We start from the raw sequence: 115,648 nt of genomic DNA on the forward strand, positions 1-115,648 counted from the left end.
AAAATGTTATCAGGTGACTATGGACAGATATGAGATTGGGTGGTATCCAGCTAAGTTTTACTCTGAGTAGACCCATTGAAATTAATGGACCTTAGCCATGTTCAATCATTTCAATAGGTCTACTCTGCGTATAACTATGGGTGGTATGCAACTAAATTTTACTCAGAATTACACCCCCCCAGCATCTACTTTTACTACATCTTCTCTGTGATCCTAAAGGAATTTAATAAAACCCAGAATTTTGTGTGAAAAGAAATATCCAGTGTTCAAACACAACTTTACAAGCTCTCTTAAATACAATTAAAAATGGAATTTGGCTGCATGTCTCAGCACAGTAACACTCAGGAGCTGGTTAACATCCCTCAGAAGACAGCTTTCATTCTCCTATTTTCCTGGTGTCCATTGCCTACCCTTTACAACCCTTACAAGAAATATTTTCTTTCTTAATTGGGGGGTGGGGTGGGAAAGCAGCATACTTATTCTGTAATGTGAGTCCACCTCTGACCATCAAGACCTCCCACAAAGGGTACCAGAACTAGAACTCAAATATTTGTTGTTTTGGGTTTTCCCCCACAGCTTTGCCAAGAGTCAAGTGCAATGTGTGGTTTATGGCTGCAGATGATAAATGTGTAAAAAAACCACCACAGCCTAATTAAATTCTATTTGCTACAGCTTGCTCAGCTTACGTACAAACACACCAGCTAAAGTGGTTGCTGGATTAGAGTTGGAAGTCTTGGTTCTCTGCAGAAAAACAACCAAGCCAAAGCAGGCCCCTGGATACTAATGTTGACTGCTTGCTGCAAATATATAATTCCAGAGCAAACACATACTTAATAACCAGGGTTCCAGTAAGTCTTAAATAACTCTCCTTCCCAAATGGCCAGTGAGCTGTATTAACTGTAGGAAAGTAGAGGGTCAGCTGGTTGTTCTTTCAGCCTCAGGGTATTCCACCCACTTCACATGATGTTTCAAGGGGGTTCTTGGTTTGTAATGTGAATGTAAACACTCTGCAGGCTAGAATGCTCTTTCGTGTCTCAAATGCTTCTGTTCTGCTACATTTTTTTCATTAGCAATGATAAGATGTTCCCATAAATAGCATGGCAGAGTAGCCAATGACATGTTATGCATGTTATGGAGCACAGATGCCATTTTTTAAAAAGAGAAAAGAGAAAAGAAAGCAAGTGACTTTTGAGTGGAAAAGCAGCAAGGGAGAACACATACTCCTAGTCACCAAGGCAATTTGAGTCTCAAGGCAGGGGCACCAGCTCCTGGGGGCTGAGCCCTTCCCCCCCAAATATTTTTGGGGTAGGGGACGGGCCCCCTCAGTGTCTAAAAAGCATGGAGGCAAAGCATGGAACAGCTCCAGTGCCTGGCTCCTCCTCCTCCTGCTGCTGCAGAGGAGAAGCGGGGGGGGGGGTTGAAGCAGCCTCCCATTGGTGGCAGCACCAGGAGAAGGTGGAGGAGGAGCAACCGTGTGGCTGCTGCATTTAGCTCCACCCCCAGCTCCTCCTGACATCCTCCTGTTGTATATTATTATTATTTTCTTTAATTTTCCTCTTTTCTTTGTTAAATTTGCAAATAAAATAAAATAAAATAAAAAAATAAAATAAAATAAAATAAAATAATAAGTGGCCACACCACAAGCAATGAACACCATTGAATAGTGGACCAAACCAGTCAAACCACTCCTGGATTTTACTACTCAGCAAAACAGTACCTCAAAGAAATAAAGTTAAACCAAGAATTTGGGTCTGTGGTTTAATTCTGATGCCTTTGATCAGGATACTTTTAAGCTGGCAACATTTGGACAGCTGGCTTGGGTTTCCTTTTGGATGTCCACCAGGACAAAGTCCTTTCTCTAAGCAGCTTACCGTTTAAACAGAAAAACAGGCTATCACATCTCTGGGAAATGACATTTCACAATAGCTAAATATTCCAACAGCTTCAGCCAACACTAGTGTACATATATTGCTCACCTAGTGAAAGTGCCAATTTCTGAACAGTCAGAATTTGAGTGTTCAAGAGAAGCACAGGTTTTGTGTGTAGGCAAATTAAAAGAAATTCTGCAGTTCACCATTCAGCAAATATATCCTCAACAGCAGTAGTCATGCCTGGTAAGTGAGGAAAACCCACTGCGTGTGGAGGGTGAGGTGAAAATAAATGGAGAGTGGAGAGCAGTGGGATTTCCTGCTCTCTATATATTCATTGGGACGCGGGTGGCGCTGTGGGTAAAACCTCAGTGCCTAGGGCTTGCCGATCACATGGTCGGCGGTTTGAATCCCCGCGGCGGGGTGAGCTCCCGTCTTTCGGTCCCAGCTCCTGCCCACCTAGCAGTTCGAAAGCACCCTTAAGTGCAAGTAGATAAATAGCGGGAAGGTAAACGGCGTTTCCGTGTGCTGCGCTGGTGCTGGCTCGCCAGAGAAGCTTCGTCACGCTAGCCACGTGGCCTGGAAGTGTCTTCGGACAGCGCTGGCCCCCGGCCTCTTAAGTGAGATGGGCGCACAACCCTAGAGTCGGACACGACTGGCCCGTACGGGCAGGGGTACCTTTACCTTTATATATTCATTTATGCTCACCCCCACGCTCGTGTAAGGTTGTGACTGCGTAAGTAAAGCAAGCACAAGTTGCGATCACGTAAGCAAAGAAAGCACAAGTTGCGGGATTACTGTAATAGAGAACATATTCTTTTGGTACTATGTGTGTGCTAATAAATGAAAGAGAGCAAGTAGGATGGGAGCAAGGTCTCTGCAGTACAGCCACTGTTGATGATTTACAAAGCTGTGAGTTTGAGGACTCTAGAATCAGCATCACTGCAACTATTTGTGCTTCAGCACTTGTTCTTATCTGCCATGTGCTTTGAAGAAATCCAGACATCAGTCTACAAAGAGCCAGGCAAATTAACAGTGCAGGGACAAGCCTGGTTCTCTGAATTTAGCTCAAGCGACTGAATGGAAGAGAACAGTAACCAAGTGGCTACAGAATTGCAGCAGCAGCAGTTGCAGTTCCAAAATACAAGTGGCAAGTGGTTAGGCAACTCATCTTATTACTTGTACTGCTGCAGCAATAATTCCATAACAGAACTGTTTAATATCAGAAGTCATACCATCTTGAAGAAATAAAATGGAACACAGGAAGCTCATCAGATAATTGGTCCAACATCTTCACTGATGTGACAGTGGCTCTGGGTGTTTCAGAAATTAATGTTTCCCAGTCCTGCCTGAAGATCCATGTGGTTTAACTTGGAAACTTTTGCAAGCAAAGAACGTGTTCTACTACAAAGAGGTACAGCTGCTTCCCTAATGTTGAGATTGACATGCTCAGGGATGCTACCTTTACATGTGTCACTGGAGAGAATGAGTAGGTTGGCTTTCTTGTGCACAAGGGTAGAATCCAAACTAGAAGTTCATCCTTCCCACTACAGAATTTAGGAATACTCTCTAGTAGCTCATTCAGGGAAGACTAATATGATTCATATCCGCCACTGGCTTATTTCACTATTGATGTTACCAGTCAAATTACTCTAAAATACTTGACATAAAACAGAAGTCTCTTTATGTTGTTACCTAACCAGCGCTCTGAAGAAGAATGACCAATCCTTAATGCTAGCCAGGAACTCCTGTCTAATTGCTGTCTCCTTGCGCTATATAAAGGATCAAAAGTTTTTCTGAAATCTGCGAACCCTATTTGAATGCTGCTGTTGAACAACATTTTTGTGGCAGAGGCCCAGCAACAAGACTCCAGCATCCAAAGATTGTCATTCTCATTCTGATTTAAGTGGATAGTATCAAGAGATGACATTCAAGAACCTGTTAGGCTGTACTGCCAAAGGGCCAGAAATCATGCATTGCTAAATTAAGCATTAGTTGAGGAAGCTGGAGACTAAATGTGTCCATAGCAGTTAACGCTTAAGATGGAAGAGACAACCTATTTACAATGGCCACACAATCTCAGAACTTGCTACCCATTCAAGCTTTAAATTCTTAGGGGTTCATTTTCTGATACATGAATATAGCAGCCCCTTTATTGATATGGACTACCTATTTTATGGTTCCTGGAAAATCAGCCTGTGGGAGAGCTGCTTACTGCTTCCAAAGAAACAATGATGTGTTTCTAAATAAACAATGGATTGGAGGCCCAGGTTCATTACAACCTCACTGTAAATGAAATTGCACTGGTTGGTGATCTTTATCCACATTACTTCCACCAAATAAACAATGGAGCCAATCTCCTGGGCCTCTAATGCACAGCATAGCCACCTCCACCATGCAGTTCACATGTGTTGAGAACTTGAACAAGCGTTCAATAGTGCTTTACATGTGCCTGTTCATCCACAGAAAAGCCGGGGTGATTGTAGAAGGACCAAAAATTTGCTTGACAGCAGTATTCAGCATATAAGAGAACCAGGACTTTGGCAGTTTTCACAAAGGACACATTTGGGCCTTGCTTGATAAGAGTTTTGTTCATGCAGAATAAAAGGCTAAAGTGAATTTAGAATACATATAATGCTATGTTTGTTTTCCTTACAGATGAGTGTAAGCACAAACCAATTGAAGCCTGTATTCATTGGCTGATGGACTGCATTTATATTTAAATACCATAGTTATGCCAATGCAGTTTAGTTTAAAATACTAAAACAAAACAGGGCATTACAAAAGATAAAACAGACTAGTTGCAGACTGAAGGTGGACTCTACACAAGCCAATGACATAAGATACCTAGCCTAGGCATCTCTTTTTCTATACAAATGTTCTTTACCTTGGCTGCTGAAACAAGTTTCAGCATGAGAGCTTGGTCCTGATAGGCAACAGTAAATTGCATGTCAACACATAGTGGTTGTTTCCTGCATAAGCATAACCAGCCCTCCCTCAATTCTGTAGTACTAGAATCTTTTTTTTAAAAAAGAATATTTATTAAGTTTTCCAATTTTTTAAACAAAACAAACAAACAAAACAAACAGAAACATTAAACAAAAGCATTAAATTCATAAACCATACTTTTAAATAACAAATTTCTCAGACCTCCTCATACTTCTCCTTCTTGTATCCCAATTAAGATTATTTGTTCAGCAAATCCTTCATTTCAAGCATTACAGCTTGTAACATTACCTTATTTTACAAACCCTTTTTTCCCCCATCTATGTTCTTATATATCATTGCAGCTAGAAACCTCTCAATTTCAATCCAACACCATCTAACTTTCTTAAATTTTACAATATTTCTGTAAATAGTCCTTGAATTTTTTCCAATCTTCTTCAGCCGACTCTTCTCCCTGGTCACGGATTCTGCCCGTCAATTCTGCCAGTCCCATACAGTCAATCAATTTCATCTGCCATTCTTCCAGAGTGGGTAGATCTTGCGTCTTCCAATACTTTGCGATGAGTATCCTTGCTGCTGTTGTAGCATACATAAAAAAAGTTCTGTCCTTCTTTGGCACCACTTGGCCGACCATGCCCAAGAGAAAGGCCTCTGGTTTCTTCAAGAAGGTATATTTAAATACCTTTTTCAATTCATTATATATCATTTCCCAGAACGCCTTAATCCTGGGACACGTCCACCAAAGGTGAAAGAATGTACCTTCATTTTCCTTACATTTCCAACATTTATTATCGGGCAAATGATAGATTTTTGCAAGCTTGACTGGGGTCATGTACCACCTGTATATCATTTTCATAATATTCTCTCTTAAGGCATTGCATGCCGTGAATTTAATCCCAGTGGTCCACAACTGTTCCCAGTCAGCAAACATAATATTATGTCCAACGTCTTGTGCCCATTTAATCATTACAGATTTAACCGTCTCATCCTGAGTATTCCATTTCAGCAGCAAGTTATACATTTTTGACAAGGTCTTAGTTTTGGATTCTAGCAATTCTGTTTCCAATTTAGATTTTTCCACCTGGAAACCAACTTTCTTGACTCTGTAGTACTAGAATCAGAAAGAAAAGCCATCAGGACAGACTTCAAGGAAAGCTTAAGCCCCAGTTCCATTTTTTATTTGGAAATGAAACTGCAGGTTTCTTTAAGCAGCTAGCCCCACCCAATGAGTGAAGCCTCTACTCTTAAAAAATGTTTTAGCAGTCATGGACTCTGACAGTGCAAGGGAGGTTGTGGTTCTACTGCAGCCTCCTAACCAGAGCCCAAAGATGGCAATGTGATCTTATAGGCTAGAGAGGCACCAGGACTGCAAGGTATGTCACAGGCTGGGCCAGAGCACACATTCTTCTCCCAGTTGAACATGAGGATGAGGAGTCAGAGGCCTGGGTCAGGACAATGTCTGTCCTAATGTTAAACTGTCAAACTGAGGCCCAGCTGGATCTAGGCAATTCACTTAGCTGCAGTTTCCTATCTACAATGTAGGCATAATAATGACCTACTTTTCAGGATTGTTGTAAAGAGGAAGAGGAGTGATGCAAGTGGCTATAATTAAACCCTAGTACTTACAGAAGTACTCAGTTACACCAAATAAACAAATAAATCAAAACCAAAACACAACTCAAGTGGCAAACCCACAATATAGGTATGTAGCTGCAAGAAATGAGAGGTAGATTTCAGTGAAGGAACTTCTCCAGTGAACAAGATACAGTGGTACCTCGGGTTACATACGCTTCAGGTTACAGACTCTGCTAACCCAGAAATAGTGCTTCAGGTTAAGAACTTTGCGTCAGGTTGAGAACAGAAATTGTGCTCCGGCGGCGCGGCAGCAGCGGGAGACCCCATTAGCTAAAGTGGTGCTTCAGGTTAAGAACAGTTTCAGGTTAAGTACAGACCTCCGGAACGAATTAAGTACTTAACCCGAGGTACCACTGTACAGTGGGCCAAGTCCAATCTAATAGTGCAACCCTAGACAGGCTTACTTAAAACCAAGCCTCCTTCTGTTTAATTGGATTTATTCCTAGATAAATGTGTATAGGAATACAGTCTTAGCTGAACTTAAGTCCCATTGAAACTAAAGGGACTTAAATTAAATAATGAATACCCTGTCCTGTTAATTACAACAGGACCCACGTTCAATTATCTTAGTCTGGATCCAAGCCAATGTGTAATTTATATATAAAGCATTAATTGCTTTCAATAAGCAACCATTCCTCCTCAGATGCAACTTATAAACCTAGTTATACAATGGGGAAAATATATGCATGCTGTTCTGAGCGTAAAGCCAAAATCACATATAGTTAAAACATATTGGGTTCAATGGTGGGTAGGATTGCCAAAGTCATTTTCCCCAGAACCCTGCCCCCCTTCTATTATTTTTTTTGCCAAGCGCATAAAGCTGAATGCACACAAGTTGAATGCACATAAATTTTGAGCACAGGAGTAGACAATGTAGTTACCTCGTGATGGCTGTTAGACTCCAGCTCCCATCATCCCAGCCAACATGGTCAATGATAAGGGATGATGAGAACTGTAGTCCAACAATGGGAGGTCACCATGTTGGTTATTCCTAATGTAGCACCTCAACATGAACTTTGTTCCCACTTCTATTATAGGAGGATGAGGAAGGGGATCTTCTAAGGAACTGTGCCTGCTTTGGGCTACATTCTTGCTTTTATAGTTAAATGATTTATAGTTAAGGAGTTAAAACATCAGTCTTCTACCCCGGGGGGGGGGTAGTGGGAGGGAAGGGCGCAGCATAATTGCCCAAGCGTTACTCTTCTAAATGTCAGATCACAGATGGATTTTTGGGGGGCTAGCCAAGACCAATAGATTACTCCATAATTTAATTTTTTAAAAAATGAAAAACAACAACAAAGCGACCACCAGTAATCAGAGTCCCAGTAGCTATGAAAGAGCTGCTGCTTTGCTCAGATTTTGCCCTTGGTTTTAAATGTTTGACAAGAGCTTTATAAATGAATTGGAGAGGTGGTTTATGTTTCATTAATGAGGCCGATAGTGGTTAATTACCAAAGTGGTGTAAACAATCCACTACCAGATCAGGCAGACAGGGTCAGTTATGCGGAGATGATCCAGCTGGACTGACTGGATGAAGCTTTTTATTTAACTATTTGAATACCAAATTGAACAGACAATTCTCATATTGTTAAAAGCCCAGTGCATTTACTGGGTTTAAGGGATATGGCCTGCTGTATGTGATACATAATATGTATATATGAGCAACTGAGAAACAGTCATCCTCTGCGCATCATATATGATGGCAGTGGCAAGGAAATAAAATTTATGAAGATTAAAAATGTTGAGCAGAAATGGTCTGGGATCTGGATGCCCCTGTGTAAGGCAGCAGTTGTTCCATTTACTTTTGAGCTAGGTCTGTGATTGCTAAAACATGATTTTGAGTTGAAAGGCAGATCTCCATCTGCCAGTTTCCCATTCTTGACCTAGCCTCCAACAGGTGGCTTGGCCAGTATATTCTTCTCAACACCCATGACAAGTACTAAAAGTTTTAAAATAGTATTGTTGCCTAAAATGGGGTTAGCAAAAGTGCTCTGAGCCAACATGCCATATGTTGCAGCTTATAATACTGTACAGCATTTGTATCAACATGCAGAGCTGACTGGTAATCCAGTGAAGTTGACTTTGCCATGTTCTCCCTATGCACACATCTTCATGTACCACTAAAAGCATAGTTAGTTTACCTGGCCGTTTGTATCCTGCTTTTCTAAGATACAACCAAAATAAAAGCAATTTACAAAGTAAAAATATAAATCACAAAAATTAAAAACCACTCTAAAAATAAAAATTTAAAAAGCACTAGAACAGCACCATAAGCTTTCACCATAAAAACCACAAAAATATATCAGATATTTAACTAAAATGCATGCTGGAATAAAATTGTATTAAGAGCTTGTTTAAAAGTAGGCAAAGCAGGCTAAGGAAACTTTCTTGGGAGGTTATTTCATAGTTTAGGGTCTAAACATTAGGCACATGCTGCCCTGTTGGCGAAGGGACAAAGAGGGTCTATAGCAGGCTTCCTCAATCTCAGCCCTCCAGATGTTTTTGAGACTACAATTCCCAGCATCCCTGACCACTGGTCCTGCTAGCTAGGGATCATGGGAGTTGTAGGCCAAAAACATCTGGAGGGCCAAGGTTGAGGAAGCCTGGTCTATAGAAACCGAGTGTCCTGAACCATGGGGTACCTGGTGGCAAGTCCTGCTGGAGTGCACAATCCCACAATGGATGCTAACACACAGTCCAGCAGGCCAGTCCCACGCAAACAGTCCCAAAGAGCTCCTTGGAACATCCAAGCCATGGTCCAACCATTTATGGGAAGCTGAACAGACACAGCACATCAGCTCTGCTTCCCTTTTAACTGATTGCATCATCTAGACTTGATGAGGCATGTAACCCTCACCTGTTCCAAATCTACTCCAAATGAGGAATCACACACCTCTTCCCAGAGCTAGTAAGCCCCCGCTTGCCTGTCTAAGCCACCTAGAGCCACCACCCCCCGTTTCCTATGCCTAAGAGCCTGCCGTGTTCATGGAAACAGGGGCTCCTTTGGCTCTGGTAATGGGTCCTGCTGCTCTGGTTCCTGTGCACTGGCTCCCACCCTGTGAGTACTTCCTACACCAACCTCTCCTTCCCCATCCCCAGTGTGTCCCAGTCATGGCTACACCCCTCTATGGGCTCCTCCCCCTCCTTCTCCCCCTTGTTTTCCTTACAGTTCATACACTAACCTTTGAGGAACAAAAATGTTGTTTTTCTCAATCCAGAATCATTCACACTTAACCTGAAGAACAAATTTAGCAACAAATTTTGTATATACCGTAAATTTCATCATTACGTATGGACTACGTAGAACAAGTCTCAGTTAATTCTAGAATACAATGCTGCATGCAGATTCAAACAGCAAGTGGTGTTTTCTGATGCTGAGATAAGGCCGGGCCATTAGGGTTTCAAAGGCCAGAGCTAGCACTTGAATTGAGTCTGGAAACAGACCGCAAGCCATTGAAGTTGACACAAAATTGGCCTAATATGGGTGATCCTGCCAATCTTAGGCAAAGTCTGATGGCAGTATGATGAACTGGTTGAAGTTTATCATGTGCCTTCAAAAGTGGACCTATGGAGACTGCATTAAAATAATCCAAACTAGAAGTGGCTAAGACATGATTAACTGAGGATAGTTCTGACTTCTCCAGGAAAGGACACAACTGGTTAACCAAGTAAAGACTGGAAAAGAAGTGATCATGTAGCAGCTACATTGGCTACATCGTAGTCAGTCACTTTTGAATGGTTAGTTACCTCCCAAAATGGGCACCTTTAAATGTTGCATTGTCTGAAGCCCAGTTGTGCTGCTGCAGAATGCATCATGCCATTTCTTTTCCCTATCAGTCTCTGATACAGCAGGTGCTGTAACTCTCCAATGGTTTGGCATTACTCCAAAGTCATACTCCTCCATTGTCTCCCAAGACAGACAGATGCCAACAACAACAGTCTGAAGTCATGTGGTGAGAGAGTCCCTCTGAAGAGATAAGTAGAATAATCAAATCAGATTGTGAATTAATGAAAAAAAGTTTGTTTACTTTTTTTAGAATTAGGAGGTTTCAAGTAGTTCTCAAGGATATGACTAATGGGTGACATACAATTGTATCCTGCTTGTGAAACAGATTTCTAGTTGTGCAAAAGGGACTTACATTTCATCCCCTCCCTTCTACAGCCCCTCCCTTCTACAGCTGCCTTCTACAGCCTCTTCTATATCCCCTTCTACAGCCTCCCTTCTACAGACCTTTGCTCTGGAAGATTGGGGCCCCCTCTGGAACAGATTAGGGGACACAAGAAGGGGAGAAATGGGAATTCTGCTGTGTTCCTAATGTAGGACCTTGCCCAGTGATCTTTGTCTTTGCCTGTTTTATAAAATAAATATAATTATTGAATTTTCCCAAACTTTTTTCCTACAATCACCAAAGTAATGTTCACCCCTATCCACCTGCCTGTTACACTTGTAGACCTGAATGTCACCTTCCCATAACTCATTGAACTGAATAATATATATTTGATTCTTTTTCTTACTAAATTTATCTATGAATGCAAATCTCCATAGTTAAATATTTGCTTATATAAGCGCAGTGATGAACAATTGCAGGAACATGGAGTACAGGTAAACACAATGAAGTTTGGGAGGTAGGGGGATTACCTTTATCAATGAGCTTTGAGCACCAGGTTCTTCTCTGGTTTCACTTAAGAACCTGAACTGAAATGTATCAGATCTCTGGGTGCTGGCAATCAGACTATAGTTGTTATACTCTGTGGGTCTAAGGTTGGCTTTTTGAGGCCTGCAAGCACCATTCCATCACACAAGGATGTGTTTACCACACCTGTGACCCATTCAATCACCCCACTCTGGCTACCTTTAATAAGCCAGGATGGACAAGGATCTAATGAGCAGGTGGTTGGGGGTATCACTTCAAGTATTGTGTCCACTGCCTCAGGCCAAATCAATTGGAAATGATCCCACAACACTGCATTGGACACCTTGGCTGGTACTGTGGCAACAGCAGCATCTAAATCAGGCTTCCTCAACCTTGGCCCTCCAGATGTTTTTGGCCTACAACTCCCATGATCCCTAGCTAGCAGGACCAGTGGTCAGGGATGCTGGGAATTGTAGTCTCAAAACATCTGGAGGGCCGAGGCTGAGGAAGCCTGATCTAAATCACTGAGTAGCCAAGCAATAGTGTTTAGCTATCTGGTTTCAGCTAGTTACTATGTGCTCAAGAAGCCCACCTCCCTGGTCAAGAGTTCAATACACTAACCACTTCACCATGTTTCACATTATAAAATGACTGCTGTTTTTCTTTAAATTAAGTGGTCCTTGCACTGTGAAGATTGTCAAAAGTGAAGCAATCAAAATGAGGAAATGCCAGACTCTAACCGGGACAACAAAAAAAGTTTGCTTGAGAACTGGGTAGAGAGGTTGCTGGGAAAATGTGACGTGTGGGTCCCAATGGCCTCTGTCCCTGATTATTCAGTTATTATTTGATTTATGTGGTCTTGCTGCTGCCCTTGCTTTGACCCTCAGAACGGCTGTGTGGGAAGTTTGTGTCTCTCAGATAGAGTGAAGCGCTGCTCTGCAAAGTGTTTGGAGCCAATGTGAATGCAAAGAAACTGATAAATACAGAAAAGGCTCTCTGTGCTCCAGATGCACCCCAAAGGGGAACTATAAGAAAACAGCTCCTTGGAACTAGGCACTGTAAGTATTTTAATGTCTTTTGTAAATGCCTTAGGATTGTCTGGTCTTGACATACGACTATACTTGGGAGATGTGATGATTAAGTTTGGCGTTTTATTTTCTAAATGAAGTGCTAATTATAATGAAATATGCACCTGAACAGTTAATTTTACTTTCTAACGCTTTATTTTTGATATGTTCTTTCCTCTTCCCACCACCATAATGCTTTATTTTCTTGGTCTAAAGTGCTGTGTCATTTACTGTATATATTAGTCTACAAGCAGGACGTTTAACTGTCTGTAATGAGAGCAGAGCCTATTTTGTTTTAGCATGCACAGGTTGTTGGCACATACTAGATTTATACCTACTAGAGGATATTACCTGCACAGTGCATTTGAATCTTTTTGATAGTTCAATAAAATTTTCATTTTACATGAGAATTGGATTTTGCAACTTAGCTAATGTGTGATGAATTTTGAAATTATGAAGTTTTAGTATTAGTATTTTAAGAATGAGATATTTGGTAGTTATATTTGTCATCTAAAATGGACAGGTGCTTATTGGGTTTTAACGAAATGAAATTACGGTAACATTCTGGAAAAAAAGTGTTTGGTCAGGCATGCAGTCTAGCCCTATTGGAAGTAGCTTGGTCTTTAATAAAGAGTATAGTCAGGGACTAAATTATTACGTATGCTAAGACTTCCCCCAAGGACTCTTCCCCCAAAGATCATCCCGTCAGCTGGGAAATGTTATCACCTGCTAATTGCTGCTGATCACTAAATTTACAGCGGCAATTTGAAAAGTTGCCCCCTAGGTTCATTTGCTCTGCAAAAACCTGCCATGCACTAGTTTCTGAAGAAGTGAGTTACCACACCATAATAATTTCCCTTTTATTAAATACAGTGGAAGGAAAACTAGTGCATTTTACGGAAAACTAACATTTTTTAAAAAAATATATTGCACCACAATAGCTCTTTCACCCATCATGAACCTAATAGTCCATTGGCTAGGAGTAGTCAACAGAGATGTAAGTATAGTTGCCATGTGGATTGTGGGTGCCAGGCATGCTCAGTCAGCATTATTGTCACAAGTAAAAAAGAATAGCAACCTGAAAGTACAATTAGATCATATAAAATGAGTGTATCAATGTATTCAGGATAGAACTAGTGGAGACATTCAGCTCTCTCATTCCATCAGCACAAGGATTTATGCTTGTGCAACTGAAAATTCTGCCACCTTCTCCTTTCCCTGCACCTTCCTCAAGTCTACTCTGGAAAGTTGGTGAACCCCCAGGACAGATTTAAGGGGCCCAGAAAGAAAGAAGTTCCTTTGTACAAGTAGAAATACTTTTGCTGTTGGAATGAGGGAGTTAGTGTTACACTGAATTGAAAAGGTAACTGGACAAAATTTTACAAAATCCTTCTGTTATTGTGAATGCATCTCAGAATGCATTGTGGTTGTAGATGCCAATAATATAGAGATTTGTTAAGAGTTGGATCTCTGATCACAGGCACATTTACTTGGAAGTAAGGCCCAGTGAGGATCATTTCAAACATGGCAAAATAGTACAATATTATCCATATGTTGTGTGATAATAACACACAAATGTATTTTGATGGGTCTGTATACACACTAGTAGGCCACAACTGGCATTGTTCCCCACCACTGTACACAAAAAATGTGTATGTGATTGCCACACATGATGATCAATGCACAGGATTTATTCAGTTTCCTAGAGGTATTTACTTGCATAAATTGAGTCTTGTTTGCAGTGAAAACAAAACAAAACAAAAACCCTTAGCCGTTTCACTTGATATTTCTGTTGTGGTATTTTCTGTTAAGAAAGAACCAACCTTAGCTGGAAGCTTACTAAACTACAGGCACACTTCGATTTATGGTTCCAGGCTTTTGAAAGTATGAAAGATTTCTCTGTACGATTAAGTAGTATTTGAATTATAGCTTGATCTCTCTTCTGATAGCAGCAAAAGGTAACAAAAGATAATGCACGCAAAAGCATGCATTAGTTAGTTAATATTGGCCCACCCATGATTTAGAGTTTCAGTATGTGGAGCAGAAGAAAAGGTTAGGACAGGATCCAAATCAAGGTTAAAATCTACTGCCTAAATCTAGTTGCCCTGCAACCTCATATTCTTTCCCAGGATATGAGTGCACTTCAGAAATGTGAGAAGACTTTCAGCTTGAATTCCTAAAATTCTCCCTGGTGAAGAAACTTCCCTTTTGACATAACTGTCAAAATATTTACGATAGATGTTAATATACTGTCAGTTCAAACATTCTGAAGTACTCCCTGGAGGGTGTCCTGCAAGACCTATGCTCTATATGCTGTAATAGAGCAAGCACTGCATATTTTTTGCCATTAATAATACGCTAGCAGCTGAGCAGTGTCTTTGTTAGAACTGGTATTTTCTCCAAAGGGTGTGACAGCCACTGTGATTTTGTGGCTATATGGTTAGATTTTACCTTTGAACACATATTAGTATTAACACTTGCATAGTATTTCATTTTACATTTTTTTTTGCACTATGGCTGTGAATTTGTTCCTTTGTTATTTCCCTGGAATCAGGGATAGGTCAGGGATATGTCCTGTTGCACTCTGTAAAGTTCCTTACACATTCCTGGTATAGTAGTAGTAGTAGTAGTAGTAGTAGTAGTAGTAGTAGTATTTTGCACTGTGACAGACCAAATCCTACTTACATTTACTCAGATATAAGTTCTACTGGCCTGGGTCCGGTCCAGAATAATCGTTTCATTCCATGGCAGTTGAGCATACCCAGTCCTTACTGGGCTGTTTTTGGAGTTCTATGACAGGGGGTGAAGGGGCCCTAATTTTCTTTTGTACTCTTGTACCAAATCTGATTATACTTCCCTCTTGTGAACGGACAATGTCATTTTGGCAATATATGCAATGTTACACTCCCCTGAAAATGGGAAAATACAAAGAATTATATCCATTGTACATTTGCACACATTAAACATGCAACTAACCCGTGACACTGAATGCATGGGTTGTCAAGTGGCACTTAGCTAATGCAGAACAAACTAACTGTGCCAGTCTAGACACAGGTTTAGCTCATTTACTCACATTTTCAATCTAAATCAAAGGTGGGAAACCTATTTTAGCCCAAAGGCTGAAACTCACAGAAGGGAATTTCCAGGGGCTACATCCAGTAGTGAGCAGGGTCCAAGCCAAAAGTACGTGAGGCCAGAGACTCACCTCACTCTATTTCTTTCTCTAATGCACTCCCCATCAACCAATTCCATTTTTGCTCTTTCCATTTTCTCTCCTTCACACCTCAGCTGCCTCCCTTCCTACAATTAGACTTTTTTTTAGACACAGGCTAAAGTGGAATTTTTTCAGTAGAAGTTTACACCTGTAAAAGTGTTCAATGCTCACTTTATTTCCAGGTTCAGAAAATACTATTGCATGTTTTAAAATTACCAATGATTTTCATGTTACATTTAATCATACAAAAATATAGTGCTATTTAGTATTCAATATAATATGTATATCATAATATATAATCACACAGCATGATTCAGTACATGCTTGTTATGAAGAATACACACTGTGGTTTGTGTGCAGCAAAGGCAGCAGTGGAATCCTAGGCAGGAGAATGAGGAAGGTTTTGTTTTTGTGACTGAATTAGTTCCTTGCTATCTCTTTTATTTTGTTCAGGAATTGGTTAAAGGAAGAGCAACATTTCCCTAAAAGCAATATTCAAAACTATGATGTAATTTAAATCACACAATGCTCCATTTGAAGTGCATATTTGCTGATTAAAACATGTAGACTTTGTACATGCTCAACTGATCCCACTGATAACGGTTGCATGATTCATCAAGGCACTTCTATTTTGAACAAACATTTACAAACAGAGATAGCAAGTGGCAGCATTCTTGTCATACTATACAGTTTCACCTTTTCCTGCTCTATGGTGGAAGGGGGGTGAGATGTCTGAGGAACATGTCAGAAAAATGTCTTTTTAGAAATCTGTAAATAAAATTGAACAGGCCATGAGACATTTTTTCTGCCCTTCCAGCAAACCTTGCTGTACAAACCACATTAAAACAAGAGGTCTGGAGACAAAGTATTGGCTGATCAGAGAAATTCAACCCCTTCCCCCAATTTTCTTTTCGCTTCTGCCTTTTGCTACATCCTTAGAATTGCCAAAACACAATAGCAACATAATTTTGCAGCACTGTAATGGCTAGTATAAGCTTTCATGTGCCAAACGTACTTAGGCAGGTCCGTAAGTAGCAGAATACATTCATCAGGATCTAACCCAGAGATGGCTAAACTCCAGTTCAGGTGCCTGATCTATGCCCCAAAATATTTTTCCTTCTCCGCTAAGACCCCATTAATTAGCACTGGCAAAACATAAAAATACAATAAAAAGGACCGGAGATACAGTGCTGGGCAGAGCAAAGCCCGATGCTCTCATGGGGAGGCATATTCCTGGTCATTAGACAGATCAAGTGGAGAAGGGGCAATAACGCCACTCCTCAGTTTATATGCATGAATCGGCTGTGGAGGAGGGGCTGTGTGCCTGAGTGGTGGGGGGCATACTCACTGCATGCAGCCCCTGGAGGGCAGGCCAAGAGTGGCCTTTGGGAGGGAGGGAGGGAGAGAGAAAAGCTGCCTGTTTTCCTCCTTTGTCATTTGTAGCTTATTTTAGCACTGCCAAGTTTCTCTGTCACTTCTCCCTTTTCCTCAGTTCATCTCCTCTGATATTTTTCTTTAAGAACCCTTCAGGTTCCTTTCTAAGTCCATTCTGAACTGCACCTTCCCTTTAGCCTCCATGCTTCTGAGCCTTCTGTCTCTAAGCTATCTCTCAGCTTCCACACACACCAGACCTCTCCCCACTCTTCAGCCTACTGTACTTTTTTGTAAGGTTTAGTAGTTCCAAACTGACAACACTGGCTTCCCTCACAGGATCTTAACTGCAAACTCTTTAGTGTCCAGAGCAACAGAACCTTCTGAGCCTAAACATCAGCTCAGTCAATCAGTGTCAGAGGCTTCACTGCCAGAAGAGCAATAGACAGAGAAAACAGATGGTGAATGGATGGTCTAGAAAGGGCCAATTGCAACCTAACCTTTTTTATTCATTGAAGAATACTTATGAAGAATCCAAGTGATTACCCACACTGGAATTCAAAATCCTTATACATACTATCAAAAAGGATTGGAAAGATAGTCTCCTGTTCAGTTTTTCTTGCAAAAAAACATTTCCCACATGATTTCACATCAGTAGGATCAGCCTCTCACTGAGGAAAAACAAAAGTATATTATCAGCAGTAGCTCTCTAGTCTAGATGGCCCTGTGTTCTTATCTGTTTCCTTGGAGTTTTATTGAACTGTTTTCATTGGCTTTTTACTTTGGAAAGTGCTTCTCCCCAGAAATATGCTTTGTGATTTTGCTTCAGGCATGCATTGTACAAATCACTGTAAGGCATAACTTTCTTCCCTGTAAATGAATGAAAATGGCATTTAACCCATTTCCAAAAATGTATTAAATATGTACAGAAGTTATCTAGTTCAGTTCTTTAACAAGCACATTAATCCATGGAAATCTTTCATTCTGCCTCCTTAGCAAATGGGAAGATCTCATCTTGTTTAATCTCAGATACTAATTTTGTTTTGCTTAAGTTTAATGTTTATTTTTTATCTTTAATAATTAATCTAATAATATATACCAAAAACTCCAAACTTTTACTTGTAATCTTTTCAGGATATAGACACTATTTTGCATCATGTGCTATTTGAACTCTCTGACAAGTCACCCAGCTCAGAAGGAGAGGTCTCTGGTAGAGATTGTTGAGAAGTAGCATGTTATTTATTTTTTTAATAGATCACTGTTGGAGCCAAGGGAAGTGCTGGCAGGGAGGATGATCTTCCATTGCTCATTCCCATTCTAGACAACTGATCTCTTTATCTGTCTTCTCTTAGTTTTTTACATGTACTGCATATAAATTAGCCATTCTTACTACTTCTTTCTGGGCTTGCAGTAACTGGCATGTTCTCAGGGTACATATGAAAGGATGCAAATGTTGATGCTCCTTGGGCTTTGAAGGGATGATGGTGCTAGGGTTGAGCCTTTTTCAATTTACTAGTGGAAGCTACTAGATTCATTAGGCTAGGGATAATTTTAGACAGATCTTTCCGCATAGTTCTTAAGTTTTTAAAGGGGCTTCTACATAGTATTGTTGTTATATATATTTTTGGCAATTATCCCATTGCTTTTCTTCATTTCACCTGTCCCCCTCCCTCCTAATGCAGTAGATCCGAACAGCAATGCTAAAAGCCCCAGGTGTGGATGTTTTTGCACAAATATCATGAGATCTGAAATTTCAGGTTCTTGTGAGACTTTTCAGTGAGATTTGCAGAACCTTATCAATGGCTCCACCCACACGGTCCACCCTCAGTCAGGCCAGAGAGAGCTTAAACTATTGCACTCACAGTGTTCTCAGTAATGGCAGACAGAAACAAAATGGTTGAGGTATAATCAGCTGATTAGGAGAGAGAAGTAACATTGTAGAACAAACTTTCTACCTGATCTTTCAAGCAAGGTAAACAAATACTGATCATAAACCTTTCGTGGAAATTAAATAATCCTATACTAGGAAGATGTCAAAAAAGGGAATAGATTTGCATAAAACGTGCATGTGTCATTTATAAACATAGATGCAAATTTAGACAAGATTACTATAATTTATTTTTAAAATTTATATCACAGTAATGGAGAAGATTGTGCCCAGGTGATCCAAAGGTTAACTAAGATTAGTTAACTAAGTTGATGGGCAAGATGCTCTCCCACCTTATGAAACTGAATAGAAGGTATTGTCAAACACAGAGATGTCCTTAGGCTGCCCTTCATATAGAGTGCTGTCCTCTTTTAGGTAGGACACATGGCCACCCTACTTACCTGACACTAAAAATACAGGCCTTGTAGATCTTCATTGATTGCAAAGGAAATAATAAATGTAGAAAAGTAATTTCCCAGCAACTGCATTCCTACTGAGAAATAATGACATTCTGAGGCCGTCAGAATCCAGGCTAATAGCTGGAGTGAGAACTGAGAATATTTGAGGGTAAGTATTAATAGAAATGTGGATTCTCTTTAAAACAAGTAAGATTAATGGAACAGTAGATTCAACAGAATCAGATCCTTAGTAACTTTGTATTTGTACTAACACAACATAATATTTCTATTTCTATTGCACTCTGTAGAGTTTTTCTAACTATTTCTCCTTTTCCTCCAATAAATTGTTTCAGGAAATAATCTTATCTTTTGACAACATCTTGACTCTTCAGTTTAAAGTAACCAGAAGCTTTTTGAAAGCATGTAACATTCCGAACTGAATGAAGCAGTGGGAGCTAGAGCAGACTATGGCAAATACCTTTGTGACCATACCCGATGGGTACTGCCTTAGTGACCCAATCCAGTATTATGGTGAGTTAAGCAAAAGGCAATTATCCACATGTCTCTCTGTGTATGAACTGAATTTCTACAGTTGTTAAATATATGTTTGATACATGAAGGACAATTCAAAGCCATCCAGTGTGCCATTTCAGCATTGAGGGGATCAAATAATTCCCTCAGGTGACATAAAGATATACAGTACAAGATCCAAAAACCTACTCCAGTGTGGATGCATTGAAGTTCACTTAAGCAGTGAATTTCATTCTCAGAAGATATATTCAAACAATTTAAGACCAGTTGTGGCCTTTATATTATATATTTAATAAACTAGGATATATACCTGTATTATATTCTTTTGTTTTTAGCGTTCTGTTGGGAGCCGCCCAGAGTGGCTGGGGAAACCCAGCCAGATTGGCGGGGTAGAAATAATTTAAGTATTATTATTATTATTATTATTATTGACATTTTAAAAAATTAACAGTAAACCCTCCAATCAAGGATAATATTGTCAGCAGAACTGTATACATAGGGTGTCCTTCTACAAACAATTCTGTTATACTATATTCTATAATTTAGAGATGTAAAATCCTAAACTAATCCACTGTTTTCTATGTCATTTTTCAAAATAATCTAGATGCCTTCCCAGAACACATCAGTTATCCACTTCAAGATCTTGACTTCCAAGCTGCTCCTTATTGTCAGTATTCAACCATTCAGTTTCCTGCAGCATTACAGACTCCATCTCCCCAAACACAGTACAGCACATACAACTTGGATTCTCAATACAGTGATGGGCAATACATCATCAGCAATTGTGAACTCAGTAAGCCCACCTGCATGGGTGCCCAGAATGATGGGGGAGGATATCTTGGACAGAAAAGACCCAGGCTTAGTCACTCTGCCTTGCGAATAAAGGGACAGGAAGAGCTCTGTGTGGTTTGTGGGGACAAGGCTTCAGGATATCATTACAACGCACTCACCTGTGAAGGCTGCAAAGGTAATGGGGAAATAATTTTGTGAATCAGAGAATGTCCGCTGGTTAAAATTGGGGAGAAAAGTCTAGTGCAAAGTTAAAGTTGGGGACAAAGGTCTAGTGCATAAGGCAGAGATAGAGAACCTATGGCCTTCCATATGTTGTTGGACTACATTTCTGGTAGTAAGATAGACACCCAACTTTGATATGGGCAGTAGCTCAGTAGCAGAGCATCTGCTTTGCATGCAGAAGGTGCCAAGTTCAATCTCCAGCATCTTGAAGTCAGCCTAGGAATGTCCTGTATTAGGCTTGCCATACATCAGGAAAATTTCTTATATGTCCTGGTTATGGGGTGTAAAAATGGTGTCAGGGGGGAATTTTGCTGAATTGGCAAAATGTCAGGGAAAACCTGGATGTATGACAATGCGATGGAAAAATCAGTGGAAACAGCTCCAAAAGCTGGTGTCAATATGGCAATTCTATCCTATATGAAATACTAGAGAATAGATGCCACCCAGCACAGGATCAGAGGGACTACTAATCTGACTCAGTATAAGGAAACTGTCTATGTTCCTAAGGACAAGCAGCATGGGTTTCCCTGGGGATAACCTGGACAGTAAAGTCCCAGGCTCTGGCTTACAAATGAAGGGCTAAGAGGAAGGATGTTTTGGTGGAATCTAGATGCTAATGGACTCCAACTCCCATCAGCCTCAGCCAGCATGGCCAATGGCCAGGGATGATGAGAGTGGTAGTCCATTTAACTGGCAGTTAAATCTTACTTCAACAATGGTGACAGGACAGTATCCTCTACTGCATGCGAGGGCAACAGGCTGTCTTATCAGCTGTATCATTTCCCATTTTTATGCTCATTGTTCCAAATGTGTATGCTAGGATTTTTTCGACGTAGCATCACGAAAAACGCCATCTACAGATGCAAGAATGGTGGCCACTGTGAAATGGATATGTATATGAGGAGGAAGTGTCAGGAGTGTCGCCTAAAGAAATGTAAAGCTGTGGGAATGCTGGCTGAATGTGAGTGCCCAAATTACAACAAAAAAATTCTGACATGCTGCTGAGTTAAGGAATTTTCCTTTCCTGCCATGTTTAAAGACAACTAATGGTATTCCTTCCGAAGTTGTGTGTGTGCATGTGGGGTGGGGGGAGTTGACTAAGAGAATAGCTTCCTAGTCTTTAGAGTACATCTGGTATTAATTCCACCTCTGCTAGGTATCAGTACTTAGAAACATGTTTCTAAACTTGATCTCATGGTATAAAGGTATTTAACAACTCTGCTGAAGCTAACCATGTCTGGGTGTATGCACAGGGCTGGTTACAGTGGGACCTTCACAAAGTGTTCTCTACCTCTGATAGCCTCCCTCCTATATGAGTGAACTCTAGAAGACTTAGTTGGTGGCAGCATTCTGTTTGATATGAGACAGCAGGCAGCTTCTATTTATTCACATAGCTCCTGAGCCGTGCTACACAGAGGGCTTTATTGAAAATTAAAATGGTGGATGCCAGACCTATTATTCTAGCACTGACTAGATTAAGAAGACTAGGGCTGTCATCAGAAGTGGGGTTCTGTATCGGATCAGGCAGAAGTGGGTTGTTGGGGGTGCTATATGAGCTGTTGCTGTTGCTTACCAGGAGAGAAAGAGGGATGAGGCAGTGGGCATGGAGCAAATGCACCAGTGGAGCCAATCCAGTGCTCCTGCTGGTGTGTTTGCACTTCACCAACCTCTCTGCAGCCTTACCCCTCAGAGTAGTCATGGCTAGGAATATACTGTTAAATGTTCTGCAAGGGAACATGCTTGAAATCAATGCCTTTCTGGAACTTGTTGTTTCCCCCTCTGGTTTACATTTTTTACAGGTCTACTAACAGAAGTCCAGTGTAAATCAAAACGCCTCAGAAAGAAGAGTAGCTTCCTTTGTAGCATCAAAATGGAAGTTGAGGGAGTGGACAACAAGCATGTATCCTCTACAACAAAACCTTTAAAAGTAGGGTATTTTAAAAATAATTTTGATTGTTGTATTTTAACTGTTGTATTTTGCTTTAAAGACATGCACATCTTTCTTTCTAAGGTGCAGGAGCGAATGGAACTGACTCCTGGAGAACATCAGCTCATTGACCATATTTTGGCTGCCCATCAAAAATGCACAATTCCCTTGGAGGAAGCAAAGAAGTTTGTATGTGTTCATAAACAGCAATATAGCAAATGTGAATTTTGGCCTGGGAAAGCTTGGCTGCAGTGGTTCATGCCTTGGTTACTTCCAGACAGGATTACTGCAATGTGCTCTATGTCGGGCCTCCTTTGCACTTGATCCAGAAGCTGCAGTTAGTGCAGAAGGCTGCAGCACAATTGCTGACATGAGTGAGGCCTTGTCAGCATACACTAGCAGTGCTCAAAGATCTGCACTGGTTGCCAATTTGCTACTGGGCCAAGTTCAATGTGTTACTATTAATATATAAAGGCCGTAACAACTTGGGACCAGTTAACCTGCGAGATCACCTTATGCCATATATGCACACTTGACTGCTTCTATCTGTAGAACTAGCACTGTTACAGGTGCCACATACCTGTTCTGCATTTGTAAAAAAATCAATCTTTAAGTGCGGCAGCAGCTACAATTTGGAACTCCCTGCAATTTGGAACATGAAGCAGGAACCTTCACTGTACACTTTTTGGTGCCTGTTGGCGGTTCGAATCCCTGCGACGGGGTGAGCTCCCATTGCTCGGTCCCTGCTCCTGCCAACCTAGCAGTTCGAAAGCATGTCAAAGTGCAAGTAGATAAATAGGTACCACTCCGGCGTGAAGGTAAACGGCGTTTCCGTGCGCTGCTCTGGTTCGCCAGAAGTGGCTTAGTCATGCTGGCCACATGACCCGGAAGCTGTACGCCGGCTCCCTCGGCCAATAAAGCGAGATGAGCGCCGCAACCCGAGTCAGTCACAATTGGACCTAATGGTCAGGGGTCCCTTTACCTTTACCTTTAAGGACATTTTTGTATACCTACCCAGATATGTAGTGTGTTGTGTGTTAATCTATTTTTAGTTTATTGCATTAAAAAAATGTTTTAAACATGTTTAAACTGTTTTTACTGCCAATCTCATTGTTTGATCTTTTTTGTAAAGCATGTTGAAGTTTTTCACAATCAAGCAGCGTATAAATTTTATGAATTTAAAAAAAATCTAACTTTCTGTTGGTTTATCTTGTGAATACATGTTTTTAATTAGTTGCAGGAAACTGCCAATGCTGAAGAGAACTTCCTACATCTTTCAGAAACAGCTATGGTTCATGTCCAGGTACTAGTGGATTTTACAAAAAGACTTCCAGGTAATGCATTCCACAGGAAATTTTCTTGGGGTGCTTCCACACTATGCATTTAGCATGGAACTGCCATGCCACTCACATTTTATTGGGCTGGGTGTGTGAGCACACATCATCATCATCCATTTGCAACCCTTCTTCTTTTCCCAGTGCTTATTCCAGTTTTTTTCTTCTCAGAAAGTCCTCTGCTGTTGTTGAAATAATGGAAGGGTAGTGATATCTCCAGGGACGCGGGTGGTGCTGTGGGTAAAAGCCTCAGCGCCTAGGGCTTGCCGATTGAAAGGTCGTCGGTTCGAATCCCCGCGGCAGGGTGCGCTCCCGCTGCTCGGTCCCAGCGCCTGCCAACCTAGCAGTTCGAAAGCACCCCCAGGTGCAAGTAGATAAATAGGGACCGCTTACTGGCGGGAAGGTAAACGGTGTTTCCGTGTGCTGCGCTGGCTCGCCAGATGCAGCTTTGTCACGCTGGCCACGTGACCTGGAAGTGTCTCCGGACAGCGCTGGCCCCTGGCCTCTTAAAGTGAGATGGGCGCACAACCCCAGAGTCTGTCAAGACTGGCCCATACGGGCAGGGGTACCTTTACCTTTACTAGTGATATCTCCACAAATGTATATACCTTAGTGCAGGAGATGCAATTAACAGACATCAAGTGATATACAAATTTTATGAATAAATATAATGGCACAGGTGCCCCCACCAATACCTCCTATGGTGCCCACATAAGGTCTCTATAAAGGTAAAGGTAAAGGTACCCCTGCCCGTACGGGCCAGTCTTGACAGACTCTAGGGTTGTGCGCCCATCTCACTCAAGAGGCCGGGGGCCAGCGCTGTCCGGAGACACTTCCGGGTCACGTGGCCAGCGTGACATCGCTGCTCTGGCGAGCCAGAGCCGCACACGGAAACGCCGTTTACCTTCCCGCCAGTAAGCGGTCCCTATTTATCTACTTGCACCCGGGAGTGCTTTCGAACTGCTAGGTTGGCAGGCGCTGGGACCAAACAATGGGAGCGCACCCCGCCGCGGGGATTCGAACCGCCGACCTTTTGATCGGCAAGCCCTAGGCGCTGAGGCTTTTACCCACAGCGCCACCCGCGTCCCAAGGTCTCTATATATCCCCTCAAAATCCAGATTGCAAGACTGTTTTTCCTGTTCTGCTCCTGTTTACATTGGTTCATCCTCTCTTGCATTGAACATGCCCTTTCAGACATGCCCACATTTCACTGGATATCAACATTAAACACCCACCCTTATTTCTGTTCTGAACAGAGGAGAGCTGCAAAGAGCTTTTATCTGTGACTGCAGAAATGGCTGATATAAGTGCCTTTTTTCCATTTATGTGGCAAGGCTGATATCTGCAACCTTTTGTGGTCCTGTCTCTTTTTGTGCTCTTTTAGGCATGGCAGCCATTTTGTGTTTTGCTATGCCTTCAAAGAAGCCATTTTGTGACTGGCACCCAAGGCATTTATGAACATTCCAAATGTTTCCACTGGCCATAATGGGTTGGCGTCTGGAGCCTTAGGGGATTTTTTCTGACTCTTTAAAGCTACATTGTTTTCATATACCCAGTGATGTATTGAGAAAGCAAACTTTATTACAGCTTGGCACACATTTACCTTTGTAGTGGGCACCATTTTATAACCCCTATTATTACTTTTTAAAAGGTATCTTTGAATTAATGCTAAAAAGCTTATAGGTTACAGTACTGCTTAACTGAAAGAGTATGATAGCACTGTGACATTAAAAGTCTAAGGACTTTTTTCCACAGTGAAGAGAAAAGCAGCATTAGATAGAGGATTTTTAGTGGGGAAATGGCCAGATCCAATAGAAGTTCCTACCTCACCTTTGCTAAAACTTGAAACATTTTGAATCAATGTATCATTATTAAAAGATGTAATTGGGAGTGTCTGTAGCTGGACTTTTCAAACTTTAGATCTGATTCTCAAAAATATGTATTCTTTGCAAGATTAAAAAGCTTATATAAGTAAAGAGCTGTCAAATTTCAGATATATACCTACTACCAAAAATCAGTGTAATTTGATTACCTATTCCTTTCTCTATAGGGTTCGAAAGTTTAGCCAGTGATGATCAGATTGCATTGCTGAAAGGCTCCACAATTGAAACAATGTTTTTACGTTCTGCCCAGATATACAATGAGCAAGGGATTGAATGCCAGTCATCATTCCATGAAAGTAAGTTATGTTAGCATTAGATGAACTTAATAAATTCATGCGTATACGTGCTTGCCATGATCACTTCACTATATGCATTTGATGAGGTGGGATATGGCTTACCCTAAGGCCTTTCCCAAATATGACCTTCCCTTGGGATAAATGGTTCTTTCTTCTCACTTTATCAAATGATACACTGTGACACAAATTTAAAAATATGATATTCATAAGGTAACTTTAAAAGGGAAAATCTGCTCTTATAGACTTTCATTTCCCTTGCTCTAGGTCAAGTAAAATTTTCTGCCAATGCTATATGTGCTCAAGATAAAAGTACTTACTTAGGACTGTCTCATACTGAAGAAAGCCCAACATCAACTACTACAACAGGTAACTGAGCTGTCCCACAAATATACTTTTAGTAAATTTTTAAATCATTGCTTACTGGATTACTGAGTTTTTCATAGCAAGATACTTTTGATTTTCAGCCAGAATACCTCTTTGACTATCTATTTTGTTGATTAGACTGCTGAATAGACTATCGATCTTGTTGATTAGTCACTTTAGACTGCATTTCTTGAATGTTCTAGATTCATCTCTCTGCACCCTGACATCTGTGACTTCTTCCACTAATATATTTAAATGCCTGATAAAACTTAATTCTGCACCCTGGTATTTTCTTGCACATTAATATTTTATCTCCACTCCCTTTCCTCTGAGTGGCTTGACCTAAAATCTTGTATGTATCTTATATATGCTATCTAATCTTAAAAATAAGTCAATTATATGTTGTCTAGCTACCATCTGATATCTTCTGGTTTTTTTCCAGGTATCACTGAGGAGTTTATCACTGCACTATTTTATTTCTACAGGAGCATGGGAGAACTCAATGTGACAGAGAGAGAGTATGCATTGCTTGTTGCAACTACTGTGTTTTTTTCAGGTATATAGAGCAACTACATAGTGTTCAAATACTAAAACTGAATAGTGTCAAAGAAAATTATATCAAAGTATTTATACTTTCAAGGTTTAATATCTTGGTTGTAAGTCCCATTGATTGCAACTGAACTTACATGTTAGTAAATCTGCACTGATCTGCTTAAGAGGATCCTCTGGGGTGCATAGAGGGTTGCAGGTGCAGAAGAAAGCAGAATTTTGTTTCACGGGTGGTTGGACGGACTTGGATACCACCTACTAAAATTAATGGTGTTTACCCCCTGGTAAAGGGGTATAGGATTGCAGCATTACGTAGAAATAAGCACTAATAAACTTCAAAGGACAATTCAGAGTAGCTAGACAGAAGATTGTGCTATCAGATCCTGATCATTTTTAGTGCTAAAAATAATTTTTTACAGAAATATTTTACGTAAGTGCAAGCTCATGGGGATTGGAAATAACATAACACTCAATAATTTTATGGCATCATGACCACATTTGGAGAATTTATGTTTGAGTTCTGCATAGCATTATGTAATTTTAATTTTCCTTTTTTTTCAGATCGTCCACTCCTAAAAAACAAACAACATGTGGAGAAACTCCAGGAACCCTTTTTAGGAATTCTGTACAAGTATTCAAAGATATATCACCCTGAAGAACCACAACATTTTGCCCGTCTCATAGGGCGACTCACTGAACTCAGAACCCTCAATCACAACCACTCAGAAGTCCTAATAACCTGGAGAACAAGGGATCCTAAGCGGATACCTGTACTTTGTGAAATATGGGACTTGCATTAAACAATCTGCCAATTACTTAAGTTGTTACACAGGACTGTTTTTTCTTCAAAATATGCTCTTTCCCAATTGTTGTGCTTGTATTAAAAAAAAAATCCCATTTATGTTAAATGGCTATAGATTCTTTTTTTTAAAAAAAATACTGTGCTGCAAAGCCTAGATAGATCAGTTGGTGAGAGGATTGAAAATGCCATTTGTGTTATAAACACACACACACATTTGTTGCAGTTGAAAAGGTATCGGAGCATGTATAACCTATATAACCTTATTGCCACAATTGCAAGGGTATCTGGAAGACAAGCTTAAAATGGTATTGATCAGGTTCTTTACATGTGCTGTTTGACACCTCTAGAAAGTATATCTTTCTTTGCCCAGGAAGGTTTTAAATGAGTGGGAGAACAGTTGACAGCAGAAAAATCCTTTATATAGGGGAGCACACAGAAGACTATGGGTAGTTGAGCAGGGAACTGGATCCCTGGCCTCTCAAGCCTACACATATGTATGCTCTGATGGTCCATAAGAAATCTATTATGGCTTAGATGGATACTGCAACTATTATGACCACATAACTTTCTCAGTGACTTGAAGTGGATCCTGGTGCTTCTGTTGTAAACATGTACATGTCTCCAAACCACATTATTCACATCACAACACTCACCATCTTTTTTGTCAAAGTTATAAGCAATTAAACATTAAAGTTAACTAATAACCACTAGAGAACAAAATAATGAAATGATCGGTTATGTAATTAGTATATCACACAATTGTGAAAAAGAGTAGTAAATTATAATCACCCAGGATAGCTGGTAACCCACAAACTGATTATAGTTACTGTAATTGATTATAGTTTAGACCAAAATTTTAATAATTTGGTAGTTATATCTTTTTATTTACTTGCCAGTTCTAGTTGAGGAACAGCCAGAATAACCAGTACTAAGTCCAGATGTCTGTCCTTGATTAAATTTTTCAGTAACAACAGTTACAGGATGCACTGGAAAGATAACTCACTATATCTGCTATTATTTTATGTATTTACCCCCTTTAGATCAAGCAATGGTAATTTAGTTTGATGGATGTTCAATTAGTGAAACCCCATGCATGTTTGAATTCTTTGTTTACAATTTGCTACATAATATGGTTCAACATTATCATCTGTTTTTGTGGACATCTCTTCACAGCTTCAGTTCTTTTGCTAAATATAAACCATAATGAACCAGTTTTGCTTTAGTCTTCTTGAAACTTAAATGTTGCAGTATTTTTCTCTGAATGCTTATAAACAAACCTTTAAAACTGTGAATTTGTTGATGTACAGTGCCTTTGCTGCTATGGATCAAAATCAAAAGAACTGTGTAGCTAAACCTTTATTGTGTAAGTAGAAATTTACTTAATTTCATACTAGAAGTGAGTTAATGCTACAAGTTGAAATGGAATGTTCACTGAATTTCCAAATGTAGTAGCAAACATTTGAAACAGATTTCAGCTATCAGTTTCAAAATATAAATTCCTTATATTAGAACAATATTTTAAAAACATGGCTTAAAATCTCAGCATTTTTATATTATGTTATTTTTGCATTTTAAAATTATTTTTCATACCTAAAATATAATGTAAATAACTTATCTGAATATATAGTTAATATTTTAATACATGAAATATTTTGTATAGGTCTATATTTTTCAGATATATATTTAAGTGTAATAAATGCACTATCAATCTGGTCTTCTGCAGCAAGATAGTTGTTTTTTGTATGTATCATTAGTCATCCAACATGATGGTCCTTTGCTTTAAAGTCATATCATGCTTTGTTAAAAATACAAAGAAAAAGATACCAAAGAATTATAGAAATGAAACTGAAAAGAAAATTAAGACCACAACCATGACCCAATTTTATCATATGACCTTTGCCACAGCCCTTTGCCATAAATAAATGACTAATTAAGCCTGGATCTTATTCCAAGTATCCCATTTTCTCATTCATCCATCCAGATTCAAAGATGCCATTTAAGTGGGACCTATATGTTAGTCTGGGGGACTCTCTGGGGGACGCGGGTGGCGCTGTGGGTAAAACCTCAGCGCCTAGGACTTGCCGATCGTATGGTTGGTGGTTCGAATCCCTGCGGCGGGGTGAGCTCCCGTCATTCAGTCCCAGCTCCTGCCCACCTAGCAGTTCGAAAGCACTCTTAAGTGCAAGTAGATAAATAGGTACTGCTTTATAGCGGGAAGGTAAACGGCGTTTCCATGTGCTGTGCTGGTGCAGGCTCGCCAGAGCAGCTTCGTCACACTGACAACGTGACCCGGAAGTGTCTCCGGACAGCGCTGGCCCCTGGCCTCTTAAGCGAGATGGGTGCGCAACCCCAGAGTCGGTCACGACTGGCCCGTACGGGCAGGGGTACCTTTACCTTTTTATATGTTAGTCTACATACAGCAAGCTTTAGGAATGTCAGTATTTTAGTCTGAAGGCCAAATTGGACGTGAAGGAGAGGCTTCAAACCCTCTCTTTCAATTTTCTGCAAATAGTAGCCAAGTTAAGTCTGATGCAGATTACAGCTCAATAGAACAAGGACTCAGCCACATTGGCAAATAAAAAGCACTTTATATATGTTGTTTATGCATTCTAACACTGTGACACCAGATGGCGGTGTGGAGTTTCATTTTTCCCAATCCGATTTCTCATACAAACTTTAAAAGGCGTTTAACTGAAATTCTTCTTTGATGTGTCTAGATCCAGCCCAATAGTAATCCCCATGCCATTTTCTGCAAATAAAACACCTATGTTGCTAACCCTGGTAAGAAACACATAAATGCACAAATCTTCATCCAGTTTGGCCCTTAACACAGATGATTGTGTTGCCCAGCATGGCTTGCTTAAAATATGAGACTGTGGTCCTATTTACTCTCCAGTTTTAGAATGGAATTATATGTGATACAGGAGAGCAGTAATTAGATTGCCTGGCTTTTTTAACGTTAAAACTAGTTTTCTGAATTTCATGGGTATCCCAATTTAAAATGGGGAAATGATGGGTTCCAATGAAATTAGAAGCTCTCTGTCTCTGTTTTAAATATGGGAGGGGTGGGGGAATAAACAGTCCAATCATGATCTTTTGTGCCTTTGTGCAGGCTGTGAAATCTGCCCTCTTACATTCCTCCTTGCATTAAGAAGCTGATGTGGAGAAGTTTTAATAAAGATGCAATGTGCATGTTTTTGGATGTCACAATTGGTTGATTCCTTGCCATGTCAACCCTCCCAAATCTTGATTTCCTCGCCCCTAAATGTTTTGGATTAAAACCCCCAGCACCCCTAGCCACTGGTTGTGGCTGAGAGAGTTGTGGTTCCTAACATTTGGAGGACACCAGTTTAGGGAAGGCTGACATAAGGTATCTTTGTCATTGACATATTAGTTCAGAGCAGACAAATCAGTATTCTAACAATGTGGACATTCTACCTAGCATGGTATGTAAACATATCAATAGTTACAGTAGATGAACACTAAAAAAATGAGAACAGTAAAGGGAAATAATTAATTTTCACCTTTTTGTCCACTACATTCTGGATGAGATAGTGAGCTGAATCTTAAAGGTGTTTTAAAGTGACAGCCTTGCATATTAGGAACATGCCAGATGGGTGGGGTATTAAATAATAAAAACATTATTATTATTATTAACATAGGATGCTGCCTCTTTGTGAGTCAAGCTATTGGTCCATGTAGTTCAGTATTGCAACAGCCACGGATGAGGAATCTGTGGCTCTAGAGATGTTGCTGGGCTCTCCATCTCCCATTACCACTGATCACTGGCCATGCTGGCCAGTGCAATCTGAGAGTCCAGGAAGCTTTGGAAGGTACAGGTTCCCCATCCCTGGCCTAAACTGACTGACAGCAGCTCTCTAGGGTGGTTGCATATGCAGTAACAAGAAAGAGTGCGAAAGGTGATGCAGACGTGCATTAAAATCTGCATCTGCCTATTTATATATTAAATTTAAATAGAAATACAACACATCTCACCATAATAGGGTGATAGTTACCAGATGAAACCACTTTGAGGTTGTTTGTTGCTGCTTCTTTTTACAATCAAGCGGTATATAAATTGTAACAAACAAACAAAGAAACAATCAAATAAAATAACTCAGTCTGCTGTCCAGGTGCTTAACTCATTTCAAGGCCTTTGTTTTCCTTTATGGTTCTTTTACTTTAAACTTGACTTTGTGAGGACAGCCTTTCAAACAGAGGGTTGTCCAATGTAAAGCAAGACACACGGCTACTCTGGGTTGTATTCAGAGTTAGTCCTCCTGCTCAGAGAATGCAATGCAAATAATGGGTCTGTTAGTCATGCCCATTCATTTCAACGGGTCTTAATGTCAGTAGGTCTAACACTGGATGCAAGCAACCCTCCAGGCAAGCCCATGTTCTGACACTCACTTCCCCCCCCCCCCCGCCATTCAATTCGCCATTGGTTTCATTGTGTGAACAGGGTCTTTGGAGAAGTCCCTCTCTGACCTGGGCTCAGCTGAAAGCCGACTCCTCCAGACGTGATGAATGCCGCAGTCCTCTACACACTAGGGTAGGAACTTACTTGTGGGCAGAGCTGTATAGGATTGCGCTAAAAGCCTATTCAAAGCAGTGCTAAATGAAAAAAAAAAATAGTGCAGTCATTTGCTTCAGTGTATAAGCTAAACAAGCTATAGCTTAGGGCCCCAATCTCTTGGGGGCCCCCAAAAAAAATTAAAGGAAAAAAACCCCTGGATGTACATTTCCAAAATATAAGATAAAAAACAAATAAAATAAAACCTACATACAGCAACAGTGTTTTGTGTTGTGTAGGCTCCTATGATGTAAGTAATGGGACCCCAATCATTTTAAGTTAGATCTTAATAATTATTTCACTATTAAAATACTTCTTAATTGTATTTCACTATTAAAATACTTGAAGACAGGAGTGCCTGGCATGCGCTGGCCCATGGGGTCACAAAGTGTTGGACACGACTAAACAACAACAACAATTAATATACTTCTTCTTAATTGTATTTCAGTTTGACAATTGCTTTGATAAAATACATATTTTGTTATTTGCAAATGGCTTGAGATACCTATTAGGTCCATAAATTACCATATAGCATAAATTCAACACAAAAAACAGCGACAATTTGTTGTTGACAAAGGACAGCTGGACATATTCAGCTGGACAGCTGGACCTTCAGGAGCTCAGGGCCTCATCAAACCTAAATCCGGCCCTGGATGTGGTCAAATGAAAGCGGCGGTGGGCGCGTGAAGCCAGATGACCGGGTGAGCAACGTTCCGGCCGCGCACGTGGTTCCCCTTCCCGAGGGGCCGAAATCATCGCGGAGTTTATCCCGCTCCTTCCCCGCCCACTGAAGGGCTCACGGCTCACGCCGTGGAATCCTGATGGAGCCCCCTCGAGGGAGAGGAGAGGACACGTTAAAGTAAACCGCCGACCCGTCAGCTCGCGCCTTTGCACGCGGCCCGCTACCGGACGCTTTTCCCGCCTTTTCTTTTCCTTTGCACTGTATACTCCTACAGCCGTTTGAGACGTTAAGGTATATACGCACACATATACATAGAAGGTACATACACACACACATACACACACACACACATACATATATATCTGTCCTTCCACTTCGTTTTCTCAGCCTATAGCACTCTCGCTCGTACAGGCTCACTTACCCCCTCAGTCTTAGCTCCCACATTCGCGTCAGTTGGTGCGTCTGAAGGGAGAGGGTAACACCTCTTAGATCTGCGCGCCTGACTCGCAGTTTCAGGCAGCAAAACGTGATGCAGTCAGCGCTGCTGTCGTTTTTACAAAACGCAAAAAACAAGGGGGGGGCGCCTGCACTATTTGTGTGCAAGCGTGAATGCTGGTAATAGGGTGGTAGGAAGAATTGTCAAATGTATCTAATACATCTAAATCTATCTAGTTTACACATGTGAAATGCAAGAAAGTGTCTTGTGTGGGAAAGCTCTGCTTCATATGACCCTCAACTGTGTTACTGTATTTGATTTTTTTTTTGCATTTCTTGCAACAGTATTTGGAATATAAAACCTTAAAGTTGAGTCTGATTTCATCAGCAAGATTCACAAGTCACATATAATTGCTGTAGAAGTATCTCATGGTTTATCACTGTCCATGTATATGTTGCTTCACAAACTAGATAACGTTAGGGAGATCAAAGAAGGGAGTGATGGAGACTGGTAAACTGAAAATATGGTATGGAGTTCTTTAAGAGACATTTATGCTGCAACATTATGTGGGGACCAAGAGGTTATATGCGAAAGGTTTGATGGAAAAGATGAATGGAAATTGAGGGAAAAGATGGCTTTCACAGAGGTTTGAAGCACTTCCACCATAAAAGTTCAAAAGTTTCAGACTCACTATTTTCTGGTAGGATTCAATACCTACTTCCAAATTCACATCACACAATTAGCGTTGATTGGAAGGTCTTGGACAGCAAACCTACTTCCCACAAATATTTGTTTTTTTGTGCTAAGGCAAATGTACTGAAAAGTGTGGGATAACACTTGATTTGACAATGTTCTAACCTGGTGGCACAAAATTAGGATGAATGCTCAACAAATAGGTTGTTTGGAAGCAGCCATATTTTTAAATTGTCAACTGTTTGGTTCAGATAGAGGTACTATGGCAAAATATGATTATGCCCAACTGTTTTCATATTTCTGTTCATCATTCACAAGGAATGCATTTTAAATTCTCATATACAGTGTAATAGTGCTGGATTGTTTGTTGCACAGAGCTGTACGTTGAATTCAGTAGATCTACAATATTCTAATAGAGAATGATGAACACTATCAATTGATACAACTTGTCACAATAAAAAGTTTATAAGTATTACAAAAGGCTTGTTTTCCAAACACAAAGTATATAATTTTACAAAAAGTAAATATAGCTATGTTGGCCTACAAGAAAATTTCCAAAATCCATATTAGGGAAACACCTTGATTAGCCCAATCAAAATATCACAAAATAGTGTGCATTACAAGCTTTTGAGTTCCCCAGAACTATTAATCATTTACACATTTAAACAATCTATGGCATTTTAAACTGTATTGGTTTTGTTTGTTATTACAGCATGCATTTTTGTGTTTTTATATTGTAAACTACCCTGTGATAGTTTTGGATCAGGGGTGCCAATTTTATTGGGGTGGGAGGAGGCAAGCCCCACGCTGCATAATCAGTCACATGATGAGGTGCAATCACACCTTTTGAATGGCAATGCTGTTCAATTGGGGGGGAGCTCAAATTTTTTTGGGGGGGGTGGGCAAAGTTGTATTGGCCCCAAGGAGTTGGCTCCTATGCTTCAGATGGTGGTATAGAAAATTTATAAATAATTACAATTATAAATAAACCAATTATAAATAAAGCGGAGTGGGTGGGAGAAAAAAAGTTGGCTATGGAAGTGATTGAGTCTGCATCTCATCAGTCTTCAGATGGAATGTGGGAGGAGTTAGGAAACATTAAAAGGAGGCTCCTTAAGCACTATGCAGCTTTCAGGTTGCACCAAGGGCTACAGGAAAGAAGGAACAAAGAATAAAGAATAAAGACTTCAGGAGAATTTGAAAGCTTATACACTGTTTTGTGATATTTTGGTTGTTGTTGGCCTAATAATGCACAAATGACAACGCTGGAATTATTTTTCTGTTATTTTCTGTTTAACTTGGGAAATCCAATAAATCAATAATTCTCCATTTTCAATATTGCAATAGTAGTCTACTTGACAGGGCTACTGTAAGGATTAATAGCATGATAAATTATATTGTTCTGCAGAACATAGAAAGGGATTGAAAATAATGCAACATATTGAGTACATTTTATCATGGATTAGTATTGGTAGTGTTATTTTGAGAGTTTAATTCTTGTGTCTTTTAGACAGAAAATGGAACAGGAGAAATCTTTTAAATTGTTTGTACCACCAATACTGAATAATACCCTAGTATCTGCAGTCAAACCACAGACAAGCAAACGAGATGGACGATGTTTTCAGGTAAATAAAAACTGTTACTTTAAAATACATATAGCAAGTTTACAAAGGCTGACCAGTGTTTTAAAAATTAAAGATTACCTGTATTTCCATTTATCCACACTTAAACATTGATAACTCAAAATGCAACATTCCAAAGTTTTGAAATTTGAAACTACAAAACTAAAGGAAAATGCCATTCATATGAAAATTAAAAGTAGACACTCAACTCATTCTAGACAATGTTGGGCTACATGGACAAATAATCTGACACTATTAGAATACGGCTTCCTGTGTTTATTCGTGTCTATGTGTTTATGATCCTATATCCTAGTATGTTCCACTTGCACTTATGGTTTGCACAATGACTGGGGCAACCCAGTCAGATGGGCGGGGTACAAATAATAAAGTTATTATTATTTTAAATTCCTAGTTCCCTGTATGTTCTACTTCCTCATTAAAACATCTGAGTTGATCTTTGCCCATGTCTACATAACCTACTCTTAGCCTTTTGGAGTGGAGTGCTTGAAGTTATGAAATTGCCCAGTATGAATATATTTTCTAAGACCGTAATACCCTTAAATTAGAATTAGTTTTAATGACAGCTTAACCTGATTTCATAACTTGGCAGTAAGTCCTATTGATTTTAGCATATTGCATTTCCAAGTAATCTGTTTATGATTGGGGATGAGCATGTCCATTAAAAGGTATTATTATTTCTATAATGTTTTATTTTTCCAGGATTTTAGCAAGGGAACTGAAGATGATTATAACTTGCCTTTTGGGATGAAAAGTATGTCAAAACATATAGAAGTCATAGGTAAGATTAAAACATAAAAATAAATATTAAAGAAGATGGAATGGTAGACCTTGAAAAGTGAAGTAACCATTAGAACTAGAGCCAGTTTGTGCTGGAGTCATCTCTGAGAACTTCTGCAGTATTTAAAGTTGTGTTGTTTGTATTAAAATTGTACTTTGTTATAACGGATATATGTCATTCATTTGCTTTCTATTATTTTTTGGTAAGTCAGAATCCAATATATTCTGTATTCCATTTGTAGCCTATGATGTTTGTATGGACATACACTTATTAATAAGACTAACACATAGCAATTTAGGAATTAATACTGTTATTCAGTTGTATTGTTATTATAATGTTTGTAACTTATAATTATGCATATTTATTGTTAAATAATCAGACATTAAATGTTGTATTTCCAGAACCTGTAAAACCTGTTCCTGAGCTAGAAATGGAGGTGAGTTAAATATACTGTTGCACGCCACCCATATCTCTGAGTGGTGCAAGATTCCAGGGGTTCCAGGTGCTCACCCAGGGTCAGAGTTTCCATTTTGAAATGAGACGCAGCAGAGACTGTGGTGTCTTTAGGATATATGGTTTATTTACACATATATACAACCTAAGCCTATGATGGAGGGGTTCATAGCATCAACACCCTAAGAGGCTCTTGTTTCTTCCATAGCTGCAGCCTTGGATTCAAATAGAAATCAAACATTGTGTTCTGACCCTCTCTACAACTTGTTGCCTTTACCAGCCTGCAACATTATTTCCTCTAGGTTACATCATAGCCAACTCTCAACTCTGGCCTTTTGTCTTATAGCTGACTCTGAGTTGAGGGAGGGCCCCACCCATTTGCTTTCTGGCACAGAGCCCCCTCTGCTTAGATTTTAAAATGATCCATTACCTTTCCTTTGTTCTCTTAATGGCCCATCTCTCAGGCGATCTTCTGACCACCGGAAGCTGGGTCCAGGGATTAAAAATCTGGCATTCAGTTTAACCCCCCCCCCAAGACTTGATTAAATTCTAACACCTTCCTTTAGGGGAGCCCGGCACACTCAAACTCATAACACTACATTTTGTGTAGTGTACAATAAAAACAATCTATTATCAGCATTATCTGAATGTGTTTGGATCACATTAGTTTCAGTTCTCAACTTTCCACCTATGTTCTTTCACCATGCTGACACCTAGTTTCTCAATTTAGGAATATACAGGCACTGTTGAAAGAAACTGATTTTATAGATCCATTTCAATCGGGGTTTAGGTCCAGTTCTGGCACAGAAACTGCCTTGGTTATCCTGTATGATGACTTCTGTTGGGTGAGAGAGACAGGGGAAATGTGTCCTTGTTAATTCTCATTGAACTTTCCATGGCTTTTGATACCATTGACTATGGTATCCTTCTGGAGTGGCTGTCCAGGTTAGGAGTGGGTGGTACTGCTTTGCAGTGGTTCTGGTCCTACTTAGATGTACATTTCCAAAGGATGATGCTTTGGGAGTGCTTTTCAGTCCCATGGAACCTCAGGGTTAAATTTTATCCTCTATGTTGTTTAACTAACTATGTTGTTTAGCATGTTATCTAAACATGCTAAAAACATCCCTGTTCACAGAGGCCTTTGCTGGTTCTTGATACCAACTAATTGTCATAACTTTTTAGTTCATTTTGTTTTAACTTGACTTATTTTTATCATTGTTGTATTTTTAAGGGACTTTATTCTAAACTGACTTAAGATGTTTTCATAAAAGGCAATATAGAAATGTTTTAAGTAAATAGAATTTCAGTCACTGTCACATTACTAAATTGTATATTTCATACTGTCCTTGGTGCACACAACGAACAGGTTTTTTTTAATGGCTAATGTGGGTATCAAAATTTAAATGAAAAGGCATTTCATTAAAAACCTTTAAATTAAACATTATATAATAAATTATTAAACCTGCCTTTATAGAACATGGAGACAATGAATGAGCTTTATTCAAGGCTTTACAAAGAAGCTGAAAAGATCAAGAGATGGAAAGTCACTACAGAATATGAATTAAAGGAAAAGGAAAGAAAATTGCAAGAAAACAGAAAGATTATAGAAGCACTACGTAAAGCTATTCAAGAGTTACAGGCTAGTGTTTATAACATTTTTAAATATATAATTATAAGATAAGAATAAAATGCTTTTAAAAAATTAGGGCACAGTCCATCCCAGCATGGGTGCAATGCCTGCACATGGAGGGATTGTCATAGCCTACTACACTCTCCAGCCTCAAGCTGGTGCAGGGATCAGACCCTATTGTCCTGCGCACTAGTCTGCTGTGGCTGCTGTGAATGGCCAGGCTGTAAATGTGATTTTGGCTCCACCATTCTGCAAAGCCCTGCGGGTGGGGGTTAGGATCGCAAATGTGTGCTGACATTGTCCAGCCCTCCTCTCTTCTTCCCCAATCCCTGTCATGAGGGAAAGGTGCTGTACATGATTTTGCAGGAAGAAGAAGTTGAGTCCATTTGTACAGTATCATGTTGTATATATTATTGAGGATGACCTACTTGCTTACAGATTACTTCTTGCTTAGGTATTAAATAAAGACTGGTAAAATTAAAACATGTACTGTACAGGTTACGTATGTAAATCATGGGATCTTGCTGGAATTTTGTGACTTTCAAGCTTACTTTCATTTCAAGCTTTTAAAATGCACATGTAGTTTGTGATGTAATAAATGCAACAATACCCAAGTCTAATAAATATGTATTTTGGGAAACTGACATTTCCCCCTTTGATAGTGATAATTATTAGTTCATCCAGACAAAAGCATGCTTTTTATATCTTTGTTTTATAAATTTAGTTTGAAAATGAAAAACTAAGCTTAAAACTGGAAGATGTAATACATGAAAATAAAGATCTTCTAAAAGAGTAAGTAATATTAGGATAATAATTTTGTAATCATTTGTTTATGCTATAGTATGAGGCAATTAATTACCCCTTCTAATTACACTCATTGTCATGAGAGATCTGTAAGATAAACCTTTATCTTTTATAAAAGGAGAACTATTCCTATCTAGGACTCACAAGTTTTTCAGGTTGTTCTTCTGTCCTTGGTACCACACTGGCTCATAAAGTCACAAAAAGTAATCAAAACCTGCATGTTTTTGCCATACTTTGTTTGCTCTTTTTTTTTAAACTATTCTTCTGTGTCTTCTTTAGTGTGTTTTAAAAAACACCACTTTTCACAGCTGCATTTCTGTGTGCTCCTCCCCTCCTTATTTCTTCCCTTCATGATTGTTTTCAGGTGGAGAGGGCTTTTCTCCTTGGCAATCAGTGACTTTTGGCTTGAAACCTTGGGCAAGGTTTCTAAGAAGCTCAGTGTGCTGCAGTGCTAGATATCATCGGAGTATTACAACTCCTCTTGTACTTTGTCCATAACAGTGGTGATGGGAGAGTGGCAGGCAACATAGCTGGTGTGACTTCAGTGGTCCTGCTGAATATGTCCAATAATAGTTCCACAATGGCTTCTGCAGTTCCCCCATCCAATTTGACCATGGCAGCAGCCATTTCTCAGCACAGTTGTGGGGTCGACTGTGGCAAAACCAGCTGCTGTTGATCAGTGCAAAGCCTGATATATGGTGGAGCTTGTTCAACCACATACTGGCCAGACTCAATGGCTGTCTCCCTGCCACCTGACTGTATGTGACAGGTGTGCAGTGGAGGTGTTTCTGGAGGTAGAGAGGCCTGCTCAAATGCAAGAACAAAGAGCTTCTGTTGTGGCTTTCTGTTCTTCAAGTGAAGAATTTTATGAGTTTCAATCATCTCATGTAAATTAATTGCCTTTTGCTGTGTCAGACCCATCTATTACTGTGTTTCCTTTTGATTAGTTTGTCCCTTTGCCATAAGGGCAGCCTTTGCAACTGACAGATTCCATGTTGCATCAAATTACAGATGCCTTACTAGGAGATATTTCTTAGCACTTTATAAGTCTTAATGTGGTTTCTAGGCGGGACATGGGTGGCACTATGGTGTAAACCACTGAGCCTCTTGGGCTTGCTGATCAGAAGGTCAGCAGTTTGAATCTGTGCGACAGGGTGAGCTCCTGCTGCTCTGTCCTAGCTACTGCTAACCTAGCAGTTTGAAAGCACACCAGTGCAAGTAGATAAATAGGTCCCGCTGTGGCGGAAGGTAAATGGCATTTATGTGCGCTCTGGTTTCTGTCACAGTGTTCCATTGCACCAGATGCGGTTCAGTCATGCTGGCCACATGAGCTGGAAAGCTGTCTGGACAAATGCCAGCTCCCTTGGCCTGAAGCGAGATGAACGCCACATCAAATTCTCCTTTCTATATATTATATTTTTCCTTGCCACTTTCCCTTGTTCAAGCAAAGTGCTGGCTTTATTTATAAAGACAGTGCTGCATATGCATTGAACTCAGTGTTATATAAATTACATGGAGACAGTGTTTCGTAGCACAATTTGAACGCTTGTCCTAGTTGCTAGGGCACCACTGGTTTCTCTAGGCAAGCAACCCATCTGTATCCTCATGACAGCTTGTGCATAAGGAAATGTTGTGGTTTCTTTGTAGCTGTTTGTCTGTTGGGTGTGTCTACTGGGTGACATCTTGGTTTTTTTTTACTATTTCCCCCCTCCCCATATTTGCCTGGGTGATACAGATTTCACAGGATTTCAAATTTGCATTACTTTTTTCTGTAAAGCATAATGGACACAAATAATACTAGGGATATAATGCTGATGTAACTGTTTTTCTCCCCAGAAACAGTGCTGCAAGACATTTGTGCAATTTGCTCAAAGAAAAGTGCATGCAATTGATGGAGAAGTCTAACAAATGTAAATATCTCTTTAAAAGTGTTTGCATTCCCCCCACCCCCGCAAAGATTCTCATAGACTGTTTATAACATCCTTTCCCATGTTAGCCTTACACTGGGAACTGCTTTGCTAGTCAGTTCTGCAGGAAAAGCAACAGCTTATAGTCTTACAAACAGGAGTTCAAGGTGTTGATTTTTAAACTCCAGATGTTCCTTTGCATCCTTAAAAACAAGTAGGAGAGCATTATTTTGTTGGGATGAACTGAAGAGCAATTCCATATGATGGGAGTACTAGAAAGGCATTCTGAGTTGTGACTCCTTAGTTGCAAAACATCTTGTCTCTAAAGACTCACTAGAGTTCAGGAATTTTAGTAGAATAACAGGTCATTGCTATTCTTATTACTTTATCTCTGATTTTTTTTACATGTTAAAATAAATCTTTAATCTTTTATATTGTTAATTTTGTTTTAGATGAACATGAACAAGAGGAAACCAGACAGATGTATGTGGATCTTAATAATAACACGGAGGTAAAAAAGACACATATTTTATAGTAGCATTATATATACACACACAGCACCCTGGTGTCCTCTGTGATGGTGCACACCTGCTTTCAGTTCCTTTTTGCTCCAAACTCTTGCCTCTCATAGTTTCATTTTCCTTTGAAAAAAATGAAATATAGAAAAAACACCTTTTAAAAAGGAGAGGTGTGAGCTGTGGTTAACCCAGGATTCAGCTGATAGCATCCTTCAAGAATTTGGTCTTCGGTTTACAGATGTTATATTGCCTGAGATCCTACAAGTATCAGCACTGTTTTTTAATATTTATGTGCAGTTGCTGAGAGCAGTTTTCCATAGGTTTGGAATTACTTATTATCAATAAGGTAATGATGTGCAACTGTTTATTTCATTAACTCAGGGATGAATTAAATATTAGATAGTAGACAGATCTGGGAATCTTGGTCTCCACTAACCATTTAAAAGGTGGTTAGAGTGCATGATCTGTGAGAGGTGGCAAGTGGTGGTGGTGGGGAGAGCACTTACCCCTTATTCTTTGCGTCACTTGTTATTCCCTTCTCCTCCCTTACATTTTCCTCCAGCTAGGGTAGATGTGTGTTTGCTGTGTTTGGCAGAAAAGCAGATGGGGAGTGGGTTATTCCCTCCTCACTCATCTGTTGCCTCTCCCCTTGAAAACCACACTATCCACCTACCTTTTTAAAGATGATCCAGCAATGCTTTTAATTAGTAGGTACTCTTTAATGTCTTAAGAAAAAATATTTATAACAAGGGATTGTTCTAACCGTTGAGTGAATGACTATTGGTGTTAGGGGCTCCATCGGGGTGGGGGGCTTTGACCCCCCCCAATTTTCAAAGAGGGGGCTGGGCCCCCTCAAAATTCTGTAGCATTTGGATGTGCAGTGGCTACCACTGCTAACACAAGGCCCACCAGGCTGCCGGCGCAATGCCTCCCAAGCCGCTGCTAATGCCATAAGGACTGTTGGGCTACTAACAGACCTGCTAGGACACCAAAACCAATGCGGAAGTGCAGCTGCAGTGGTTTGCGGTGGCTCCTCCTGCTGCTGCTGCAGAGGGGAAGCAGCCCCTGGGCCATGGCAGCAGCAGCAGGAGGAGCTGCTAGCGCTGCTGGCCATGGAAAACAAGCTGCTGTGGAATGCCTGGACATGACATCATGATGTCACATGCAATGCAACCCCCCCATTTCCTACCCAATTGGTGTGAATTTTAAATATATATATATTCACTGGCATTATAGGAAGTTTGTTGTTACTAATTGTTTATTTACATCTTTTAGAGAATGATACATGCCTTTGAGGAACTTCGTGTACAAGCAGAAAACTCCAGATTGGAAATGGTTTTTAAATGTGAGAATCTTTTTAAAATTTATGGCATATGTGTAATTATTTGAGAGAAGAAGTGGTTACTGATGGGAGAAGCCTGGGATACGGGTAGAGCTTGGATGAAATCAGCAGTAGCTAGTAAGGTAGCACGGGTGGGACACAGTTGCTGTCCTGGCTTCCCAACATGGAAAAAGCAAGCCAAGGAGAGCACACCAGCTAGATTCATGCTGCAACTCATTCTGGGTCATGCACGTGGTACTAAACTATAATTTAGCATAGGGGTGAGAAACCTCAGGCATTGTAGCCAAATGGTAGTAGTTCATATCTCTCTATCTGATCCTTGGTTGACCCACATCCCTCCTGAGCCACACCCACTCTCCCACTGATCCTGCTTTATACCCTCCTTGAGTGTTTTGAGCCTAGCTGACCTCTGATAATACCTCTTGATTGGAAGATAGAGAGGGATGAGTGAATCTGTGTAGAAACAGCCTACTGTACAAAGCAAAATAAATAAATAAATAAATAAATTAAATATCATTTATTGATCTGTCCACTTTTGCTTCTGGCCCATTAGCCACTGGTATGCGATTCCTGAAAAGCTGCCATTAGTGAATGTAGCTTTGAAGCTGAAACAGGTTCTCCATAATTGGTTTAGCAGGATGCGTGAACATACACATTGACATATGAATGAGTGATATCTATAAATGTGTGAATCATCTTCCTCTTTTAGTATGTTTATTGTCATGTAGTTACTAAAAATATCCATGATTTTTATTTTGGAAGTAAAAGAAGAAGCAGAAAAAATAGGACAACTTGAAAAAGTCCACAAAAGAGAGATGGATGCAATGGAAAAACAGGTTTGTTTTATTGTTACTGAGATTAATAACATTATGTTAGTTATACACAAGACCCCACATGAACCAACCAGGACTCTACGTTCATAATCCAAGGCCCTTTTTCATGTGCATCCTCAGAGGGAGGGTGTCAGCACAAGAAAGGGCCTTCTTAGTGGTGGCTTCCCACTTACTGAATGCTTTTGTGGGGAGGCACACCTGGTGCCATCATTATCTACCTTTAGGTGCCAGGCCAGAACATTTCTTATTTTGCTAGGCTGTTGGCTTTTTATTAGCTGTGGCCTCAGACAGTTGGTGGGATGTCTTAATTCTGCCTTTTTATAAGTATGAATGTGTTTGTTAGTCACATGAGTTACTTTTTGTAAAAAATGTAACTAATAAGTAAAAATAAAAAGTGGAACATGCAGCAAAATCTTGCAGTTTCACATCTGGTGCAGTTTTATACCTGGTTTTACATCTCTCCCCCCCCCCTTCAGCATTCCTCAGTCTTCATTGAGCTACAGTGGTACCTCAGGTTAAGAACTTAATTCGTTCCGGAGGTCTGTTCTTAACCTGAAGCACCACTTTAGCTAATGGGGCCTCCTGCTGCTGCTGCTGCTGCGCTGCTGCTGCACGATTTCTGTTCTCATCCTGAAGCAAAGTTCTTGCGTATGTAACCTGAAGTGTATGTAACCCGAGGTACCACTGTATTTGGGGGTTCTTCTATTCTAATGCTGTGACCATGCGACATTCTTGAATATGTACATACTCACTCACTCACTCACTCACGCAGAGGCATATAGCTCAACCTCCTCAGCTGATCCATGTAGATCAACTGATGGTGGGGGTTTAAATGCCGCCCTCCATCAAATGATCAATCTGAGAACCAGGAATGGCCAACTTGTATCTGCTTCAGGGTGCTGGACTTCACCCACCTCAGCGCTGTCTACTTTATATTTTCCTCTTTTTGTCTTGGGAGCCAGATTAGATCTCTGAACGGGGTGTTAGCCATCACTGGTTTAAACTAACCACAGATCCCAGTTCAGATGACACAACACTGTGGTTAATTATTGATAAATAATTATTGATAAAATGTAAAATTTTGCATGGTGGAAAAAGTGTATAGAGAGACATTTTTTGGATTTCCGGGGTGGCACCATCGGTAATGGCGGACTCCCTCTGAATTGGAGGGACCAGCTCCGCATGAAACGGGTCTTTTCTGCTGCGCCGAAGTGGGGACCCTCCTGGAAATCACAGGCGGATGAAGCCTGTGACCGTGGGACTCGGCGGGCACCCTTAGCGCCCCCCCAACCCGCAAAGGAACCCACTAACGGGCTCCGAAGCGACGAGGGGGAAGTGGCTCGGTGCTGTGAGTCAATTGCTTTTTCTGCGGAGCGAAGCCGTATAGCCGTTACCGGAGAGCGCTGCCTTTTTCCTGGGACAATTTGGCATCTAAAATAACCACCCGTGAGTACTGAAACATTGAAGAATTGGACTTGAATTAAGAACTGGCGAAATAGAAAGGAATTTGGACTTAAAATTTACCCTAAATTGGTACTGAAACGGGAAGGTCTAAACAGGAAGTCAGCCTTCCGTTTCCTTGTAGCCAGAACAAAGCAAAGACAACGTAAACTAGAGCTTTGAAAATCACTTTTAAAGGATTGGCTTTCATCATTTAAAATCGCTGAACCCCCCTTCGGCAGCAGGAGAAGAAGGGGGATCTTTTTTGGGCTGTTTAAACCTGCAGAAGTGAGTTTAAAGCAAAGTAATTTTCCATCGTCCTGATCCTGGAGCGGGGTGTCAGAATTGACGTTTGAAGCTCATTGACCAGAAACAAATGTTTCTGACAGATAGTTAAGAGAAGAGAAACATAGTGATCCCATTGTTTCCTTTCGCATTTTAAAAGAACAAATATGGACAAAATATCCTAAAAAAGAAACTTTGTTGCTATTGTTATCAAAAGAAAGAACAACTAGAAGCTTTCCCCCTAGAGGGGGACTGTGAAATTGTAACTAATTCCTGGGAGCTTGCAGCTGTCTCAGATTACAACCGTGGGAAAGGATTTGTGACCTTGCAGGACAATGTTTTCAGAAGCACTGTTGGGTGCTTTCTGCAAAATAAATGCCCTATTGGATCAGTTAAGCCAGAAGACGGATTTAATGAATAATGCGGCCAGAACCCTTGAACAGGTAGTGGGAAATTATATGGAGCCCACTCAGGAACTAAAACAGGAGTGTGCCATGACAGAACAACTGAAAGAAGAGGATGTTGCTGAATCTTGGGCGCCAGAGACAGAGGGAGCAGCGGCCCAGCAGGAACATAAATTTTTGGAGTTGACAAATGAACTTGGAAAAAACCAGACTTGGAAAAATAAAGTTTGGTTAGGTTTGGAAATGGGGGCCTGGATAGACCCCCCCTTTACAGGGAGATTTGGACTTTTCGAGTCTGGCAATGGGCCGTCAGATGTCTGGAGCTGTGGGGGCTCTCAATTTTGGAGGGAGTCTGGAACATGTTTTTAAATACCATATAGAGTCCAGTCTGGACTATGGAAAAGGGGCTGATTTGTTGAAAAGGGTCCAAAACATTACTAAGCTGGAGTTCCCGCGAATGAAAGGAAAATATGAAGAAGAACTGCGGAAGGGACATGGAAGAGACTTGAGGGCCTCGGATATAAGATTACCAGGTTAATGTGCTAGATTAATAGGTTAAAAAGGACTGACAAAGCCCGGGACCAGGAGGAAGGGACGCTGGATGAAGATTGAAGATTGGATTGTTTTTTTCTTTTTTTATATAATTAGGATTGTTTTATAAAATTAATGAATGTTAGAAAAATGTTGAAATGAAATTACTTGGCTCTTGTAAAAATGTCTAAAGAATTAGGTAAGAATGTTATGGTTAGGAGAAGTTGGTTAAAATAAGATTTAAGCAATGATCGACTGTATGGGACTGGCAGAATTGACGAGCAGAATCCGTGACCAGGGAGAAGAGTCGGCTGAAGAAGATTGGAAAAAATTTAAGGACTATTTACAGAAATATTGCAAAATTTCAGAAAGTTAGATGGTGTTGGATTGAAATTGAGAGGTTTCTAGTTGCAATGTTATATAAGAACATAGACGGGGGGAAAAAAGGGTTTGAAAAATAAGGTAATGTTACAAGCTGTAATGCTTTAAATGAAGGATTTGCTGAACAAATAATCTTAATTGGGATACAAGAAGGAGAAGTACGAGGAGGTCTGAGAAATGTGTTATTTAAAAGTACGGTTTATGAAATTTATGCCTTTGTTTAATGTTTCTGTTTGTTTTGTTTGTTTGTTTGTTTAAAAAATTGGAAAACTTAATAAATATTCTTAAAAAATAAAAAATAAAATAAGATTTAAGCTTTAAACTTTAAGGTTTCTATATGAGAAGATGAAAATAGATTAAGGTAATGTAATGACAGAATATTATGAATTAAGGAAAGGATTTGCTGCGATTATTATTAATCAGGATACAATAAAAGGGAGGAGGAGGAGGTCAAAGAAAGAAGGTATTGAAAATGGGGAATCTGAGAATGATGGTTTTATTTTTTATTTTTATTTTTCTGTCTTGTTTTTTCTTTGTGTGTGTGTAATTTTTTTTCTAAAAACAAAACAAAACTTTTTTCCAATAAATATCATTTTTTTTAAAAAAAGAGAGACATTTTTCTACAACTCTCATAACACTAGAATCTGGAGTCATTCAATGAATGTTAGAAGATTCAGAACAGCAAAAGGATGGACTTCTTCACATAGTACATAGTTAAACTATGGAATGCACTGGCACAAGATTTAATAATGACCACCAGCTTGGATGACTTTATAAAAGGATTAGACCAATGCATGGAGGAAAAGGCTATCAGTGATTGTTAGTCATGGTGGCTGAGTAATGCCTTGAATCTGAACTGCAGCTAATTTTAACTATGGTTAGTTGCAACAAACTGATTTCAGACTATAATTTATGAGACTAGCTTGCTTCAAGTAATCACGATTAACATTAAACACAGCTTAGAGTTTGAAATAAATGACAAAAAAACCAGAGGCTTTTCTCCTGGGCATGGTAGGCCAATTGGTGTCAAAGAAAGATAGGATGTTTTTTATGTATGCTACAACAGCAGCGAGAGTTTTACTAGCAAAGTATTGGAAGACACAAGAACTACCCACACTGGAAGAGTGGCAGACGAAAGTGATCGACTACATGGGACTAGCAGAGATGACGAGCAGAATCCGTGACCAAGGGAAAGAGACGGCGGAAGATTGGAAGAAATTCAAACTTTATCTTAAAAATATTTGCAAAATTACTGAGTGTTAAAATGTCATGGGTAAAGCATAACAGATTTGCAGCGTTAAATGATTGGATAAGAGGAAAGAAAGAGGTTAAAGAAAGGAATTAATAATAATTTGGATCAGGGGTTGCTGGAAAAAAAGTTTAAAATAGAGATGCAGAAAAGGGGGGCATGGGGAAGTCGCTGAAATTGGGTACATGAAAAAATCTATGAAATTATACATGTTTATATGTTTGTTTGTTTGTGTTTGTCTTTTGTACTGTTTTATATTATATGTGGAAAAACCAATAAAAAATTTTATTAAAAAAAAAATGAAATAAATGCTAAATTGTGATTAATCTAAAACAGAAGTGGAAGCTTCTGATCTCTTCATGGCTGCGCAGGAGGAGGAGCATGCAAGCCCAATATGAAATTCATAATTCTAAACCATGATTTAGTCTATTGTCTGAATGCAGCAATGTAAGATTATGTTGTAGGATGATCTTTCTCATATCTCCTGTAACTGATAATGGTTTCTATATCTAAAAAGGCAAATATTAAACCATGTGCATAACACAGAAATGTGAAGCTGAAATGGCTATTTATGTGCATAAATTATTCTTTTTATTAGGTGTCAGACTTGGCAGTGCAAAATGGTGAAAAAGATAATAAAATGAAACACTTAAACCTACAGTTACAAGAATCAACAGAGTTTATTGCTGAGTTAAAAGAAATAAAAAGTAAGCATTTTTATGATTTTATTCCAAATAGCATTATTAGAAGTAGTGGTACAGCATACTGAACCAACTGGTTGCCCTCAGATTTTTTTTTAAAAAAGATTTTATTTATAAACACTAATAACAAACAAAAAATTGCAAATGTTGTAAACTGATGATTATACAAATAACTACCATCTTTGATATACCAGTGGTATTGATACAGAGATTGTTTAAGCTACCCAAATTTCTCTCATTGATGCTGACAGACAAATTTGTGCATTGGGACCTGTAGTATTTGCAAATGAAATGAAAAGACTATTGTCCACATGTTCTTACCAGAGTATGATTTGCAAGTTCTTTAAATCTTTCCATTTTTGTGTCCTTGAAATAATAGCTGCAGCTAGCATCCATGTTAGTAAATCCTTCAGTTATTTATTATTTATTTAATTTCATAAAATGTATATACCACTTGATTGGAGAAAACCTCAAAGTAGTTTACAAAAAGTTACAAAGTACCCACATGTCCATCCCAAAATTCAACAAAGCAAGTTCAGGAGACATATCAGTTTTACAGATTTTAGACATTTATTTATGGATAAAACTTAGAGATCCTTGGGTTTCCCACCAGAAATGGTAGAAGGTACCTTTACCACCACCTCCATGGCAACAATTTGTTGTGATGTCAATTGGTAAAACCTCATTGGCATGCAGTGCCACCTATGGGTGACTTTTAATGTACACTCCCTTACATATGCTCAAACTGACCTATACTGTACAGTCTAGATCAGAGCAGTCCAACCTCATAGACCAAGTGGGCTGCAAAAGACTTTGACACAGAACCCACAGGCCACACACTGAATTAAATTTCCATATCACTAAGTAAAGTTTTTGCAATATTGTTAATACTATTTAATAAACACAATGAATATATTCGAATTAATAGCTTTATTTTTTATTAAACAAATCTAATACACAAAGTCAGGGTGAGTCCCTGACAGATAGATAGACACAAAGCATGGATATGCCGAAGGATCTAGGATTGGAGTGTGTGTGCGTGTGACCCCTGAAATCCTGCCCAAGGAAGGTCCGAGCACATGGAATGCGAGTCAAAGCGATTTCAAACAGGAGCTGAGTTTGCTCTTCCTGCCAGGCAGGTTTTTTCACACAACTGAGATCTACCCACTATGATTGCCCCAAACCTCAGAAATGTCTGAAAATGTGTTGTCTTTTACTTTTAAATTTAGAACAACATGATGAAGCGTTTAAAAAAGCACAGACTAAACAAAATGACTTATTGACTGAACTGGAAGAAACTAAAAGTTCTTTGCAAAAGGCAGAGGTATGGACTTGCAATATTTTTTGTACAATAATACAGAACAGAAGTGAACATTTTCTGAATTGTATCTTAATTTCAATATATTCTTTATTCTGTTTAGAATACTTGTAAGGGTTTAGAAACTGAGTTGCAAACTGCAATAAAAACATTAATTCAAGTAACTGAACAAAAGGAAGAAACAATAGAAGAATTTAAAGAATTTAAAAGAACAAGTGCATCAGTTATTGATGATCTCCAGGCCAAAGTTTCCAGTTTGAAGGAACTGCTAGAAAAAGAAGAAATGAGGTAAAAATGACCTTACATGCATACATAAGAAAGAATAGCACTATTGGTGATAACAGAGTTTCACAGAATGACAAGAACATTGAGAATTTGTCACTTAATTACAAGCTTTGCCCAGTCTTTACACATGAAACCCTCTTTGAAAAGGAGTATTTGTTCAGGTATATAGTCAGGACAAAATAAATACTCCCCATTCCCAAATAGCTTTAAGATATGATTATTTGTTCTCTAAGGGTTACGTAGAAACAGTATCCCCACAGTTTGTGTTTCTTCTTTAAATAGCAACCATGCATGGGAAGTGGGGATCACAGTCTGGACCATGGAACATGGGAGGGGAAACCTAGCAGTTTCCCTCATAAGGGTGAATAATAGCTTTGGTGTGAATAATGAGGCGGGTTTTCAAAAAAAAATCAGGGTAGTTTGCTTGGGGTAATATGCACTGGAAAATTTGCTAATGCCCTAGACCAGTGGGTCCCAATTGGTGGTCTATGGACCTCAGGGGGTCCGTAGCAACATGCACATAAAACTACCATAGAAATATCAAAATTTTCAAAAGTAGGGGCTTAAGTCCACAGTACTTAGCTAATTGGGAACCACTGCCCTAGACTCATAGAGAGTGATCTAATTTAGCATATTTATTTTACATCTGTTTAGTAAACAAAGTTAAAAAAGATTAACTGCCAAGTTGGCCTAATATATCCGCTCATTGTTACTCATGACTTTACAAAACTGAAAAAATTCCTTTTTTTTTTTTTTTGTGGGGGATTGTTCTTAGGACAATTTCATGAAGCAAAAGGTTAACCCCCTCTCTCCATGCATTGTGGTACTCATCCTGATCAGCTCCCACTATATCATCTGTTTAAAAACAAACCCAGAATGGGATCAGGGGGAAGAAGTGTGCATGGAACACCCATTTGTATATAACTTGTATACATGTAGTATGTATTATACTTGAGGATATGGAAATGGAAAAATATGATATTTGACTGGATTTAACGTATTACTTTAGAACACGGTTTCCCAATCGTGGGTCTGCAGCTGTTGTTTAACTACAGCTTCCATCATCCCTAGCTAGCAGGACCAGTGATCATGGTTACTGTAGTCCAAAAACACCTGGACACCCAAGTTTGGGAAACGCTGCTTTATGGCCAAAGCACATTGTGCTGGGAGATCCATGACTAACTTCCAATTGTTTTTGATTTTTTAAAAACTAAATGTGGTAAGAGTGGGGGAACTGCTAATTTGATCAAGGAAGTGATGCAGTGACTGGAACCAGTTAACCTTTGCAACTCCATTTATCCAGTTTAATTTGCTTCAAGATGTTATTTTCTCTGTGTACAAGTGTAGAAGTAAGTGCCTGTAGAATCTGACAAGGGTCCTTTAAATCAGCACACCCAGCTCTCCAAGAGGTCAAGGCCAACTGCAGAATAAGCTTTGTTTGCCTACACAAGTCTTCACAAAATCTCAGCTCTTTGTTGTAAAGCTCAGTCAGCAGGGTTACTGGGAACTGCCCAGGGTCTTCACCTTTTCTGGAGCCATTTCTTGTGTCAAAGTCCCAAGTCCCAAAACCAAAAACTTCACACATAGTATTACTATTTAAGGAATTCCAATGATATCTTTTGTTTTTATAAAATTATTTAAAAGATCCTTCCTTTTCTGTTTGTTTGTTGACCAAGAGAAAGGAAAGATGGGGCAAAGTCAGCTGAGGATCGGAAAGAAAAGTTAGGTCTGTTACTCAACCTGCCACTCAGGTTTAATGCATCTTTACAGCCATGTTCCTATAGACATTTCTGTCAGTGTTTGAAAAAGAAAAGGTTCTGACCTCCTTTTTACTCCTTTGCCTAGTCCTTGTACCTTAGTCGGCACAAAAGAGTCTTTGAGAAAGAGTATTCTTGCAGAGTATTGCTGCTTTTATTCTTAAAAAGTCTTCTTCTCCAACCACAACCGACAGCTTTTACACACACCAAACACAACCAGCTTTCTACCATCCAACCAACCCACACCAAACACTAACATTGACCACTCTATATATACAGGTACAATTAGGTGAAAGGTTGCATAAGTCATTGTAGGCCACTGCCTCATGCTTACTTACGGTAGTTCTTCTAGCATTAAAGAAACAGCAGCCAATTTTTAGCTGTGACAATTTCTACCATTAATAGGCATTTCAAGCAGTAAATATATGTGTCTTAACAGTTAGACAAATATGTTTCTCTCCCAAGTTCATCGCTATATGATTTGCTGATTTAATCAATTTTTCATTTCTTATTAAATCATACGCTGAATGTTTTCAATGAATTTAATAGACAGAAGGAACTCAGGGATGATTCAGATATATTGGTTTTGGAACTCCAAAAGAAATCAGCTGAATTAGGTATGTTGAGGAATAGAGGTACTGTGGTTTTTTTTAACTAATTATTATTATTAGCAGTGATAGTTCTATTATATGAATATTCATCTAAGTCCTGTGTTCAGTATGGAAATTCAGTAGTGTAGCAGTTATTGTTTCCTTTGTTAGGCAAGAAAGAAGGAGCCAGTTGTTTAGAACCAACAATGATGGTTCTCAAATTTTTTTCTGCTAATCCTTCTCTTTCTCTTAGGTAGGAAGTTTTAATACTCTCTCTTTTCAATACACAGTGATTTCTTTCCAGGGAAATCGAGTAATTCTGTCTTTCATTTTTGAGTATAAGTGGCTCTGTGTTGGGGCCAAACATGATGCTAAATGCAGCATTGGTAACCACATTGGTTGGGGTCGGAGGGGAGTAAATAGATGGTTCTGGGGAACTGATTTTTGCCTTGATTTCAGCATGCAGGGAGGGGAGGTTTAATTCTTTCCTCCCCCACCATGCCTCATTGAAAAATCCACTCACACACTTCCTATTAGCTCTAGGAGGGAAGTCTTTGTTAGAGAATTTTATCTGCTAGGACTGGAAGCAGGAGAGAGATAGGGCACAGAATCACAGACTTGTAGAGTTGGAAGGGACCACAAGTGTCTTTTAGTCCAACCCCCTGCAATGCAGGAATCTTTCACCCAATGTGGGGCTAGAACCCATGAGCCTGAGATTAAGAGTCTCATGCTGTAACAACATCTCAGCACATTGTGGTCCTGATGAAAACTGGCCCTCAGAGGGGCCTAATACAGCTGAACTTCAGGCTTGGCTAGTCTGAGGCACAAACAAAATTGATGGAGTGGGGAATGAGGCCCTAAAATTTGGTGTCTATACCCTCTTTGTGCAGATTGATATCATCTTTATTTTGTAGGTAGATTTAGATTCATGTTAGCAGATATATGTTATGTACTGAAGTTCTCACCCTGGGCCAGCAGGGGGATACTGTAGATAGTTTTCACTCAGGTCCACATATGCAAATAAGGAATTGAAAGTGACTCTCGGTGATTGGATAGTTACAGAAAGTTGTTACTGTTGCGTTGTAGTTGAGCTCTACAGTGGTACCTCAGGTTACATACGCTTCAGGTTACATACACTTCAGGTTACAGACTCCGCTAACCCAGAAATAGTGCTTCAGGTTAAGAACTTTGCTTCAGGATGAGAACAGAAATCGTGCTCCGGCGGCAGCAGGAGGCCCCATTAGCTAAAGTGGTGCTTCAGGTTAAGAACAGTTTCAGGTTAAGTACGGACCTCCGGAACGAATTAAGTACTTAACCTGAGGTACCACTGTATATAAGAAGGTTGGCTGAACTCTTCAGCTCAGTTCTGTTCTGGCCTGTGAATAAACAAGAGCTGAAGAATTGCTGTGTCATCTGATATGTTCACCCAGAACTTAACAATATGGATCAAAGTAAATATCAGGTGTTGTGTTTGTTTTAAAAAATTCAACTGTATAATGTCAGTCTGTAAACTTGATTTGGAGCCATTTTTGCCCCTGCAGATCCTGACTCATTGGTGCTTGTACTTTTATTTTTGGGTGTACATTTAAAACATTTTAAAAATACAAAGGGTGCTCTTAAAGGGTCTGCTCCACCTATCATTGGCTATTGCTCAATACTTACTATTTTATTTATATAAAAGCATTTCTAAACTACTTAATACTTAAAATGTGTGAGCAGTTTACAAAAATACAACATTAAAACAGTATAATAAAATAGATACAGATATGTACACACAGTAAAAAAATATCAGGCACAGGTCAAGAAGGCACATGATCAAGAGTATAGTTGACAGTACTCTTTCCACAGCATCTGTTCTATTAACAAACTGATCCCACAACACATTTGAGATAACTTCAGTAAATTGTTGAGTTGAACTTAAAAGCAAATAATATATGCTACTTCTCAACAAAAAATGCATTATTTTGTATTATTTGCATTTATATTTGTTGCAGAAACGATGGTCAAACTGAAAAATGATAAAGAAAAACAACTTGAAGAAATGGAAATAGCCTTGGTAAGGGACCTCTTATTTACACCACTTCACCAGTTAGTCTTATTAAAAGTTTCATTTCCTTCATTATACTGTGGATTAATTCTTCAAACCTCTACCAATTTATTTTAATTACCAAAATACACAAGAACCATTCATACACATAGTAAAGCATACTTGTCCTATGTTCAACTCTCCATTGATTGTGATCCAAGTATATATTGCCTACAATTTTATAATCTCAGGCCATTATCCAAGTTCACAATCATCATTGTCTTCTTTGTTTTAAACATAATTGGTATTTAAAATATATTATTACTATATGGTTTTAAAATATCTGTATTATTTAGGAAAGTTCAATCAAAGTTCAGAAAGATTTGAAGAACCAGTTGGAGTATGCACAGTCAGAAAAAAATCAATTAATAAAGGAAAAGGAATCTAGAACTGCTGATGACTCTACTATTCAGGTTAGCTTGTTTAATTTTCTTTGTTGTTGTTTTGTGCAGCAAACCCACTTAACAAAAAATCAGACAAAAGGAAAGTGATGGGAAATGCATGAGAAAGTGTAGGATAATGATCAATTGATGAGGAGTCATATAACCTCAGTTATGACTGAAGTTGCTAGATCATGTGACCACCTTGAAAGCTGTTTGGAATAGGTGGTACGGTAAGTGTTTTCATGCCCTGCCATATCCTGGAATGCCCCTTTTTGTGGAACTACACCACAACTGAGCTGTGGTGAAGAACTTATGCTGGTGTATCTCTGGCTCAGCCAGGGTAAGGTACTCATGCTGACATAGCTTGGCTGAACCAAGAAAGCTCCAGACCCTCTTTCATCCTGGTATGTTTGGGATTTGAATTGCACTTTCGCTGGATCATGCTCTGAGCATAAAACTCATACAGAGCACCATGGGGCTTGCAGAGCCCTGTTTCCTGTTCTTAGCATGTGCACACATGGTACTGGCCAGGGCAACCCAGAGAGTGGGAGATCTGTGTGCTCAATCTAACTCACTGTCAAGTTACTTGAGCTCCAAACTACCCGTATCTTGACCATGTACAGAGGGAGAAATGAATGGAGATGTGGGGTGCATGAACTAGTGCTACTCAAGGATTTCATTCCATCCACATTTTAAGCAGATATCCTTCAGTTTTCACACTTTTCTAAACTGCCCTGTCTGCTGTGGGAAAACTTCAACTAATATAACACAACCTGTTTCATTGAAGTTGTTGGACACAGTAGGTGTAAAGTGCAAATTCTTTTATACTTTTTTTATCTGCAGAAAAAAATGTATGACTTGGAAATGGAGTTATCTAGAGCATTTGAAAATAAACAAAATTGCTTAGCGCAGCTTACAGCAGTGACAGCAGAGCTCGAAAAAGAAAAGTATGTTCTTATTATACATAAAAACTAGCAAAATGTTGCTTATGAAAGGCTATTTCATTTCATGTTTTGTTTTTAGTGAAGTATGACTTTTAATACCCTAACAAAAATTGTTTTATTTTTATTATTACTATTTATTATTTAAGTTTGTCACATAATAAAAAAGTTCTCTTGGCAACTTGCACAGTTTTAAAAAAAACCCATCACATTTGACCATGTAAACTCAAAATACCATCTCATGCATATGTACAGAAGCTGCAATAAGCATGATAATCATATCCCCTTAGAATTTTGGGAGAAGAGGTACATTTAAACATAGCTCTGAAAGGATGTTAATGTTGGTGCCAGGTGGACCTTGTTGGGTAAAGCGTTCCATAGACATGGACCACATCCAAAAAGGCCCCTTCCCTTGTCACCACCCTCTGAACTTTTTTCAGAGGTGGCACACGGAGAAGGACTCAGGTGATGAACATAGGGTCCTAATATGTTCATGTTGCAGTCAGTGAAGATGTGCCAGAGCTGGTATTACAGTATATGCTTATTCTGCATTGTTCCTGTTAACTCTCTTGCTGCTGCATTCTGCATCAGCTGTGGTTTCCAAGTTCATAGAATCATAGAATCATAGAGTTGGAAGAGACCACAAGGGCCATCAAGTCCAACCCCCTGCCAAGCAGGAAACACCATCAGAGCACTCCTGACATATGGTTGTCAAGCCTCTGCTTAAAGACCTCCAAAGAAGGAGACTCCACCACACTCCTTGGCAGCAAATTCCACTGTCGAACAGCTCTTACTGTCAGGAAGTTCTTCCTAATGTTTAGGTGGAATCTTCTTTCTTGTAGTTTGGAACCATTGTTCCATGTCTGCTTTAAATGCATCCCTATATATATATATATATATATATATATATATATATATAGTTGTCTTTAAATGCAGCCCCACATATAGTGCAATGCACTAATTTAATCTATAGGTCACTTGACCCAAGATTACTGAAGCCAGGTATCCTATCCAGATAGGAACTTAGCTGGGCTACCAGGCAAAGATGGTAGAAAGTCACTGAAGTGTGCCTCCATTGACAGTAGTAGATCCAGGAGCTCTGTCCCCAAGCAGACAATTTTGCAGATACAAAACCTACATTAACTTCACTACACATTAAATTTCTTATATACATTCCAGCTCACATTAATACTATTTTTATTTATATACAAATAATGTCTAAATAAAAATAAAATGTTCACATTATTCTATCTGATGCAAGCTAAAAACAGACAGTAGGACACAATCCAGCCTGCTGATTTCACTGAATAGTAGCATTGTATTAACCTCTCTCTATGAAACTATTTAACTGTAGGTGGTGTCTGATGAAGCGCTTTTGCTAACACAGGAGTGGGATGGGGGGGGGGAGAGAGGAGAGGCAGAAGTTCCATTGCACAAGTGGAAATCATTGAACTAGTAGAAGCACTTTGTTGGATACCATCCAATGTATGGATTGTGTCTATAATCACACACTTGAGAAGTAAATCTAAAATCATTATTTCTAATATTTCTTTATTATTCTAATAGATTAATGAATGAGCAACTAAGCCTGGATTTGAGTAGACTTTTATTGGACAAAGAATGCATCGTAACAGAGAAAAATAATATAGTTATTGATTTTAAAAAGCTTCAAGGAGATCTTAAGGCAGGTTTACCTTTTTTTCATTGTAATAATGAAATATGGTTATGATTTATTTTTATATTGTTTAATGCCAAAATTGACTTATTTTTTATATTTTATAAGCTGCTTATGATTCCACAAATGTTAAAATGTAGACATCCATAATTAAAATAATTATAGTAACACCATTAAACAATATTGCAGTTAACTGAGTTCCATTTGTTGACAGTTTTACCTGGCAATGTAGGAGACGTTGGTATTTCACTAATGTGATTCAGAGTTGTTTAGGACTTTATATGTAAGTATCAAGAAAAGAAAGATTTGGATGGCTAACAGCTAGCCAGAACAGAGATGGATGGCCAAGAGGCAGCCAGAGCACATCCCTTAGGCCTGCTGTGATATGTGCCCAGCAAGGGACACAACACACCATACTGGGCCCACCCCAATGGCTTCAAATAGTTGTTAAATAACATTAGGCATGCAACAGTGGCTTTTGGCACCCTGTTACTGAGTTGCCAGGGTATAGGCACATAGCCCCTGTGCTATCATCGGAGACTGGCTATGTAAGAAGGAATGGACCTATGTGGAACAATGCTCCTAACCACCGATTCACTAATACTCTTCAGGAGGATACCATGATCAGTGATACTAAAAGTTGCTGGGAGATCCAGCAGAAGCAATATCGTTGCACTGTGTCTGTCCCTCCTCTGGACCAAGGTGACCAAGGCTAATTCTCTGCCAAACCAGGCCTAAACCCAGATTGCAATGGTCCATATAATCAATTTCTTCCAAAAAAGGTCTGTAGTTGAACTGGCACCACCCTCTTGAGCATCCCCCCCCCCGGTATGAGCAACTGGGCAGTAGTTATCAAGTACCTCAGGGTCCACGAAAGTTTTTTCCAGGAGTGAACACACCATTGCCTCCTTCAAGGTGGTGAGGACTGCCCAACACAAGAATGCTTTAACCACCCACTGAATCCACCTTGTCTCACTCACCAAATTTTCACGAACAAGCCAGGATGGGCAAGCACTGAAACAGTAAGAAATGGGATGGAAGGACAAAATTACATTGTCCACATCAGGCCTCAATAACTGGAAATGATAATATAGAATTGAATAAAATAGCATACTGGATTCCTCACCAGAGACTATATTATCACTGGCATCAAGATCAGCATGAAAATGATAGATTTTGTCCTCAAAGTGCCTAGCAAAATGACCACAGCAAAGTCTTTGACTGTATCAGTGTCCTATTAACAGGGACAGGTAATACCACCTTTTTTTACCACACAAAAGAGCTCTGTGGAGTGACTACTTGAGGACATGGAGGCATCAATGGTTCTTTTTTGCTGACAACTGCTACATGGTAGAGGCGGTTATTTGCTCTAACCAGAGTTTTATTGGCTTCACACTGAATCTTACATCACTTACTCTCTAGCTCTCATCCAACCTGTTTCATTGCTCATCACTCAGAGGAAAACCAAGGAGCACAATGAGCTACCCAGTGTTGGAGTGGGGTAGTCCAGAACTATCATGCCAATAGCCCTCCTCATCTCACTGTACCAAAATGATGCAAGGATTTTCACAGGTTCATCAACTGTTTTTACTGGAATATTTATCAGATTCCACAAATCTCCAGGGATGAACCATCCAAGTAAATCTCCTACCTCTACATAAAGGGCTGGTGTCCTAAGTCCAAACTTTATCAGATAGAGGTCTAGTCATAACAAATGGGTCAGCTCTATTCTTCCACTATCCAAACTATTATTAACTTGCCCTGAAGTAAATAGTATATCAAGCATGTACTGTGTATTGACCCAAGACAACCTGAAACAGCTCCATAGATGTAATGGAGGCCTTGAAGTATTGAGCTGGTCCAAGCTAGGCAACCTCTGTGTGAATGTTGAAGTCATCCAGAACCACTGTCTGCACCACTGTTGAGACTACCTCTGCCAGCTCAATCAGGGATAACAACACAAACAATGTAACAGGCTGTATGTAACTATATAAATTCTTTTTCAAGTGTGATTCAACATATCATATCAAAATATATGGTTCTATAGACATCTCATTATGTTCGTTTATATAATCCAGAGTATGCACAGCTGATGAAGCCCGGTTGGGCAAAACAAGGAATTATCCTGGAATCCTTGTCTTATTTTCTGTATGTGCCATTCTTCTAAGTTCTTCGTCTGATACCTGCATACAAGGAAAGCTAGAATTCTTAAAAGCATCTTCACGTGGAACACTACAAGATTGATATAAGAATTCCACACCATGGATATTGCTAATATAAGAACTGAATAGATTGTATTTCCTGGTCAATCTGCTGGACTTTAATTTCTCACAATATGTTTAGTTTATATGATAAGTTGTTCTATAGAACCATATATTTTGATATGATATGTTGAATCGCACTTGAAAAAGAATTTATATAGTTACATACAGTCTGTTATGTTGTTTGTATTGTTATCAGTTTTGCATATACGTGACAAAGGGTTGGGTAGTGTGTTTTTTTTAATGATATTTATTAAAGTTTCAGAAAAAATTACAAAAATAAGAAAAAGAAAAAAAAACAACAAAAAATACATAATACAGAAAAATAAAAACAATTAAAAACAAATCCATCTTTCCATATCTTATCTTTCATTTGCTTGTTTCCCTGACCTCCTCACACCTCCCTTTTTTGTATTCCAGTTCAGTTAGTTAATTCAGCAAATCCTTTCCCTCTTTGTTTTTATCTTAATCCTTCATCTTGATATATTATAACTTTACATTCTTACCTGTTAACAACCCATTTTTGCATACTCCTTTGTAACATTACTGCTAAAACCAGTTAACTTCATTCCAACATCATTCTAACATTCTTTTTTTTTAAAGAATATTTATTAAATTTCCCAATTTTTTAAACAAACAAACAAAAACAGAACAAACAGAAACATTAAACAAAAGCATAAAGTTCATAAACCATACTTTTAGATAACAAATTTCTCAGACCTCCTCATACTTCTCCTTCTTGTATCCCAATTAAAGTTATTTGTTCAGCAAATCCTTCATTTAAAGCATTACAGCTTGTAACATTACCTTATTTTTCAAATCCTTTCCCCCCCCATCTATGTCCTTATATATCATTACAGCTAGAAACCTCTCAATTTCAATCCAGCACCATGTAACTTTCTTTAATTTTACAATATTTCTGTAAATAGTCCTTGAATTTTTTTCAATCTTCTTCAGCCGACGATCTGGCTGCGACATCTGTCACCCCATTGATCGCCAGGGTTGATTCGGCTGATCTGGCTGGCTAGGCGGGTGTCCCCTTCCTCCCTCACCGCTCCATGTGCGTCCCTCCCGAAGCTGCGCGCTCGGTGGAAGAGGATGACCATCCCAGATAGAAGGAGTGTACCGTTCTTCGGTCAAGGGTATACGATAGCTGCGCTCCCCTGCTAGAACCTCCAAACAAGCATCATTCTAACATTCAATGATTTATACATCCTATCCATCTTTCACCATATTCTGTTATTCAATTTACCTTACTTTATCTAACCTTATCTTATCATAAAATACCTTAAAACTTTAAAACTTAATGCTTATTTATACATAACTCCTTATATCATTTCTACTAAAGCCAGCCAATTTCGTTCCAACATTCTCCCTAATATTAATTAATTTTACACTAATTCCCAGAATAAGAATTTTTCTTTATAGACTCTTCCAATTTTCATCCAACGTCCCTTCTTCCTGGTCTCGGGTTATGTCAGTCCTTACTATCCATTCCATCTAGTCCATCAACCTGGTAGTCTTATGTCCGAGGCCCTTAAATCTCTTCCATGCCCCTTCTGCAGATCTTCTTCTTCTTGTTTATATTTTCACTTTTCCTTGTCTTTTGTTGGCCTCTTTCTTAGTTTCTTTCCTTTCTCATTAAGGAGTAGGTCTCCGGGGGATTTCCGCCCATACTTATCTCCATCTCCCCTCATCAGGCCCACCCATTCCCCACAGTCCCACTCCCCACAGCCATCAGTATAATCCAGAAGATCTTTAACAGCATATTTCAAAATCTCTCCAAAGTTAAGAGCCTCCTCAGCTCCAGACTCCCTCTGGCCCATTCCAAGATCATTCTTCCAAAACAGCGGCTTATACTCCTGCAGGGCCTCGGGTCTCTCCATTTGTATTGCTTGAGGTACCACCGTAACTTCCTCCATTATTATCTGCCCTTGCATTTGCCCAGTCAAACCAGTTTCCTGGATTGGTCCCTGTATAATTTCTATATCAATATTCCCTATTTGTCCACATTCACTGGTTACAACAGTCATCAAATCCAGCTTCTCGTTCATCAAATCCACCTTCTCATGCAGCTGCTCCAACAAAGCACTTGTCTTGCAAAAAGCAAGCACCAAGACTTCTTCCAAACACATTTTTATTCAAGGTCACAGTCTGGTCCCACGATGTTAATCTCACAGCTGTGAAGTCCCCAAGTAAACTGCAGCAGCAATTTGACAAGCTCCCTCTAGAGGATACAATTTCTATTTGTGTCCATCTTTTTAAAGCATGTCCAACAAAAGAAAGTTACTTTCAATTTTCAAATATTTTGTTTCTTTAAAATGCAAAAGGCAACATTGAAATCAATTTGTTTCTCCTTCCCCCCCTTTTTTTGCTATCTGTCAAAGTGTTCCGTTCACAGTCAATGGATGTCTCCGATAATTTCTGCCTCTGACACCCCGTTCCCAGGGTTGAGACGGTGGAAACTTATTTTCCTTTACTCCCTCTCCTGCAGGCTTGAACAGTTAAATTTCCCCCCCTTTTCTCCTGCTTCCAAGGGGGTTTTAGTAGTTATAAATGAAGGAAATTTCGACCTTTGTAAAACAGCTTTCCAGGCTATTAGCTTACAAGGTTTTTGCTTCAGTCTATTTACAAAAAGCGGAAGGCGGACTTCCTGTTTTGAACCTTCCCGCTTTGGTGCCAAATTAGGATATTTCTTGATCTAATTTTCCGTTTCTACTCACGGGTACTTATTTAGAGTCCAATTGTCGACAGGAAAAAGTCAGCGCTCTCCGGCAATGGCAATGCGGCTTCCCTCCGTGAAAATAGCAGTCCGTTCGCAGCACCGCGCCGCTCACCCTACTTCGCTCCGGAGCCCCAAAATGGGGTTCCCCGCGAGTAGGGGAGGCGCTCCTGGTGCTCTGCCGAACCCCACGTTCCCAGGCTTCTTCCACCTGGGATTTCTAGCGGGTCCCCACCTTCGCCACGGCGGGTAGAGCCAGTTTCCACGGAGCCAGTTCCTCCGGTCGGAGGAACTCCGCTATTCGCCGACGGCGCTAACCCGGAAGTCTCGGGTTGGGTAGTGTTTTGAATGAGCTCAAGCAGGGAGGCTATTGGGCAGTAGGTACACCATCTGCAACCCCAGTCCTGTTGACCTAACAACAGGTAGTATCTCTCAGGATGCACTGCAAGGCAAACAGGGTTTTCTGGTAAGCAGAAGAGATGGACCACAGAGACTCTCAACCCCTAGTCCTTCAGCCTTGGTTGGTGCTGTACTGAGTACCTAGAGTTGTGTGTGTCAGGGTGGGAATACTTTGTCAAATCTACTCCACCCAGCTTACCAACCAGGTCTTGCTTATACAAGCAAATTCAGCTCTCTCATCCATAATTAAATCATAGATGAGGGTGGACTTATTATGTACCTGGCATTGAATAACAGTTCCACCAATCACCAAATCACCAGTTACTTGGCTGCAAGGTAGAGGGAGCAGCCTGCAGCCAATCCCCCTCTCTATTTTTTATGATACCTATATTTTACCATATAATAACTTCCCCTTCCAGAAACATGCCAATACCCTCCACCTCACCATGCTTACTCCACCATATCCCACTGTGCTCATTATGTACTTCCCAACAGTCAAAATGCAATATTTGCAACCAATCTTTCAGTGGCAACTTACATCATTATCTATCCACCCAGGTTATCCAAGTGTGTAAACAGGAACAGCTCATCAAAGTTCTTACCAAAGTTGTTCCTCCCCATGGCATTCCCCTGGGCATCTAGAATCTGAATTGGAAACACATTGTGACTTCTGCCTCTCACTCAGTAGCAACCCATTCTCTTCAGAATATCAGAAGATGGCGCTCACACCCTTGTTGCTTTCTGTATTGCATATTCTATATTGCATTCACATTTTTACTATGTTTGCATATTATATTGTGAAATTTATTTGTGGCAGTGGGCTATCCAAGGTAAATGTTCCATTTGTGGCCATTTTTATATTAGTATATAAAGTTCCATGCATATCATACCTATTTTCAGTAACAGATTGCTTTTAATTTTGTTCAGGACAATAAAAAGATTGGAGAAAAGGCTGAAAAGCAAATACAAAACCTAAAAGAAACAAACATCCAGTTAAGGCAAGAAAAAATGAGAATCTTTTCACTATATTATAGAATGTTTTACTATAGAATATTTTCAGTTTATATTATAATTTCACAGTATTAGGTTCTTACTGCAATCCTAATCTTACTAACCTGGGAGTAAACCCCTTTGAATTCAGCAGGCCTTACATCTGACTAGACTCGGTTAGGATTGCTTTGTAAGATAGTTCAAGTCCTATTGAAATTGATGGATCCAGTCAGTCATGACGTAAGGCCATTGACTTTCTTAGGAACTAAGTGCAACTAAGGGCTTATCCATACATATCCTTTGCCTCATTCTTTCCAAGCACAGGTCCATGACTAAAAGTTCTGTGTCTGAATGTTGTTGTTTTTGCCCTGGAGCTTTCCCCGCAAAAATCCTCTCTTTGGCGCTCAATCAGAACAAACATCAATTTGGGTTTTCCACAGATTGCCTTTTGTTCCAACTGAGCTTTAAAGTGCAGGTTAAGTCTGGACTCAGCCTATTGTCTTTATTCTTATATACTAATGCCTCTTTTGTTAAACTTAACTGACATAGATCAGTTTGAAATTGGTACATTATTCAGAATCAGTTCTTAGCTGTTACTGAAAGTTTTTTAAATTTCAAATCAATTTAATTTACCCTCACATTTAAAATGTGGAAATGAAATAGGTGTAAAGATTAATGATATCTTATTAAATAATGGGCCTTGTCCAGTTGAACCTTTGTATCCATCACTGGACACTAGATTTCTTCACCAAAAATGAATCAAATTATTATCAAAACAATTGGTTCATTGCCTGAGACATTGAAAATAAGACCACCTCCCTAAAACATTGTCTTACTTTCAAAGACTGTTCCACAAAAAAACACCCTGCTGCTAGAGGGAAAAGTCTACCTCGCTGGGGGACCCCCTTGTCTCAGTTCTTCAATGCAGCATGTAGCAAAATGAAAGAGACATTTCCGTAGGTTGACGAGGGGTTAGCTGGGTTGGGCTCTATTCTGATCACATCATTGCCTTGCTAGGTAGAACCTTTTAATAGTTGGCTTAGGGAAAGCTGAGTTTGTGTATATACCTTTAAACACACCTGAAGCACATTCTTTCCTTCAAAGAATTCTCAGCATTTGTTAAGGGTTTCTGGGTATTATAATTCTGTAAGTAGTAAACTACACTACCTATAATTATTTGAGGGGGAAAATGTGTTTGTGGTTTAAAGGTATGTCAGGTACACAGTCTAAATTTACTGGGCAAAATTCCACCCACCGTTTCTGGAGTAAAAGGGTTCCCTGGGGACTTTTATCCCACCTCCCCATGATGTTCTTCAGGATCAGATCTGCAAAGAAGGAGTCAGTCAGGAAGTCTTCTGGCTCAGATTTTGATCTGTGTCAAACAAGAATTTAGAGGTTTCAAATGCTTGCTTCTCCTTTGAAAGTGAGCATTAGGGGAAACTTTGGCTCTGCAGATGTTGATGAATTACAACTTCCATCAGTCACAGCAAGCATGGGCAATGGCCAGGGATGATGGGAGTTGCAGGTCAGCAATATCTGGAGGGCCAAAATTCCCAACACCAAACATAGCCTGCGAAGTTGGTTTTTTTTGGGCGGGGGGGTTCAGTTCAAAGAACCAATAGGTTGGATGGGGGCAGTGGAAAGAACTTGCCATGCAAAAGGATGTCCATATAGGAAGGAAAGTAGCATCATAGAATAATAGAATTGTATAGTTGGAAGGAACAATGAGGGTCATGTAGTCCAATCCCCTGCAATGCAGGAATCTCAATGAAAGTGTCCATGACTCTGCTTTAAAACCAGCAATGAAGAATCCATCATCTTCTATTGTCTGTTCTACTGTCAAACAGCTCTTATTGCCAGAAAGTTCTTCAAACTTTCACAGGATCATACCTCAATAACATCGGACTTAGAGTAAATAAAGCCACTTTTTCTGTTCTATATATTTAGTCAGCTATTTGTTAACTGTAATAACCCTTTCTGTTAATTTGTCATGTAGCAATGAATTAAAGTGCCTAAAAGAAGAGATGAAAAAGAAAAATGAAGAGGCAAAAAGCAAACTTGATGAAAGTGAAGACAATGTATGATATTGGTCCTTCTTATGTAAATATTTTAATTGTAAACTGATGAGCTAAAAAATAATTTATTTATTATAAAGCTTACAATGTAGGAACATTAATTAATTATAACAATGTAAGAAACAAATGTTCCTTATAATCTTACTTGGCAAGAGCAGGAGGGTTAGGATAAGCCCCTTACTATCTACATCAGGGATGGTTAACCGCCAGTACATATATGTGTGTGTTATGTGTGATTCTTCTTGATCATAAATTAATGCAATTCAGGAATCTTGTTTATACCTTTTTCAATAATTGTGATTACTTTCTGTATAGATAAAGTGTTATATTGAAAGCTGGATGTGAGGTTTTTTGGTACGCTTAAAGACAGTAAAAGGCAGGATTTTAAATTATGAAAATATTATCATTAAAAAAAATTGTCAGATTTTACAATATAATTTCAGGTTCGAAACATTGAAAATGAAATTTCTAAAAAGGAAAAACAACTGAAAACATTTGAAAGCAAGGTATGAAAATATAATTTACTTCATGTTTGTTCAATGCTTTATTCTACAATGTTTCAGTTTCTCAGAAACAGTATTTACATAGAAAAAAAGCATCTGCATAACTGAAATGCTTGTTGCAATCATTACTGGTTTATCATTTCATTTTTAATGATTTCATAGTTTAATGATTATTAAGATAACTTATAGATGTACATGTTTCAGAAAGTAGTTACAGGTAAGCAAATTATTTTATGCACATACTTAAATATAAATTAAAATAATCTTAGCACAACTACTCTAGGTTACAATCCTGCCTATATATGCCACGTTTACTTCAGTGGATTTATAAAGAGATAACTATTCACAACAGCAAGCTTAGCAAGCTCATGAGTAAATTCTATGCAAAAGGATTTGTTCTAACAAAATAATTACAGCTAAAATTAATATTGTAATATCTACCTGTGTTTTCTTAAAAAAATAATTTTTATTGAAGTTATCAGAACAAGGAACAAACAAACAAACAGAACATCAGTAGGGTACATGTTTGTCAGATGTTTTAACAAAAGTAAAGTGATCATTAAGTACTCATTTGGTATCTTATTGTTTGAAATATATTTTTATCAATTTTTAGATTAACAGTTTAAAGAAACAAATTGAAACAAAATCCAGGAATATTGAAGAATTGCAGCAAGATGTAAGTACTGTTTTAGAATTATAAAAATATAGATATAGAATTATATCATTTATAAAATGTAATTGTATACCAGGGTACCAGGAGGGATCCTCAAGCAACTTCTGGTAGCATAGAGTAGAACTGCTGTCCTTTTACAGTCATATGTGGTTGGCTACCCACAGTCTTTATGAATTTTCTCAGAATTCAGTACCCCAATATTTTCTGTGTGTGTGTGCGCGCGCGTGCGCGCGAGCGCACGTGCACACTGGCCATACTGTTGAATGCTCTACATTGTTGGGAAAAAATAAAGACAAAATAACTGAATATTTTTACTGGCCCAATTTGCTTATTATGTATCATAGCTTTAGTGGCAGAAAATCACAATATAATTTTAATTTCGTAAATATAAAACCTTACTTGTTAACAGAACAAGGCTTTGCGAAAGAAAGTTGCAACAGAGAGCAAGCAATCCAGTATTACAGAAGAAAAAGTAAGATGTTTGATTTCTGTGTCATTTGAATAATAGTTGCAGAGGAAAGAAATATAAAATTTGAGGAATTAAGACCTACAAGATGTTCACTTTTGTGAATGAAATAGTCAGTGGCTAGGGAAACCCAGCCAGATGGGTGGGGTATAAATAAATAAATTATTATTATTATTATCCATTTCAAGTTCTAGTTTTGTTCTTCTGGAATGTCTTCGATACTTGTTTGCATAGTCAGCAGAGCACCAAGATCATTCAACAAGTTGCCCTGATATGATCTTCCACTAGAACTGGGATATGGAACAGTTAAATTACAAGTACATGCTTGGCTCTGAAAAGTGGAGATACAGTTTGTCATCTTTAAAAGAGCAACCAGAGACATAGGAAGCTGCCTTATACTGAGTCAGACCATTGGTCCATCTAGTTTTGCATTATCTATACGAACTGAAGGTGCCTCTCTGGGATTTTAGACAGGAGTATCTCCCACTCCTACCTAAAGACAGTGGCCGCTCAGGCCCCTGGGGTGGCGTGCCCAGGAGTGGGGTGAGCTGCCCATAGGGGCAGGGCACACTGTGGGGCCTCCGGAGTGTGCCTGCCTCCTCCCACTCAGCCACCATACAGCTGAGGGGGGGAGGCAGTGGGCGGACCGTTTGGGCAGTGCGGAGCCTGCATGCACTCAAGCCACCGTGTCTCTCCCAGGAGAGACGCATGGCTCAGGCGTGCTGCAGGCCCTGCAGTGAGTGCCTCCCGGCATTTTGTCACCCCCCTCAGTGGTGACACCCAGGGTGACCCACACCTACCACAAACCCCTTCCTCTGCCTTTGCCTAGAGATGCCTGGTACTGAACCTAGGGATGCTTGGGATTGAAGCTGTACTTCATATCTTCCTTGGCACTCCACCACTTTCATCGGAAAATGGCAGCAGATCTGATTCTGCATATAGGTTCACTGCTACTAATTCTCTAAAACTCTGCTGATATATGCTTTGAGTACAGAAAAAGAGCTCTGTGAATATAACATACAGTACTTCATCTAATAACAGAATAAGAGCTACTTTCCTTTTTGAAGGCTTCACTGGTTGCTGTCTCCTTACTGCTGCTTCAATTGCAGTTACTTCAAAAGTCCATTTGGGAATACTTTTCTTCTCCTTTGGATCACTGCAAGGGAAAACCCAAAAATGACAGGGGTGTTCACAGTATGCTAAAACAGGCACCCCCAACCTTCGCTCCTCCAGATGTTTTGGACTACAATTCCCATCATCCCTGACCACTGGTCTTGTTAGCTAGGGATCATGGGAGTTGTAGGCCAAAACATCTGGAGGGCCACAGGTTGTGGATGCCTGTGCTAAAATATATCCAGCAGATTAGAGATTGCATAGGCCAGTCTTTTGACTTTTGTGATTGAGTCATACATTTTTATTTACAGGTGAATAAATTAGAATTAGAGTTGGAAAATATAAAGAAATTGCATAAAGAAACAACTGACAACTATAAAAATGAAATAGAGAAGGCTAGAGAAGCAGAAGAAAAACTTTTCAAAGAGGTAAGAGTTCAAGTTTTTTTACATTTTGTAAACTTGCATAATTTGCGTAAATTAAACTCGTTTTTATTTACATGATTGGGATTTATCAATCTGCTTATCAGTTCCTAGCAGTCTCTGTTTATCATACTCTGATCTGTCTTACTCATAATGTACCCCACATGTTATGGTTCGGGATGAGGACAGGAAGCATCAAATGCAGGTTTTTCTTTCAGGTAGAGGGCTTAAAAACTTTCACACTGGGAAAACCTGATGAAAAAAGAGCTTTAAGCTCTGTGCCTTGGTCAGCCAAAGGAAAGGTTTATCCTACAATCTTGAGCTGTGGGTGCTTGATTTCTGAGAGAAATGAAACTTGGATTGATGAGGGATCTCTCCTGCCTCCCAAATTACTGCGAGTTCCTTTCACAAGTATAAAAGATACTAAGGCTAAATCCATAGAATAAGTGCAACCCTCCTAGACTGTATTAAAGGCACAGTAGTATTATACCATGATCAGGAACTTTGTTATGACTCAGGTATTTCATTTGCCAGTGTAGCATCACTGTTCATTCAAAGCCTGCTGTTTGATCCACTAACTAGAACTAGGGTGGTTGGATTAATTACTCTCTTAGAATCTACAACTTTTTATAATAAAAGAAACAGATTTTGCTTTTTTTTGTTAAAATTTTATTTTTATCCATATTGGTTCAGATGGTCTGTTCCATTTGTGCAGCCACTGAATTTAACTCATAGGTTCCACATATAATTATTGAATATCAATATTATTTCATTAAACTATTTCATTCACATATGATATTAATAGGCAGAGAGAATGAAATTCGTAGCTGATGAAGCAGTAGCAAAGCAGAAAGAAATCGACATTCAATGTCAGCACAAAATAACTGAAATGGTAGCACTTATGGAAAAGCATAAGGTAAACACAACTTATTTTTATACATACAAGCTAGAATTAAGAGAAGGGCCATGTGGGATGGAGCTGAGGATTGCCATATTTGCTGCATTGGTTCTCATTTTCCAACATACGAGCTATTATTTATATTATATATATTAAAAGGTACTTTTAAATAGTGAGATCTGCTGCAGCAAAAAAGTAAGTGTAGCTCCAGTTGTAGCAATTTAAACATTTGCATTTTCATGAGGTACCGTATTTTTCGCTCTATTGGACGCAGTTTTTCCCCTCCAAAAATTGAGGGGAAATGTGTGTGCGTCCTATGGAGCGAATGCAGACTTGTGCCATAGCCGCGCACAACCCCTCCGGCAGGGAGAGGCTGAACAGGGCTATGGCTTCTTTAGCTCTACGCAGCCTCTCCCGGCAAGGAGAGGCTGCACGGGGCTAAAGGGGAAGCCAAAACAGCGAGCGGGATCCATCCTGCTCGCTGCCTTGGCTTGTGCCGTAGCTGCACGCAACCCCTCCGGCAGGGAGAGGTTGTGCGCAGCCTGTACGCTGCTCTTTGGGGCTGGGGGGGAAAAAGATTTTTTTTCTTGATTTCCCCCCCTAAAAACTGGGTGCGCCCTATGGTCCGGTGTGCCTATGGTGCAAAAAATATGGTATTTAATTCCCGCCTACTTTGGTGTGTCAGTGATTTATTTATTTATAACAAAAAAAACACACCCAAAAACTGGGGTGTCTGAAATCTTGGTTGTGTGTATTATCTGATGGGAGTGTAGGTGTTATATTGATTTATTTATTTCATTAAATTTGTACACTGCATGATTGTAAAATACAACCTATCAAAAGGTAAAACATTAAAATAAAAAAATACAACCATACTTAAAAACATATCCAAGTTAAAATACTAAAGTAGATTAAAATTACCTTGATATATGTGCCGTTAATCTTTCAACATGTATTTATTTATTTATTTCATTTCTATACCACCCTATACTTGAAGGTCTCAGGGCAGTTCACAAAAAATATCAAATGCATAAAATAAAAATAAAAACAACAACTCAATTAAAAAAACTGCAAGCGATCACTTGCTCCAGAACCTTGCCCAAGAAAGGGAGAATAGCAACTGTCCAGTAGTTTGTTAGGTTTTCTGAATCCAGGGAAGGTTTTTTTAAGGAGTGGTTTTACCACTGCCTTCTTCAAACAGGCAGGGACCACCCCCTCTCGTAAAGAGGCATTGATCACCTCCTTGGCATAGCCAGCTGTTCCCTCCCTGCTGGATTTTATCAGCCAAGAAGTACAAGGGTCTAGAGAGGAAGTGGTGACCCTGACTGATCCGAGGATCTTGTCCAACTGAAACTCATCCAACACAACAGGACTAGACTGTGCTCTGGACACTCCATGAGATTCATCTGCTATAACAGCAGAGTCAAGGTCTTGGTGGATGCAAGCAATTTTATCCTAAAAATGCTTTGCAAAACAAGTCACAGTGAGCTACCATTGGTTCTATCACCTCCTTTGAGCCAGCCTGTAAAAGGCCTCATACAACCCGGAAAAGCTCTGCTGGACTACATGATGAAGATGCAATGGAGGCAGCAAAATATGCCTTCTTTGCTGCCTTCACTGCCACTGGGTAGGCTTGATAATGAGTCCTTACCAGTGTTTGGTTGCATTCATTCAAATATTTCCTCCACTTGCGTTCACTTGTATACTTAATATTTTGTTTTGTTTTTTTATATCTTTTTCCCATTGTGAAATTAGTGCTTATATTCATATAAATAAATATACATGTATACTAAAGTAGAGGGGGGGAATCAGACAAAATCTACACCCATCTGGAAGCACCCATTCTTTTAGGCTAGGATTATATACTCACTTACCTCAGAATAAGCCTGATTGAATTCCATTAGGATTTGTGCATAAACAGATATTATGCTGCTAATTATCAGCTGAAATGAAAACAGTTCAGGGAGAGGGAAAGCAACTGGAGCTGGTCTTTCAGCAGAGCTAATAGACTGGTGCTGCTTACCACCTTCCTCTGCTGCAAGCAGGCAGAATAAGCAGTTAAATATTATATGTGAATTAACATATGACCATCTCCTCTATGCAGCATCAATATGATAAGACAGTTGAAGAAAAAGATGCAATATTAGAATGCTATAAGACAAAAGAACAAGAGGTATCATCAACAATAGGATCTTTGGTAAGAATATCTCCTAAACTATTTCAGCCATGGTGTGGCTACAGGTTATCCATTACTGTCCCATCAGTACCTATTTCTATATTTTATTATGATTCACTGCAGTTTCTTTAATCCAATGGAGGAATTTTTGTGTGGGAACTAGAAGTCACTGTCCAATTTTGAGTCAAAATGAAACCGACAACTTTCTTAAATGTAGACAAATGTTATAACTATTTATAGTACTCCTGTACATCTATAGGAAACATGAGGGACAAACTGAAATGAAAATAAATGAGACAAGGAGTACTGATGAAGATATATATTAATGGTGAATTGAATTCAATAATGTGGCTTTTACTGTAGCTGTCAGATCACTATCTGCCATGCAGAGAGAGGCACTTTATTTTGCAATCCTTTAACAAAGAAAGGTTGAGTTAAAAAAATTTTTTAATTGTATTTAATTTAATTTAATGTATTTTTTCTGAAAAAGTTGAGCATGTGAATGAATTTTTAAATAGAGTCTGAGCTACTAAGTTTTTATCTAATTATCATTCTCAGAAAAGTGAACTTTCCAATAAGAAAAAGGAACTCTCCTCCCTTCAGGAGCAACTTAAAATAGAAATGGAAGAGAAGGTATATCTTCTGGTTTTTTAATTTTATGCACACAATTCTGTGAAAATAATCTGGGTTACTTTATGTCTCCCTTATGTCCAGGAGTTGTTTTTTACTTTTAAATAGCCCTAAAGAAGAGTGAATGACACCCAGTGGCAATATGCTTCTAAGGAATAATGATGATTTTGCCTTTTTAAGACAACCATTGTCTGACTTATAAAAAATGCTTTTTAAGCAAATGCTTGTTAAACACCTGAAGGAAAAGGGAGGGAAGGAAAATAGGAGTTGTTTTTTTAATGAAAAAGCACAAAAGCTTCATTAACTATATTGTTCAGTAAATTATTCAAACTGTTGACATAAAGCATACTGTTATGAGTTTTTTTGAGGAGTGGGGGTCTATTAGACTGCAATTCCTGGATCCAACAAGTGTTAAAATCTAAGTAAGTTTTCAAATTTCTGGAACAGCATCGTGGCAGGGGCGTAGGAAGGGGGGTGCGGTGGGTGCAGTGCACCCTGGGTGTCATCACAGAGGGGGGTGACAAAATCCCCCCTGGGTGGATTGTGCCACTGCGCCGATCGCCCCGCCCCCTGGGTGGATCGCCCCGCCCCCATAGGTGGCTCGCCTCACCCCCAGGTGCACAGCATGTGTGCCGCTCCAAGTACCTGAGCGGCTAGCTCTGTTGCTGCCTCGTGGTGAGGTAATAGGCCATAAAGGTAACAAAGAATGTGCCTCTGTGCCAGACAGCAAATGGGTAAGTCCCCCTCCCTCAACTCACTGGTAATTAGAAAGACAGGCCAGAGTGGAGAGTTGAGTTATGTGAGACAGAAGCTGGAGGCAGCAGGTTGTTTGAATTCAAAGCTGCTGCTATGGGAGAAGCAAGACCCTCTTGGGTTGTTAATGCTGTGAACCCCTCCATTAGAGGCCCAGGTTATATATATGTGTAAATAAACCATGTATCACAAAGACACCACAGTCTCCGCTGTCCCTCATTCCAATAGAAATACAAACCCTGGGTAAGCACCTAGAACCCCTGGAATCTTGCACTCCTCATAGATTGGAGTGATGTGCAGCAATGCCTTTATGATATATATAACATGATTAGCCATGCACTGGCTAATCTGTGCTACGTAGAGACCTGCTCTGTAAAAGTGGTGGTGATGCAAGCTGAGCAAATCACATTCAGGTTGAAATGGAATTCAGACTTGTCAATTTGTATTAAGCACCCAAGTGATAGTCCAAACAAATAAATCACTAGAAGCAATTTTTACCAAGTTCATGAGGATGCCTGGGGGGCAGTAGAGCTGTAAGTCTTGGCTTTGGGATCACTGGTGCTTATGATGAGAAAGTGGGGGGAGGCTGAGGTGATGGGGAAACTGGCATGGTTTAGGTGCACCAGTCGAGCCAATCCAGCATTCCAGCACCCTACCTGTCAAACAGTAGCAACCTGGCTGTCAAGAAACTAGCATTGCAGCTATCCCACCAAGTAAGCCGCTTCTGGCACCGTAAAGAGAATTACCCTGGAAATCCTTACATAGAAATTGCAGAAACAAAAACTAAGTACTTAGTTCATTAGTTTCCCGCAGATTTGCAGTGATACTTTTGTGCTAGGTAGCATATACTCAGTGAGGTCAGGGCAAGATTAAAAGAAATATATTTTTGGACCTTAAAAATTATTTGATCTAGCTTGACTATGGAGTTCTCATCTAGGTAATGCTTCACCAAAGATAAAGGATAATTTTAATTGGCCACAGGATTCCCCTATACTAGAGGTATCTAGCCCATGTCTTTAGTCATTTTTGGAGTATAATGTCCTTGAACCTTGACCGTTAGCCATGCTGCCTGGGACTGGTGGGAGTTGGAGTACAACAACATTTGGAGGCTAGGATGGCCATCAGAAAGGGGCAATGGTGCAGACCTGGCCTCATGGTATTGGTAAATCACTGGGAGGGAGGGAGAGAGGGAGGGAGGGAGGGAGGAAGCGGCAAGATGGCAGGGAGTTTGGTGCTATGAAATGTACTGGTGGAGCCAGTCCACCTGTCCTGCTGGTGTGTTTGCTGAATGCCAACCTCCCCACCACCTTGCCTATTCCTCTTTCCCTCCTGATAAACTGCAACAACACTGCTGCCAGGAGGCCAGATCATGCAGTTGCTCCCCCCACTCAACCTTCGCATTGGCTGCTCCTGTCAGGAGAGCAACAGGAGGAGCCATTAGCTTAAATCCATTTTGTCTGTCTTTTGAGGAATTGGAGTATTAGACCTCAAGAACAGTTTGAAACCACCATTCTATTTTCTGCTATTCCACATGCAGTGAATCAGATTTCTGATCTTCTAAGATCATTCCCTACTAAATGGAAGATGACTCCCTATATTAAGATAGACAAATGTGTGAAATCTGAAATCCTACACTTTGGAACCTGTGTTTTGTTTTGTTTTTGCCTCATGGAATGTACAGCAGCTTTGGTGGTGGGGTAAGCACATTCTTTCCACAGTGCACGAACCTAATCCACTAATCCACTTGGGGTGTAGGGAGTCCTTCATAGCTGATTTTAACTTTTAAAAAACAACTGTGGTAGAGCTGATAGTGGTTTTCTGAGCTTCTCACTTAACTGCTCCCTTATTGTCTTGTGCTAATAAAAAAAGTATATTTAAATAGAAAACTTCAAAAGTTTTTTTTAAGTTGCACTATTTCCCTCTGTCTAGGAAAAGCTAGCAAGAGAAGCAAATAAAGGTGACATTTCTAAAAAAGAAAAAAGGCATCAGGTGACCATTACTTCTGTTTTTCAAAATTATTATGCTTTGCTGCAATATAGCATTCAACTTTTATTGCATAAGCTACCTGATACATGCATTGTGAAGTAGTAAAATTTTCTAGTAATATTTGTTGTTATGGTAGTTGTGTTCTTCTCATACTTACTCCATATTTTTATGCTTTCTGTAATTAATTGTAGAAAACACAAACATCCTTCATGGAAACACCTAAAACCAATAGCCTAGATTCTCCATCTCTTCATTCCAAAAAGAAAATGTCCCAAAAATTTACACCTGCTAACGTGAACAAGTTGGAATACAAAGAAAAGTCTTCTTGGACACCTGCCAGGGTTTGTTTCTTAATATATTACGTTTCAGTTTTATGTACTTGTTTGTTATCTACTTGTTTATTTATATTTGTTCAGGGTTTGATTTAAGATTCTCATTTCTAAATTTTGTATGAAAAAGTAGATTTTCTTTTTCTTTTTAAAAAATCACTATTTAGAAAGTAATATTTAGCTTAAAGTTTCTATTCTCCAAATTTCACTGCTGCCCTGCCCCATCTGGTAAGTGGCAACAGTGTCACTGTCAGGAGGGCAGTGGCATGGCATTGCCCCACTGCACTGGCTGCTTGTAGATCCATGTCTTTGTTGTCTTGTGTTACCTTTATTTCCAGATTTCTGATTATTTTATTTTTTGTGTTGTGTATTTACCACTTTATGTACGCTAGTTAATGAGTGATGCAATATTCCTTCACTTTATTGTGATTTGATGGCTCCTCTATCCTGAGCTAACCAGTAATGTAGCTTGTCACTTTTAAATGCTGTAAGTAAGCAATATAGATCAGAAGCTCCATCCACTGACATTAACTTGTTTAGGGTGTATGTTTAATGTGTAGGTTTGTCATCTATCAAAGCTTCACTAAGCACCCAGATGGTAGAGTGCTAGCGAAAATAGCCCCCATCATTTAATACCAATAAGATAGCTGGGTTGCAGAGTTACGTACTGGGGAAGATCACTTGCCACTCTTGTTGTTGTTACTTCATAATTGCCTTCCACATATATGTCTTAAGGCAACATACACACAGAGAGAAAGAACACTCATCATTGCAACCAGCCAAGAGGTATCTGTAACCCATACACAGAAGCGGCTCACTCAGTGGTCCAGAGCTGCAATGCTACCTTGCCAGCAGCAGCACTGCCACTTACTCAGAGGGAGTACAGTGCAGGCTGGAAAGCTAGCTTTGCATTTCCATTCACTAGGCAAGTTGCTTATACTTATGCAGCGCTAGCTGAGAAGAAAGGTTGGAATCCACTTCAACCACATGCATTTATTTCACAACAAATTTTTATTTTGGGAAAGCCTAAGAAAGTTTGTAGGGACCACTCCTTTACAATCTACATATATCTTTTTGGGATTAATATTTCCCTTTCTCATTAACCTAAATGTTTTTCACCTTAACCAATCAAGACCTACAAATTTCCTTACAAATCAAGTCTTCTGTGCACAAAAAAAATGTTACATATGTAGTTGAATCTCCATATTTTGGGGCTGCATTCATGGTTGCTTATATTGGGACAGGTCTCACATGCCCAGAAATTACAGGGCATAAGGAGCTGCCTGACAGTACTATCTGTACATAGCGTAATTCTAAAGAAAAGGATCTGTGAACAAGGGCTTCTAGGTTTAAAAGAGTCTTTTTTAAAAAAAGGTTAAAGTTAGCATCATGGATTTTAAAAAAATATTTCTTTTATTCCATATAGACTTACACTGTGAAAACACCTCCAAAATCTAAATTACTAAGAGAAAGCACCAGCCTACTTTCAGAAGAAGTAACAAAGAAAAAAAGAAAAGTTCTTTTAGAACTGGATACTCAGTCAGATACCTCTGAGAACGACCTCCTGGTATTAGTTTGAAAATAAGAAATATATATGTGTGTGTGTGTAAAGAGGCATTTGAAGTGCTTTTTGTTATCACATGCCATTTCTTTTGCTTTACAACATAAAAATATGCCCCCCTCCTAGCCATATAAATGATTCCATGGATTATCTCCCCCCCAAAAGTAACTGCTTTTCTCACCAGAACAGATGATTACTACTCCTTGATCAGATGCCCTTGGAACCTATGAAGTAACAACTAACCTAGCCAGATAATTTCCCCCTCAAGGTTCACATAGGTCTGAACAAAAAAAAACCTTAGATAGAGGCATATATTATGTTTGGTAAATTTCTTTTGATACCCCCCCTTGGATTGGACCCCCCCCCACAGATGCTGGACTCCTATCATTACTGACTGTTGGTCATGCTGACTGGGTGTTATGAGAGCTGAAGTCCAACAACATCTGGAGGATTACATGTCCCTGATTTAGAGCTTTCCAAAGATCTTTCTAATTGTTATCGGAAATTCTTCCTAATTTGAAATGTCATAGAGTAATATAACTAAGCAAATTATTTCTTGGTGTGTAATGAAAGTCATGTCTATCCAGTCTTCTGTAGTTTCCATTACATACTTATATGAAACATAACACTGTTTTTAGATTGCATAATATTGTTATGTGTTCCCCAGTTCTCTGAACAGTGAGATGGTCTAGAGCTGGTCTAGAAGCAGTGCTATAGGGTTTCATTTCCTTAATGAGAGAGCTAGAGATTCTTGCAATAATTGTTTCTTTGTTTTTCTCCTATATACATACAAGAAGCAAGCAGTCTCCTAAAAGCAGACAGCGTTGCCACTCAGCCTATTTTAGTTCCCAGAAAACAGCTTATACAGCCCCAGCCTTGTGGCTGCACTTCAGTTCTTAGCTATTCCCAGCTAAGCCCTCTCTGTGCCCTTCTCTTTGGGTGGTCTCCAGCTAAGTTTTAATCAGAGTAGACCAAATGAAATTAGTAAACATGGCTAAGTTAGGTCTACTTATTTCAATAGGTCTACTTTGACTGAAGCTCAGTTGAATACCACATTTTGTTTCCTTCTTGGTTCTGGACCAACATACATAGTGACAACATAAAGCATAAGGAGCTGCCTTACATCAGGTTGGACCCATAATCCATCTAGCACAGTACTATTGATATGTACCTAGCATAATGCTGCACACAAAGATCTGTGAACTAGGGCCTCTAGGTTTAAAAAGTCATAGGATGTTTTTCCTTATTCTTAAACTGGATGTGTGTAATGAAATAATTTTTCCATGTTGTATATTGAAAAAGGAAAAGAAAGACTCTAGAAGTTATTATGCATTTATTTAAAAAAACAATTTCTTTTCAAGAGCATCGTTTCAGAGGAAGAAATGTTTAAAAAGCTGTATAAAGATTATCCACAAACTTCTTGCCTATGTGTCATGACACCAAAAAAGGTATCTTCACAATTTTACTAAAAGCCAAAACATATATCACAATTGCCGTGTTAATAAAATTAAGTGAAGTTTTCAATTTTGTGCACAGGTTCACATGCCACCAACTTTGAAAACTCCTGGATCTTCTGTTAAGGTTGCAGCTTTAAGAAAGATGCGAGATGCTGGATGGACTGCAATCTCCAAAGTGGATAGAAAGAAAAAAATGAAAGAAGCTGGAAAACTTTTTGCATAAATGAAACTTAGTGTAATGTTGAACTAATTGTTTAGTTTATCATATTTGAATACTCTGCCTTCATTACATTTTTGTTCCAGTAACTTTTTTTTAAAAAAGATAGGGTGTCCTGAGTCTGTTAAAAGGGCAGGAAGTGTTGGAATAATTTAAATATTATAAGCTTCCCCAAGAACTTATGTTCTGATCTATCTCCTGTAGGTACAGGTGCATGTGTGGAAAAGAATCAATGTAGGGCTCAGTAGAGTCCTCTTTCTTCCCATCCCTCCCTTGCTGGATCTAGAGTACTTTTGCACAGGGCCATCAGGAGAAAAGGTTATCTGGATGCATACATGGTAGGCTTGATCAGGGTTGTAAGTAATGACCAATGCATAGCATTCTATGATCAGCTAAGGACCAGCAGGGCACCGAAGAATGAAATAGTTATCCACTAAGTCCTCTGCCAATCCTCTCCTGCATGCTCATTTGCATGTATATGTTAACATAAACAGATTAGAAATGTAAGGTTAGTGAAAGAACGAATCAGAAAAGGCTCTTGTTATTTAATTAAGCACAATACTACCAATGAAATTGAAAGTCATTCGTTGTCACTGAATAGCAGATAACTGTATTCCACTGCTGGAAGTGTTCCTTGTTTTCAAATAAATATACTTTATTAATTTTATTTTCTTATTTTTATTGAGCTGGATAGAAGTTCAAATATTTATTGAAGCCACTTTAAAAGAGTTCCTGTGCTCCAACAATTATATGCCTCCTGGTGGTATTTGAAATGTTCCCTCATAAGTTGAAGAAAAGTCCACTTCTTTTTCACCAGGCCAAAACTCCAGTCTGTATTGTCCAGGTTGAGCACTAAATGGTAACTGATCAATCTGAAGCTCATCATCGTCATACACTGTCATGTTGGAATTAGAAATTCTTGGTGCATCATATAAGCCTCCTGATATTACAAGTGTGTCATCTGGAGTAGCATATCTGTCCACTGTAAACAGTTTTTAAAAAATAAATATTACTGGGAATCCAAGCTTTTTCTGATCAATCCAAATCTGAATCAATCCAAAAAGCTAAAGACTTAAAATCTTCCTTGTGCAATGATACAATTTAAGTAGCATTCATAGAAAATTGCCAGTATCCAGTTCAGATGTACAACATACCCAGTGAGGATAGAAATATGTTGGCATGGATTCAAAGTTTGAAATGGATTCAAACATGTGAATGTTCTAGTTCTTCCTTTCAGAGTTTGAAATGGATTCAAACATGTGAATGTTCTAGTTCAGAGTTTGAAATGGATTCAAACATGTGAATGTTCTAGTTCTTCCTTTCAGAGGCAGCCCCTTACACTGGTCAAAAGGGTCATTTGCCTTTTGCAGTAGCACCTCAAGAGGCTCAGGGGGCTTTGATATGAGCACAAATAAGTTTTTTGCATCTGTGCACCCAGTACTCTGTGCCACAGGCCCTTGGTTATAAACATTATTCCTTTACATATTTCAAAAAAACAGAAATATTTTTTAAAGCTAAACATTGATACTCAAAAGCTTTCTCATACATTTATGTCTCCTTTTCTCTCATGCATGCATTTAGGCTGTATCCTTTCCCTGCAGGAAACTGTCACATTGTCTGGTAAACCCAATGTTTCCTGCTGCTGAAACTCCACTTCCATTTCAGACTCTACACTCTACACAACAAACAGCTAATTTTACCACTAGACTGAGAAACAGCAGTAGTACCTCTTGGAGCTGTTTTAAATTGTTACCATTTGCTGTGCCATTCCATTACTTAGCATGTAGTGGTTGGTAAGTGACTAAGGGAAGACAGCTACTATGAATGGATATAAAAAGCTGAGTATTGCCCCTTCCCATAATTACTCATTAGTCTTGTACATGATATTGGTATTTGATTTAAAATATACTAACCTGTTTCAAAAGAGGCATCATAAAGTGGATGATGGGAAAATTGGTCTCTTCGTTTTCGATATTTATTGAAAATATATATAATGAATCCGAGAATTGTCAGTGCGAGAACAATGGCAAAAAATATGGTTAGGATGGTATCTGAATTGCTCAAACCAGCTCCTTCTGCTGCAATGAAATAATACAGAAAGCCTACTAATACTTAGTTTAAAAAGCTCAGTAAAACTTAGACCTACCTGCCGGCGGACTGTCTCGCCAGAGTCGTGCATGCTCTAGTTATCTCCCGCTTGGACTACTGCAATGTGCTCTTCGTGGGGCTGCCTTTGAAGAGATCTGCATTGGTTCCCAGTACATTTCTGAGCACAATTAAATGTGTTGGTTCTGACCTTTAAAGCCCTAAATGGCCTCGGTCCTGTATACCTGAAGGACCCCTGTATACCTGAAGGACTCCACCCCCATTGTTCAGCTCGGACACTGAGATTCAGCACTGAGGGCCTTCTGGCGGTTCCCTCATTGTGAGAAGAGGTTACAGGGAACCAGACAGAGGGCCTTCTAGGTAGTGGCGCCCACCCTCTGGAATGCCCTACCGTCAGATGTCAAGGAAATAAGCAACTACAGTATCCTATTTTTAAAAGACACCTGAAGGCAGCCCTGTTTATGGAAGTTTTTAATATTTAATACTGTATTGTTTTTAATACTCGATTGGGAGCTACCAAGAGTGGCTGGGGAAACTCAGCCAGATGGGCGGGATATAAATAAATTATTATTATTATTATTATTATTATTATTAGTTTGAAATAGCTTAGTGTGCTGCTGATTGCAAATCAGTGTGGATGTTTATTCAGACATTTGTCCAGTCAATGATAATGGGACTTCTAGATAAGTATATTTAGGGTCTTGGGGGTCACTACTAAAATAGTCTAGTTATTGCTACAGATGCTTTCATCATGTGTCATTTTCAATATCAAACAATTTAAGAGTGACTCTTCGAATGTGCATACAAAGGAAGGTAAACATTGTTCCAATATGTCCTTGTAGTCTGATGGGATACCTTTTCCTAAGAACAAACATGCTATTTGGAAGCAATAGGGGAAAAGCTAGTTGTGGGAAGGGTGATTTGGAGCAGATAAACAGGAGGCACTCCTCCTCCTGCCACTTCTCTATTAACATAGCTTTTCACTATAAAACAACATCACAGCATCAGGTCTCAGTTTACATGTGTTTGCCTGTAACTTTATATTTTGTCCATCAGACCTACCTGGAAACTGAATTGCTGAAACTGAAAGGTAGCCCTTGCTGGTGATAGGTGGTGCAGTACTAGAAGGCTGGACTGTCGGTTTTAATGTGGTAGCTGAAGTTGTGACATTGAAATCTTCAACTGTGGCTTGATGTGTAGAATTAGTAGAGAATGACTCTGTTGGAAATGTCATCTCAGTTTTGGCTTCAGCAGTCATAGCTGATGTTTCTGTATGAGGAGAATGAGTGCTTTGTAGAAGCGTAGGAAAGTTGGTAATATTCACTGTTGTTGCGAATGTACTCAAGCTGGCACTTCCATTCTGCAGTATAGTGATGTTGCCTGCTTCTGTACTGGAAACGGTCAGCCTTTCAGTCCTAGATGTGGTATTCATTGCTGGGATGTAGTTTGTAGTCTGAAGTGAAACTGTCTTCAGTATGATGGAGACTACAAGGCAAACATATGTTCTTTTGTCCATCATAGCTTTCTGTTTTTTCCTTGTCAATTATGTTAGCCTTTTCTCCTGTGGAAACATATTTAAAACAACAATAACAGAGTTATGGGTATAAATTAAAATTGCTTCAGCTAGGTTCTCTGCAAAAGCATTTAGAGGTGTAAAAGAGCAGAAGGCATTAAACTTTATCTTCTCAATTAATAGTTCTTTCATATAAGGCATACACCTCTCTGGTCTGAGAGAGACACTGAGAGAGACAAGTAGGGTTAGAAACACACATCCCCTGTAATTACCAATTGATTCTGCCCCTTGAGAGATAAGAGACAAACATGGATGCTCTGAGTAGAGCCAGCAGAAGCCTTTATCACCAAACCAAGTATTTCAATGCTTCATTGTCAATTCTGTGGCTTATTGAAGGCATGTACCTCAGCAGAAATACATAAATGGAGTCTTAGCATGTCACAACTGTGATAGCATGTTTTCCTTGGACTTGGGTTAACTTTGATATATGCTAGATTTAGCCCTGAGCAATTAATTTACTGAGTCTTAGATTCCTATCAGTAACATGTGAAAGGTAGTGTCAGACCTCACAGGGCAAATAGGATGAAGATGATTGATGCAGTTTGTAATCATGAGCTGTGAATGTGGAACAATAATAATTGGCCTTTGGCATACTGAAAACTTGTAACCTTTGCCTCGGTTGGGGCTTATCAACACTCTACTCTGCTAAGGTATGAATACCCTGTGTTAATGTGAAGGGCTTAACAGTTTTCATAGCACTACCAGAACCAGATATTCAAAAGAACTACGCTGGTAAGTTATAAGATAAGATAACATTCTTTATTTTGGTCCAAAGACCCACAGAAGAATTTTCAAGAGCAAAATAAAACAGAAATACAGGGAAAGGATTCCAAGGCGGCCAATATGTTTTATCCAGAGCATGTAAGTTTCTATTTCTTATTACTTCTAAGAGGAATTTAGCCACGGTCAGGGTAGTATTGTTTGACATATCTCCAAGGAGGTACTTAAAGGTAGAAGGCTTCAGATTTTCCAGTTAAGTTTACCAATAAGGGTTTAATTAATTGATCTCTGGCTTGTTTGAACTGCTGACATTGTAGTAGGATATTCTTCATAGAGTCAAAACCCTGAGAACATAAGGAGAGCCTATTCTGATAGGGTATGCCAGACAGTCTGCCATTTAGTACTTCTGATGGAAATACATTTAGTCTGGCTTTGGTGAATAATCGACAATAGAGACAGACAGATTCATGAAATACAATGGTAACTGAAAATCATGGCCATAGTGGATTCCATATGCAAATAATATTTGGTTAACAGGTTGTTAACTTGTAGTTGACCTTTATCTTTGAATCTACTGCTGAATCAGGAGACAAGGAAACATTTATTCTCCATCTCCTGTTTGCTGGAAAGAACAGGACTTGAATTATGAATCTAAAGATATGGATCAGGGCCAGCCCAAGACATTTCGGCACCTAAGGTGGACCCCAAAATGGCTCTCTCCTCCTCCCCCCCAGGAAAGAAAAGGTGAGGAAAGATATACATCAGGAACGGGGGTGGGGATGGGGGGAGAGATCAACATTGGGACCCGCTGCTTCAGTGGATTCTGCCGCCTGAGGCACAGGCCAAGTCAAAGGCTGGAATAGAGAGGGACAACAGAAGGCACGTCTGCCTACTCCTCCAGTTCATCAGCATAATTCAAGTTTAGAAGGCAATTCCAAGCTCGCAACCTGGCAAACTGACAAGAAGCTGCAGCAAGTAGATTTTTTATTTACATTATTTACGTGCTGCTCTACACTTTCTCTTGTCCCATGCCTAGAAAGCTCGGGCCCAAGGGGTTTTCCACTTCTCCTGTGCTTTCTAGGCACGGGTCTGAGTGGTTTTCTGTTTGTCCCACAGCTTTTTCTAGGAAAACCTGCTCTCTACTGCTGAATCACAAATCCATGGAAGACTCGATTGGCATTTGCTCTGATTCATCAGTACGGAGTGGGTTTTCCTGGGGGAAAGTGGTGAGACAAGCAGAAGTGTAGACAAACCCATACTTATCTAACTCCTGCTTCTCAGACAGGCCCAGAATCCCCCCAAAGCACTCTTCTTCAGCTTGAGATCTGTGATTCATCCAAAGCAATACACTCCCCTAACACACACACACACACACACACACACACACACAATCCAAATCTCTTGAAACTCACCAAAGATGATGACGGCAGCAACGGCCCGAGTAACAGATACTTAGCCTTAGCGTGTTTCTGTTTGTTTAATTACTTGGGATATGTTCACTGCAGGGCTGGGCAAAGCCCATAGAGATCTCTATGGTAACGGAAAACTATAAAAGAATTCTAAGGTTAGTCATGCAGAACAATTATTGGCTGGGCTGGCCTGGCCTGGCCTGGCCTGTCATTTGAATATAGCTGAGAAACTTAACAAGAAATGATATGTATGTACCATAAGATTGCGTTTCAGCACAACATGAATTGACAGGTGTATCAACAAAACAGTTTCTACAACTATCCCCATGGAATGATCTTTCCCAATTCTTAAAAGGAAGACTTTAACAATTTCCTTCTCAAGAATAAGAAGAGTATTAAAGCCACTGTGCTTTTGATCATAGCCCTGCTTATTTTTCAGAAACAAGAGAGATAGTCACATGATAGTTGCATCATAGAGACATTCCAAATCAGAACAAAGTTGGATACATGATCTGCATAGAAAGAGGGCTACAAACAAGAAGGTGAAAAGAATTCAGTGCAAATAACTAGCACATGGGTGGCTAATGGGTGGCACTCCAGAGCCTGTTGAACTGCAATTCCCCTCAGTCCCAGCCAGTAGTGAGAGATGATGTGAGTTGTACTCCAACCACATCTGGAGAGCCACCCATTAACAGAGGCTGTTTTAGGGGACACAGACACCCTTCTGGAATTTCTCACCAGTTTGTTTTCTGATGAGTACAGAAATAGTTTAGGAAAGATGTAGTAATTAACCAACGATGTACTGTAGTCTGGTTTACCTTGGGCTGCAGAGATATGACAAGAACGTTCTAGGTGACCCTTCCCAGATTTGCCACAGCAGAAACAGAAGACTAATTCATGAGGAAGCAGAAGCAAAGTCTTGAAAAATGAATCTTGTTTGACAAACCAAGCTGCTCTTATGTTTGCTGGTTATTTTCCTCAGACTAGAAACTAAGCCAATCTTTCACATATGAAGAAAAGTAACAACCATACTTATAGTTCTGAAGTCACTGCCACAAGTCCAATGCCGCACCATTAATATTTTCTTGTACTCATCCTTCAGAAACCAGCCACATCTGCTCCAAGATTCTGGGAACAATACTTTACCTTACATATAAGCAGGAAGTAAATGTACTCAAATTGCTGACCAATTAGGCCTGTGAAAACAGTTTAATGATTCATACTGCAAGTGAATGATTAACCTGTGACTAGTGCTGGCAAGGATTAAATCATCCATCTTTTTCATACAAAAGGTCACAGAAAAACAATAACTCAGTCTCAAACCCAAAAGCAAAACACGGATAACAGCAGTCCAGTTCTAGGACACCTCACTTACCATGTGTTGATCTTCTACTCCAGTCTAAGACATGCTTAAGTTTTGGCTCTTCATTGGATGCATTCAGATGCTAATGGCAAGAGTGTACTTTTCCAGGAGTGGATATTGGTCCATGGTGATAACAGAAGTGAATGCTCCTACATCAGCATACCACATATGGAAGTGTCAATCTAGAATCAAAACCTACCAACATCTGGCAAATCCCTGTTCTAGTTCAGGAACAAATTCTCCCTAATTGGACATTCAAAATATTGTGTATAATCTGTATGCTCACTTCAGAAGCACAAACTGCTGTTGCTTCCTCGCTGCCCATTTTTCCTCCCCAACCCATGCTATGCTTATTCTGATGCGTTCCTAGAATCTTAGAATTGTAGAGCTGGGAGCGATCCTGAGGATCATCTAGTTCAGGCATGTCCAACCAGTCTATTGTGGGGTGTCCCTGGTCGATCCTGGTCGATCGTGTGATCCTGGCAAAAAATAAAGAAATCACTGCCAGTTTTTTTATAGTGGGAGTAGATCGCAGTCTCTTGGGAGTTGGACATGCCTGTCTAGTCCAACTCCCTGAAATGCAGGAATAGGTATTTAGATTTATTTTATTCTACCTATTTAGATTTAGTTTATAATTTTATAATAAAAAGCACAATAACCGAAGAACACTATTTGTACTTTGAAACTTTGTAAGCCATTGCAGCTTCTACACTTTGAAAACAGGAGACAACATTTATCTGTTCCTACTTGGGCAATATAATGTGGCAGCTAATGCTGGAGATGGGGGTGATTGCAATTATTGATGAGAGCTCATTATGAATGCACAGTAAGGACACTTGAAGAGACCCTAGATTCAGTTTTGTGACAACTTAGGGACTATCCAGATGTGGGGGTTTTTAACTGTACACTCCTGATGATTTGTGCTCAAGGTGGTTTCTGGCTGCTTCTATGCAATCCCAATTTCAATAGTGTTTGTGCCTTCAAAAGTTTCAGGGCAGACATACTGTTTCATTTCCCATTGTGACTTCCTTCTGAAATCCTAACTTTTCATCCCACAAATCTTCCAGGCTTTGTTTTGTTTCGTTGTCCCTCCGTTGTGTGCTGTAGCAGAATAATTAGGTCTGCATCCCTTAACAATCTTTTCAGAATACTGGCACATTTTTACAACAAATGTGACATCATCGTCTTGCCTGCTTTTAAATAGTCATCTTTTGCATTTTCTGTAGCGTTGCTTATCATAGAGGCACATCCAGTGCCCTGATATTTGGGTTCCTGGGATTACTCATCTGACGGCAACACGGCAGCGGTATCTTCTGTTTCATGAAAGTGCAACTCGTTGATGTCAGTGAGAAGGATGTTTTGCTTAGGAGAAAGGTTAGAGATGAATGATTAATACTTAAACTGGCTGTCATTGGATGGAGATCCTAGAGTTTAAGCGGCACATGGACAAGTCATGTAACCAGCTGGGAAGCAAGTGTGCCTTAGATAAATCAGAAATGGAGCTGGACTACCACGGTATAGTAGATTCTGAAGAGGTCTCTTAATGAGGGGAATTGTGGAAAGATCTGGTACATGACAGAGGAGTGTATTCAGAAAAAGGCATAACTACAACCTAGTGCAAGGGACTTTTACTATATGGAGTCTCTTGCCTCATTGTCTTGGAGTGAGAATTTGTCTCCTAGATGAAACCTCAGAATCTTCAGCTGAGGAGCTGTGAAGCTGGTCTGGTATTTAAGACACCTAAATACATTATTTATTCTAACATAAATAATAAATAATAATATTTTTATATTAAAATATTTACATGATGGCCTGCACAAACCCTGCCAGCCGTTTCACAAATTTTATTAGACCAAATATGCATTTGCTCAAGCATAGGATAGGCACATTTCAAGCATCAACCTCACCCCATGATGATATCTGTTTTCTCTTTAGCTAAACACATCTGATAGATGCCCAAGAGGAGATTCCACACCCCAGTTCACACCCCTTCCCTACCTAGGCAATGCAATAATGGCCCAAAACATCTACCTCTGAAGTTTGCCTGCTTACAAGCCCTGCCCTGCCTACATCCTCTCCCCATTGGTCAGACTCCCTCATCCACTCCCTTTCCACCAAAGATATAAACAAAGGCTCTTAAAAATAAAAAAATGAGATTTTGTCTTTATTGGAACAACTTAAAGAGCTATGCATATTCCTGGCATGTTAAGTGGACCTTGATCTGATGTAGGGCAAACTAGACACTGAGTATGTCTAGAGCCAATGTAGTGTAGTGGTTAGAGTGTTGGACTAGGGTCTGGCAGAGCAGGGTTCAAATCCCTACCCGGCCAAGAAGCTCACTGTGGGTCTATTGGGCCAGCCACTATCTCTCAGTCTAACCTGCCTCAAAGGTTGTTGTGAGAATTGAGGGGGGCAGAGAGAGAGAATCTTGGAGAAAAAGGTGATGTTGCTGTGCTACAACTCCCATCATCTTTGACTACCGGCCATGCTAACTGAAGCCGATAGGAGTTGGAGTCCAACAACTTTTAGAAGGTTCATCTACTGGCTTTAAAAGTACATTTTACCTACTTCTAAGTATTGCTGCTTTTTCTGTTCCATACTAGTCACTTCTTCCTTCCTTTCTTGGAATAAATTTTGCTGGGTGCAATAAAAATGTTTTAAATAAATAAAATAATGTCCCACCAGTGTTTCAAAGCTGAACAAAAGAAGAAATAGAACCCTCTCATGTAAACCCATGGTGATGATTGCTGCACTCAATCCAATGCACCATTATCTTGCTAAAATTAATAGGACCATTGTACTGATGCTGTACTTACATTTAGATCTGGCAATGTTCCAAAGATATCATATGTGAAGACTCCCCTGGATTCTCAGACGGAGCACCTGACAGTCATTCTCTGAATGTACCCCTGCTTAGTTCCTCACTCTCGCACAATTTATTTCCTGCAGAAATCCAGGGTCCACCCATCTGCTGAGGGCCCCCATTTCTGAATTAGGGCCACCTGGGAAAGATTATATAACAATGAGATAATAACAAACTCATGTCCATGTGGCTTTGGCCAGCAGGAAACAACGGAGCATGCCCTTCTTTATTGCCAATATTATATAGACATTTGAACTAGGTTTATCCAACCCATCTTATATAAGTTTCCTGGGCATTCAGAACAACACAACATCTCCCTATTACTACATGACGAGACCCCAGAAGTTACATATTCATTCACCAGATTTTGCGCTGCCATGATAGATATTCAACGGAGAATGGTCTATGCTACAATTCAATCCTGAAGGCCCATATTCTGCACTTCTGAAGCCCACCCCATATAGCTGTGTTAACCGATCTTTTAATTTTTCTTATAAATTTTTACTCACCCATTATCTATGCCTATTCTATGTATATGTTTGGTTCTTGCTCTTATTTATTTAATAATTATTCGCTTAGATTCATACTGTTATGCTATTTATTTAGATGTTTTGCTTATGCTGGTCTATGACCATAATAAAGTACTTGACTCATCATAGCATAGGTTTAAGAGATTTATTATAGAAAGTCAAATTAATTATTGTTGCTTTTGGACACTTAAGCCCCTTTTGCCATGATGTAGATCTATTTTTAGAGACCTTGAGAAGAGAGGAGAAACAAAAATGTCCCACAGACTGAATAATGAAAATGACTTCTGGCTTTCCGGTCAAATAAACCAGTCACCAGCCCTATGCAGCCAGTCGCATGATCCACACTTTCCATTTCTAGGCACAGTCCTGAACTACAGGGATGCATTCAGCTGAGGCCACATACATGCTATACCTTTTTAAAAAAGGTAAAGGTAAAGGATCCCTGGACGGTTGAGTCAAAGGCAACTATTGGGGTTGCGGTGCTCATCTCGCTTTCAGGCCGAGGGACCCGGTGTTTGTCCACAGACAGCTTTCTGGGTCATGTGGCCAGAATAGAACACCGTGGCGGAAACCAGAGCACATGGAAACAGTTGGCAGGAGCTGGGATAGAGCAACAGGATCTCACCTCTGACCTTCTAATTGGCAAGCCAAGAGGCTCAGTGGTTTACACCACAGCGCCACCCATGTCCTATGTCCCATGTCCCCACCTTTACCTATACCTTTAAGGCACATTCAAAGCACATTCTTTCTCTCAAATAATTCTGGCCTCTGTAGTTTGTTAAGGGTTGCTGAGAATTTCACATATAGACTTCTAGGTTCTTCCATCACCATTCAAATCTATCCTAAGACCCCCTGATCTGCAAACTGGGCTTGCTTCTCTTCCATGGCAGTTCTTTCCCGGCAATTGCCAATGTCAACAAAGGCTTTCCTAAATCCATATATATGTATTTTCATGTTGTGGTAAGTGAAGAATGAATATTAAATTAATTAGCTGTGCCATCCAGCTGCTAGGCGGAGATGTTATAGTTCTCCATATCTCAATTACATTTCCTGAATGGACAAGTATGAATCTTCAGTAGATATTACAGAGATTAGAAGTAGCAATTAATGCAATTACATAAACAGGTAGATCAGCCAGGAATTAACCAGAGGAGTATAAAATGCACTCAGAGTTTGTGCTGGACTTATTGCGTCTGAAGCAGAATCAATGAAGAATCTGGTTCTTGTGTGAAGGAAAGAGCCGGCTGACGGTCTTTCCAGTTTGGCATCACTTCACGGCTGATAGGTGGGTGTCTGGCCAGTGTTCTATGTAAGTATGTGGGGAATTCAGGAATGACTGCATATTTGTAGATGTTGGCAACTTGTGCCCTACTGTCAGGGTGCCTCCAGAATCCACACTGTCACTATTCTGCAGGAGGGATTTAAGTGTATATCAGAAATTTAGACGTGTGCAATTAAATTGCTTGCTCACCCTAGGACAACAAATCTACCTTTTTAAAGACAGGCTGTTTGCAGTAAGGAAAGTCACAGGAAATGTACTGAAAAGCATGGCATGAATTAATGAGTTGCAGGAAGATGTATGGACACTGCACAAGCAAATCAGGATGGATGATCATTAAAGACCAGACATGGGCTTGTATCCATTATAGCACTAAGTAAATGTCCACACAATGCAAGGATTTCTGCTTGCACAATAGAATTCACCTTTCTCCTCCCTTGTGCCCCGCTAAATCTGTTCTGGCGGTTCTCCCAACTTTCCAAAGCAGATTTGGTGAGGCTGCAGAGTATGCACGCAGGGAGAAAACAGAGAAAAATCCTGTCGCACAAGCAGTTATCCTTGCACTGACAGGATGAGGAAAATTGATACTGCCCAGTGTCTAACCTCTGTGTAAGCTTTCTGCAAGCAAATTCGAATGAATGTTCAATGAATCTGGAGAAGCCCTCAGAAAAAGGACTTTTCCTAGGGAGCATTCTGTGGCATCAGCCAGAGGCTTGCCATTCTGTCATCGCTTTGTTCATTCAACCTGACACTCTTAGCAGGAGCTCTATTTTCCCAAGCGATACTATATTACTAGCTTATGGCTTACAAATCCTGAGCATTATGTTTGACCTCTTTTTACAGTATCATTAACTTTGGTTTTACTGGGGCTGTTCTTAGTTTGCACAGAGGTTTTAGACTGAGGCAACCATGTACTGAATTGTTATGTGTTTCTCTGCTCAGCCTAGAGAAAACCTTCCATTGCTTCTTTATTCCAACATTTAAGAATGCTTGCTACTGTATGATTGGCAGAACATAATCATTATTGTCCAAGTTATATATACATGCACCCTGAAGCTCAAGGGTACTTTTTAAGCATTGCTGATCCTTAGATATACAAGTGCATGGGAATGACAGGAGGAAGAGAAGGGCAAGGTAGCCTTGATGCAGAGATTCTGTGTGTCAGGACAATTGTCTTTCTTCAAGATACTCCTTGTCTTTGCAGATGTACATATTATAGTTTAACTAGGAATTTCCCACTTGGACCTGCCCTCCATCAGTCTAGCTAGGGCACAAATAGCTTACTAGTTATTCTTTATGTTTATGTACACAGAGAACCCATGTACCTGATTGCACAGGAAAAAGATCAGAGAGTTTGGCAACGGAGACTGGGAAAGTCCCTTATATTCTGTTAATAAGCTACTCCTGACTTCACAATGTCTGTGACTTTGCCTTGCTTTGTTTTTGCATGCAGCATGAATCCTGCCCCTTTCACCTCTCTCTTCCTAGTCTTTGCCCTGACTTTGGGGCAGAGCATGTCCCTTTGTGTCCCCGTTGAGTACATCATCCACGTGGAGAAGAGAGAATGTGCCTTCTGTCTGGCCATCAACACCACCATCTGTGAAGGATACTGCATGACACGGGTATGTTCTTACAACACACTATTGAGTCCCTTCTTGGTTGGTTAGGAAAAAAGAGAGAGTTTAATAAGTAGCTTAGGACCTATGGAGTAAATAGGAAAGGATTATTAGACAACAGGGAAGACGAATGAGGTGATATAACGGTTTGAGGCATTATACTGAATGTGGAGGTGAAATGGGAGACACTGGGGTAGTCGAGGCTTTGAATCAATGGACTTTTCAGAGACATGGAAGTGATCAAGGACAGTTATCTGTCGCAAACTATCATCTTGCTTCTACTATGACATTTTCTTAATTTTTGAGGAAATATTTTCCTTGAGCACATTCAATAATTTTTTTTTGCTTTTTTTATTCTCATGAAATTTGGGTTAGCCATGTGGATTATAGGGCACTAAAGGAAGTGGAGAATGTGACTTCACCCCACCAGCACACAGCAGGCCCTCACCCATTACATGATGCTGGTTTAGGGTTGGTGTTGTAGTAGCTCTTCCTCATGGTCTTCAGTAATGGAGTGCCAGGAGTGTGGGTAGAGAGAGGTGGAATCAATATGACATTCATAAATATCAACCAAAACAAAAGAACAGCGATGAAGGGCTGTAGGTGAGAAGAATGTGGCCAGGGGGGGGGGAATTGCAATTATTATGATGACCATCAATAACTGATGGGTGGGAACTAAGAGCAGTATGTATTGGCAACAAATTGGATCTGAAAAATTAAAGGTCATGGTGAAAGATTGCACTCAAAAGGGTACCTGAGCAACAGGTTGAAAAGCAGGGTTAGCAAAGTTCCAGCACTTTAATGAAGGTAAATGTTGAAAGAATGAGCAGATGTTCAGGAAGCAAATGGCCACTAGAAAAGTGGAGGGCCAATTCAGAAAGTGAAAAAACCAAAATAAAAAATAAAAAAGAAAGAAAGAAAAAACCAAAATATATAATTTCAGATTAACTATTAAAGTAATGGGACAAACCAAAAGAAGAGGGCCAAGAGGTCACAACCAATCTGTGCATATTTAGGAATTTGATCCTGCTCAGCAACCCTCCCCCATATAATCATGCCAAGGAACCACACAAGGAACCAAGCTTGTACCACAACTTCAACATTATGGTGGGACTATGCATATGTCATAGCTTGAAAACCCCTCACAAGGATGAAATGGCCTTTCTTGCTTCAGCAGCACGGTTACAAAAATGTGACCGTTGGGGAGGGATGAGATGGAGCGATTTCTATCTGAGCACAACATAAATTATGCGGGTAGGATTAAGCAAAAAGCAATAACCACTGGCATTCTCTTACAGGACAGCAATGGTAAGAAGCTGCTGCCCCAGAGCGCCCTGTCCCAGGAAGTGTGCACATACAAGGACATGGTGTACAAGACTGTGATGATCCCTGGCTGTCAACACCATGTCGTCTCCTACTATTCCTATCCTGTGGCCGTGAGCTGCAAGTGTGGGAAATGCAACACTGACTATAGCGACTGTGTGCATGAGGCAAGCAGCACTGATTATTGCACTATACCTCAGAAGCTACATAACCTATAAGGCCCCTTCTTTCTCTCTCTCTTGCACACAAAGACACACTATCCCTCCTGTCACATGGCAAGTTTTGGGCATCCAAGAATAAATAGAATGGTTAGCATATCCAACACTTGTTATGTAAAATTATTTAGACAATTTTTTTAAAAAAAACAATCAGCAGCTGTTTTCCATTTTATCTAGGACTCACAGACACAAAAATAATTTTCAGCAGTGTTACAAAGGCGCCTCTGACCGTGTGGTTGTACAGACACAAGGAATCCACATTTCTTTGTTGGATTCATTCTCCTTCCTGAGGAAAAGCAAAACAAGCCAGCCCCTTCCATTCATGCTTTGACAGAGGAGGGAAGTTGTACGTTCAGCCAGAATTGCTATGCTGTTCTCAGCACTGACAGCTACACCAATATTTCATTAGCTCCTGTGATTTGCTTGCCAGTCTTTGCCATTGCTGTGTCAAGTATTAGTAACCATGGAGATCAAGACCCCTGTGGCACTCCAAAGACTATCTTACTATATCACAAATAATTGTAGACAGCATCTGCCATGGATGCTTTAGCTGGGATTCCTGCATTGCAGGGGGTTGAACTAGATGACCCTTGGGTCCCTTCCAACTCTATGATTCTGAGAAATTTCATGCCATAATAAATTAGGTACCACAGGACTCTTGGTTTTCTTTGGACTAGAGTGCCAGTTGTGTTCACTGTAACATTGTTAATTAGCCATATAAAATAATCATGTGTATAATGAAGGTAGACAACTGTGGGGGGGCGGGGCGGGGCGGGGCGGGGCAGGGCAGGCAGGGTATAACTAGAAACTGAACCATCACCCAGAGCATAGCAAAAGCTACTTCTGTGAACAGACATAGTGACAGGTGGTTGCCTAGTGAGCTATATGGATAAAGCAGGTCTTTCAGAAGACTGGGGTCATTTCAATTCATTTAGAAAATTGGCAAGGCTTACACAAATGTATTCATAAGAATGTGTGACGATAGAAGGATAAGCGATTTAAGAAAAATAGAATTTCACCCAAGTTGTCAATAACACATGTACATATCAAAGGGTACTTAGCAAAGTCACAGGAAAGACAACACACACAGAACTGGTCTGAACCATTTTATTGTGCCAGGATAAGAGCAAAGAAAAATTATCATTCTTGCGCTGCCAACACATTATTCATGGTATGTCTAGAGACCATCTTATAATTCATTAAAAAACACACACACCTTTGATAGAGAAATTTTGTAGTTAATTATGAACAGTAAAACCTACAATATAGCTTCACAAAAACATAGTTGCAACAGCCCAAGAAAAACTGCTTAGCAGTTTATTTGCACAACATGTAGCTTACAGAGATCGCTAGTCCCTATAACTAGGTTCCAGAGAGCATTTCTGAAAACCTTTAGGTTGATAGCCTATCTTGCTTCCTTCACCTGTTAACCCTTGTATTGTATTACATTGCTCTGTTCTTAGCAGTCACCACAGGAACCAAATTCTTTACTCTATGTAAAGTTATAAGTTATAAAAGACAGATATATAAAAAATTCACAAAATTTGTTCCCATTTTTTAAATCTTTGCTAACATTCTTGGAACGATTGCAAGTGCCCTCCCCCAATAATTTTGTTTAAAGTTTCTTTTCCTGTTCCACTCATAAAAAAAGGTTTTCTGATACATCCTCCCATAGCCAGGCTTAATAAAAAGTAGCCGTTGCCATTCCATTACCAGAGGCTTCATTCTTCTAACTCCCAGAATGCATCCTGCATTCTACATATTCAGATGACTGTCCTACTGTGTCACAACTCTTGGCTTTTTACTTCATAAGAAAAAGAGACACATCACCATTAGAGAACTATGTGCCTAGTCAGTCTGGCTCCAAAACCTGATAACAATTAAGAGCTCAGGTGGACTTGGCTTTGAGTCTAAGTTTTGACAGAAGAAACACTGATAATTCAATCTGAAATTTCACTGTTTTCTTGCGTCTTGTCTGGTGATTCTTGTGGATTCATTCCAGTAGGTCCAAAGAACAAGGAGGAAGTCTAGGGAGAAAGTCTTCCATACTGGTATAGCTCAATAAGAAATTCTCCAACACCAATAAAGTAAATACCTTGAGCTATACCAAAAAGAGGTGCAATAACCAGGGCTCGGCAACCAGCCCCTTTAAGGAAGGCTAAAGGACCCTCCTTCATCCAAAGTTTCCTGAAAGAGAGAAAACAATACCAGATATATACTTGGCTACTAAATTCTGCACATATCATTTCACAACTCCTGTGTCCAGATCTGAACATTCACCCAAAAATCTCTATGTGTTCTCCTGCCAAAAGCTTGAAGACCTGATTCCCTCCTGCGGCTGTAATTCATCTCTCACCCTATAAAAAGAAGTCTTAAAAGAGAAAGGAACACACCAGAAATTGGCATGATTCCTACAAGTTTATGGCCAATTCAAAGGGTATAGCTTCCATATGGAAGCTACTGAAAACCATTTCTGTATGGTTATACTTCAAGCAATGGTTGTGATATTTGACAGCTAGTTCTTCAGCACATATTCCAGGATAAATCATGTTGGAAGTAGCTTTCAAATGCTATAGCCATGTGCTTAGGGTCAATCAGTTACTCCTACTTTTATCAGATTCACAGCTGCCTTCTGACTGCAGAGGTTAGTGGCAAATTAGGGGAAACTGCCTTCATATGTCTGAAGATCAGCTTAAAAGGCCTAGTGTGAATGCATGTAAGTACTTTTCATGTCTTGTCAAACAGGAAACCTCCTCCACATTTAACATACTGTTTAACATTATAAACATTTGCTTACACTCTGGCTGAAGAGTCAGTTATTCACAGCACTTTTATTACTTACCGTGCACAATCAATAATTCCATTATAACTCTCTTCGTTTCTTCCCTTGCCCATTGACTGAAGACGAGTTTTTATTACTGCAAAATAAAAATATTGTTTGCCAGGTTAGAAGACTAATGCAGGCAAGCCTGACAACATTATGACTACAGCATATTAAAATTCATTCTTTTCTAAATTTATTAAAGCAAATAAAAGAAGCTTCCCTACACAGAAAGCCCTAACAGATGGAAGGGTAGCTTCCAGAGATTCACAAGGAAATCCACTTTTCCCAGTATTTCCCTATAACTACTCTATGGAGAAGCATGAAAAAAATGAAACACAGAAACACAAAAGAGATGAGATATAAATCTTCTCTTACCATCACAGGGATTGACAGACACAGCTGCCACTGAACCGGCCATGCAACCAGCAAGAAAAGAACGAAAGAAAGGTGCTTTCTCTTCCAGGGAATTGTGTCCTGCTCTGTTCAGATGGGCAAACAGTGGGAAATAGATGACCGAGAATGGGACATCCCTAGAACACAAGAGTGATTGCATTTTTATAAAGCCGCATACTGTAAAAACTGGGCTGGGAATGGGAAGGACAAGATTTTCCATCCTTACCTCAGCAAGGTGGCTCCAAGACCCTTGTAGAGTCCTCTAATGCCCTGGGTATGCAGAAGCTCGACTGCTATCTGTGTGGCAGATATCCTCCTTGGAAAGGCAATTGGTCCTACATTGTATGCTCTGGCTAGAACAGGGCTGACAGCTAGAAGCTTGCACCCAGGAGATGAACAAGGAACTCTGCTCACAAGCTGCTGAGATGCTGAAAACACAATTAAAAATATGTCAGGCTCACTGGTCTCCTGAAATTTATTATTTCACCCTGAATATATACAAGTCTGAGATGCATTCTGAATCTGAATACCTGAAGGTCTGATCCCTGGAAATCCCTTCAACTCCTGTATCAGAATCTATAAGCAGCTCTGTGATAGTGAAACATAAGCACTATTTGGACATTCTAAGGGCTTTTATCCACACTTACCTTTCCTCCACACTTTCCAGGTGTGGCCTGTGCTTTAAAGCTCTGTATCCAAGTACAGTCAAACCTCGGTTTTTGAACATAATCCATTCTGGAAGCCCATTCGGCTTCCGAAATGTTTAACAACCGAGGTGCGGCTTCTGATTGGTTGCAGGAACTTCCTGCAATCAAGTGGAAGCAATGTCGGATGTTCTGTTTCCGAAAAATGTTGGAAAACTGGAGCATTTACTTTCGGGTTTTCAGCTTTCGGGAGGAGTTTGGGAGCCAAGGTTTGAGTGTACTTTCTTTTCTGCTCTGGAGCCTTCACCATGAAAACCTGCTCTTTACCGCTGAATAGGAGCTAATGACAATCTGTTGAGAACCTACGGTAAATTGCCATTCACTGAGCTTCAGCTTTAAATAGTGGGTTTTTGCGGAAAAGTTCAGGGGTGGGGGGAAGCACTTGGACACAGAGCTTTAAAGTGCAGACCTGTGCCTGGAAAGCATGGGGCAAAAGATAAGTGTTGCTACAACCACATGGAACAGGCCATGCCTATTGGCCTTGCCATCTATGAGCTGAGGGAAGGTCCGAAGAAGGGAGTCTGTTATATGCACATAGGTTCCCCCTGCAATCTGAAATCCTGATTGCACAGCAGGGAGCTCTAGCTTATGTGCTGACTTCTGGTGTCTTGCCTTGCTCTTTAACAGTGTTCCATATTTCTGGGTCATAAATTGCCTACATAAGACTTTGCTCCTATACAGATAACACAGTACAGATACTCATTTTTTCCACTTATCTGGCTCAATAACTTAGAAGCATTACTGAGTTCTGGAACTGATTAAAGCACTGTTGTGCCTTAGATTACCATTTCTTGTCAATTAGGCAATACATTCAAATGATCTCTTATGGTACATAACATTCTGCAGCCACCATCCATAGCAGGATGAGATAAAATACCAAACACTTACTCATGCTACACACACACACACACCATGGGTAGGGGCAATATTATTCCCAATCCCTGTTCTTGTTTTACAAGCCACCAAGTTACTACTGACCTCGCTTATGACAGCCAAAACTAATGGTAATTGAAACCTACGCCAAACTGAACATCTCTTGTTCAACAGTTCATGTTAGTTTGTACATAACACCAAGCCAAATCATGGTGTGTGCATATGCACTCAGTTCTTGCAGCAAAAACTGCAGCTACTTAACTCCTCCCCTGGGTCCTGCTTAGTTTGGCTTAGTGTTATGTCTCAACATGGAGTTGCAGTTTGTCTCCTGTTACAGACTACAAGTCCAGGTTCACAAGTAATGCTAAGCCAAACCATAGCTTAGCCTCAGGTAGCCTAGCAGCAGTAGGACATGGGGAAGAGTGAAGTGACCATGATTGTTACCATGAGTACTTGCACACTCACATGTTGATAGTTAGTTTGGCTTAGTGTTATGTGTGAACTGGACTATTGTATGAAATGGCATTTCTGTGCACTCTGGCACTCGGCATGGTGTCCCGTTGTGCCAGAAGCGGTTTAGTCATGCTGGCCACATGACTCAGAAAGCTGTCTGATGACAAACATCAGCTTCCTCGGCCTAAAAGTGGAGATGAGCACTGCACCTATAGTCAAATTTGACTGGACTTAACCATCCAGGGGTCCATTACTTTAGCTTTGTGTGAACATCCAAGAACCTGTTCTCAGAGATGATAGGCAAGAACTGTTACCTAGTCGTCCTGCATCTTGAAGTTGGATTTTCAGCATCTCCATTGGAGTGGTGATAATAACTTGGCAGGTTCCAGCACCACAACCGGCCATCATCTCCTTAGATAAAGAAAGGGCTACCCTGTAATAAAAAGAGTTATTATTATTATAGTTATTATTATTTTAAACACTAAAGTATACAAGCATGCAATATGCAAGAAAAGGAAAAGGCTGTATAAAGGAAATACATAGTTTATGTTCAGACTAGCAAGGGGCTTTGAGAATCAAACCCATTGAAAAATGACACAATAGCTTCTTGCAGTCAATATCCCATCAGGACACAGGATTATAATATTTATGTTTACAATCAAAGTCACAAGATTTTGTCAGTCCATATAGAGTTGCATATTGGATTGTCAATGCTCTGTGTTAGATCTTCCCTCCCTTTCCCTGCCCATCCTGCAGCAAGCTATTGAAATCATGAAGTTTTGCAAAGATGTGCTTAATACATACATAATATCCTCCTTGCAATATCTGGATTTTCACAAAGTTCAGCAAAAGAACTTGGGAGGTAGCAATGATCAAGAAAATGAAGGAGTGGCTTGGGATGGAAATGCACAAATGATTGTGCATTGCAGTAGTCATGAGAACGAGCTAGATTATGTGCATCACAAAGATGACCTGTTATTTCAGCCCATTGGCCCTTCAAAGTAGTCCATCCAGCGCACAGTAAGTTTTGCTTTCTGTTTTCAAGAATTACTTGTCTTCTGGTCATTCAGAAGATTCGTAATATTGCATGCCTTGCTATCAACATATTATTGTTCATTCTGCTCTCAAGGGTGATCAAAAAACTATTTAATGAGCTTTGCACAATTTGTCACATTCACGTAATGGAGTCCGCAATGAACACAGACTTAACTTATGTACGGTACAAATGAGACAGCTCTAGTATCTCAAGTTAACATACCCATCCTTGGCAAGAAGGTGCCTAAAATAGTCATTAGCAGCCAGTTTTATAGCCTTCTCGGGTGTTACAAGGGTCAGATTCACTGCTGCACCTAAAAATAAGTACAAACTTAAGCTTAATTGAAATTAGGAGATTTTCTTTGTTTTAAAATATATTTTGATTATAGGTATCCCACATCGTATATTGTGACAGGGACTCAGATTCCAGTTTTCAAAGTTATTGGAAATAGTCCAGAAACTTTAGATCAGCTACTGGAGTTATACAGTCATTTACAAAACTCCAATCTTAAAAGCAATAGCAGATTGTGGCAGAAGGAGAACAAATGGAAATCCTGTTGTGTGAGCAGACTGCATCTCATTTTGCGCATCTTTGTTTCAAATGTCTGAGCTTTGAACAGCACAGCTCTATGAATGTTTACTTAAAAGTAAGCTCCAGAAACAATGAACCAACTCACTAGTAAATACATTGAGATCTCCAATTCTGACCTTTCAAGACGAGTCCCTAATCATAATGGACCCCAATGAATAAGTCCCCAATTATCATGAAGCAGTATAACTGTGTTAGTTACAGCCAGTTACAAAAACAAGGAAAAGACTTACCTCTGTACATTCCAAAATAGCCTTCTGAACGCAGTGTTTTCCTTAGACAATCCAACCTGATCAAGACACAACACTATAGTCAGAGATTACCTGTCGCTAAGATACTCTTGTCATATTTGATATTAGAGCTTAGCAGCAGTGACCAATGTAATATATACTACAAAAAATATATCAAGCCTTAATAATATGTATTTTACGAAGAAAAATAAAATAATACCTCATTATAGCTACTTAAATACAACATATAGTTGCTTATTTATAACCTTTATTGTTCTCTAGTATCCAAAATGAGGCTACAGTAATTTTTTCATTTTCTATTTACCTTATTTCATTCACCGGTACATTATTCTTTATTTTATACATGCAAATAAAGACCCATACTTGATGGAATCATTCCATTAATAACTGTGGATTTCTACTTTCCCAACACCTACATCTATCCGTAGGTACTTGCAAATGGTGAAAGAGCTGCTCAAATATTAAGTCAATCTAGATGCAATACATTTCCAGTGATCACTTACATGCTTTTGTAGACTTGCTGTCCACTTCTCTGATTCTGTAGCCTGGTTTTAACCAGGTCAATTGGAAATATACAAGTAACGCCAATGATCCCTGCAGCTCCTCCATTAATAAGTTTAGCGGGCAAACTGAACAAGAGAAAACAGAATTCCATTGTATGCAATTGAATCAACAATTTCCAAAACTAGGGGCTGGAGAAGAGTTATGCTGCATATTTATTTCATTTATATCAAATTCAGTTCTGTGATGCACCAAATTCTGACTTCCTTGAGAATGGCCACAGACTATGTGTTGCTTTCAGCATTGCTACAATAAAGCTTCATATGCAACAATGGTACACATTTGTGACATACATGAAAAAACATAGGGTTGTAGCCAAGGCTGATGCTCCACTCACACAATGGAACTTCCTTCTCTTCTCCTTTCCTCTGTAGTCGCCTCACCCTCAAAATCTGCTCCAGTCTTGGGGACCTTCTACAATGTATTTTTTGGACTGTGCAGTGAGAAGTCCAGTTGTACAAACAGAAGTCCACTCATGCAGTGTTGGATGCAGTCCATAACATGCAGTGTTTCTAAATATGTGTTTAATATATGGACATCCCTCAAAGAGCTTCTTATGTGCTCAGTATAGGCACATCATAAGCACATCATACCGAGGCTCTTGCATGTTAGGGCTGCATCATATGCACAGCCTTGCATTACATTTATGACTCTCTGCCACAACAATCTCTCTTTTCTTGTCTCCCTTACTCTATTCCATGTCAAATCAGGCTGGTTCCTTTGGGTCTCTCATTCCACCTTGTCTAGAGAGACAAGAGAGACTATTTATGGAATGGAGAGAGCTGCCCTGCTACATTTCAGACCACATGCAGTTATTCTTCAGGGGTATATATACTTCTAGCTATTATGAGGTATGTAAGAATAACCATTATAACTGCTCTTAAATACATCTTTGTTGCAATTTCATCTCAAATATTTTAAAAAGCAGGTCTTTGAAATTTGTTATAAAACTATTGATCAAATAGATAAATAAATAAATAAATAAATAAATAAATAAATTTGTATCCCGCCCTCCCCTGCTGTAGCTGGTCTCAGAGCGGCTAACATCATATAAAACACAATATACATAAACAAACAATCGATTAAAATGCATCCCAAAATTAATTCAAATAAAATTAAAATTAGACTGGACAAATGGCCATCCTCAAGTTAAATTAAATAAAAAACCAAACATTTACATACTTCATTTTGCAGCATTTGTTGTCATGTCCATTCTGTAAATCAATTGCACTGTTTCTCCAATGCCTGCTTTGAGGCTCACTATATTTCTAAAAACTTGGGAAGGACACATACCTAATCTGTTTCTCAGCCATCTTCTTTGGGATTACAAAGGAAAAGGTGCTCCAAGATCTTTTTGGTCAGTAAGTAATACAAGCTGCCGATGGTGAGAAGTTGGTTCCTCAAGGAGACAATTCTGTCTAATATCTTCAGAGTGAATTGAAGCTTTAAAATCCATCAGTGGTCCTATAAATAATCCAAAGTTATCTCATTGGCTGTTTCACCATACAGGCATTTCAAACAGCTCACAGCATCTCAAATTCAGTATGACAAATCAGAATACCCTCTAACCACTACTGTTACACCAAGTGTCATCATCCGTTATTAATACCTAGGTGATTAATTTATACCGTAAGAGATGCAACTGAAATATATTATATTGATGTAGGAATAACTGAGGAACTGTGACATTATAGGGAAGATGGTATCTTTAGTGACACAGGGTTGAGGGTGAGAAGTCATGCACAAAACAATTAAAAATCATAATGTACTATTAGCACAAATGAAAAAATAGTAACTTAGGCTGCAATCCAAAAACACTTAGTAGGGAGGAAGTGCCACTAAACTCAATGGGAGTAAACCAAATTTTGTATAAACATAACATTGCATGACTTCAAGGAATGGGCATATCTGTGAAGAGGAAGAAAATACTAATAATATTTCCTAGGGCAATTATGGAAAGTACCCCTGGAAGGCCATGCTGAAATGTGTCAGAGCAATGCCATTATCACATGAGCAGCCAGGTTAGTAGTTGGGGTTCCCCATTCCCATGATGAGACAACACACCAGTGCTTCCACGGAAGACCATGCTATAATGTGTCAGAGCAATGCCACTATCACATGGGCAACCAAGTTAGTAATTGGGATTCCCAGTGCCCACCGGGGGTGTCATGCAATAAAGAGCAAATGACCAAGAAGCAATGACGAGCCTGGCGGTAGAGTTCCCATTACTAACATCAGAGAAGAGTGCATTGCACAAAAAGTGAGATATTATTAGCTTACAATCCGATCATCTGATACGCATAGTCTGTAAAGCCCACAGGGAAATTTCAGTTGCAGCATTAAAGTGTCTCCAGTTTCAAAAAGGCTCTATAATTCTGTACAATAGCAAAGAAATAGAGCGGCAGTTTTGATTTATCCTTTCCTGTGACTGCTCAAGGCAGTTGTAATTATATAATTACTCTTGCCTAAGAAAAACAATGAAAAGTGATCTCTGCTTTGCTCATCCCATATTTCTTTTGTCAATTCTTCTTGTACCAAATTCCCACAATGGTGCAATTTAGCAAAGCAATACTAAAAACACATGCATCACAAATAATTAAATAAATAAAACTCATAGCAAAATATTATTTAAAATGCAATTATTTGGATATGTGAGATCCTGAAACCTGCTGATTCACATTCCACTGCTCCTGAAACTCTTTCTCAACTTCCAAGGGAGGTCAGATATGAAATTCACTCTCTCTGTCTGTGCAGTGTGCTTTAGCTCAGGGGTGGGAACCTTCAGGCTTGCAGGACCTTTTTTAAAAAAATAAAAAATAAAATCCTGAAGCCCACCAACTGGAGCCAGTTGCAGAATAGCAGTGGTTGGAGGGTGAAAGCAGAAGCAACATATCACATGAGCAGGGTGGGGAATCTTAGGCACAGGGCAGCTGAATGCAGCCCCTCAGGCTTCTTTACCTAGCCCCTAAAATTCTCCCTTGGCCACACCCCCTCAGTGGCCCTGCATCTCCCCTGGAGCACTGTTGTCTGGCTGGAATATGTCCTTGAACTCCAATAATGACTCTTGCTTCTCTGGATGGAGGGAGGGTGGGTTTGAGACCCATCGGCTGTCTTCACCTGGTTTAGCTGGCCAGTTGAAGCTGTTCCTGGGGTGTGGCTGTTGTTGCATTCTGACAGCTTCTAGAAGCCACAGGTGAGAGCCGAGTGCAGGGTGGAGATAAAAGGTGGACAAACTACCCCAGAAGCAGTAGGACCTGCCCCCCACCAGAAGTACTATCCCTCCCCTAACACATACACCCCAGAGCAGGTACAATACACAAAACTTGGAGAAGCTACTGACTGTAGAAGAAGCAGGAAAGTGATAAGAGATGCTGTTGTGCTCTGAAGCCACTTTTCATCAGAATAGAAGTGAATACTAATGAGAAATGGATACGGGGCTCAACTTCTAGAATGCAAGGCAAGCCCAGGGTGTTCTGAGCTGGTTCCAAGGCTCAGTTCTGGGCCATTACCAATTTGGGCGGGGAGAGACACACTAACACTTATATGCATCAAATTTCACTCCTTCCATCAGCAGGAGGCAGAAGTAGGAAGTACTGTAGTTAGAACAGTAGTTGGTTCAGAATTGGTTAGCACTTTCTAGTCAAGTATTTTATCTGAAGCATTTTGCCAGCAGACTTTCTGCTGGGAGTACAACAGAGGATGCCATGTACAGGGTTGCAAGCAATGAGCCCAGCAATGATAGCTTATTCCAGCCCCGTCCATGGCTGCTTCCTTCAAATCCACCCAACGATGGTCTACATACAAGTACTGGCTCTCTCAACCTGCATCTTACAAAATGCTCCCAGTAATTCTAGTGCATATACTCTGCATACTGTTCTAAGATTACAGCCTTTTTCTGGCTGTCAGCCTTCTCCTGGGCCTTTTAACAGCTCCATGCCCTGGCAACAGTTATACACATAAAGCACTCTCCATCACTAAACCGTCATGACAGGCTGCATTTGTCACATTTCTGTGTCCTTTTCTTTTCGGCAAAAGTTGATACTTTCTACATCCTCTAGGCTTTTCCATGCTTTTTAAAGCTGCATTTAAATTGCAGTCATATACTCACTTACTTTGGAGTAAGTCCCACAGTAGGGTCTTAATTGCGCTTAACTGTTCTGCTTTTATTGTTTTACTAATCCACCTGGTTTTATGCAAGCCATTCTGGGAACCTCAAATAACTAAGGGCTCAAATAACTAAAGGCATGCAGGGGAAAGCAATGGCAGGGGGTTTGTGTTGTCAACTTTAATACTGTTTACAAAAAAACAAACAAAAACGGTACCAGCCCCACTACCCTTTTGTGGTTGATTCCTCTTATTTTCCCAAGCAGAGAAGGTGAGGTTGGGTGGGGAGAGGTCTGCACAGAATGTACATGGGGTGGGGTGGGGTGGGGTGGGGCTAGTGGTTATGTTGCTTCTCCCCCTTTTCTCATCCCCTGGTGGTGGATGGGGAAGAGTGCCATTTCACAAACACCATGCCTCTGATGGACTATACCCCACAAAAATTTAGCCATAATAAATGAGGTGGTTTTAAGGTGCCACCCCTTCTCTTGGAAATTATGTGGGTGGCTATCACCCTCTCGCTGACAAACAGATAAGAGGCTTCAAAGAAAGGGCGCTATATTCCCCCCCCCCCGCCACTCTTCACAGCTGCACAGAAGACATAAAAATTGAGTTAAGTGCAGCTTTATCAATGCAGCATTAGAAACATCTGTTTTTCCATCTGTCAGCCAGCAGTTCAGTGAGACACAGGAGCTCTAGAAAAGGGCATTTTAACACAAATACATGTACCCATATCCAGTGCATAAGCAAAACAAGCTATAGCTTAGGGACCCACGCTTTTGGGCCCCCCCAAAAATTTTTTAAAGAAAAAACAAAACCTGGATGTACATTTCCAAAATATAAGATAAAAAACAACTAAAATAGATGAGTCTTTGTAAATTGTGTTTCTAAAGGCATTTTTGTTATTTCCAAATGCCAATGTGTTTGCATTATTAAGTTTGTTATGAATAAAAATCAATTTAAGTTAGAGCTTAATAATTATTTCACTATTAATATACTTCTTAATTGTATTTCACTATTAATATACTTCTTAATTGTATTCCAGTTCAACAATTACTTTTATAAAATGTATATTTTGTTATGTGCAGATGGCTTTAGATACCTACTAGGTACATAAATTACCATACTATATATAATATAATATATATATATATATATATATAATAATATATATAATATATTGTTGACAGAGGACAGCTGGACATATAAAGGGCCCCATTACCTTCAGTAGCTTAGGGCCTCATCAAACCTAAACCCGGCCCTGCCCCTCAGTACCATTTATCTCAAGGAGCCACCCTTGGCCATGAATATTCTTAGCCCTTATATGCCATGCCAAGGAGGGGGTCGGTATTTGAAATCAAATGGCAACGGAGCAGTGACCAGGCAACACGAGCTGTCCCTCCCCTCGGGTCAACTGACGGCCAACGGCTCTCGGTTTCAAATTCTACGCATTTACTCACCCAGCCGCCGCTCCATTGACAGGCAGGTAGAAAAGAACAGCCGCCGCCGCTGCTCAGCCTGCTGTGCGTCTCCCGCCTCTACAGAAGGCGCGCTGCGATGGGCCAGAGCTGCCGCAACCCACCCAATGGTAGGAAGAGGCTGGGCTCGCTCGCTTCCCCCCGCCCCCCTCAGTCGCCGGCAGTAAAGGCGCGCTGCTCCAAATACCGTACTCTATGGGTCACGTTGGCAGCCTGTTCGCCGTTAATCTCCTTCCTTTCAGCGCTCCACTCCTTCCTTCTGCACTCGCAGCTCCGCTCTTCCAGGTCCTCAGCCTGGAGCATAGTTTAAAGGCGCAGCTTGTGTGTGTTTTGATTGGTGAGCAATCAATCAATCAATCAATCAATCAATCAATCAATGGCTTCATTCTTCAGGAGGCTGGCAACAAGGCTAGCTGCTATGATCTCAAACCAAAAGAACCGTTTGAACGGGCTGCTACAAGTCTACATGAATTCCTGCTTTCTTGTGCACTCCTTTGTCCAATGTTGCTGCAACGTACCTGCCAATATTTTGGGAATAGTTTCTGCTGAAGGTGTACAGTGTACCTCGGGTTAAGTACTTAATTTGTTCCGGAGGTCCGTTCTTAACCTGAAACTGTTCTTAACCTGAAGCACCACTTTAGCTAATGGGGCCTCCTGCTGCCGCCGCGCCGCCAGAGCTCGATTTCTGTTCTTATCCTGAAGCAAAGTTCTTAACCTGAAGCACTATTTCTGGGTTAGTGGAGTGTGTAACCTGAGGCGTATGTAACCTGAGGTACCACTGTATTGGCTGGGTTGAAAATGTAAGATGAGAAGGCACCCCACTTGAGCCGGTGCAACGATGCAGGCAAGAATTTATATATCGGGTATAGGGTGGTATATAAATTCAATTTAATAAATAAATAAGAGTTTCATGGATGGAGCGTAAAGCAAGATTTGTGTGTGTGTCTCCTGGGGGTTGGTGGAGCCCTGCTTTTTTTCACCTTGTCAGCCTACATCTAGGATAAAAGAAAATTGCTACTTTTCAGATAAATAGTTATGTTACATCTCTGTTTAGAACATGTGAGGGGAACTTTTGGCCTTCCTGATTTTGCTTAACCACACCTCCCGTCATCCTTGGCCCTTGGCCATGCTTGCTGGGACTGATGAGAGATGCGGTTTTGCAACATCTGGAGAGTAGAAGGTTCCCCAAACCTGCTTTAGAACCACTGATGACTGCCTGCTGTATCTTGGCAGCAAAGAAAGCTATAGGGCTCTCCAGGAGAAGTAATGTGAAACTTCTCAGGAACTTGGTTTGTGGGGCAGGCAGTTGCTCATCTCAGCACAAGCCCAGATACCTCAGTGCAAGACCAGCTTCAGTTCAGCGTTATTTGATACTCTGTACTGCCTGAGGGAGAAATGAGAAAGGGGTGGCTTACATATAATGTTCCTTTTCCCCTGGCTTTCTCCCCTTTCCCCAGCCCCTATTGGGGCTCTTGTACCTTTAGAAGCAGTGCAAAAAGGCACATTGTTTTCAATTACTATGTATGCCTCTATTCCAGGAAAATTTGCAGAGGTGAGAGAGTGAAAGATGCAAGATGGACTATGTTCAGCACGGGATAAGTTAATGCTCCACAACAGCAGAAATCCTAAAACAATTTGCCTTATGCCAAAATATTTTTTTTATATTGTAGGTTGTACTGGACTATTTGGATCTATTGGTTTTATCAGTGTTGTAAAAGAAAATGCGAGCCAATTTGAGCATAATATGTACAGAAACTTGAAAACTTGCTGTGCTTGTGTGCAAGTTTATTCCTACTGTTCAGTTACTCTTACTGGCTGCAGTTCGGTACACTGGTGCATAAGCCTTGAATGCTGCTGAGGTCAATGAGAGAAAAAGCATGCATAATAAAATCCATAGTTTGCACCAGATGTGGGGAAAGTTTTTCAGACCAAAGGCCACATTCCCTTTTGGGCAACCTTTCGGGGGCCACGTGCCAGTGGTGGGCAGGGCCCCAGGTAAAAGTGGGTGGAGCAACAAAGGTAAATGCTACCTTTGTACAGTAGTTCAGTTTTAAACACACATATCTGCTCCATCTTCCATCCAGGAAAGCAAGAGGCATTATCAGTGTTCAGCAACACATTCTGGCCATTCCAGGACAGGTAAGGTTAATGAAAGGTGTGGCTGGGGGGAGAGAGGGTGCTGCTGAGAAGTAGGTTACAAGGGGAAGAGTTCAGAGGGCCAAATGGAGATTCCTCACCCTTTGTTTATGCCTTCTTCTTTTGCAGCTTGCTGGAGCTGATGGGAGTTGTTTAGCGAGGTTCCTCACACCTGATTTAAACACTGTAAGAGCTTGGAAATACCTCTTCTTGATATCTGTGCTCTTGAGGCTCATACTAGCTGATTTGATACAGTTTTGGACTACATCTCTCACAGCCAAGCCACTTAATTCACAGGTAAGGAACACACATACAAATAAATACTTTTAATTCAGGTGGGATCCTCCACCCACCTCTTCTGTCTAGTCGTTCCAGTCCAGCCCATCCTCTCCTTCTCCACCAGTGGAGGCTGGCATGGCCGTCCAAAGAACATGGAGCACTTTAGGCTGCAATCCTGTACCTACTTACATCAGAGCAGGTTCCACTGCACTCAATGGGACTAACTTATGAGTAAGCATATATAAGATTGCAATATTAAACAGGCAAAAAACCACCAGCAGCCATTTTGACACCTATATAAATATGTACCACAGCTCTCTCAAACTGTTTTAATTACATTTTCCTTGCTCTGCAAGTGCCCTTTCCATGGTATATTTGTAATATCATATACCACAATATACCAGTCATCTGAAAAAGGACTTTGTAAGAAACAAGAGGCAGCTAGCTTGGCTTCCTGAAGAACTTGTTCCATGATATGTGTTTTTTTGGGAAAACCTTCCCTAATTGATACTAAGAAAATGGGTAGTCAGTGAAGCAAAACTACACAGTCATTTAAGTCTGCAGCACAAAGATAAAAGCAGTAACCCTCCACCACAGCCAATACTGCATTACAAGAAAGAGCCACAGGTTGTCTATGTATTTTGGATTTGCAGGAGAGCAACCAAATATTGAAATGGCAAATGAGAGTAAAAGCACAATCCCATGCACGTCTACTTGGATATGCTATTAAGTTCATTGGGGCTTTATGCAGAACTACAGCTTGAATGAGGTGCAATGCACAGGATTAAAACATGCAATGCCCATCATTCACATGGCTCAACATGCTACTAGTATATATCCTAGCACCAGTGCTTTTTTTCTGGGGGGATGCAGGGGTATGCATACCCCTAAAAATTTTGCGAATCTAAGTTTGGCCTCATTGAGGGGCAGTATTTCAATATGAGTAGGAAAATGAGTGTACCTCTAAACATTTTTTAAAGGAAAAAAAGCATTGCCTAGCACACATTCATTGCATTCTTAGTGCAAATGTTCTTTGGAGCCATAGACTTTCCCCCTCCACATCCCAAACCAGTCTGTTCCACGCACAACATGCCATCCGAGATATATCTGAGAAAGGAAGCTAATACATGTAATGTGCATTAAAATGTTGGTCAGCAAAAAGAGACAACCACTACTTTCATTTCAGATTATTATTTTTATTAGATTTCTGCATCAACTTCAGTAGAGAAAGGCTGATAAAAAATGCATTCAGAAAGCAGGCCAAACTAGAACACGTTTCATTAACAGAACAAGGGCTAATAACATTTATAGCCAGAGGGAATGGCTAGATGGTGAACATATTTGCTTTCCCATGATAGGAACTTGATGCACTGATGCTGTCAGATATCAACCACGCCGTGAAGGAGGACTATGTTTATTTATATTTCTACTAACATTTGAAGAGTTAATGAAGTCTCTTATACAAACTTTAACACATAGGCTTTAAAAGGTGGAAATAAAAACAGTTTTGCACATCCATTTCACTAGAAACTGGGCACGTGTTTCCAGTGGGGGTATCAGCACAGGAGTCACGGCTATTTTGCAGCTTTGTGTCTTCAGGCCTTGCTTTGATCCCTGCAAGTTCCCAGGAGTGGCCAGGTGCTACTTTTCAATAGACACTTCGACACACCACTTACCAAAGGTCTGAACTCAGTGTAAACAGTCATTCCCATGGCTAGTGAGAATGCCCATATTTACATTAGGCAGGAGGACAGAGCATCTATTAGATGCATAATGTACCCATGGCTCCACAAGGGACAAAGGTTAGAAAAGCTTCCCCTCCAAGTAAGGGCTTATTCAATGTATTTTAAAGGGCTCTCAAATTGTTCTTTCACCCTCCCTTGCTTAAAGCAGCAGGCGTCGATTGGTGAGTCTGCAGAGTCCTAGTGCTGAGGTAGACCACATGTGCTGTGTTTGGTAGCTTGGGGAGTGTTGCTTGCTCAGCAGCAGTGATATCCTGAAGATGTTTGGGAGAATCTGACCACACTAGCTCCAAGGTGTCCTCTATCTGCTGTCTGGTGTTCCTGCTGGATCCCTACATTTCTCACATTAATCTCTCTTATCAGAGCTTGGAAATAGAAAGAGAATATTATCATGCTTCAGGCAAAGAAGTAGCAGCACACTGAAACGGGCAAATTCCCCACAGGAACCCAAGGTGGCACCTGCCTGCCACAGCAACGACCACCAATAGGCACAGCTCTCGTTCATTGTAAACATTATTGTAGGTCTACTAAATGTGAGGGAGAAGCTGTCTCATGATTCTTTGTGCTACTCTCATCAAGGCCTGGTATGGTCATCTGAGTGTGCCAAGCTGCCAACTTGGTTGAAACAATGCCTGCAGCCTGGGCAATCGTTTGGAACCCGTGTTTCCAAAAACAGACTGACAGCATGCTCCCTGATTGCATACCATTAGTAAACACCTTAGAAAAGTACAAAGGTTAAGAAAGTGATAGAACTAAATAATAATCCACCAGTATTTGTCGATATATCCTTCGGTATGCAATTGTAAATAATTTCTGACATGGTGAGGTGGGAAGGCTACAGCTGTGAACTTTTTAAAGGCACCAATAGGCTTAATATATGCTGCTTTCTGGGACACAAAAATAATCCAGAAAAATAGGCACGAGGTGCCACTACATTTCTTCTGATCTAAAATTCCAAACTAATCATTTTATTATTTTTGGAAAGCAGCTGAGGATTGGTATAACAATTTCATGCATAGAAAGACATGCAGGGAAGTGAAAATTCACCAGAAAGCAGTAGAGTTCAAGTCTGACTTTGATTAAAAAGAAAGAAAAAGACAGGTCTACTTGCAGAACTGGCTCTCAGCCCTGCTTCCAAGAAGGCACTTAGAGGTAAAAAAAAAAAAAGCAACCAAGCAACAACAGATGGTATTTGGGAAGCAAGACTGATTTCTCCAAGCTTGGCAACTCTGATGAAGTCGGTGATGAAAGAGGCAAAAGCCAGAATGTCATTGCTGCTCTGAGGCCGAGCAAGCAGTGCCCATTAATTCAAAATAATGGCGTGTGTGTGCATGTGTATGTCCCTGCTGCTCTATTTTCACAGCGCTGCCCAATCTGTCTGTGTGGATACCACATCCCCACCCTTGGCTTGCAACCCACGGCTCAGTTATCAGCACTATTCAGCAGAGAAGGGTGAGGTCTGCACAGGACAGAGCCATTCCACAGAAATGACAAAAGTGGAGAAGTTGCCAGCTTGGAGTCTTTTCTGAACTGGTGCCATCCCACGGCTTTGCTCTGGTATTCATAGTTTCCATTTAGCAGAGGGAGTAGGTATAGTTCTCTCTGCCAATAAGGAATGCGACAGTCAGAATGAAGCAGAGTAGAACTCTTCCTTTAAGCTGCATTTAGGTTAATGGCTCACTTGTCTCTTAAGTATAAGGCAGGTATGAAAATAGGGCTCAGCTAAATGGGGCTTCCTGGGTTGATCCTGAAGCATAAAACTGGGGGAGGGCAAGGTATTTCAAAGAGTGGATGGTAGCTGACAAGGATCAGCACAACTGTGAAAACACTGTAGAAAGTTGTATTACAGGGTCTGGGACAACACTCCTAGTTCCTGAAATGGGATCCAAATGCACAAGTTGTCCCTGAGTTGTCAGGGACAAAAGAAAGGAAAATGGAGGAGGCAGGGACAAAAGCAGAGCTCAAAGATGGAAGCATAGGGTAGTCTATGGAAAGGCCCAGAAGTTCTTGTTCTCTAGTGACTGTTCCACATTTGGCTTCATTTGAGAATTTGTGGGCATTTTAATGGAGAAGATGACCTGACTCCTAAGGGAAATAATAATTATTCAAATAGAAGAGCAAAGTAGAAATGCTTACAAATAAATAAAAGGACACATATACCACTCGCAGCTACAGTGGGCTTTACTCTCCCTGCCAAAATCTTATGTTTCACATGGAAAATTGGCAGAAATTCCTGAAGTCTTCATTTTAAAATATTTTCATCTAGATGACAATTTTGGAGCAATGATGCACACCCTCTCCACACACAGACTACGGTATATACAGCTATTTCTGACCCCCCACACCTGAAAATTTCAGATAAAAATGATGTGCGATGCAGACAATTCTGCTTCACTGACAAAACAGGGACCTTGTTGAGCCTCTCAGGGTCTTGGAAGTGTCTTTCATAAGCTGGGAGCTGGGCTTGGGCGCTAGGAGCATGTGCGGCCTGCAGCAAATGACCTCTTGTGTGAGTGGGGCAAATTGTGCACGATGCATGGATTCCTGAGACTGTGCCTAGCCCCCAACATGTGAAAGGCATTACCGTGTGCCCAGATATCTGAACTGGGCCAAGCAGTAGAGACTGATAAAGTGGTTTAACTTAAATCTAGGGGAAATGGGGTGCACATGAACATGTGTTTGGGAAAATGGGAAGAAAAGGTTACACACAACTTGGTGTTTCTCTCTCTCTAACACATATGCACACATACACACTTGGGTGCACACTACACTTTCCCTAAATTCTCAAACCTTTGAAGAAATTTTGATGGAACAAAGGCTCATGGGGTACATAGCATTTTAGAAAACACTAACCTGTTCTTTTTGAAGGCCTACTCTCACATGAAACAAAACAAAAGAACTGAATATTAAAAAGGACAAAATAACAGAGTTCTGACTCCTAAAATGGCAGCTTGCCAGAAATGGGCTCCATATATATAAATATTCCAAGGATGCAGCTCAAGGCCCCAGTGATTGTGATGAATCAAGACTGCACCATAAAATATTTCCCACCGCCTGGCTGGTTTAATTCCATCAGATTATTTTTCTCCATGAAACATTTTTAGTAGAAATAAATAGAAATAATGTAAAACACAGAGGCAAACAGTAAACTAACTCCTGAGGTATTTCAATCATACAGTGTTCTTTTTCACCCACAATGCATCTTGGACAATAATAGCATGACTTGGTCACATGTAGGACAAGGACCTAACTGAAATGCCCTGCTGGAAGCCAGCCTCAGATTCTTAGAAAGAATTGGTGGAAATAATGGGTGTTGTATTGCTACTTCTCTCATTCCAAAATCTTGACCCTCCCACTCGGTTTGCAGGAACCCCAGGGACAGGATCAGTGCATGTTAGCCAGAGAAGCTAGCTTTTTCACTGGCATCACCTTTATAAAGTGGCTCCTATGCACACATAGTCCCAGGAGACTGAGCAGCCTCTGTTCAAGCAATAAGTCTGAGTCAACTACCTTCATTCCTA

General features: G+C 39.9%; 5 protein-coding genes and 1 long non-coding RNA gene across 16 annotated transcripts; 3 read left to right on the forward strand and 3 right to left on the reverse strand.

The window, feature by feature from the left end:
* The first annotated feature begins 11,744 nt into the window (after positions 1-11,744).
* LOC128416213 (bile acid receptor-like) lies at positions 11,745-27,772 on the forward strand. Of its 3 annotated transcripts, none has more exons than XM_053393582.1 (11): positions 11,748-12,141; positions 19,414-19,591; positions 20,196-20,558; positions 21,426-21,566; positions 22,405-22,532; positions 22,617-22,721; positions 23,767-23,866; positions 25,917-26,045; positions 26,310-26,411; positions 26,894-26,964; positions 27,519-27,615. In XM_053393582.1, the coding sequence occupies exons 2-10, from the start codon at positions 19,501-19,503 to the stop codon at positions 26,914-26,916; spliced, it is 1,182 nt and encodes a 393-aa protein (XP_053249557.1). In that variant the 5' UTR covers positions 11,748-12,141; positions 19,414-19,500; the 3' UTR covers positions 26,917-26,964; positions 27,519-27,615. The 3 variants fall into 3 exon arrangements, with proteins under 3 accessions (XP_053249555.1, XP_053249557.1, XP_053249556.1); XM_053393581.1 differs by having other exon boundaries at positions 11,752-12,141; positions 26,851-26,964; positions 27,519-27,772; XM_053393580.1 differs by having other exon boundaries at positions 11,745-12,141; positions 22,405-22,721; positions 26,851-26,964; positions 27,519-27,772.
* A 384-nt stretch (positions 27,773-28,156) lies between these two features.
* On the reverse strand, positions 28,157-31,550 carry LOC128416214 (uncharacterized). Its single transcript, XR_008331171.1, has 2 exons — positions 30,178-31,550; positions 28,157-29,786 (listed from the first exon to the last, which is right to left on the reverse strand). It is a non-coding gene; the product is annotated as an uncharacterized LOC128416214 (long non-coding RNA).
* Positions 31,551-33,196: 1,646 nt separating this feature from the next.
* Positions 33,197-80,375, forward strand: SYCP1 (synaptonemal complex protein 1). Its single transcript, XM_053393583.1, has 32 exons — positions 33,197-33,332; positions 35,654-35,768; positions 36,486-36,564; positions 36,966-37,000; positions 38,492-38,656; positions 39,372-39,439; positions 41,288-41,361; positions 41,811-41,869; positions 43,152-43,221; positions 43,981-44,054; positions 48,940-49,048; positions 50,272-50,366; positions 50,464-50,648; positions 52,952-53,019; positions 54,987-55,048; positions 55,375-55,491; positions 56,305-56,408; positions 57,969-58,086; positions 64,387-64,457; positions 66,446-66,527; positions 66,968-67,030; positions 67,641-67,703; positions 68,110-68,172; positions 69,591-69,707; positions 70,507-70,617; positions 72,704-72,796; positions 73,334-73,408; positions 76,088-76,147; positions 76,336-76,485; positions 77,900-78,040; positions 79,396-79,482; positions 79,571-80,375. The coding sequence occupies exons 2-32, from the start codon at positions 35,661-35,663 to the stop codon at positions 79,712-79,714; spliced, it is 2,910 nt and encodes a 969-aa protein (XP_053249558.1). The 5' UTR covers positions 33,197-33,332; positions 35,654-35,660; the 3' UTR covers positions 79,715-80,375.
* LOC128416218 (uncharacterized) lies at positions 79,810-86,659 on the reverse strand. 4 transcript variants are annotated; one of them, XM_053393592.1, is made up of 5 exons: positions 86,549-86,659; positions 85,520-85,653; positions 82,877-83,375; positions 81,622-81,786; positions 79,810-80,690 (listed from the first exon to the last, which is right to left on the reverse strand). In XM_053393592.1, exons 3-5 carry the CDS (start codon positions 83,331-83,333, stop codon positions 80,455-80,457), a joined length of 858 nt encoding a protein of 285 aa, XP_053249567.1. In that variant the 5' UTR covers positions 83,334-83,375; positions 85,520-85,653; positions 86,549-86,659; the 3' UTR covers positions 79,810-80,454. The 4 variants fall into 4 exon arrangements, with proteins under 4 accessions (XP_053249567.1, XP_053249566.1, XP_053249565.1 ...); XM_053393591.1 differs by having other exon boundaries at positions 86,335-86,658; XM_053393590.1 differs by having other exon boundaries at positions 85,520-86,658.
* Positions 83,778-94,807, forward strand: TSHB (thyroid stimulating hormone subunit beta). 2 transcript variants are annotated; one of them, XM_053393594.1, is made up of 4 exons: positions 83,778-84,248; positions 88,106-88,253; positions 93,005-93,173; positions 94,466-94,807. In XM_053393594.1, the coding sequence occupies exons 2-4, from the start codon at positions 88,219-88,221 to the stop codon at positions 94,706-94,708; spliced, it is 447 nt and encodes a 148-aa protein (XP_053249569.1). In that variant the 5' UTR covers positions 83,778-84,248; positions 88,106-88,218; the 3' UTR covers positions 94,709-94,807. The 2 variants fall into 2 exon arrangements, with proteins under 2 accessions (XP_053249569.1, XP_053249570.1); XM_053393595.1 differs by lacking the exons at positions 83,778-84,248; positions 88,106-88,253 and adding an exon at positions 90,249-91,557.
* Positions 94,808-95,801: 994 nt separating this feature from the next.
* On the reverse strand, positions 95,802-107,972 carry LOC128416216 (mitochondrial glutamate carrier 1-like). 5 transcript variants are annotated; one of them, XM_053393586.1, is made up of 10 exons: positions 107,953-107,972; positions 103,685-103,855; positions 102,334-102,459; positions 101,813-101,868; positions 101,214-101,304; positions 100,270-100,388; positions 98,152-98,353; positions 97,908-98,062; positions 97,551-97,626; positions 95,802-96,895 (listed from the first exon to the last, which is right to left on the reverse strand). In XM_053393586.1, exons 2-10 carry the CDS (start codon positions 103,702-103,704, stop codon positions 96,736-96,738), a joined length of 1,005 nt encoding a protein of 334 aa, XP_053249561.1. In that variant the 5' UTR covers positions 103,705-103,855; positions 107,953-107,972; the 3' UTR covers positions 95,802-96,735. The 5 variants fall into 5 exon arrangements, with proteins under 5 accessions (XP_053249561.1, XP_053249562.1, XP_053249559.1 ...); XM_053393587.1 differs by lacking the exon at positions 107,953-107,972 and adding an exon at positions 107,768-107,917 and having other exon boundaries at positions 103,685-103,816; XM_053393584.1 differs by lacking the exon at positions 107,953-107,972 and adding an exon at positions 107,768-107,917.
* Between the last annotated feature and the right edge of the window lie 7,676 nt (positions 107,973-115,648).

The sequence above is a fragment of the Podarcis raffonei genome, chromosome 6 (assembly GCF_027172205.1).
Source record: "Podarcis raffonei isolate rPodRaf1 chromosome 6, rPodRaf1.pri, whole genome shotgun sequence".
NCBI classification, from domain to species: domain Eukaryota; kingdom Metazoa; phylum Chordata; class Lepidosauria; order Squamata; family Lacertidae; genus Podarcis; species Podarcis raffonei.

What these genes read in the sequence shown, in the direction of transcription:
- SYCP1 (XM_053393583.1), top strand. Translation starts at nt 35,661, where the DNA reads ATGGAACAGGAGAAATCTTTTAAATTGTTTGTACCACCAATACTGAAT. An exon ending in TGGATGCAATGGAAAAACAG is followed by an intron (nt 44,055 to 48,939) that starts GTTTGTTTTATT and finishes TCTTTTTATTAG; the next exon opens with GTGTCAGACTTGGCAGTGCA. An exon ending in AAATAGAAATGGAAGAGAAG is followed by an intron (nt 73,409 to 76,087) that starts GTATATCTTCTG and finishes CCCTCTGTCTAG; the next exon opens with GAAAAGCTAGCAAGAGAAGC.
- TSHB (XM_053393594.1), top strand. Translation starts at nt 88,219, where the DNA reads ATGTCAGTGAGAAGGATGTTTTGCTTAGGAGAAAG. An exon ending in ATGTTTTGCTTAGGAGAAAG is followed by an intron (nt 88,254 to 93,004) that starts GTTAGAGATGAA and finishes TTTTGCATGCAG; the next exon opens with CATGAATCCTGCCCCTTTCA. An exon ending in AAGGATACTGCATGACACGG is followed by an intron (nt 93,174 to 94,465) that starts GTATGTTCTTAC and finishes ATTCTCTTACAG; the next exon opens with GACAGCAATGGTAAGAAGCT.
- LOC128416216 (XM_053393586.1), bottom strand. Translation starts at nt 103,704, where the DNA reads ATGGCTGAGAAACAGATTAG. An exon ending in ATGGCTGAGAAACAGATTAG is followed by an intron (nt 102,460 to 103,684) that starts GTATGTGTCCTT and finishes TCTCTTGTTCAG; the next exon opens with TTTGCCCGCTAAACTTATTA. An exon ending in TCAAGATGCAGGACGACTAG is followed by an intron (nt 98,354 to 100,269) that starts GTAACAGTTCTT and finishes TTGTGTTTTCAG; the next exon opens with CATCTCAGCAGCTTGTGAGC.
- LOC128416218 (XM_053393592.1), bottom strand. Translation starts at nt 83,333, where the DNA reads ATGATGGACAAAAGAACATATGTTTGCCTTGTAGTCTCCATCATACTG. An exon ending in TTCAGCAATTCAGTTTCCAG is followed by an intron (nt 81,787 to 82,876) that starts GTAGGTCTGATG and finishes ATTTCATTGCAG; the next exon opens with CAGAAGGAGCTGGTTTGAGC. An exon ending in TGATGCCTCTTTTGAAACAG is followed by an intron (nt 80,691 to 81,621) that starts GTTAGTATATTT and finishes AACTGTTTACAG; the next exon opens with TGGACAGATATGCTACTCCA.
- LOC128416213 (XM_053393580.1), top strand. Translation starts at nt 19,501, where the DNA reads ATGAAGCAGTGGGAGCTAGAGCAGACTATGGCAAATACCTTTGTGACC. An exon ending in TGACCCAATCCAGTATTATG is followed by an intron (nt 19,592 to 20,195) that starts GTGAGTTAAGCA and finishes AAAATAATCTAG; the next exon opens with ATGCCTTCCCAGAACACATC. An exon ending in TGTGGGAATGCTGGCTGAAT is followed by an intron (nt 21,567 to 22,404) that starts GTGAGTGCCCAA and finishes CATTTTTTACAG; the next exon opens with GTCTACTAACAGAAGTCCAG.